The sequence below is a fragment of the Triturus cristatus genome, chromosome 2_2 (assembly GCF_964204655.1).
Source record: "Triturus cristatus chromosome 2_2, aTriCri1.1, whole genome shotgun sequence".
Taxonomy (NCBI): Eukaryota; Metazoa; Chordata; class Amphibia; order Caudata; family Salamandridae; genus Triturus; species Triturus cristatus.
Genome location: NC_140582.1, coordinates 1,145,793,872 through 1,145,938,050, shown reverse-complemented (window position 1 = coordinate 1,145,938,050; position 144,179 = coordinate 1,145,793,872).

The window sequence follows — 144,179 nt, the reverse complement described above, 5'->3', positions numbered from 1 at the left end:
AGAAGCTTCCTTTTATGGACTGCGAAGACCTGGAACCGTCTACCGATCCCGATAAAGAACAGCACATCGCTCATGTCGTTCAGAAGACTGCTGAAAACATGGTTATTCGCCAACTGAAATGTTAGGATTAACAGGGCCTGCCAAATTTCAGCACTCCTGCCAATTCCAGCGCCAAGACGCCCTTGGGCATACGTGCGCTTTACAAGTCTATAAATCAAATCAAATTGTGGTAACCTGTACGATTAAATGCAACAAAATACTGGCAGCATTGTATGATAATAAATCACTGTTAGAGGCACACTGGCTTTGACACATGCTTTTCGAAACAAATAAGCAAGGCCTACTGCCTTTGTCATTAATTTCATAATAAACAGACCAGCCCAATGTGTGTGCATCAATTAGGATTACAGCTGTTATTTTTGTCTCTTCATCATAACTAACTCAGGCCTATTGAGTGTAAGCTTTCCCACAAGGTAATCATCAGGCATACAGTCATAAAAGTCCTAAAGTGTACAACATTCCAGCTGGCAAAACAAAATACTATCTGCTCTCAGAGGTCTAGCTAGGATTTACACTGTGCAAATATTCTGTCCCCACGGTTTGTCTGAGGGGGGTAACAAACACCAAAACCCTTGCCTACAATGGTAATCTGTTAGACATTCAAAATTGGAATATCAGTGTTAACTCCAACATGATGTCATAATGGAACCAACTGGTTTACATTCCACCTGTTACATTGGCTATGAGTTAGGTACAGCATACTACACATCTCCCTCCCAACAACAGAAATTACAAAAGTAAACTTGAGAACAATGAAGGTACGCTATGAAAAGATATGAACAATAATATTAAAACAAAAGGACACGTATAACATTAGAAAATCTAGTAGATACTTTTGTTTAATACGTTGCCTAGCATTTTTATCTTTGTTGGAACACTCCAACTTTGAGAATTCATTACCATTACTCTCAATAAGATGATGAACAAAAGAGTTTTGCAAACCTATTTAAATTCCACACACTGTGGACTTCAGTTCTGACAGCATTTTTAAAGACTTTAATCACCTTCATTGGTGACAAATATTTAGACCCAAGAACGTTTGTCCCCTTATGGGGATTTTTTATCCTGACCATGTCACCTACACTGATGATTGTCTCCTTTACTCCCATCAAATCTCTTTTTATTTTCGTCCATTCTTTTCATTTCCTTCACGAAGTTACTATGGTCATCAATAACAGTTTTCAAACCTTGAGATTTGTCAAGAATCCAGGAGGGACAGATGATGGTACAAGGCTTTCTCTTGCGTAACAACTCGAAAGGAGTTCTACCTGTCATGGAATGTGGAGAAAATCTGTAGTTTTTAACTTTGTTCTGATCTTCAGTTTGCCAACACTTGTGATGAGACAAAGCACGCTGAATAGTTTCTTTGAGTACTCTGTTAAATCTTTCAACAATTCCATTAGTTTCTGGATGATATAGTGCAGATTTTCTGTGACTAATACCTTTATCTGATAAATACTTGTCCATTTCTTTGGAGGTAAACTGAGCCCCATTGTCAGACATTAAAGCGGATGGGAAACCCTCTCTCACAAAAACATTGTCTAAAACTTTTATCACATCTCTTTTCTCTACAGAATTAGTGACTTTAACTTCAGGCCATCTAGAATATACCTCTATAAGAACTAAGATATACTTGTCTATGCTGGTTTGTTTGATAGGACCCAAAATATCTATTATGACCTCTTCCCTGGGGAGTTTCGGTAGAGTCCTCAAAGTCATGGGTTGAACTCTAGATTTCAGAATTTTGTCACACAGATTGCATTCAACACATTCCCTCACACATCTCTCAATACAAATGTCCATTCCAGGCCACCAGTATATTTGCCTTAGTATCTCTTTTGTCTTAGAAATACCTGGATGGCTTTCATGTGCAAATTCAATCAATTTCATACTTAAGCTGACAGGAGGAATCAACCTGGTCCCTCTCAACAAGAACCCATTCCGATAGGACAATTCATCTTTCACAAGAAAAAAAACCCTTAAGGGAATTACTCACTTTGGAATGATCAGTCCAATTGTTTTTGATTGCACTCAGAACAGTTTGTAAAGTTTTATCTTTTTCTAGCACTCTCACCCATATGTCTTTCTTTATTATGCTCTCATTGACATAACACACTGCATATTCATCAAATTCACTAAGATTTTCTTCATTCACACCTTCACTGATGTCAACCTTACTAGTTAAACGTGAACAACAGTTAGCTATGTTGTTCTTAGCTCCTGGGATAAATTCTATGCGAAAGTCAAATTCTTAGAGCGTTACAACCCACTTGTGTATTCTGGAAGACACGTTATTCAAACCTTTCTTTTCAAAATTTCTCTCAGTGGTTTATGATCAGTCTTGATCGTGAACTTATTTCCCCATAAAAATTTACGAATTTTTCTCCCTGCCCAAAATTTACCTAGTGCCTCCTTTTCTATAACAGAAGAATTCATTTCCGCTCATCTCAGACATCTGGATAAAAAAAAAATAGTACGTTCTACACCATCATGTTTTTGCATCATGACTACACCCAAACCCTGTAGCACTGGCGTCAGTCATGACTATGATTTCTTGGTTGGGTTCAAAACTTTTCAAAGAAGAAGCTGTTGACAAGAGTTGCTTAATCCCTCTAAACTCAGTTTCACAATCTCCATTCCTTGCACAACTAATACCTTTTCTAAGTAGAAGTCTCATGTTGTGTGTCCTGTCTACAACATTGGGAATAAATTTAGCATAGTCTGACATTCCTAGAAATGTTACAACCTCATCCTTGCTACAAGGGCTGGACATGTTGTTGATGGTGTCTACTAGTTCTTTTTTAGGCTCAGTCCCAGAGGCTGTAACCTTATGACCTAAATAACAATGTCAGTGATATTGAATTTGCATTTTTTAGCTTTAAGTGTCAGACCATTGTCTTATTTATTATTCAAAACCAACCTGACTCTGTTGTTATGGTCTTGTTCAGTGCTGCCAAAATAAATGTATCATCTTGATAAAGTTATATTCCATCAAAGTTCTTGAAAATATGCTCCATCATTCTCTGAAAGACTGCAGCAGCTGAAATGAGGCCAAAAGGCATCCTTAGAAATGTAAAAGTCCCAAAAGGGGTTACAAAAGCTGTCATGTCTTGGGAAGTCTCATGTAGCTTCACTTGATGGTAGGCTGACACTAGATCTATAGAGGAGAAAAACCTTGCCCCTTCTAACAGCGACAACATTTCATAAATGTTCGGTAATGGGTAGTGATCTACAACAACACATTTATTGAGTTCTTTGAGATCAATAAAAAAATGTCTATATTCTCCGTTAGCCTTAAGTGCCATGACAATGGGAGCCAACCACTCCACTTCAGCAATGATGCCACCTTTTAAAAGTTTGTCAAGTTCAATCTTCATTTTATCTTTCTCTTTAATAGGAACACTTCTAGCTTTACTAAGAACTGGTACATAATTATTTTTTAATACTATTCTGTGGGAATGACCTTTCAAGCAATCCCATTTTTCGTTACACAGTTCAGGAAAATCATTTTCAAACGAAGAAGACTCAGCTTGCAATAACATGTTTTGTTCCACATCAAGAATTACCTTTTGACTTATTTGTGAGTGATTAAGTTCATCCTGTTTTAACTTTATAGATGGAGTTTCATTGGGATCAAGAATGACTCTGAGATCTCTTTGGAGAGTCTCACTTACTAAGGAATCTCCTCTTTTGGAAATATAAATCTTTCCTGCGGCTGTACTAGTTTTCTAAGAAATACTACCATTAAAAAATCCTGACAATTTAATGGATTTACCACCATACCATTTGGCTTTAATATCTGGTTTATGTAAAATCACTTTGTCTAATAAGTATTTATCATAAACCTCTTTAGGAATCAAAGTGATTTTAGCTCCATAGCATATTTACTGGAATATTTTGAATGTTCATGACATCAAAAGGACCACTTTTTTCACCTTCACTGATCCTCATTATAATTTCTTCTTCGCATTCTTCACCACAAGAGATCTGAATTTTCTTCTTCATGAAATCACTACGACAACATTTTGAGACATGACCATTTTTTCTACATTTCTTACACGTTGCTTTCCAACCAAGACAACCTTTGTAGTTTGCAGCATGACCATACTCTCCACACCTATAACAAGTTCCCTGAATTTTTTGGGAGAAATATTCATTCTTGTAATTAGCAGTCCTTCTGTGTTCATTTTTGAAACTAGGAGGCTCATTGTTGTGTTGCAAGTAACCTTTATCACTTTTGCTCTGATGGGAAATCATTGTATTATCTTGTTTGTGTTTAACTTTGCTAACTAATAGTATACTCTTTTCTTTACTCACTTCATCATCCTTTATTTTTTTCTGTTCTACACAAGCCTTAGTATGCTCACACGACTTAGCTATTGAGATGACATCTGTAAGAGAAGGATTGTCTTCTCCCACCAAGCCTCTTTAACTTTGTCTAAAGTACAGCCTAGCATGAACTGGTCTCTTAACCTCACCTCATAATTTGATCCAAAATTACATGAAGAGGCCAGTTTCCTCAATTCAGTAATGAGTTCTTCATCACTCTCTCCTTATCTTTGCATGCGCTTATCAAGATGATGTCTTTCCAGTACGGTGGAAACGTTTGGTGAAAAATGTAGATCAAGTTTATTTAGACAAACTTTGTAATCATTTAAATTATCTGCATCTTGTGAGGACAACTCAGGAAGGTGTTGAAACACTTCCTGTCCTTCTGAGCCTAAACAATGTAAAAGAAGTGACATTTTCATACTGCACTGAGGGATACACCACACACATGCGCATAATGTGAAAATACATTTTTCCATTTCTTCCAAAAAATAGGCGGGTCACCAGGAGAGGACAAGAAAAACGGCAGAGGATGAACATTTTGCATGGTGAAAACCAGCGAATAACGACAAGTTAAGTATATTTAGATGTTGGTGAATACCTGCAAAAGCAAAGGTTAGTGAAAACAAAAATAATAAAGACTTGTTTAAAACGCCATTAAAATATTAGATTAAAAAGTAGACACATTTTTGTTGGTTGAATACCTGTAAAAGCAAAAGGTTAGTGAAAATAAGAAAATAAAAAAAATTAAATAGCAATTAAATATTGCATTAAAGTTTCCAAGGCTGAATTAGTTAAACTTGTTGAAGTTGAGCAACAAGAAATGTTCAATGAAAAGATTTCCCACGAAGATAATAATGATGCTTTGTTTCAAAACAATTTATGTTGTGGTTTTGAAATAACAAATTCCCACAAAGGTAACAAAGGTGCTTTGTCTTAAGGTAATATAGACATTTTGTCTTTGGAATAACTCGACCAAGAAATTCCACAAAGAATCTTCCAAAAGTGTAAGAACTCTGCTTTCTATTATATCACAAAGTGAGCAGCATAGCGTTCCAAAGTAAAGAACCTTGGCAAGATTGTTCCTTTGTTACGTGCTAGACTGGTCCTTCACAAGAAGTGAAATATACCGATAGGTTGACAGTCTAGTCTTCGTAGTAAGAAGCAGGGAGTATGCGATAGGTTGGCGGTCTAGCGTTGTAATCAATCCTTTAACGAGTGACGTAGCACGCAGTGAATTCAGAAGCGATATCCGAAGACGTCACCGGAGAATGAAGACAAAGGAACGAGGGATGGCAGGAGGCAAATGGAATCATTTTAAAGGTGAACAATCCTAAAGAAAAAAAAAATGCCTGTTAAGTTGAAATGAAAAGTGTTGCCTAGTGTAGCTTGAGGGGGCTTCAAATGTCAATGTGCATATCAATTTGAAAAGCCAAAAACCCTTGGGCAACAATTGACGTTCCAAGAAGGGACGACCACAGCAAAAGTTGTTGTGCACCAACACTACACAAGCCTTTCCCGACTGAGTTTCCAACAACAGTGTACGAATCCTTTCACTCGCTGTTCTTCACGAAACGAGGAGATAAAACTCAGATCTCCAATCGTTTCGGAAATAAATAGGGAAACAAATAGTCTATGTTCAAAATTAAATGAAAGCCATACGATACCAAATAGGCAGATAATAGTCAAAGTCTTCACAATTCAGATGCTGGTAGCGTTGAGGTGTAGGTGAAGGGTTCTTTCAGCTCAGCGCCAATATAATGATCAATACACAAGATTGTAGATGAATCCAAAGAAGATTTATTTAAGATAATCCTAAACACCTCAGCCTGCATACACAGCTCCAGTTCACCCAACAGCTTCACTTGAATAATAACATTCAGAATTGGAATATCAGTGTTAACTCCAACATGATGTCATATGGAACCAACTGGTTTACACTCCACCTGGTATATTGGCTATGTGTTAGGTACAGCATACTACAGGTCTCATGGATCAAATCTTTTACATACACAGTTTATCACAGGGTGTAACTAGCCACCAAACCGTTGCTTATTACAGTAATCTATGAGAGTCTATGTAAATCTTTCTGTGCAGGCTTTCTTGCAGAGCAATAACAATCAATCCTTAAATGGATTTTCATTAACATATGCTTTTCATATTAAATGCATGAGGTGTACTGCCTTCATAATAACAATTCTTAATGAATAGATCAAACTTATAGCCAAGATCCTTGACTTGCCATCATAACCAACTCAGTCCAGCTTTACGGAGTTTACGTTTTGCCACATGCCAAAAAGTGCATGAGAAGAGCTCTTTTCAGTGGAAGCACACAACTTTGTCCCAATCAAATCCTTTACTCGGATAAACCAACAAGTGGATGGAGCTTATCAGTAGTACTCTTTTTTGTTGAATAAAGAAGATCTGGTGACAGCTTCTCAGTCAAGACAAACTTCTAATAAGAAACAATGACACCAAAATGGTCAAAATCAAATTGTATTTTCAAGGTTGTTAAATCAGACATTGTCAAACAACTGTAAAACATCAGTGGTGCAGTTGACTGCAACATAGGTGTCAATTCAGGATGACTGTGGTAGAGCAGGGGGCAGGTACGTCATAGTGAGTCGGACACATCAAAAGCTTTACGTTCTAATATAGTTTCTTTTTGGAAGTTCAAGTCTCCCAGAAGTGAAATACAGGAGTTGGTGACTGCTGGGATCTTCATAAAGCCTGGTGTTTTGATATTAAAAGCTCAGAGCATGACAACTTGAAAAACATAGCTGCTGATGTGCTCTCACTGCATGGATCACTTTACAACCATTTCTCTCTCTAAAGTTTTACCTTTTCGCTTTGTCACTTTTTTGGATTTTAAAATTATCCAGTACGGCAAGAATTCAAGAGCCTTCTCCGTGAGATCACCCAAAAGCTAAGAATGGGATGAGCCAATCTTGCAAGCTGACATCAGGCCTTTCTCAGGTAAACCCAGCACCATATTCTAGTGCTCCACATGTCGCAAAACGACAATGACTAAGTCCCAACTTTTGAAGACGCAGGAAAAGTTCTTCCAGTTAAAGAAAAATAAAACAGTACTGCTTGATTCATTTTAGAACCCACAACTCACTAAGCTACAGATACCATGTACTAGAAGCCAATTGGGCTGCACCCTGAATATCGAATCCAGAATATTGAGGAATACAATTAATGAAGGCAACATTTTAAACCCATATATATATCTCATCAAGGTAAATATATGTGGAGTTATGTATAGAAAATCTATTTGTACTTACCTTTTGTATTTTGGGGTTTAAAATGTTGCCTTCATTATTTATATCTCACCAAGGTATATATATGATCTAGGTAAGTAGATGTGAAGTTAGGAATAGTAAATCTATACACACTTAACTTAAGATATTTTGTCCCTCAATATTCTGTCCACAATATTCCTATATGTTGATAATCTTGTGCTTGATATTCAGTGGTGCAACAAAGCAAAATCATTATAAGATGTTATCAGAATTTTATACCCAAAATTAAAACTTCCCCTCGTCAGCTCCTCAGATCACATTTCCACCTCTTGGTCCTGTTTTATCAGGGAAAACAATCCCCTAGGGGTTAAAAAGATGCAACACTAATTCTAAAACTTACATTCTCACTGGCAAGATTAAAGGAGGCTCTCGAACTACAAAATATCCAATGAAAGCTTTGCTTTTAAGACCGTTTCCCTTCCCCTGTTCATAATGTGTAAAGTGACAAACATGAAACAATAGGACTGCTAGAGAAATGCAGCTTCAACAAGTTGAACTGCCATACAACTCTAAGACTTCCAACAATGGTCGATGTCGTTCATTTTCCGGGGTTTTCCCCACCAACATTAATTAATTTAATAACAATTCCCTCCATACAGAGTCAGAACCACACATGTATAAACAAATGCCTAGTGTTCGACTACAATACTGAGAGTTCAATATCGGCCTGCAACAAGACTGAGTGAAGGATACCAACTACCACAATATTTTCAATGTAAGTATGTATTGGTAATTAGAGCATTGGGATGTTGACAGCTTCTTTGAAGACAATGGTGCAAGGGTCAGGTTTAAATACTGGTATAGGCCCTCTGCTGTCCACTTTCCAATCTCGTAATCCATGGTTATCTAAAGTCGGTCCTGGAGGGCCAGATCCATGCCAGATTTTCAGCATATGTCGATTTAGATAAATGTAGTTATCTTTGGAGAACCCAGTAATCCAAACCATTTACACACCCTCTCATATGCCTATCCCCAGACTAAGTGGATTGTTAAGAAGAATGTGAAAGCAGAGGCTGTAAACAAGGGCAGAGAGAAAGCTTTGCTCTTTTCCGCCTCCTGTTGCTCTTAGTGCTACTCGAACTTTGGAAGGACGGAGAGTGGAATTCTACTCAACTCCTATACCCCTAGGCCCCACCAAGTGAATAAAAAATGTTTCGCCTAGCGCAAGGAGAATGAGGCTGACTGCTGCCTACTTTCACAGCTCTTGCAGTGAGGACGCTCTATCAACTGCCAGGCACACACATAGCAACAGCTATGAAAAGCAATCAAGTGTCAGTGGTGGAAGGAGTTATAACTGCTCAGAATCTCCCACCAAGCTGTTTTTTTTGTAATTAGGATGTTTAGCCTTCTTGGGCTCAATGTTCTAATAACTCTATAGCCCACCGAAGCAAGCTATTCTAGCCAATAAAGGACTGCTCCCTTGTTATAGGACCTCACCTTCAGCTCGGGCCTATAACGTTGCACCAGGACTTTCATTGCCAGATTAGCCTGCCATGGGGGTGATGCAAGGCTATAGTATGGGTTTACTATTCTTAACTGAACATCAAAGTAACTAGAAGAGGTGTGGCTCCTGAAATTGTGGAATAGTAATAATGTGAATAAAATATCAAAAGGTAGGTATTTATACATTTACTTTACCTAACTCCCCGAATATGTAACCTGACTATACATATCCTCAATGTACATGACTCACCACAGCACATGGGGTTGGTGGACCAGGAAGCTCAGGAGATTTAGAGTCTTGGAGGAGAGACACAAGATATGAAGGTAAAATAGTGAGGCGGCCAAGGCAAGAGCAGTTGGGGCAATCAAAGCCACGGCAGCGCTGAGAGGGAGACCAAGTGGCGTGGGAGAACTACAAGCAGGCAGCAGGGGTCACAGAAGCATTTAGTAGCGCTAGTGCTGCTGGCGTGCCTCGCTCTCTCCTCACCTGATATGGGTGACACAGCTTTGCCTCTTCTTGTCCCCTAGTGTGGTGTGCCGTCCCACATTACATAATGCTGGGAAGGGCCAGGAGGCACACAAAGCTTATGTCCACCAACATGACTTGGACAGCATTTCTAATAAAGAACATATCATGTTAATGTTCGGTTCCTTTCTGCAGCTGTCAATTAATTAAATTTTTATGTCATAGCCCTAGCAGCAGGAAAGAAAAAACACTGCCTAGAATTAGACAAGCCTTTATGTGGTCTTAAAATGGAAAGTTATATTGAGTGGTGCCTGCAAGTCTCCCTGAGGCCCATGGTGGTATTGTTGCTGATGGAGGACCCTTCCACAACCAGCCAGAGGGACCAATACCTTCCTTTAATGTGGGACCCCTCCTCTAAACCCTATGGTCCACTTCATGCCCTGTAAAAGTCTTTTTTTCTTCCTCTGTACTGCTAAAATGTTAGGGCCAGTGGAGTGAGAATAGCTGCTCAAGAAGCATCATTTACCAGTCAGCGTATCAGATAGCCAAAACAAAATCAGGACAATTATTATCTCTTTTCTTGGTAATGTGGACTGAAAAGACAATGGTTTCCACTAGGTTGAAACATGTTTTATTTTAATCTCTCTAATATTTAAATTGCCTAAGTTGTAAACTAGTTACATTTTCTTGCTTATAAGCTGTTTCCAGTTCTTGTCTTTCACTTAACATAGACTGTGTTGTGCTTGCACTTTCTAAAGCTTTCAAACTTTAGGATTTCTTCTTCTTTCAGTAATACATATTTCTTCTTTGTCACATGCAACCTAGTGGAAAGTGGCAACAGCCCTCTTTATCTCTATATGGACTTTGATTCATCCATTACATACTAAGTTAATTAGTCCCTTTTGGACCTGGCCATTTTTGCAGTGTAGGCCCCAGAATTGTGCCTTCTGTTGCTAAACCCATTTTTGTTTGAATTAGGTCTGTTGACCAGTGGTAAAGGGCTTGTGCTGTCTCCTTCAAACATGGTAAAATGGTCCTACACCTAATTGGCACGTTTGGCTTACTTATAAATTCCTAGTATATGTACTACATGTACCCAGGGCATGTACATTAAATGCTGCTAGTGGGCTTGTAGGCCCACGTGTGTCACCCACTAAAGTAGTACTTTAAAACATGTCTAAGGTCTGTCATTGCAGCATGTAGTGCAGTTTTAAACTGCTATTTTGACCTGGCCATAGGCCTCCCTACAACTAGCCAGCTGACTTGCTGCAACTGGTCTTGCCTAGACTTGCAACTGGACATGCATGAACGCTGCTTCTGGCCTCTGCTGAAGTGAGTCCTGATCCCTAAAAGGTACCCCCTATATCCTGAACCCCTGGCTGGCATTAGATTCTACTCTTCCCTTCCTAACTGTGGCTTCTATCAGAACCAACACAGCATGACACAACTCAATGCAGGACCTCGTATCGCCCAACAGCAGAACCGAAGCAGCTTGACACAACTTGACACAGCTGTACAATTTGATTGCCAAGGAGCACATGTTCAGTAGATGTTTTCTAGAGCTAAGCTAACACCTGATTGAAAGCAAGCTCACTGACCCTAGAGAGATTGCTAAGGATGAGGACCACTGGGTCAGCACCAGAGTTTCCAAAAACGTATGTGGGAGTGACTCCAAGAAGGGGGGTGCAAGTTCCCAGAGCAGTCCAGCATGTTAAAAGTAACACAGACAGGTACCAGAATAAGGTGGGGGTAAACGGTTCCCACGCACCTTCAGAGAAGCAGTGAGAGGTGTGGGTGGGTGGTGACCCAGGGCGCCCCATTTCCAGCTGTGGTGATTTGATTGTTCTTGGTTAGGACACAAGAAGAAGCACTCTGTCTCTCTTAAGAAGCCACCCCCTGGTGGGAATTCAACAGGGATGGCAAATTTGGCCTTAGGGAAAGTAGTTCCCTGGAGAAATGGGTAGAAATTGCCCTGGTCTCTGTTAGTTGGGAGAGAGACTAACAAGGTAGGCTTGTTATCCCTAAAGGTGGGAGGCTTTACTTCCATCAAATCACAGTAAATGAGATCAGTTTCACTGCTCTGAGGGATACTGTTGTGAGCCAGACCATGGTGGTGGAAAGTTAGTTTCCCCAGATCAGAACACTGGACGGGTGTGTAAGATGAAACAGTCTGATGGGCAGCACTTCTTACATCTTGTGGCTCTAGTGTCCCTAGAATGGGGTGGAGGAAGTGACCTAGAGGATGGCCACAGTATTCCCCAGATGCCTATTGACTGCACTTTGGGATTGAATTTCCACCTGTGTTAGAAGAGCTGGGAGAGGCGGCCACCCAGGACACCCATAAAACTCAAGGTTCTGGGGATACTACTCCAACAAGGAGAATACAGAGGCCCAACTGAAGGGGCAGGAGGTGGTAACAGTCTACAGTGAGACTCCCTGTGGATCTGGGGTTACCTGCTCTGAGAGCAGAGCACCCAAGACTTACCCTGGTTGGGCAACTTCTGCTATGGAGGTACTCCCTGCACTGTTACAGAATCAGAGGTCTGGAGACCTGCACCAGGCAGACCCCTTCCTGGCACAGGCAGAGCGGGTCACCCTTGAGGGGTGGTGGTTTCCTCCATAAGTCCTGTCTTTCCAGGTACCTATTCAGTCCCAGGGTACAGATCGTGGGCTGAGAGGCCAGTCTCAGGTTACCACCCTTGAACTTGTGGGAATGAGAGTGGAAGCAGGCTGCCTGACACCCAATCCTGTTGCCCCCAGACCTTCTCCCACACTCTGAGAAACCGGATAAGTCTGGGAAACCTCTGGAACAAGTAGGGAACTCCTTGCTAGTAATAAGGCTGGAAGTGAGGCCCGCCCAAGGCCCCTGCTTGGAGCCTCCACCTGGCAGAAGATGGCCCGGAGCCTGGCTCTTGACACTGACTGCTGCCTTTTTGTTTTTCTGTCTTTATGGGTAGAATTTGCATTGAGTTGGAGACAGTAGTCTGACCCACAGGGTGAAATGGGCTACATCGCCTTGCTGGCCATAGTGGTACTGTCTACCTACTGGAATGCACCTGTTAGTAAGATAGGGTTTGGCGATTTATGGATGGGCTCCACAAATTAGGAACATAATTCTGCACTGGCTAATTTAGTGACCTCAGAGGATAATGTCAGGAGGATACAGTTAGGCACAGAAATGATAAGTGCCACTGCAAAAGAGGGCCATTGTCTACATTCTATCACCTAAGCAGGAAAGCATATCAAGGTATTGATTAGTGTACCATAGCTTTTGGCTAGAGGGGCGGTCACATGGGACCTGCCCGTTTATGCACAGCCTCCCCTAGATTATTGCCTTCTGTTGCTAAATCAGTTTTTCTTAGCATTACGACTCTGTGCACTTTATCATTTCTAACCAGTGTTAAAGAGCGTGTGCTCTCTCCTGCAAACACTGTATAACTGGCCTGCACTTAAATGGGACACTTAATTGGTATATTGTACTACATGTACTCAGGCCTGTAAATTCTAGCGAGCCTGCAGCAATCGCTGTGCCACCCACTTTTAGACTGGTGTCAGGCCTGCCAATGCAGCCTGTAGTGCAGTTTTAAAATGCCATTTCGGCTTGATAAAATAAACTTGCTGCCATGTCTAAACCTTCCTTTTTAATACATATAAGCCACTCCTACGGTAGGCCCTACATACTCATAGGGTAGAGTGCCTTGTATTTAAAAATTAGGACATGTGGGTTTACGTTTTACATGTCCTGGTAGTAAACAACTCCTAAAGTTATTTTTTGCTATTAGAAATCCTACCTCTCCCTTCGACTAACACTAGGTTACCTTATTGCATTTATTCAGTGCGAACTTTGGTTTGGGAGCAGGTAGAGATATCATCTTAAGACTCAAATGTATTGTAATTCAAAATTGTTTTAAAGGTAAGGTCAGATTTTAAGTCACAATTCTGAAAATGCCATTTTTAGAATGCTCAGCAAAACACACAAGATGATGGACGGAATGTTGCACATTGGCAAAACATTCACCCCCAGTCACAGATCTGGGTTTAATCAATCGTTATTTTGCTCACCACGCCACCCCAGTTCAGACATGGCCATATGCAAATCAGTCTTGACCTTGTGCCTCATGGAACAGTCCAGCCCGAACTGCCAATCCATGTCTTCCCTGGACCGGAATCAGGCATCCTAGGACCGGTTTCGGGGTTTCACCCCTCTTCAGCCAGGATAGCTTGACTCCAGTGGTGTAGTGAGCACGGGACCCACGTCTGGGCATATCCTTCCCACATAGGGCGAACAGCAAAACACACAAGATGATGGACGGAATGTTGCACATTGGCAAAACATTCACCCCCAGTCACAGATCTGGGTTTAATCCAGCGTTATTTTGCTCACCACGCCACCCCAGTTCAGATATGGCCATATGCATATCAGTCTTGACCCTGTGCCTCATGGGAAGAGGCACAGGGTGAAACCCCGAAACCGGTCCTAGGATGCTTGTTTCCGATCCATGGAGGACCTGGCCTGGCAGTTTGGGCTGGACTGTTCCCATTGGGCACAGGGTCAAGACTGATCAAAAAAACGATGGATTTAGGCTCAGATCTCTGTACTGGGGTGAAGGTATGACATTTTTCTGCATTCTGTCCATCAATAGTTCTTTTTGCATTTTTAGAATGCTAGCATTTCTTGTCCTGACCAATTTATGCCTCTACCAGTGTCCTGGGTCTCTTGACTGTGAATGGCTCTGCTGTTGGGCTTTGTGTATTCATCCCAGACAGTGACATAAAAGGGGATTAGGTGTGGGCAGGATGGGCCCTGCCCCAATTCCCCTCTCAAGAACTTGAATCCAGCACACGCAAAGGAAACTGACACTAGACTTTTGTCACTCCAGACTTCTTGGAGCCTTGACAGGGATAGGGAAGAACTTTCCAGAATCAGATGTGAGGGTAGGACAGGGTATTCCCCCACACAAAGGCTGGGAGACTGGACCTGCTTACCTTCATTCAGGGCTAACCTGAGTGAATCCAAGGGTCAGTTGGCTGACCTCCTGTTTGAGCTACAGAGACAGAACTAGCTCAGAGGCTTCCCTGCAACTGCCCAGCTGACCTGCTGCACCTGGACGTACCTGGGCCTGTAACTGGGCCTGGTTAAGCCTAATCTGAGTGAGTTCTGATTTTCAAGAGGTGCCTCCAGAACCTGAACCATTGCTGACTGTGGATTCATATAGACCCTGCACGGTGCCACACAACTTGATGCAGGATCTCACATCAATCTGAAGAAGTGTGACGCATCTCAAAGCAAGTCCTCTCAACACAGCTCTTGCACCTCCTTATTCGGAACCATTCAAGTGTGATGCAATGCCTTGCATCAAAGAAATAAGGTACAATTCACAGCGTGACTGTCTTGGTCCCTGTATTCAACCTGTGCACCCTCGTGATCGGCCTGAACTTGTGACTTTGTTCTGGTGCAGTGTGACCAGATAACCATGGTTGGCACTTAGTGCTTCTAAGAACAATTTTTTACCCAAACCTTTGACATTTTATATCTCTGGTTCCACTAATTGGTTTTGTGTCATTCTGGTATACTTTCATTTAATACAATTGACTCTATTGTACTAAATCGTTTTGGGATTTTTCCGCCCCCCAACCAGAAACCTGATTCTTAGAGTGCCTCAATCAAATCCAATTTTAGTAATATCATTAGCTATGTTCTCTAATTTTTTTCTTTACCGAAATGTAGGTTTGTTCAGTCTGCATACTTCACACAACATATTAAGTAAGTGTTGAAAGCATTGGTGTTATTTTGGTTTTCTGCAGGAATTAGTAGACTTTTATCAGGGGCCAATTCAAAAACATATTCTCATCAGCCAATGCCGTTCAGCAACTTGAAACCTACCTCGACATGATCCAGAATTGGATCTCAAGTAAGAATATCCTCTTTATAGACAATTGCTACCAATTACCTAACTAATCAACACAAACATAAATGTCTTGATGCCCCAGCTCACAGAAAATGCTAAATAATACATAATGTGGACTTAATCAAAACACATCATCAACAAATCGAAGACAGTATGATACTAGGTGTCCTCCAGAAAAAGTGAAACCCTTCGTTTCAGAAATGTACTGCAGAACAACAGTGCAAACCCTTGGCCTTTGACACTTGGAATAACATGACAGTTTACTCAAAGGCCTTCCTGACACCAGCTTAGCACTACAGAAAGTCCACTTACATGCTGTACCATATCTCATTAAGAGCTTAAAGTTTGACCACTTTACTCCAGCACAGAAGACACAGATCTACACTAGCTTGCCGTTCATGCCACTGTCATCTTCAAGTCCATCTACAATGCCATTGGTGGCTATACTCCAACAGGCCCAGCCAATAAATTACCTACCATGGGCATACAGTGTTACATCATGTGCTAGGACGCCTCCTGGCTGGAGACAATGAGTTAAAAATCAAAAGGCAGGCCTTCTCCATCTAAATATCAAGATCTGCAAAAGTATCTCAATCAACATCAGAACTGCTCTAAATCTCTTGCAGGTCTGAGAGAAATTGAAGACACATCTCTTCCAGTAGCATTAACTCACTCCTAATGCAATAGGAAATGATGGGCTACCTTCCTCATTATAAACCCTGTCCCTGGAAATTTGCCCACTATTCACTTCTCTGTTGCTTCCCAGTTAGGTTTGCATTGCACAAATACGGTGAGAGAAACATATAAATGCACTCTCATGAATCAGAAATCCTCATATCATAGGTTCCCTCATATGTTTTGACTAGATTTCCTACATTGGCCCTCACTACAAGTGACTTCCTAATTCTGATGGGATGAGAATCATTAGATCTGTGGTGTTTCCTTAGATTTTCGCAGAAGTGTGACAATCCAAAAGTAAATGGGGAATTGTAGGGTAATCGGTCCCTGAATTACAGATTCTTCCTTTAATTTCTACTTTCTAATGGTACCTTCAGAACTCTAGATTTACTAGAGTATTTCTGTTGCCCTACCCTAGACATCCTTCTAGAGAACGTTTACTAAAGATATACATAAAAGCTTCCTTTCTCCAGTTTTTCTATCCTTATCTTCTTTATGGCTGCCAAAAATTCTCGTATTTCTGGCTGCTGGAAATACATTTACTACTACAGATTACTCTACCACAATTGCAGATAAATCGAACCTAGTAAATCACACGCAATGACTGGGAATGCAGCCCACACAGAAAGAGGGGGAAAAAACGAGGAGAAATAATGTTATTTTTCCTCACTGTGCCTTCCCATGGGGAGGGGTACCTGTTTGATATATTCCCAGGTTCATTACCGGTAGTAAATCTGGGAATGTGCTAAAATTCTAGGTGAATGCGTGGGAACACTCATGCTCCACCCATGGAATGTCTTTCACGAGAAGAGTAACTCAAGGCAGCGACTTGCTCTGTGTTGAGTTTACCCTGCTTTGGTATGCTTTGCAAAGCCACGCAATGTAAATCGCAGTTGAGGATTGAGTTGCCCTTATGTCACCTTGCACTTTGATACGGTAAGATAATTATATTACAACATGCATTCTGACGTTTTACTGTGTCTCTAACTGTAGAAGTCTTCAGGCGGTACACCAATGAGGATTTGATATAATTGGTTGAATGATAACATTTCCATGTTAATATGATGCAGTAAACCTATGAGTGTTTTGAACTCAATGTTTGTAGTAATTAATTAATCTAACCGTTTTTTGCTGGTGTTGATGACAATGATAAGTGTTCAAAAAGTTGATATCACATTTAGGTGAGAGCGGAGCTGGTGTCTTTCTGATGGGGCAGATTTATGAGCCCCTTGCGCCACTTTTGCGTCACTATTCCCATGTTAAAAGTGACGCAAAAGTGGCGCAAGGGACTCATAAATCTGCCCCTATAATGTTTAGACGCATCATACTAAATAGACTTATTTGACTGTTGGTTAATTTTGTTTTATATTGTAGATTGTTGTGAAATTTGCCCCAGATTAAGTGCCAAGAAAATCCAAAATGCATTGGGGTTCAGGACAAAAGAATGGATGAACAAAATAATCGACTATGAATTAGTATAATGGATACATAATGTAATTGAGAATGTATTGGTGTCATCAGAAAATATGTCGGAACTCATGAAAATAAGAGTTTCACAGTGTATAAAAAAGAAGAATTACAATTAAAAGAATTATAATTACATTGGAATAAAGTTTGCATACTTGATTTCAAATTCCAGGTGGAGGCAAAGTTTGTCAGTGTAACTGGGGACTGCACTTGAGAAAATACTGCGATTACTTGATGCTTAGGACACCGTCACCCCACCCTTGCAACGCCTTTCCCAGGAGGAGTAACACAAGTCAACGACTTGTGCTGCGTTCAGTTTATCCAGGTGGCTCTGCATGACATAGTAAATATTATTTAAGGCTTGCGTTGCACTTGCGCCACCTTGCATGAATTAAGGGCAATGGAATTATTTGCATCTGGCCCTGAGTGTTTCAAGGCATGGTTTGTCTTGGATACTTGTTGTCAGCCATAAATATGTATATCTGGGGGTGTTTCAAGGCATGGTTTGTCTTGGATACTTGTAGTCAGCCATAAATATGTATATCTGGGGACATTTCCAAAATTCCTCTCCAACCCCTTTGTGCCCTGAAACTTGTCAGAGATTTACTCAAGCAAAGGTTTGGAGTAACTTCCCATCCAAGATACAAAGGTTAACAGATAAAATGCAGATTTTCAAGGGGTGTGGGGGAAGATCTGTCTCCACTGGAAAAAATGCTTTCCTTGTCGTGATTTAAAAAAAAAAAAAACATTTTCCCAGAATTCCTTCCTTTGTTGATTTCTTTTTCTGTGCTACATACAACTTTACACAGGAGAAAAAGAACAGTGTCAGCTGATAATGTTGGCAGGGAGGGGGGTTGAGGCCACACGCATGAAAACATACTTACTCATACCCATGCATTTAACACAATCAGACACAACCATCCATAACACTCACACGTAAATACACATAATACATACAATCACACATACAATCATGCATGCATGCAGCAAACATCAAAAAACATAAAAGTTACTTTCACTGCAACTCTTCGGGAGAGAAGCCTCATATGTCCCAGGAGGGTAGGGACTGCTGCCTTCCCTCACGCGTCACAAACATAGGTTTGTGAGATGGGGTCAGTGAGACTGCTGACCCCACCCTGTGACAAGGGGTCACTGATTGACACTTGGCCCTGGGCACTTCAGGGCTTAAAACTAAAGCACCCCGGTCTGAGGCGATCAGTGACGCTTCTCCTCGTCACCATGGAAAGAGTCTTAAGGTGCGTTTGCCAGGCTAAGGAGGTCACACCCACAGGGCTGTGAAATCCTCAGCCTGGCAAAGTACAACTCAGGCCGCCAGGCGCCTGCACATTTAGTGCCTATTGAACTCCTGGCTGCCTGACCTGAACAAGAAGAGTGTCTATCTGGCTGACCTTTGTCCAGCCTGACAGACACTCGCTGTTTATGAAAAAGGTGGGGCATGGCCCCTCCACCCATATGAACAAGCCACTGATGGCATAGAAGCCAATGGAATTAGTCACTTGACATTTAAAGCAGTACACCTGGAAACCTGTGGTTGGTGCAGTTTTCAAGCATACATTTGGGAATAGTTGTGAATAGTAAAAAGGTAAAAGTTTGTTTAGGAGGAGATAGTCTCTGGTATTGTTTACACACCTAAGTTGAACCCATTGAACCTGGCTGGTAAGAGCCATAGAAAATATGTTTTAAAGTCGGGTCAGGTGGCTCCGTGGACTAATGCATACACTCCAGGGATCAATGTTTGGCCTCATAGTAACACAGCAACCTAGTAATACAGCGACAGGTCCATTTAACCTTCCGTCCTACCGAAGTCAATTACACGAGTACCACTGAATTTGGTAACATGAACCATTCGTTATAGGTCAATGACACCATGACACTGCTCAGGATTGATTGTGTTCTACAAATAAGCCTCTTATGCCACTTTATCGAGCGTCCTTGTTGCTATTGATCGAGCGTCATGTGATTCTAAAATTTGTAGGGGTGCATCATATTTACCGTTAGTCAGCACCCGCATATTATTCGATGTAGGTTAGGAAGTGCAGTAGAAATGTATTGCTGTAATCGTTTAACATAGGGGTGATTAGAAATGTAATAATGCTTTTGTGAAGAGTAACGCTGCAAGCTATTGTGAATGTTATACACAAAAACAGACAAAGTGGATATGCTATATTGACCTGCACATCATCCTGGGTTCCAAAGCATGGATCATCACAAATAGTGTTAGAAATATTGTGTATCGGGTGCTAAACAGTGTTTAATACTTATCCACCGAAAGTATCCAAAACATTGAGATCACAGTGTTCTTGGTTGTGTTTTAGCTATTGTGAATGTGTTTAGTAAATGCATAATGATTACTTTCCATGAAATGCAATGTATTAGGTTAAACGGATGTCATGTTAAAATTACACATGTAGGTTGCTTATTTACTTATACGCGAATAATGAACTAATGCTTAGAGTGTGATTTAGCAGTGTGTTTAACAGTGTAAAGTCCTGATCACATATACGGTTGAAGAGAAAGGCCTGTTCATTTTCTTATGTTAGCTAAACGTTGTAGGCCGAAAATGATTTCCCTTAGTAAAGGCTTTGGGTTTCAGGGAGAGGTAAAATCTTGGAGATGTGAAATGTTTTTCGTTCCCATGTTTCTGTTGCAGGTGCAAGGACATTTAGCCCGTTAGTGAGACTTAGGTGCCAATCACGATCCGGTAAAAACCGGGTACGAACCGTCGGACGGAGCATATTCTCCGTCCATCGCGTACCCGGTCGAAAAAATATACAAACATGGAATTACGATTCGCACGGAAATCCCATTTCCGTACGAATCTTACAAAACCCCGACCGACGAAAATAAACATACAAATGTGATCCGGGAAAGCGCCGACGTGACGTCGGGACGCACGCAGCCTACCATTCACGAACCAGGAATTACGATTCGCACCGACGTCATCCCGCACGGTGAATATTTTCCGGCAGCCAAAAACTGCCGGGAAATCAGGACGACGCGAATAAGGAGTACCTGCACACGACGGACAAACATGGACCCGAACCTACGTGTCATCCCGGCCCTCATAGCAGTCGACCTCCTCTACAGGTTACGACGCAGACGCCGCAGAAGGTCAGAACAACAAAGGGAGTAGGGAAAGGGGGGGGCAGGACCAGGGGCAGGCCACAAAACCCCCACCAAAGTCACACAGCACACATGCCCTGGACATACCTGACCCCCAGGCCCTGGTCACTACGAGGGGGTGGGGGCGTGTCCAGCAAAGCCAGCGTCCGCCACAACGGAAGTGCTTGACGACGCGAACCGGCAACACAACAATACAGGTACGTCCCGTACCCACGCCTTAAGAGCGTGGGTACGAGTCGTACCACGCCCACACCTACGTCATCCCAACAATGGCGGGACGGCTGTACCCACGTGGCAAAGGCCTGGGTACGGCCCACACAAGCATCACATAGCGTGGGGACGGATATGTACGGACCGTACCCCCACCCCCATATGCATGGAGCGTACCCCCAACCCCAACATTGTAAGTAGAACCCGTACCCTCACCCGCATACGTATGGAGCGTACCCCCACCCCAACAGTGTAAGTATGACCCGTACCCTCACCCGCGTACGTATGGAGCGTACCCCCAACCCCAACAGTGTAAGTACGGCCCGTACCCTCACCCGCGAACGTATGGATCGTACACCCACCCCAACAGTGTAAGTACGACCCGTACCCTCACCCGCGTACGTATGGAGCGTACCCCCACCCCAACAGTGTAAGTACGACCCATACCCTCACACGCGTATGTATGGAGCGTACCCCCCACCCCAACAGTGTAAGTACGACCCGTACCCACACCCGCGTACGTATGGAGCGTACCCCCACCCCAACAGTGTAAGTACGACCCGTACCCTCACCCGCGTACGTATGGAGCGTAGCCCCACCCCAACAGTGTAAGGACGACCCGTACCCTCACCCGCGTACGTATGGAGCGTACCCCCACCCCAACAGTGTAAGGACAACCCGTACCCTCACCCGCGTACGTATGGAGCGTACCCCCACCCCAACAGTGTAAGTACGACCCGTACCCACACCCGCGTACGTATGGAGCGTACACCCACCCCAACAGTGTAAGTACGACCCGTACCCCCACCTCGTATGCATGTAGCGAACCCACACCCATGTATGTTCTAAGCGTACATATCCTGAAATAGGAGGGGTGTGTGCAGAGTCCTCCCAGCAGTGCCCAGACGCAGGAGGGGTGGGTGCAGAGTCCTCCCAGCAGTGCCCAGACACAGGAGGGGTGGGTGCAGAGTCCCCCCAGCAGTGCCCAGACACAGGAGGGGTGTGTGCCTATCACTCCCAGCAGTGCCCAGAGACAGGAGGGGTGGGTGCAGAGTCCTCCCAGCAGTGCCCAGACACAGGAGGGGTGGGTGCAGAGTCCTCCCAGCAGTGCCCAGACACAGGAGGGGTGGGTGCAGAGTCCTCCCAGCAGTGCCCAGACACAGGAGGGGTGGGTGCAGAGTCCTCCCAGCAGTGCCCAGACGCAGGAGGGGTGGGTGCAGAGTCCTCCCAGCAGTGCCCAGACGCAGGAGGAGTGGGTGCAGAGTCCCCCCAGCAGTGCCCAGACACAGGAGGGGTGTGTGCCTATCACTCCCAGCAGTGCCCAGACACAGGAGGGGTGGGTGTAGAGTCCTCCCAGCTGTGCCCAGACACAGGAGGGGTGGGTGCAGAGTCCTCCCAGCTGTGCCCAGACGCAGGAGGGGTGGGTGTAGAGTCCTCCCAGCAGTGCCCAGTCACAAGAGTGGTGTGTGCAGAGTCCTCCCAGCAGTGCTCAGACGCAGGAGGGGTGGGTGCAGAGTCCCCCCAGCAGTGCCCAGTCACAAGAGTGGTGTGTGCAGAGTCCTCCCAGCAGTGCCCAGACGCAGGAGGGGTGGGTGCAGAGTCCTCCCAGCAGTGCCCAGACACAGGAGGGGTGGGTGCAGAGTCCTCCCAGCAGTGCCCAGACGCAGGAGGGGTGGGTGCAGAGTCCTCCTAGCAGTGCCCAGACGCAGGAGGGGTGGGTGCAGAGTCCTCCCAGCAGTGCCCAGACGCAGGAGGGGTGGGTGCAGAGTCCCCCCAGCAGTGCCCAGACACAGGAGGGGTGTGTGCCTATCACTCCCAGCAGTGCCCAGACACAGGAGGGGTGGGTGTAGAGTCCTCCCAGCAGTGCCCAGTCACAAGAGTGGTGTGTGCAGAGTCCTCCCAGCAGTGCCCAGACGCAGGAGGGGTGGGTGCAGAGTCCCCCCAGCAGTGCCCAGACACATGAGGGGTGTGTGCAGAGTCCTCCCAGCAGTGCCCAGACACAGGAGGGGTGGGTGCAGAGTCCTCCCAGCAGTGCCCAGACGCAGGAGGGGTGTGTGCAGAGTCCTCCCAGCAGTGCCCAGACACAGGAGGGGTGTGTGCCGTTCACTCCCAGCAGTGCCCAGACACAGGAGGGGTGTGTGCCTATCACTCCCAGCAGTGCCCAGACACAGGAGGGGTGGGTGTAGAGTCCTCCCAGCAGTGCCCAGTCACAAGAGTGGCGTGTGCAGAGTCCTCCCAGCAGTGCCCAGACGCAGGAGGGGTGGGTGCAGAGTCCCCCCAGCAGTGCCCAGTCACAAGAGTGGTGTGTGCAGAGTCCTCCCAGCAGTGCCCAGACACAGGAGGGGTGGGTGCAGAGTCCTCCCAGCAGTGCCCAGACGCAGGAGGGGTGGGTGCAGAGTCCCCCCAGCAGTGCCCAGACACAGGAGGGGTGTGTGCCTATCACTCCCAGCAGTGCCCAGACACAGGAGGGGTGGGTGTAGAGTCCTCCCAGCAGTGCCCAGACGCAGGAGGGGTGGGTGCAGAGTCCCCCCAGCAGTGCCCAGTCACAAGAGTGGTGTGTGCAGAGTCCTCCCAGCAGTGCCCAGACGCAGGAGGGGTGGGTGCAGAGTCCTCCCAGCAGTGCCCAGATGCAGGAGGGGTGGGTGCAGAGTCCCCCCAGCAGTGCCCAGACACAGGAGGGGTGTGTGCCTATCACTCCCAGCAGTGCCCAGACACAGGAGGGGTGGGTGTAGAGTCCTCCCAGCAGTGCCCAGACGCAGGAGGGGTGGGTGCAGAGTCCCCACAGCAGTGCCCAGTCACAAGAGTGGTGTGTGCAGAGTCCTCCCAGCAGTGCCCAGACACAGGAGGGGTGTGTGCCTATCACTCCCAGCAGTGCCCAGACACAGGAGGGGTGGGTGTAGAGTCCTCCCAGCAGTGCCCAGACACAGGAGGGGTGGGTGCCTAACACTCACAGCAGTGCCCCTGCAAAGAAAAGGGTCGAGTACCCACAGATCCAATGCCCACAAATGTCAGTCAGGTGCACAAAGATCCTGCAGTACATGTACCACATGTGTGCGAGGCTGGAAGTATACATATGCATAGGGCCTAAAAGAATACATGTACACATGAAGTCATGGCAACAGTCTACATACACAAGTACAGTGACCACCAAGGACGCCACGAATGATGCAGGTGGAGAGATCGCTCAGCATGCATGGGCCAAGTCTAACGAGTCCGTCACACACCCAGCCAATGTAGACACAGCTCAGCACCACATATTGGAAAGACCCTGCAGGGAAGAAGTCAGGTTACACAGAGGAAGGAACACACCTTGGGACGATGTCACCATGCAGTAACTGCTTACATGAACAAAGTTATGTAGCCAACAGCTTGTGATGGCACACAGATACCAGGATCCACCCTATGACCAGCACAAGACGACAATTCCCACACACCCAACACATAATCACCACCCAAAATAATGGGGCAGGTCGACCAACAGCAATACCAGACAGACAGTAGTGTACCAAGGAAAAATAAATTGCTTTAATCAGCATCCAAAAATATGTTTGTCCCTTCAAAGTTCAAAAAGTACAATGCCCATAGGGCAATCCAAAGTTCCAATCCAGGTGGGGGACACAGTGGGACGCGTGTCCCCTAGCTTGCCTGCACAGTCAGACTCCTTCGTCTTCCAGAGCGGGGAGGGCATCATGTGGGGGGAAGGACCAGGAACCGCAGGGACATGAGGGCGAAGGGTAGGCGTCGTGGGTGCAGGGATGGAGGACTCCACCACAGGGGGTGGGTCAGGGCCAAAGGCGGAGGCCAGGATGGCGCTGCACACCTTAGCAAGGTCCTCCAGCGACTCCCCTGCACCCGAAGGAACCACAGGCCCCAAGGAGGGGGGGGCGGAGGGATGGGTCGCAGCGCCACTGGGGGAGGGTGTGGACAGGGGGGGACTCAACCACCCTGACCGGGGACTCCCTTGACCGCTTGCGGGGTGGTGTCACAGTGGGGCTCAGGGACAGAGCGGCCATGAAGGAGTCTTTGCCGGATATGTGGCCAGGAGAGCTGAGGGGAGGGGATTTGGAGGGAGTGGATTTGGTGGAATGCAGACTCCCACTCTGGCTGCGTGACTTACGTTTGCCCCCCGACCCAGTGGGTGTGCCTACTTCACCCTGTGTGTGCGTGCCAGGAGGTGTGCGCATGACCTTCCCTGCTGGTGTGGTGCCTGTGTCTGTTGTGGTGGGTGCATGCTGACGTCTGGGTGTACGTGGGACAGGCATGGGAGTGGGAAGTGTGGATGGGTCAGGGGTAGGGGGTTGGACGTAGCGCTGCAGGAGACCCACTGCTGCAGTCAGTGTCGAGTCAATGGACCTCAGCAAGTTGCGTTGGTCAGCCTGCGATGAAAAAATGCCCTCCAAGTATGCCTCCATGTTGTTCAGCACTTGGCTGTGGCCATGGAGGACATTAAGCATCACAGCCTGACCAACCTGCAACTGCCGCTGGATGTCCACAGACTCGGCATTGGCGGCAGCAGTCGAGACAGGGGCAGGGGGTGCGGTGCCTGGCAGGAAGGAGACATGTGGTGACCGGGCACGCTGGGAAGGGACAGGAGCGAGTGGGAGGCGGCTGATGGCAATGGAGGGGGCGGGGTGAGATGTTGTGCCGCTGTCAGCTGCTGGTGCAGCCTCCGCCCACTCGGAGAGATCATCCTCGGACCTGTCAGCTTCATATTCTGTCGCGCCAGTGGACAGGTCCTCGGCCTCACTCTCCTCCGCCTCAGTTCCACTCAATGTGCCAGCCACGATGTCAACGCTGGCACTGGTGCTCGGTCCCTCCGCTCTGTCTGTGCTCATGTCTCCCTCCGTGTCCCCCGACGATGCTGTGGGCAAGGTGAAGAGACAGCAATTAATCATACACCTGTATACATATGTCACATGAGTCCAATCTACATAGGTTACAGTGCATAGCCTGAAACGAAAGATCTGTAACATCTACAAAACAAGGTACAGATGTAGGGCATGCAACACACAGTTGGTTGACCCACCATGCCACTGAAAAACCATGGAGAGCATGACACAATAGCAAATGACATGAAATGGAGTTTGACAGAGGAGCCAGGCCCTGGGGACAATCCAGCACTGCATCTGCACCACACAGCGTTGCCGAAAAGAGGGATGAGCAGGGACCATATCCATGAACTTGAGGCACATGCTGCATAGGTAATACTGAAAACATGCCCAACATGACTGGCTCACTGCACCTTGAGTGTATGTCCAGACAAACATCACACACTGGCCAGACCTAGCAAGGAGATTTCAGGTTTTGAGAAGTAGGCTTTGCCCACACCAACCACCCCCTACATGAGACAATTTGTTGAGACACAGGAAGCACTTACATCTCTTAGTCTGGGTGAAATACACAGGGGCTGCATAAATGCAAGATTGGACGCCAAATACCCAAGGTGCGCCTGTCCAAATAATCATGTACAAATGGTCATCATCAGATGATTGTAACAAGACACACAGGCACTGGCCACTGTGAGTATGAACAAGGAAAATCAGGTCAGGCTGTACAGTGGACACTTGTACTACATTTTACGTCAATATACATGGTGCCAGGGGACAATGGCACAGAGCACAACCTATGCTGTAGACACTGAGAGTGTCCACGTTTTGTGATGACGCACATGACACCTAGGAAAATATGCCCCAGGGGACAGTAGTGGCCACACAACTCCATGGTCCTGAATGGGAATGACTGCAACACACGCCACCATCCCTGCACTATGCGTATCGCACATTCATGCACATCATGTCACAGGCCACAACATAGGACATGCGTGCTATAAGGCATGACACCTGAGAGACTAACTCCCATGTCTGGACTCAGCATCAGTGCCAACTGACATGGAACCCACATGTACTGAACTGGACAGGGCACAGGCAAGGTCCCAAAACCTGTTACACACCACCCCCACACATGATGCTACAGGCATAGTTCACGTGGAGAAAGCGCCAGCCTACATTACCTTGTGAAGGAGTGACTACACACAGACCAGGGAACACATTGCAAGGAGGGGAAGGGAGGCAGGAGAGCACCGCTATACTGTGGGTAACTGGATCTGCACAGCACCTTTAAACCCTGGCAGTGTATCCATGCAACTGTGCACTTACAAATGCTGGTGACACACAACAAATACACATGTACCTACCCCCTTCCTGCTGCTGCTTCTCCTGTAAGCGCCTGTCCAAGTCTGGAAATACTACCGCCAGCACACGCTTGTGGATGTGGGTCAGACGGCGGCGCCCGCGGTTCTTATGGGTCTCAGGTGAGTCCCCCAGCAGGACCCGTGCGATCCGCCGCGTCCAGCACCGGATATCCTGCCAGCGTTTCCTCACCTGGGCCAGGCGCCGCTTGCGACCCTCCGTCCTCCTCACGGCACTGACGGCGTTCATCCATATCTGCTCCTTGGCAGAGGCGCCTACCTGTGAGGATGAACAAGTGACATTACATCAATACACCAGGCACATGTCACAGAGAGACATATTAGAACAAATTAGCTGTTTACAACAAGGCATAGTATGCATCCAACGCATTGCACCTTTGTCATAGGGACATGATCCTCTGGGGAAGGGCAAAAGCAGTACGTGCCATTGAAAGTACACAGGTGGAATGAGGGCAACGACCCAATCAATGATCCAGGCTCACAATGTGCATCAGAAGGTACACCAGGATAATGTGCAGCACCTCTAAGCAGTCACATGCCACAGGCCACTGACGCTACCGCAGCAGAGTACACAGACACACACAGGCACAGGACATCCACCTGCCATTGCCAAATGCAGCGACAAACCTCACTCTGCACATGTGCCACTAGACGGGGGGGGCTCACAGGTGTGGGGCTGGCTCTGCACGTCAGACACACAGCACTGCTCCCTGCTCACATCACATGGGCAGGGTATATCCATCCCTCATGCAGGCCGGGGGACACACTCCACATATGCACAATCACCCACATGACAGGGGACTTACACACACACCGATGTCCAGGGTACGAACACATCATGTGGACACTCTCAGCACAGGTACACAGAACTAACACACATCTGTGGGTACAGTCACCTGTCACACTGGGCTGACCACATAATAAAATGAGGACTGTAGAGGCTACATTCCCAGGAGGACAAGACAGCCAGAATGTGGCATGCACCATGCAGTGATTGTCACAGTAAACACAATGCAAGTGAGGACGGCAGACATGCACCACAGCATGCACTGGCTGGGAGACATCAGGCATTTCCCCCCCTGGGACCCCCCCTACAGTACATAGCATGTGTGTCACACCTGGACACAATGCCAGAAGTCACAGTCACAAACAAGGGACACAGTCTGTGCTAGTAGACTCTGCACTCACCTGATACCCTGGTCGCCCATACAGCAGGGGGTACTGTGGGAGGATCACATCCAGCAAAGCCAGGTTCTCCGCCAGGGTGAAAGGCTGTGACCTCTCCACAGACCTTGACATGGTTCCAGGGAATCAGTAGCAGCAGCTGGGTCGTCGAATCCAAAGATGTGCAGGCAAGTGATCCCTCATGGGACCTGGCTGCCTTATATCTGCCTTGCTGGCCTGTTTCATGCACAGGAGTACAGAGTGATTGGTCACTCACATTTGCATCCTATGTTTCCTCCAATCCCTTCAAACCTAGCACAGTCAGTGGGTTCTTATTGTGTTTTTTTCTTGAGCATGATGTCAACTCCAGAACCACATTGCAACAAAGTAGATTCATTCAAACTGACTACTGCTGTGCACCTGCTGAAAAAAATTCAAACTTAAAACTTGGTCTCCATGACAACCAGCATGCATGTATGCCTTTATACTTGTCCCTCATGTGTCCCCTATGTAATTTGGAGTTCCACACACAGGTACGGTGCGTACCGGGGGCCTAGGGCACCACAAATTCATAGCAACGGCCCGTACAGGCGTGTGTACAGTCCGTATCACTATGGGTGTTCTCGCGTATGCGTACTCATAGTGGAACGGACCGTACACACGCCTGTACGCTCACTATCACTATGGGTGTTCTCGCGTATGCGTACCCATAGTGAAAGTGAGCGTACGCACGCGTGTATGGTCCGTATCACTATGGGTGTTCTCGCGTATGTGTACTCATAGTGGTACGGACCGTACACACGCCTGTGCGCTCACTATCACTATGGGTGTTCTCGCGTATGCGTACCCATAGTGAAAGTGAGCGTACGCACGCGTGTACGGTCCGTACCACTATGAGTACGCATACGCGAGAACACCCATAGTGAAAGTGAGCATACGCACGCGTGTACGGTCCGTATCACTATGGGTGTTCTCGCGTATGCGTACTCATAGTGGTACGGACCGTACACACGCCTGTGCGCTCACTATCACTATGGGTACACATACGGCAGCACTCCCATAGTGATAGGGAACGTACACAGGCCCTCTGAGCGAAAGTACGGTGCCTTTCACACATCACAGTGGTGACAGGCAGCACACAGGAAGGAATAGGGCTGACATACTTGTCCATGGATGGACATCAAGGCATTGTCTGGGCAGTACTACATGTGTGGGGCACAGGTGTGAAAGGCTGTGATGTGGCACATTACTCCTGAGTCGAGAAGGCACCAGATGTATGATGAGATGTGTACAGATGTTATGTGTGACGGTGCAATGTGTGCCAGCCATGCCCTTCACTCCTTTGACATGTGTGCATGTCATACTGCACACTTGGGATGATCGTCACTGGCATGGCACAGTCAACTACACACGCAAGTGTCCCCTGATGGCCGCTACAGGGGTTACCACACCAGACATGTGACTACCCACGGTGCACGATGTGACTATGTCATGTATGTGTGGTGTGTTCCCATTAGCTTGATGTTGGTGCTCCCTCAAAAGCATCAGCTGTTGCAGCAACCAACATGTGTCTGTGTGTAGATGGACATGGCACACTGTTACGCACTCCAGGCCACATGTGGTATCGGATGTGAGGTGCATATGTATGCATGGGACACGGAGTAGCGTAACAAGGACATGTCTGCATCCTCTCTATGAATGTGTGGTGAGTCATTACATGTACACCTTATTGGCAAGGTGTGTGGGCTGTCCTAGTGTAATGTCATGTGACCTGTGGCTCTAGTGTTCCGCTACCAGTCTCTGAAATCGACATCCTATTTCTGCTGATGTGTTGATGTATGTCACTCCTGTGTTGCGTCTGGCTGTTCACTTACACTGGGACACAGCTAATCCCATGCCATGGCATGTGGAGGTTCACAATCTTCGTCTGTAGCTGGGTCTTGGTAGGAGTGTCACCTGGCAGCCATACGTGTCCAGGGCATGTGGCACATACCTGACTCCGTATGTCGCATATGTGTATTGACAGATTAACATGTGCTCAGCACCACAAAATTGTTGTTGTAGTGCACTCACTCTTCCTTGTCACTTCCAAATTACTGCAGAGCGCCACCTCTTCCCCAAGCAATTCCGGACTTGGCTGACATGCGGGAGAATGACTGTATCCGGTGCTACCGCTTCCCCCAACCGTTGATTGAGGAGTTGACGGCGAGGCTGGCACCACACCAACAACCGCTGCACAGGTATCCTACGGCACTGACACGCAAGCTGAAGGTAATGGCAGCCCTACATTTTCTTGCCACGGGTACCTTTCAAAATACCACAGCTCATGTTGGTGGCATGTCCCAGAGCATGTTCTGCCGTGTGCTGCATGATTTCTTAGAGGCCATGTTGCTTCACCTGGATGAGTTCATCCATTTCCCAACCCCTGAAATGTTGACTGGGATCAAGCGTGGATTCTATGCCCTGGGAGGGATGCCCCATGTCATTGGGTCCATAGATGGGACACATGTGGCTTTGGTACCACCACAGGCACAGGAGGTAGCGTACAGGAATCGCAAGCACTACCACTCCATCAATGCCCTTGTGGTGTGTCTGTCCAACATGGTGATTTCACATGTCTGTGCTCGTTTTCCAGGATCAGCACACGATGCCTACATCATGAGGCGTAGCAGGGTGCCTTTAATGATGACGCAGCTGCGCAACGAACGAGCATGTGTTGTTGGTGGGTACACTCTGTCTGTCCTGTATTTTGCGTAGACTTCCAGCACGACCGCTTCTCTTGTCCTACTAATGTCCATGTGCTTTCCATGTAGGGGACGCTGGCTATCCCAACATGCCATGGCTGATCACACCTCCCCGCAACCCCATCACGCCGGCCCAGCTCCGCTACAACACCGCCCATGGCCGGACAAGGCGAGTGATAGAGAGGACATTTGGCCTCCTGAAGAGCCGATTCAGATGCCTCCACAAGACCGGCGGCGCACTCCCATATGCCCCGGCGAAGGTCTGCAAAATCTTCATGGTGTGCTGCATGCTGCACAACATGGCAGTTGAGAAAGCTGTGCCACTCATCCTGGATCAAGATGATCAGGACCATCCACCCGTGGAGGACCAAGGTCTTGGCAATGGGGCTAGTGATGTGGAGGATGTGGTTCCGCAAGAGGACATCCGGAGTCGGCTCATACGCGACTTCTTTGCTTAGTGGTGAGTACCAGTGTCTGTGTGTGCACGCATTGGTCCCCGTGTGGCATGTGTTGCGATGTGTGTGTCCATCTGCATGTATGCCACGTGAGTCAGAGGTGTGTGTGGATGTGTCACTGGAGTGATGGTGCCAGTGATGAGTGTATTTCCACAGTCATAATTGTGACCTAGCATGTTGTCATCCTTACATGTGTCGAGTACATGCACATGCAAGTGGCTGTGCTTTTTGTGGCTGACTTCTTGTGTGTCTCTCTTCCCCAGGTACTTGTGCATGCCGTCTGCTGCTTGCATTGTTGTGGCACTGCTATTCCTCATGGACACGTCATCGTGTGCTGACTCAGCGTTACACGCACTGACAAGTTTGGAAGTCTCCTTAGGGTAAGGGATGCATCAGGGGTGTATTGGGTGTGGCAGTTGTTTACGATGTGTGCACACTGCCCCTGTCGATGTTTGGTTCCTCTGCAGACATGTCGCATCACCATGGGACACATTACATGTAGCTGGGTACACCTGAATAGATGGTCAGACTTGTTGACAGTCATCAGTGATGGGATTGTGGATTGTGATGATGGCATCAATGTGTGTTACAGTGCCCTCGGACACATACGTTTTGCATAGGCTTGACATGGTGTGGGACTTCCACATCAGCGGATCAATGGTGTATGGCAGCCTCTCCGTGAGCAGCAGGGGGTGCTTAGCTGTTAGCCGACACTTGTGTGCCAGTTCCATGGATATCACGCATTTGTGCTGCAGAAGGGGGGTTCCAGTGTGGGACCCACATGTTACTCCACATGACCCGTTCATGTGTACTCCGAGTTGCCTCTGCAATCCTGAATACATGACTAATAAAGGTGTCCCTATGCCTCACAGATGCCTCTTCTCAGTCAATGCTGGTGTGTTGCCACGGTGCATACGGCATGTCTGGCATGGTTTTCCGTGATAGTGGCTATGTGTCTATGTGTAGAGTAGCAAGATGCAAGCTGTTTGTGTGGGATTAGACTGTATTGTGCATGATGTCCATGACTGTGTGGGTATTGTGACATGTGCCATCCCCATGCATCCAACGTTGGCCAGGCCACCATTTTCTGCATCCACCTGACTCAAGCTTGCAGGACATGGTTCTGCCACCTGTCCACATATACCTGGGTGCCCCACAGGACACTCCACATGATCCCTGACCTCTGCGCATGGCTGTCGCTGTATTCAATATGTCTGTCGGCACGGTTGTGCGGCCACCCCCTCAGCTGTTTGGGCCCATCACGGGTGTGTATGGTGCTCCATGTCTGTCTTGCCTAATACAATGTGACACATGTGTGTCCTGTACCAGACTCAGGCCCCAGGGTGTGGATGGTTGAAGTCAAATGAGAACTCAGGCATGGTTAGACTTTACAAGACACATGTAAGGTAATAATGCAATATGTAGGCATCTTCACTTTATGGTGTAACTTTTTATTTTGGTTGGGGTACGGGGGGGGGGGGTATGACAAGAGGGGCTTTCCGGGTGTGTGGAATCCAAAGTTCACTAGGGCAGTTGGTGTCCTTGCCATTAGAAATCCTCAGAGTCCATGCCACAGTCTTTGTCAACATTGGTCAGACAGTGACCAGCAAGTCCATGTGGCAGAGAATGTCTTTTGCTGCTATGCTGCTGTTGGGCCAGTGGGCCAGGTGCCAGGCCAGGTGTCCTGGGAGATGGTGCTGTTGCGCTGACCCTCACGGTCTTTTCCGTGGACGACCCGCCCTCCTGCGGGGACCCTCAGAAGCAGGCCGTGATGATGTTTGGGATGCTCCGTCAGATGTCTCCTCCTCCTCCTGATCCCTCCCTGTGGGTGGTGATGTTCTACGCCTCGTGGCACAGGGAGGGTTGCCCATGTTGTCGGCTATCCGACGGAGTGTACTGTGAATTCCCGTGAACACCGTCACGAGCTCAGCCTGTCTGTTCTCCATCCGCCCTTGGTGTCGCAGTAGACAGGCATGTTGCTCCGCATGTTGATGGGCCTGCTGGGTCTTGATCTCCTCGAGCATGGAAACAACCTGGGCCATGCCCGTGGTGTCCTGCCGGTATGTGTCCAGGATGTTTCGGACATGGGAATATACCGGTTCCGCAGCCAACCGGTCAGGCTTGCGCCTCCGCCGTCCTCCACTCCCACCACCCCTGCCCACTTGCACCTGGCCTGCCCTTGTGGGCACATCGGGTCTCCGGAACCCCTGAGGGGTGGCATTGGCATTGTCGCCTGCCTCCTCCTGGGTGCCCGGTACACCGTGTCCCTCCTGGCCAGCCTGGCTGTGTTGTGGTGGTGGGGCAGGGATCCTGGGTGTCTCCTGGGATGTGGCAGGAGTGGGGGTGGTGGTTGGCCCAGTTGTACCTGACGCAGGTGCTGCAGGTCGTTGGACACCAGAGGGACCAGGTTGGTCGGGGCCGGGTTCGTCCACAGAGTGGTGAGAGTCGTCGCTGCCGGTGGCTCCGTCATCCCGCCGAGCCGGGTCCTGTGAGTCTTCCCCCCCCAGTGTTGGGGGGTGATCCACGACGTTGACCTGTGTGTGAGAGAGACAATGTTAATTTTGTTCCATGCAATATCCATGTTTCATTGGTTTCTAAGTTGGCACATTTCCTCTGGGAATTTGGATATGTCTTGCATTCCACTCACAGTGCACTTGTGCATGGGTATGTCCCTTGGCCACAGCTTTTGCGACTTTACCTATGTGTGGCACAGTCTTACTTGCTGCGTCAATTGTGACTGCAGTCAGCAGTGGAGTGAGCAGGTGTGGCGAGCCATGCATTTGCGCCTTCCGTGTTGCACTGTACGTGGGCACATGGAGTGGTTCCACACACTTAGATAATGCAGGTAGCTGGCGTTGTGCTCGTGCACAGGTTGAGACATGGCCCTGTGTTTTGCCATGGAGAAGAGGGGGTTTCTGGCACTGGCCACCCTTGTCTACATGCACGCAGTCCACCTGCTGATGAGCAGACATTCCCACACCCCCCAAGGCTGAATTGGTCTCCCTGTGTGTCCCTTTCTCACTCCCTCTCTGTCCCCCTCTCCCTCCCTCCCTGTGTCAGCCTCCTCCCGCTGTCCGTCTCCCTGAGTCTCCCTCCCTCTCTGTCCCCCTCTCCCTCCCTCTGTGTGTCACCCTCTGTCACCTCAGCCCAGCTTCCTGGGCACACACTTTTAGCAGATCTTTGAATGGCCCTTGGATTGTTGATGTGAGTTTGTTTCTGATCTCCAGGCACCCATTGGGTGTAGTGTTTGTGTCTGCGCTGCTGCTGTGGTGGTGTGTGCTGCCACTCTTTCACAGTGTTGGCTGTTCATTAGCTGCTGTCATGTGCAAAAACGTGCCATCACCCCCATGTGTTAATGCAAGGCTTCCGCCATTTGCTGGCAAGTCTTTCCTGTGTGGGGACACACTGTTTGTCTGGCTGTGACCTAGGCCATATGGGCAGGGGGCATTGTTGTCTGCTTCTGAGTTGCACTATGTGATTTTTGGAGCCCACACTCCCGCCATCCGGCTTACCGTGTCTTGTGTTGGTGTTTTCTGTGGCCTGTGACTTGGTATTGTCCAGCTGGGTGCATGGGACATGGTGGCGCTAGTGGCATGTGCGTGTTCATGGAGTGTGGTTGAGTCATGCGATAGCTTGGGGTGGTTGCGTGCCTGATTGTGAGTTTGGTTGTGGATGACGTTCCCCCATGTGAGGTGAGTTGTTTGTGTACTCACCCGGGTCTCGGAGTCCTTCTAATCCATCCACTGACACCACCGGCAGTATGGCCATCACCCTCTCCTCCCAGGGATGGTATTGTACGGGTCTGCGGGGTGGCCCTCCTCCAGTGATGTTGGCCTGGTTGGGGTCGTCGGTCATTTTGCGGCGGACCGCCCTCCGCAGATCGTACAACCTGGCTTGGCATTCATGCCTGGTCCTTCTGGTGGCCGCAACAGCATACACAGCATCAACAATCGTCTGCCACATGGCTGTTTTTTCGGACATGCTGGTCTGTCTGACCAATGTTCCAAAGAGGTGTGGCTCGACTCTGAGGATTTCGTCGACAAGGACCTCCAACTCTCGGCTAGTGAACTTTGGATTCTTGTTAGTGGGCATGGTGAGGGGTGTGGGTGTGGATGGTGGGGGGGTGTGGATGGTTGTGGGTGTGTGGGTGTGGTTGTGCAGGTGTGTGTGTGAATGTGATGAGGGGGTGTTTGTGAAGGTGGGTGTGTGAAGGTGTGCAAGTGTAAGGTGTAGTAAAGGTTCTAGTATGGTGCTGTAGGTTGTCTGTGGGGTCTGGCAGCAGTGAGTCTGTTGCAAAGGCTCATGGTTTGTGTGTGTAGGCCCTTTTTATCGGTCCATTGGTGGGTGTGGCTGTGTTTGAAGTTTGGGTGGGTGTGTTATAAGGAGTGGTTGTGTTTTGGGCCTCTGTTTGGGATTTTGGCAGTTGCAGGTCAGTGAATGTGTTGTTTTTGTGCTTGTTGGTCATGTTTTGTGGCTTTGTGCCGTTCGAATGGTGTATTCTTGTGTTGTTTTGCTTTGTCCCGGTTGTGTACGTGTGTTTTTAGCATGTGTACGGTGAATGTACACTATTACAACCCAAATTACCAACATCGGCAGGACCAGTTTGATAAACCCATGACACCAGACAATTTTTTAGGCAATCGCCGGGGGAACTATCACCCCAGAACCAGAACACCACGAATGAGGAACTACCATCAGGCACGTGGTCAACCTCAGATGTATATACAAACCAGACACAACCAGTATTGGAAAACACAGTAGATATTCCTGTGTTTAATCTGTCGGCGTTAGATGTTGACCCAGAATCCCTGAATCTCTTGTCTAGGGGCCTTACGTTTGTTCCCTCCACGACCCTTAACAAATTTGAGTTCCTGAAAGATTTACACTCTTTTTTTAGGAAAATTAGGCTCAAAAAATTCTTTTACAACAGACACTCCCCTGATCCTTCGGATAACTTGTCTGGATTAAAACCTCCTTCCGATTTCACCCCCGGGCTTGATCTCGTGGGTCCAGAGGTAGGCATCTTCGAAAAAGCGGTTATGTCTAAGATCTCTAAAATTATCAAATATGTGCCCAAACCCACTGACAACCTACCTCCCGCTGAACAGAAAGCTCTTGTTTCCCTCCAAAACAACAAGTCTCTGACTATCAAACCAGGTGACAAGGGTGGCGGTATTGTTCTGTTTAGCACTGACCACTACATTGAAAAAATGAACATGCCGTTGTCTTCCACCAGACACTATAAGCCCATTAAAGGAAACCCTGAGAGCAACCTTAAAACACGGATCCTGTCGATGGTCAGCTATGCTGTGGACCAGGAACTCATTTGCACCAAAGAGGCAGAATATCTAACCCCTAGATATACACGTTTACCCATCATATACGGGGTGCCCAAGACACATAAAAACACCATGGACCCGCCCTTACGGCCCATTGTTTCTACCATCGGTTCGGCTCTTGAACCCCTTGCGAAATATGTGGATTGTTTTTTGAAACCCTTGGTGAGTAAGTTGGAGTCGTATGTGAGAGATACGGGCCACTTTATCTCCAAGATTGAAAACATCCCTTTTGATCCAGATAGGGAGCTTTTGGTGACCCTAGATCTGGAATCGTTATATACTAATATCCCGCAGGAGGGAGCACTATCGGTGATACAAGAAATCCTTACCAACGATAATCCGATTACCAATTCCTCATTTGTCATCCAGTGTCTTGAGGTTGTCCTGAATGACAACTACTTTGAATTCAACTGTGATTTTTTTCACCAAATTCAGGGAGTAAGCATGGGGGCATCTTGTGCCCCTAGTATTGCATGCCTTTATATGGGCAAATTTGAGCAGTTTAACATCTATAACACCATGGCAGCCTTCTACGAGAACGTCCGAGTATGGTCACGCTTCATAGATGATATATTTTTCATCTGGAGCGGAGACCATGACTCCTTGGGCGAATTCGTAGCTTGGTTGAACGCAGCGGATATCAACCTTAAATTCACTGTTCATTCCAGCAACACAAAGGTTGAATTTTTAGGCGTCTGGGTCGAACATCATGACAGCAAAGTAAGTGTGTCCTTATACACTAAGCCAACTGCTAGAAACACACTGCTTCAATATGGCAGTTATCACCCGAGGAGTCAGAGGGATAGCATCCCTTTTAGCCAATTTCTACGTCTCCGTAGAAAGTGTTCACAAATGAAAGACTTTTTGGTCCAAGCCGACATTCTCAAAACCAAATTCCTCAAACGAGGTTACCCTCACAAGCTTATCAAAGACTCTTTCAAAAGAGCGCAATATTTTAACAGAGATACCATGTTTGAGCGAAGAGAACCTGACCCGATGGATAATTTGGTTTTTGTCACGAAGCACTCCAACATTAATCATAAGGTCAGAAAAACTATTAATTCCCTCTGGTATCTGCTGAATGTTGGTAACGATGGGATGGGGATTCCCAAACCTCTTTTTGCTTTTAAGCGGAACAAGAACTTGAAAAACTGCTTGATCAGAGGGAAGATCTCGGATAATAAGAAAAAAACACCCACACAAACTGCTATTGTCGGCATTAAACCTGTTGAAGGCAACCACCGGTGTGGCACTTGCCAAGCATGTCCCCAGGCGATTGTAGGCAGTACCATTGGTATCAATAATCGAATGATTACTCTCTATGGAATGACCAATTGCCGGTCATCTAATGTGATATATATCATTATTTGTCCGTGCAATCTCCCCTACATCGGGGAAACCAGCCGGGAGATAAGACTGCGGATGTGCGAACATAAATCTAATATCTGCACCAATAAGACATCTGCCCCCCTAGTCAATCACTGGCTAAGTAAGAACCACAAAGATACCGAGTTGAGATGGACTATCTTGGAGAAGATATACACTCCCTCGGGAAGAAATCCCACTTCTATCAGGAAGAAAAGGGAAACCTTTTGGATTTTTTATCTTAACTCTGTCCAGCATGGCCTAAATGAAATTATTTTGTGGGAGAATGCCATCATATGATATTCCGGTTCTGAGTATCTCCTCCCTATGACTTTATGTATGGCTTCACTCTCCTTTTAGAAGGTATGATTCTGATTTAATTCTTTCTCCCTTTCTTCCCTTCCTACCCTCCTTTCCTTTTTGCGTTCTATCCAGGGCTGTTGATTAAGGAACCTGCGGTACTAATGCATCCCTATGTGAGGGGTTTATGATTTACTTTTTTCTCCCTTTATTTGTATGATTAACTTTATTGGTTTTGGTGATTAGTGCACTGGGGTTTACATTTGCGTTTCCGACCCCATCAATGTTCTTTTTTGATCCAGAATTGTGTTTTCGCCGCATCAGCAGGACTTTGTACATTGATTATGTCTGCATTGTTGGAACTATACTCTTTGAAGTCGAATGCCTCTGCTGTGCAAATCTCTATCCAGCATCGGGTCCCAAAACGCTCCATGCATACGCGGGTGAGGGTACGGGTCGTACATTCACGGTTGGGGTGGGGGTACGCTCCATACAGTCACGGGTGGGGGTACGTCTCGTACATACAAGGGTGTACATACACGGGTGGGGATTCGACTCGTACATAGGAGGGCTGGGGGGGTGTTGGGCGCGTATGCGGGCACATGTCTCCATGGTTGCTATGGGAGTTCGGTGCGGACGGTGTTTTTTCCATACGGTTGTAACATCGGACGCACGGGATGGATCGTGATTCCACGGTCGGACTTCACTTTTCACATTTGTACGGTAAATCGTCCGGGGACGTGTCGGACATATTTTCCGACCCGAGGACGTGTGGGGAATAATTCCCAATGCGATGCTTATGGACTTTTTACCATGCAAATCGTGATTGGCAGTTTGTACGGCACTTGTACGATTCGTACGGTAAAAAGACCGGATACGAGTCGTACGGGGAATTTTTTTCCAGGATCGTAATCGGCACCTAGGTCTTTGTTTTAGGAGTTAGGATGCCGCGAGAAGCCAACAGGGAAGTACATTGGAATGTGAGGATGATACTCTCAGCGGAGAAGGTGCCTGGGACCCAAGGTCAAGCTAACCGTCGTTGGACGCCAGACAAAGTTATAAGAAAAGTACTGGAAGAAGACCTGGCGGAAGAGGTGTGTCGAAGGGCGTGTTCTAAGATTTTGGGGTTTTGTATTAGGGACAGTGCCTCGTGGGTTGAGCAGTTGAGGTTTAGACGGGAAGCTAGAAAGAGCATCTTAGAACGAGCTCTGACTGAGTGAATGTACACTATTACAACCCAAATTACCAACATCGGCAGGACCAGTTTGATAAACCCATGACACCAGACCATTTTTTAGGCAATCGCCGGGGGAACTATCGCCCCAGAACCAGAACACCACGAATGAGGAACTACCATCAGGCACGTGGTCAACCTCAGATGTATATACAAACCAGACACAACCAGTATTGGAAAACACAGTAGATATTCCTGTGTTTAATCTGTCGGCGTCAGATGTTGACCCAGAATCCCTGAATCTCTTGTCTAGGGGCCTTACGTTTGTTCCCTCCACGACCCTTAACAAATTTGACTTCCTGAAAGATTTACACTCTTTCTTTTTTTAGGAAAATTAGGCTCAAAAAATTCTTTTACAACAGACACTCCCCTGATCCTTCGGATAACTTGTCTGGATTAAAACCTCCTTCCGATTTCACCCCCGGGCTTGATCTCGTGGGTCCAGAGGTAGGCATCTTCGAAAAAGCGGTTATGTCTAAGATCTCTAAAATTATCAAATATGTGCCCAAACCCACTAACAACCTACCTCCCGCTGAACAGAAAGCTCTTGTTTCCCTCCAAAACAAGTCTCTGACTATCAAACCATGTGACAAGGGTGGCGGTCTTGTTCTGTTTAGCACTGACCACTACATTGAAAAAATGAACATGCTGTTGTCTTCCACCAGACACTATAAGCCCATTAAAGGAAACCCTGAGAGCAACCTTAAAACCCGGATCCTGTCGATGGTCAGCTATGCTGTGGACCAGGAACTCATTTGCACCAAAGAGGCAGAATATCTAACCCCTAGATATACACGTTTACCCATCATATACGGGGTGCCCAAGACACATAAAAACACCATGGACCCGCCCTTACGGCCCATTGTTTCTACCATCGGTTCGGCTCTTGAACCCCTTGCGAAATATGTGGATTGTTTTTTGAAACCCTTGGTGAGTAAGTTGGAGTCGTATGTGAGAGATACGGGCCACTTTATCTCCAAGATTGAAAACATCCCTTTTGATCCAGATAGGGAGCTTTTGGTGACCCTAGATCTGGAATCGTTATATACTAATATCCCGCAGGAGGGAGCACTATCGGTGATACAAGAAATCCTTACCAACGATAATCCGATTACCAATTCCTCATTTGTCATCCAGTGTCTTGAGGTTGTCCTGAATGACAACTACTTTGAATTCAACTGTGATTTTTTTCACCAAATTCAGGGAGTAAGCATGGGGGCATCTTGTGCCCCTAGTATTGCATGCCTTTATATGGGCAAATTTGAGCAGTTTAACATCTATAACACCATGGCAGCCTTCTACGAGAACGTCCGAGTATGGTCACGCTTCATAGATGATATATTTTTCATCTGGAGCGGAGACCATGACTCCTTGGGCGAATTCGTAGCTTGGTTGAACGCAGCGGACATCAACCTTAAATTCACTGTTCATTCCAGCAACACAAAGGTTGAATTTTTAGGCGTCTGGGTCGAACATCATGACAGCAAAGTAAGTGTGTCCTTATACACTAAGCCAACTGCTAGAAAAACACTGCTTCAATATGGCAGTTATCACCCGAGGAGTCAGAGGGATAGCATCCCTTTTAGCCAATTTCTACGTCTCCGTAGAAATTGTTCACAAATGAAAGACTTTTTGGTCCAAGCCGACATTCTCAAAACCAAATTCCTCAAACGAGGTTACCCTCACAAGCTTATCAAAGACTCTTTCAAAAGAGCGCAATATTTTAACAGAGATACCATGTTTGAGCGAAGAGAACCTGACCCGATGGATAATTTGGTTTTTGTCACGAAGCACTCCAACATTAATCATAAGGTCAGAAAAACTATTAATTCCCTCTGGTATCTGCTGAATTTTGGTAACGATGGGATGGGGATTCCCAAACCTCTCTTTGATTTTAAGCGGAACAAGAACTTGAAAAACTGCTTGATCAGAGGGAAGATCTCGGATAATAAGAAAAAAACACCCACACAAACTGCTATTGTCGGCATTAAACCTGTTGAAGGCAACCACCGGTGTGGCACTTGCCAAGCATGTCCCCAGGCGATTGTAGGCAGTACCATTGGTATCAATAATCGAATGATTACTCTCTATGGAATGACCAATTGCCGGTCATCTAATGTGATATATATCATTATTTGTCCGTGCAATCTCCCCTACATCGGGGAAACCAGCCGGGAGATAAGACTGCGGATGTGCGAACATAAATCTAATATCTGCACCAATAAGACATCTGCCCCCCTAGTCAATCACTGGCTAAGTAAGAACCACAAAGATACCGAGTTTAGATGGACTATCTTGGAGAAGATATACACTCCCTCGGGAAGAAATCCCACTTCTATCAGGAAGAAAAGGGAAACCTTTTGGATTTTTTATCTTAACTCTGTCCAGCCTGGCCTAAATGAAATTATTTTGTGGGAGAATGCCATCATATGATATTCCGGTTCTGAGTATCTCCTCCCTATGACTTTATGTATGGCTTCACTCTCCTTTTAGAAGGTGTGATTCTGATTTAATTCCTTCTCCCTTTCTTCCCTTCCTACCCTCCTTTCCTTTTTGCGTTCTATCCAGGGCTGTTGATTAAGGAACCTGCGGTACTAATGCATCCCTATGTGAGGGATTTATGATTTATTTTTTTCTCCCTTTATTTGTATGATTAACTTTATTGGTTTTGGTGATTAGTGCACTGGGGTTTACATTTGCGTTTCCGACCCCATAAATGTTCTTTTTTGATCCAGAATTGTGTTTTCGCCGCATCAGCAGGACTTTGTACATTGATTATGTCTGCATTGTTGGAACTATACTCTTTGAAGTCGAATGCCTCTGCTGTGCAAATCTCTATCCAGCATCGGGTCCCAATAGCCCGTCCTAGATTAGTATTATTTTTAACCCATGTGTATTGTATTACACTGCTTACCAAGCATTAGTGGCCTCTTTATATTTTGGTATCAGGAACCCTTTCCAAGATGGCGCGGGGTTCGCCGATTTCTCTACTGTGCGCCAGTCCCTTTTCTATGGTGAGTCACTCTTCTTTCATCCAGTGCTTCATTGGTTGATGATCGATCGGCTACGTGTATTTAGAATGGCGCGACCTCCAGTTCCTTTAGCAAGGATGTCTCCTGACGCCCACTCTTGCCATTCGTGTGAAACTGAGGGAACGCGGGATCCGAACCCCTGACCAGCTAGTAAGTACGTTTGGGTAGCGATTTGCTGTTCCATAGGTCCCCCCCCTGATCGCTTAGCGCCACCACGGGTATCTGCTCTTGGTTTGCCGCACATTTCCATGCTGGGCAGTGGCCTGTATTTCACCATTTACTCGCATAACATCCTCATTTGATTACTTGTGTTAGCATGTCGCCGCCGAGACCCACTATTGTGGTTTTTTGGTTTGCCGTCCGTTATCATTAGCGGTTGTCATACATACAACTATGTTTGTTTATTTATTTTTTTCCATAGATTTTTGCTCATACATTCCAGTTACCGTTCCCTCTCTACAATCGGCTACCCATCCACGAGTGCATATCTTTGCACCCTGACGCCCTTGGGCTTGATGATACCCGCTGTATAGCATTGGCTACTTGTTTTCACACGCCGTCTTCACCGATCCAAGTATGTCTTTAACTTCGTCCCTATTGATTTTGTAAATTCTAATGTAGTTAGATCTTTCCATGCCATTACAAGGTTTTTTATGTATCGCATAGATTTGAGTCATAAATTTAATTTTTTTCGTTTGAATAAGGCTGGATGCTTTCGTCGGATATCTGACGACGTCTTGGGTATAGGTGTGATTGATTGACGCCTACGGCTTACCAAGGATCCTGTGTTTAGTATGTATTAGCTATGGAAGAACCTTTCCCTCACTCACGGGCATATATTTCAATCTTTACACCCGTTAATTCGGAAGTTTGGTGTAGGCCCTTTCCTGCTTAATTCTTTAAACTTTTATGTGATGTTTCTTTTATTCTTGAATCTTCCTTTGTTTTTACCTTGGTGCTGGGTTTTATTCTCTTCTCATTTGACCCTCATATTCTCTTGGTGAATGTCTGTTTGAGCTACCTCGGGACCCATTGGGCCACATTAAATGATTTTATGATTGATTTGTATCCGTCATTTACTGGAATTGTTTTTGGACTGAATTACATTAATGTTCTTTTTGAAGAAAAATGCATCTGAATGTAGCTAACTGTTGTTGGAATCCGATTTTACTATTTTTGGTTTATATGTGTTTATTTCATTAAACTTTTAGGTCTTGTTCTTGCCCCTTATTATCCTTGGTCCACGCCCTGATGAAGGTGGGGCCCCCCAGTGGGTCCTATACCGAAACGCGCGTTGGCGCTTGATTCGCTGACCTCCTTCCTCTTTGAGTACCACCTGGCTTCCGTTGGAAGATATACCAATTATTATACCCATTTGAACACCTAAGGATAATCTGTTTTATTTTATGATGTGTGTTGTTGAATGCGATTTGGATTGAGTGAGTAGATGTATGAATTTGATTTTTTTTGTGTGGGGCCTTGAACTTTGTTCTGATGAACAGATATATACACTGATGTGTTTTGATTGTATGTTGAATATTTATACATGTATCTATTAGATGAAAAAAAATTTACAAATTGAAATGAATAATTGAATTAAAAAATAAAACACAAATAAAAAGATATATACTTTTATATCTTTGTCCTTTGTTGGGTGTTTGATGTATCTTTATCTGTCCATTTCATTCCAGTTCTGTTTTGTTTTTCAATAGGTACCTATTTACTAGGACCCAACATATATCTTTTGAACCGGTTCTGGTTCTCTTTTTGAGTTGATTGTTATTTACCCCGCATAAACCGATTCTTTACTGTGCATTTGGGGTCCCCCTTTCGTAAATAGTGTACTTCGTAGGGAGTCTTCACTCCTGACACCTTTAATTTCCTTGCCTGGGAAGGGAAACGCTAAGTTGGGATGTCACCTTAGAGTAAGAGTAGGGATAGACTAACTGTTTTTCCTTTTAGACTAATGACTCCTAATTTGGATGTTGGCTTAACCTTTGCTTTCTTGATGATCTTAGAATCAGTGATTCTTTTTGTCTTGAGTTGGATGAGAATCCTCCGTAGACTCGCATTTGTATTAGTGCCCATTTATCTCTTACACCTTGTATTGAGGTGTCTGTATGTTCAGTTATTTTTGGTTGTAATAGAATCCTATAAATGTTAGATTTGGAGTCCGTGGTCTTTTCGCAATGAAATCTTATTTTGGTGATTATGTGTTGATAATTGTTTTCCCTCCCCTCTACGCTATTTAGCAGATAAAAAGATCCTGGCGACCAGAGAGGATTCTTGGAGATAATCAGGTAGACAAGAATCCAGTCCTATCAGTTGGTAGCAGAGTAGGATGGTTATCTCTGATAGCGAGAGGAGATATAGATCAGGATAAGAGATTCTTGAGGCCCATAGAAGTCAAGTGATGGTAACTCCTCAGATGGTGAGCAGTGGACGATGGCGGGTGATGGAGATTGATGGAGAGTAGCAGTGCGGCGGAAAGCTGCAGTTTGTGGAGGAGTGAGTATGAATAGGGTGAGATGTGTGTAGATTGCAGTGTTGATTTGTTGTGTGATGTCTTGCGGAGTTGGAGTGAGTGTTGAGTGATTGTGAGATCAGGCTGTGTTAGAGTCGGGGATCTCTGGTTGGCGCAAGGTTGCCCTTGTGTCAAGCAGGAACTCTCTCCTCCACGTCAGGGCGCAGGATAACCCCTCGCAAATGACCCTTGCTCACCCTCTAGGTGCGTGGCGTGAGCAGCCAAGGCGATTCCTCAGGCGTTGTTGGTTAAGCACTTGCAATCATACACACAGTAAATACATCAATCCCCCCAGAAACGGACACCAGACTTGGATATATATAAAAATACGCTTCTTTATGTAAAAATAGGTATATATATCTCAGCAGACTTATCACAAGACCAATAACGTTTTCGCTATGCCACCAGGTTGTAAAGCAGGCAAATGTTCTTTGTTCGTAGCTTCAAATGGAGACTTTGTAGTCTCTCGCAAATGTTACTTGTAGTTTCCAGTACTCACAGAGTTCGTCTCCTGCGAACGGGGAAATAAGGCGTTGCGGGCCCCGAGCCCGATTCTGGAACTTCTTTCTGGATGTGGAGAGTCGGCACAAGTCGGTGCGACTCTCAGCTTGGGAAGTGTTCTTGGGTCCTCAATCAGCAGGTGTGGGCACGTAGGCAGGCGCGGCCAGCGACCCTTTAGCACGGCGGTGCAGGAGGGTCTCCACAGCGGGGGCGGCGCGGCCTGAGATGTCCGGGGATAGCGAAGCGGGGTCGCAGGGCACGGTCAGTGCAGCTGGATGACCCGGCGTAGATCACCGTCGTCGGACGGCTTCCGGCGGGAGGGGTGATAGCGCGGTCAGCGCGCTCGAGTAGCAGGCGGTGACAGGGATGCCGGCGGCCTGGCCCGGGGACAGAGAGCGGCTCTGGACGGAGCGGGGCTCTCACGGGTTTAAGGCAGGCAAGCTTCTGAGTGTCACGGCCCTAGGAGGGGCGCTGAGGGGCGCAGTCTCTTTCCAGCGGGATGCACACACGGCTCGAATTGGAGGACGAGCAAAAGCACAGAGAACCCACTGGTCCTGGGGTTCAGTTCAGGGGGCAAGCTCAGATCAAGCCCTTGGAGAATGTTCAAGCACAAAGTAGCAAAGTCTTTTCAGTAAGTCTCTTCCTCTCCTTTCTCAGCAAGGCAAGCAGCAGGCCAGCTCCTCCAGCGTCTTCTTCTCCTTCTAGTCGGGCAGAGGTTCTTTGTGGTAAACAGGATTCTGATTTCTTAGGAGCCAGGCTCCTACTTTTATACCATGATTCTTTTGTTCTTTAGCGCCAGGGGGCCTAGGCCTGGCTCAGTCCAGTTCTGGAGCACTTTGTTATGGTGACTCTGCTCTTTCCTTTCAGCAGCAGGGCAGAGACATCAGCCGCCCCACAGGGGGTGGCGCCGGCTTTGTGGTGGCAGAGCACAGGTCTATTCAAGAGTCAAGGTGTACTCCTCCCACCCATCCTGGTGTCATCTCCCGGCCAACCACCTGGCAGCCAACCTGTCTCTGGGGATCCCCCCACCCTGCTCCTTACTGTTGCCAGGCAGAACACACACACACAGCAGAGGCGGACTGAGATGGTTAGGTCAGTAAATACTAACTTTCTAAAAGTAGTATTTACAAACCCAGGAAATTAAAATAAACTTGACTACAAGAAATATTTTATTATTCTGAGTTCAGGCATACTAAACTTGACACTCTACCATGCTCTCTGAGTCCACTGGGGTCACAGCGTTGGCGTGATCCCAGCAGCCCATTCTGGCCTATGGAGAGCAGGTAGCCTTCAATTGTGAAGAACGAAAATGGCTGTAATTCACTACTAAGACATGCCACACACAGCAGGGCATGTCCTACCTTATGCCTACAATGCACCCTGCCCGTGGGCCTACCAGAGGGGTGGCTAATATGTAGGTAAGGGAAGGTTTAGGGACTGGCAAGTGGGGGCACTTGCGCAGTCAGCGCGACGGTCCCAGACCGCGCGCAGGGTCTGCGGTGGCAGACCCTAGACACATTTTACAAGGCCGCTTCTGTGGGTGAGGCAACCAGCGCTGCAAGCCCACCAGCAGCATTGGCATTCACAAGCCCTGGCACCCCTGGTGCACTTTACTGGGGACTGACAGTAAATCCAATAAACCAATCATGAAGTCAATTCACATAATACATTTTACCATAGGGAGAGCATATGCACCTTAGCACTGGTCAGCAGTGGTAAGGTGCCCAGAGTCATAAAACAGCCAACAACAGGTCAGAAAAAATACAGGAGGAAGGCAAAAAGTTTAGGGATGACCCTGCAAAAAGGGCCAAGTCCAACACTACCCCCTTCCAGCCAAAACGCAGGGTAGACCAATCACCACCGTGATGGTCTTCCCTGCTTGGGGCGATAGAACAAGGACCTGGCCCGCAACTGCAGGGGCAGACTCCAGTTCTAGGCCAATCTGAACCTATTGGACTCTCTCTGTCCATACTCTCAGGGCCCACCAAGCCAATCCATGGGTAACCCTTCTCCTCACCTGTGGACACCACCTGTGCAGCACCTAACCGTAACTGGCCCACAGGTGTGTCCCAACAGACAGACAGCAAAATGCTACAGTGGCCACTCACAGTAGTCAGGGATGAGACCCAGGCCGTATGCCTCTCAGGGCTCTCAACCCTCTGTGGCGCCAGGGAGCGGGGGGCAGTAGCCCCAGGCGCTTGGCACCCTTTGTCCATTCTCCCCCTTGTCAGGTCAGGTATGACATCCTGGCACTGACCCACCAGCCCCAGGACTGTACCTGGCGCTGGACCCACGACTGGGGTGGCCTCTCCCACACCCGGTCCTTCTCCTTGGGGCTCTGTACCCTCCCACCTGGAGTGGTACCCCCTTCCAGAATTGCCAGGGCACCTGGGGCAGGTGTCCTGCGCAATTCGCCCACCAGTTCAGGGGTTCTATCCTGCAACTGGGCGTCCAGGTCCGGGGGGACACCCTGAACCTGGCCCTCCAACCTAGGGTCTAAACCTGTCAGTTGAGCCGGGGTCAGAGGCGAGGACTCCCTCCCTCTGCACCCCCTTCCAGAGTACTGCCCACTCCCAACTGGCGTGGTACCCCCAGAAGCAACATGGGTCAGGACACTGATTACAGTAGTCCCACCCTCCAGGTCAGACAACACCTGAACCTGGCTTCCCAACCCTGGGACCAACCCATGCGGCTGAACGCTCGCCTGGCGCACCAGGACTTCCCGGGGAGCACGCATGCCCCCCCTGAGGGTGACACATAACTCCTGTGTCGTGCGACAGTCTGCCTGGCGCTGATCTCCCGACCCCTGTCCATCTGACAGTGCCTGAAGGTCCCCTAGGACAGAAGTGGTGTCACCATGGTCACTCACGGGGGACACAGCCCTTCTGGCTGGCCCCTGACCCACTGGTTCTTCCACTGGGGACTCTTTCCCCCTCTCACCCCTCAATCTGGACCTCTGCACCCTCCCAACTGGAGCGGTACTGCCAGACACCAGAACTGATGGAGGTCTGATTACAGACACTCCTAGGTCACCAGACACTAGGGGATCCCGCACGACGGGCAGCCCCTCAGGACAGACTAGGCTCCCCACCTGGTGTTCCCTCAAAGAACCATCCAAGCTCTGAGACTGAGGTTAGGCACTGCCGGGACATAACCCATTCTCACTCCTTCCCCTTACAGACAGGACGTGAGGCCCTACACCCCTCTCACTATTACAGGACCTAGCTGGGCTACTCTGAGCCACTTCCACCACACTGGGTTTGAAGATACCTGGACCACTCATCGTGGGATCACTCCCCAATGCCTTTCCAGACCCTATGGACTCCACCAAAAGGTCTGCCTCCAATGTGAGCTCCCTGCGGTCAGAGAACTCACTCTCCAACAGGTGTTGGCATAGCTCTGGAAAACAGGGACTTAAAATATGCTCTCCCACAATTGTATCACACAGCCCCCTAGCAGGGTTAACCAAACTATCCTTCACCTTACCATCCAGTGCCTCACACACGTACTCCACACCACTCTCCTGAGACTGGCAAGACAGTATCGGACTGTCTCTGTCCCACAACCCACACTCTTCTGGGCGGTCTTCACACTCACCCACCAGGACTTCAATTTTGGGGGAACCCCTCTCCCTGTACCTCTCAGCTAGAGTCAGTAGAGTGTCCCTCCCTCCACTAGGACTATGAACCCCTGCGCCAGTTACCCTATTCCCTTCAGGGATACTGCGCACTACTGGAGCTACCTCATGCCCTTGAACCTCCTGGTGTATGTTAACCCCATCCTTCAAGTCAGGCGTCACATCTCTGGGTGTGCGTACTACTCTCTCAGCACTGTAAAACTCAATATTGCTGCCACCAGAGGGAGAGCGGTCTAAACTCTTGATCTTGCGATCCAACTCCCTCATTTTTAGATCATGATCCATTTGGCGTTGTTGTGCCTCCAAGGCCAACTTCTGCTTCTCCATTTCCATTTGTCTTGCCAACTTTGCCATCTCCATTGCATGCGCCCTGTCTGCTGCCCTGTCTGCCAGCTCCTCTGGCGACCGGACTCTGCTGGGCTCCTCAAGGTTGTCGGGTGGAACGATGTCCCCCGCATTCCGTGGGTCTCTTGACTCCTTCCAGGCTCTCAGCGCCTTGGCGTACTGGGTCCTCCTCTTGAATCCAGCATGGGGGACTCAGAATTTTACACTGTAGCCTTTCAATTGCTCCATCGAGTAGCCTTCCAGTCTCTCCCAATCCACCTCATCTATTCCGGAAATCACAGAGAGTGCTCTCCCAGCGGAGAGTGATCTAGGCATGGTTGCAGTAATGGCAGATGTCTCAACAAAGTTCCAAAAATGAAAACCTGTGGCTGCGTTATTTGGTCTGCTCTCACTATCTGGTGATTAATAATTCACTGTATGTAAATTACAAGTGCAAATCCGAAATCCCACCCGCTGCCAACAATGTTAGAGTCGGGGATCTCTGGTTGGCGCAAGGTTGCCCTTGTGTCAAGCAGGAACCCTCTCCTCCACGTCAGGGCGCAGGATAACCCCTCGCGAATGACCCTTGCTCACCCTCTAGGTGCGTGGCGTGAGCAGCCAAGGCGATTCCTCAGGCGTTGTTGGTTAAGCACTTGCAATCATACACACAGTAAATACATCAATCCCCCCAGAAACGGACACCAGACTTGGATATATATAAAAATACGCTTCTTTATGTAAAAATAGGTATATATATCTCAGCAGACTTATCACAAGACCAATAACGTTTTCGCTATGCCACCAGGTTGTAAAGCAGGCAAATGTTCTTTGTTCGTAGCTTCAAATGGAGACTTTGTAGTCTCTCGCAAATGTTACTTGTAGTTTCCAGTACTCACAGAGTTCGTCTCCTGCGAACGGGGAAATAAGGCGTTGCGGGCCCCGAGCCCGATACTGGAACTTCTTTCTGGATGTGGAGAGTCGGCACAGGTCGGTGCGACTCTCAGCTTGGGAAGTGTTCTTGGGTCCTCAATCAGCAGGTGTGGGCACGTAGGCAGGCGCGGCCAGCGACCCTTTAGCACGGCGGTGCAGGAGGGTCTCCACAGCGGGGGCGGCGCGGCCTGAGATGTCCGGGGATAGCGAAGCGGGGTCGCAGGGCACGGTCAGTGCAGCTGGATGACCCGGCGTAGATCACCGTCGTCGGACGGCTTCCGGCGGGAGGGGTGATAGCGCGGTCAGCGCGCTCCAGTAGCAGGCGGTGACAGGGATGCCAGCGGCCTGGCCCGGGGACAGAGAGCGGCTCTGGACGGAGCGGGGCTCTCACGGGTTTAAGGCAGGCAAGCTTCTGAGTGTCACGGCCCTAGGAGGGGCGCTGAGGGGCGCAGTCTCTTTCCAGCGGGATGCACACACGGCTCGAATTGGAGGACGAGCAAAAGCACAGAGAACCCACTGGTCCTGGGGTTCAGTTCAGGGGGCAAGCTCAGATCAAGCCCTTGGAGAATGTTCAAGCACAAAGTAGCAAAGTCTTTTCAGTAAGTCTCTTCCTCTCCTTTCTCAGCAAGGCAAGCAGCAGGCCAGCTCCTCCAGCGTCTTCTTCTCCTTCTAGTCGGGCAGAGGTTCTTTGTGGTAAACAGGATTCTGATTTCTTAGGAGCCAGGCTCCTACTTTTATACCATGATTCTTTTGTTCTTTAGCGCCAGGGGGCCTAGGCCTGGCTCAGTCCAGTTCTGGAGCACTTTGTTATGGTGACTCTGCTCTTTCCTTTCAGCAGCAGGGCAGAGACATCAGCCGCCCCACAGGGGGTGGCGCCGGCTTTGTGGTGGCAGAGCACAGGTCTATTCAAGAGTCAAGGTGTACTCCTCCCACCCATCCTGGTGTCATCTCCCGGCCAACCACCTGGCAGCCAACCTGTCTCTGGGGATCCCCGCACCCTGCTCCTTACTGTTGCCAGGCAGAACACACACACACAGCAGAGGCGGACTGAGATGGTTAGGTCAGTAAATACTAACTTTCTAAAAGTAGTATTTACAAACCCAGGATATTAAAATAAACTTGACTACAAGAAATATTTTATTATTCTGAGTTCAGGCATACTAAACTTGACACTCTACCATGCTCTCTGAGTCCACTGGGGTCACAGCGTTGGCGTGATCCCAGCAGCCCATTCTGGCCTATGGAGAGCAGGTAGCCTTCAATAGTGAAGAACGAAAATGGCTGTAATTCACTACTAAGACATGCCACACACAGCAGGGCATGTCCTACCTTATGCCTACAATGCACCCTGCCCGTGGGCCTACCAGAGGGGTGGCTAATATGTAGGTAAGGGAAGGTTTAGGGACTGGCAAGTGGGGGCACTTGCGCAGTCAGCGCGACGGTCCCAGACCGCGCGCAGGGTCTGCGGTGGCAGACCCTAGACACATTTTACAAGGCTGCTTCTGTGGGTGGCGCAACCAGCGCTGCAAGCCCACCAGCAGCATTGGCATTCACAAGCCCTGGCACCCCTGGTGCACTTTACTGGGGACTGACAGTAAATCCAATAAACCAATCATGAAGTCAATTCACATAATACATTTTACCATAGGGAGAGCATATGCACCTTAGCACTGGTCAGCAGTGGTAAGGTGCCCAGAGTCATAAAACAGCCAACAACAGGTCAGAAAAAATACAGGAGGAAGGCAAAAAGTTTAGGGATGACCCTGCAAAAGGGCCAAGTGCAACAGGCTGTGAGCGCGCCCAGCCCGGGAAAGTCTTAGACTCGACGAGTAGCTTAAGCGATTGTGGTGTAGAAGACACCTGAGGTAGATTTTGTTGACCACCGAAAGGAGATCGTGAGACGTCATCGATTACCTGGACCGAGATAGGGGGTGCGAATGTGTCAGTGTGTGAGGAACCGATGCTGGTCGTGGGTTGTTGTACATGGAATTGAGTATTTGTAACCTATCAGAGGTGATTGTCTGGTCGTTCGCGGACAGACAGTTGCCAGCCGAGGTCGACAATTTCGAGAGACTGTGGACGGACAGTCAGAGAAGTAACTTGTTTGGGACAAAAGGTTATTCCAGCGTATGAAAGGGACGAATGCAAGGGTGAGACGCGAATCGTGAAGTTGGGGAACTGCTGTGAGCGGGGGAAGAGTGACATCAGAAGGTGCCACGCTGCGATAGGTCGGTTGGTGTGAGTCGCGCTGCTATTGGTGGGTTTGACATCAGGAAGTGAACGAAAACATTGGGTGCGATCGAAAATTCCTCATCATGAAATGTTTTAAAGTTGTCCGAGAGTTATGTAGAGGTGACAAACATGTGGTCACTCGTGGGGGAGAGGAAGCCACTCCCGAGGATACTCCGGCACATTATATGGCAAGAAATGTGGGATTGCATACCATAATCTGGCTTGAAAATTGGCATAAAATGACTCAGGGCGAGGGTGAATTACTTTTCCCATGATATGGCTCCTTCAGATGGAAGTGTTGTACCAGTTGAAATCTGTGATGGCGGCTTTACGACCTTTGCCGAGACCTACACAATTTGAGGCGTTGCATGCGTGGATTAGAGCAGCGCATGATAGGAAAAGAGACCGAAGTCAGGAAAGGGTGAAGAAGTCAATTAAGGCACTTCAGGATGCAAGATGGGACTCAGAAGAGAAAAGGTGGAGAGTGAAAACAATAGAGGGAGATAGGTTGTATCCATTATTGGTAAAGACTGATGGCTCGAAGGTAAAGAGTGCAGATGTTGATGACAGTGATACCGATGACAGCTTGCTAGAGAGGCTGTTGTCTGAGAGGCCATCACCATATAATCCAGACTCCTGTGAAGGGAAATCAGCTCCAGCAGAAGGGATTAGTGGATTACAGACTCAGTCAGAGGTGAGAGTAGAAGAGAAAATCTCGACGGGACTGAGGGCATGAAAAATCAGTCTCTAGCAAATACTGAGGTTGGGAGAGGTGTGAGGTTACCGGACGCTTTAAAGGTACCGGTTACCATTGGACCCATTGTTTCTGTTTACGACCCAGATCAAGAGAAGGTTGGGAGTTCAGTACAGTCAGCTGTAGGAGCAAGGAGTGTGATCGAGGGAAATGGATCGGTGAGTGGAATGGAGCACACTCCAAAGCCTGTAGAATGGAGTATGCCATTATCAGCTACAGCAGATTCCTCTAGGGGACAGGCATAGGCGAGACCAGTGAGGCCAAGGTCTTTGGCCGAGTCAAGATCAGATTTGCGGATGTGGGCACCGCCAGTGAGAAATCAGAATCAGAGTGAGAGAACGGTAGACAGCGAACTAGGTACTGTGGTGAATCGTTCTGTTCCTATGAGCATGTCAGGAGAGAGTTGAACTCAGGAACAGGAATGCGATTATGATGAACGGAATGGTGCAGCTTGTCGAGAAATGTTGTAGGGAGCTCTGAAAGGAAGAATGTTAGATGTTGTAAGGTTGAAAGCAGAAGTAAATGAGATAATAAATGGAAACTTTCCTCTTGAGAGAATGTACATGTACGAACAAGATGAGTTACTCTTTGTAGCGAAGGATGTGACTCGCAAGGCAAGAACTGCACACGAGAAGTTGTCAGATTTAGCTAAGAAGTATGATGTGGACCTGTCTAAAACGAAATCATTGCAGGGAAGCCATAGATTAGAGTAGAGCGATCAGGAATTGGAAGAGAAGAGGGTCATGGGATTGAGAACCCATTCAAGGATTTGATTATAGCAATGCATGCATGGCTCATGCTTGATAAGTGGGAGGAAAGGTGGTCCAAGAAGAAGAGTTCTAGAAGAACGATAGGAGAGACGCCACCCCCAGGTTGAGGGATGACGGAGGTAGGGAATTTCCCTTTACGAGAGGTTCAGAATGGAGGATACGTGCATGTGCCTTGGAGTAGGGGTGACTTGGCCGCATTTACGAATGACTTTCCCCGTCTAAGGAAAAAGCCTGTGGAGTGGTATAAGCAGGTCGATCCGTTTGTTAAGATTTCGAAGGTGTTGTGGGTCGACTTGAACACATTGCTTGACATTGTGGTTCCGAGACAGGGATCCAATTTCAAATGGTCCGTCACCTATAGGCATGAAGAAGTTTGAACATGTGATCACATGGTTGAAGTCGAAAATTTCACCGCAGGATATTGATTGGGTCAAGATAGATCGGACAGTGTAAGAGCCAAAGGAGACGGTGCATGAGTTTTATGAGAGACTTTTTTAGGCTTTTAAGCAGTACAGTGGACTGGATGTGTTAGATACAAAAGAAGACAAGGGGCAGTTTGTTTCGAAGTTTGTGTTGGGATTGAGGCCAGAGGTTAGTCTCATGATACAACAGCATTTGATTTGTTGGCAGAACAAGCCTGTGGATGAGATCTTACGGTATGCTAGGTACTGTAGTGATGTGATAGAATCATAGCACAGGAAATTGAAAGACAAATTGATGCTCATTCAGATGCAAACGGCTCAGAGGCAGCCTAATGGAGGAATGTTAGGAAGGAAGCAGGGAAATAACCAAGAAGGAAACCAGAATGTCCAAGGTCAGGGAAGACCAAAGTCAATAGATCCTAAGACAGGAATGGATGTGGCGACATTGAAGAAGACCTCCGCGTGTCATCTTTGTCACCAGATTGGACACTGGAAACGCGAGTGTCCTTTGAACCCAATGAATCAAGTGCAGCAGGAAGGAGAGATAGTTCAGGTACCTGTACCTGAAATGGTTCCCACTGTGACTAGACCTAGGATGGGCCCGCAAGGGCAAGTCCCTCAACCTCCTAGGGTTCAGAACATGCAACAAGGAGTCCAAACTTACATGCAGATGCCCATGTTCGAGGGAAGTGAGGAGTTTGGTCCGGATCCATTGGCATGACGGTGCCTGAGAGGGGAGGAAGACTGCACACTTGGAGCAGTCTTAGAGGTAGACCAGAGGGGACCATTTGTGGAAGCAGACATTGATGGTCACCCTACCACCTTTTTGGTTGAGACTGGTGCTACCCGTTCAACTGTAAGATCAGCAGTAGTTCCCAACCTACCCCTCTCAGGACAATCAATCCAAGTTGTAGGTGTAGCAAACAAGAAACTGACTAGCCCCCTGACTGAACCAATTCCAGTGAGAATAGGAACCTTCAGGGATCTACACCAGTTTGTGGTGTGCGATTCGAGTCCAGTTTGCCTACTAGGAGGAGATCTGTTGTGCGAGCTGAATTGCACCATCTATTGCACGCCAAAGGGAGTGGAAGTACAGACAAAGGATGACGATGTGACCTTTAAGGTTGCAAATCAGCGTGTGTGTATAGAAATGTATCCAGCGCTGACAGTGGAAGAACTTCCCCTTGATCTGAGAGATTCTGTGTCAATTGATGTGTGGGACATTAGTGGAGAAGAGATCGGATTGGTCAAAGGGGTAGATCCAGTGAAGATACAGGTTAAGCCGAATGTAGAATTCCCTAGGACGCCCCAGTACAATCTGTCACCCGAGACAATTGCAGGGATCAAGCCTGTAATTGAATCTATGATTAAGCAGGGAATTCTGAAAGAGATCATGGGTAGCCCATGTAATTCACCTATCATGGGACTACAGAAACCGAGTGGGAAATTCAGGATTGTCCAAGACCTGCGAAAAATCAATGAGATAGTTGTTCCATGTTGTCCGGTGGTACCGAATCCATCTGTAATCCTGTTTCAGATCCCATGTGAAGCTGAGTGGTTTACAGTGATCGATTTGTGTCAAGCATTCTTTTCGATCCCACTCCATGAGGAAAGCCAATTTCTTTTTGCTTTCCGGCTGGAGAATCGTGTGTTAACGTGTTGTCATATCCCATTGGGGTACACAGAGAGTCCATCAATTTTTAATCAGATCTTGAAGAAGAGTCTTGAAGGTCTTGTGTTGCCGCAGAACTCCGTTCTGGTGCAATACATTGATGATTTGCTCGTAGCGTCAGAAACTGAAGACGCTTGCAGGATCTATACTGTTGCCTTGCTGAATTATTTGGCAGAGAACGGACACAAGGTGTCTCCGAGCAAATTGCAGTACTGTTTGAGTGAAGTGCAGTATTTGGGTCACAGAATTGAGAAAGGCAAGAGAAGGGTGTCACCAGATCGTATTGAGGCTATTATGAATATGCCTGTGCCTACCACTCAGAGAGAAGTCAGAATGTTCCTAGGGATGGTTGGCTACTGTCGCCAATGGATTGCCAATTTTTCCTTTGAAGAGAAGCCCTTGCAATAGCTGACGCACAAAGATGTGAGTGATCCGGTACCATGGGACGAAGACTATTTGAGATCATTTTTGAGGCTCAGAGAAGCTCTGTGTTGCGCTCCAGCTTTGGGGATGCCTGATTACAACAAGGCATTCACACTGTTCTGTTGTGAGAGAGAAGGTTGCGCATTGGCAGTTCTGACAGTACTTATTGTAATGGGACATCCACTTACAGTTTATGTGCCACACTCTGTTGAACTGTTGATGACAAAGACTAAAACACAGCACCTTACGAACAACAGGTTGACACGTTACGAGCAAGTTATACTTGCTGCAGAAAATGTAACATTGAAGAGGTGTTCTGTTTTAAATCCTGCGACATTGATGCCTATTCCAAATGTAGATGACAAAGATTGTGAGGACCACGACTGTCTCGATGTGACTGAACTGTGCACCAAACCGAGACCAGACATTGTTTTTTTTTTTTTTTTTTTTCTTTTTTTTTTTTTTGAAACCGTTTATTACAAATCTCAAGAATATACAAATATGGGCCCACAACCTTCCGCCCGGCCGCTAGGAATGGCAGAAACATATGGCATACGTTCATAGAACACTTGGCGTTACAAAGGAGCATAAGCAGGAGTTATCAACATCATGGGCCACAGCCATAATACCCCACAGTACGGTTTCATTTTATACAAACAACAAGAAAACAACACCCACAAGGCTACCCACAGTCGAAAGTAGCAGCACGTGCTCCCCAATGGGGAACCCCAACTATCCAGAGGAGTCCAAAGAGGGGAAGGGAAACAGAGCGAGGACTGGGGGAACCCTGTGCCCGGGGCTAGGGGAAGGAGTCAGCTAAGGGGACGGGGCTGGTGAGGCAGCAGGCAGCAACGGTGGCGCGCAAATACTCCCACGGTAGGCGTTCCAGGGGCCCCACACTTTCACCCATGTCCCAGGCTTACCCCTCGCCACATACACCACCTTTTCTCGAAACATGCACCAGTCCATGTGCTCTTTCCAGGCCGAGACCAGACATTGTTGATGAACCGCTCCTTGACCCTGATGAAATTTTCTTTGTGGACGGTTCATGTCTAAGAGACAATGTCGGTCGACTGAGAGCAGCGTTTGCTGTGTGTACCATCACAGGGATGGTGGAAGCTGCTTGCTTAGAGGGAGTACACTCCGCACAGGTAGCTGAAATCATTGCCTTGACCCGTGCCTGCTTGGCTGCTGATCAGATTCGGATAACGATTTATACCAATAGTCAGTATGGGTTTGGTGTCGTTCACGACTTTGGACAGTTATGGTCACAGAGAGGGTTCATGACATCTTCTGGTTCGCCCATTAGAAATGGGGAATATGTGAGACAATTGTTGGAAGCATTGCAATGTCCGAAAGAGATTGCTGTTTTCAAATGTTTAGCCCATTCTAGGGGAAGCGACTTTGTATCTCTGGGTAATAGCTATGCTGACGAAGTCGCCCGGTTTTGTGCAGAACAAGGATGCATATTTACTGGAGGGTATACTGGAGAAAGCCAAGAAAGAACCGATCTCAGCATGATGTTGGCCATGGCTGATACATGGGAGGAGCTAAAGCGACTGCAGGATGAGGTTACCGATCAGGAACGAGATAGTTGGATACGAGCTGGATGTGAGAAGGGAGATGTGGATGTGTGGGTTTCGAGTGATGGATGAGCTGTGCTATCAGAATGTCTGTTGAGTCCGATGGCAAGATTGATACATGGTGCAGTACATCTTGGTAGAGATGCGATGGTGCGAGTGTTCAGACAGACCTGGTACAATCCGAAGTTTCGTGCAGTAGCTGAATCTGTGTGTCAGAGATGTGTTACCTGTCAGCAGATGAATGCAGGAAAGAGGACTGCTGTGACATTAAGCCACATTGGTAGTTCAGGAGGGCCTTTCAATAGGATGCAGTTGGATTTTATTGAGATGCCAAAGTGCAATGGACTGAGGTACATATTAGTTGTGGTATGTGTCTTTTCAAGATAGGTGGAGGCCTACCCAACACGCAGGTGTGACACACTCACTGTAGCTAAACTGTTGCTGAGAGAGCTTATCCCGAGGTTCGGTTTCCCGACCTCTTTGGAGTCAGATAGAGGGAAATGAAAATTCAGCTGAGGTGGCAGGGCCATCAGAGAGGGCAAGCCAAGCTGTGAGAGCTGCTGATGCAGTTGGTTGTGCACTAGATCGAGCAGAAAGGGGTTGTGCAAATCGAAGCCCCGAATTTGACTCAGACGGAGAAAGTGTTGCTGTGGGTGGAGTAGAGACAAATTATGTAGAAGAAGAAAGTGGTGCACAGGGTATTCGAAGGGAGAGCAGAAGTGCCACAGAAGCAGAAAGAGTTTGGCCCGTGAGTCAGAGGCGGCTGAACTTGAAGTTGGCACCTGAAAGAGACCATGCCCCAGTTTCTGAAACATCTGAATCGGAGCAAAGTGACGAAGAGCAAGCTCGAGTCAATTTGAGAAGGTCCAGGAGAACAAGAGTGCTGTGTCAAAGGTACGCCTCACCAGAGTGGACTTACATTGTGACTGATGCCAGGCGTATTGAGCACAGGGAGGCTGAGGTCCTTGACGCTGATCAGCAATTCTCCGAACCTGAAAATAGACGTGTTGCTACTGGTTCCAGGGGTGGAAATCGAAGGAATACTGACTCAATATTCCGAATCCACCACTTCTGAGTAAGGTTCGTGAGTTGATCTTGGAGACGCTGGTTTTTCCGACTTTTGGTATTGTACCACCGCATCAGGAGTTAGTGGTACTTCGTCTTGAAATTCTGCAAGGTGTCTTAGAGATTTTGGGAGCTGATCTTATTCTGGACTGAAGATAAAGACTCGGTTGTACATAAAAGTCCAAAAGAAGATAACCTAGGCCCGAGTGAAAGAAGAATAAAGTTAGGGACTTTCCGTCGAGACGATGAAAGAAGGCTAGGGAAGTCTTTCTGTGGACTGTGTAAATAAGTAACTGAATATTGCAAGGGGATTTCCACCTTGAGGCGTTGTTTGAACTGGTTGACAAGCAGTACCCGGAGGAGAGAGAGACTCTTACTTGTTGTTGTCGAGCCAAGAACTTTGAGAACGCTGCAAAGATGGCAGATGCTCACCTTAGGGCTAAATTAGTGATAGGTACACTCTTAGGGGTAGTGATAGTCACTATAGTTGCGATAGTTGTAGCCTCGTATATCGTTTCACATGAGCAGGAGGGGGAGGTACAGGGTACACCTACGCCTACCACCTCTAGCCAGAAAGACGTTACTATAGGAGCTCAAAGAGTTTTGTTACTTGAAGAGAGTCGTAGATTTCACATAGATCTGTCTAGAAGTGACTTTAAGCTTAACGCTTATGCAAAGCTGTTGTATGAGTACGTGGATGCAATGGATGCGAAAGACTGCTATGTGTGCATGCAGCTACCTTCTTCTGTAGATGAGGGTATTAGATACCATCACCTTCCACTAACTTACGGAATTTCTTGTAGTTTGTTGCTCAGTATCTTCTATGAGAGAAAACAGTTTGTAAATTATTGAAAGTTCGGGAATGTTGCACGTATATTCCAGACAATAGCAAGGATCTGGAGAAATATACAGCTAACATTACCACGATTCATCAAGAGATTGCGGTACTGACTGAGGAAGGCGTGTGGGAAAAGATTGGTAAAGGATTTGGTCGTGTGGGAAGTTGGTTTGCAAGCTTGGGAAAAGGGTTCCTTGGATTCGTGCTCAAGCCTCTTATTATTGTTGTGGTTTGTGTGATCTGCTTGTGGGGTCTCATCAAAGCCTATTAGTGGTACAGAGGAAACAGAATTGAGAGAGCTCGCAGAGCGAGTGAGAGGCGAATGGCTAGACTGCAGGACAGTCAATATCAGAATCTCAAGAATATGGAGAGGTTCCGACAGGGGAGGATGGCAACAAGCACTGTTTAGGCCGGTTCTTTCTCCAAGGGAAGTAATTGTGTGATGGTGTGATGACATTTGTCATCAAAGGGGGGAACTGATAGGGCGTCATGTGACTGAAATTTGTAGGGGTGCATCATATTCACCGTTAGTCAGCACCCGCATATTATTCGATGTAGGCTAGGAAGTGCAGTAGAAATGTATTGCTGTAATCATGTAATAATGCTTTTGTGAAGAGTAACGCTGCAAGCTACTGTGAATGTGTTTAGTAAATGCATAATGATTACTTTCCATAAAATGCAATGTATTAAATTAAACAGATGTCATGTTAAAATTACACATGTAGGTTTCTTATTTACTTATATGTGAATAATGAACTAATGCTTAGAGTGTGATTTAGCAGTGTGTTTAACAGTGTAAAGGCCTGATCACATCTACGGTTGAAGAGAAAGGCCTGTTCATTTTCTTATGTTAGCTAAACGTTGTAGGCCGAAAATGATTACCCTTAGTAAAGGTTTTGGGTTGCAGGGAGATGTAAAATCTTGGAGATGTGAAATGTTTCTCGTTCCCATGTTTCTGTTGCAGGTGCAAGGACATTTAGCTCGTTAGTGAGACTAGGTCTTTGTTTTAGGAGTTAGGATGCCGCGAGAAGCCAGCAGGGGAGTACATTGGAATGTGAGGATGATACTTTCAGCGGAGAAGGTGCCTGGGACCCAAGGTCAAGCTAACCGTCGTTGGACGCCAGACAAAGTTGTAGGAAAAGTACTGGAAGAAGACCTGGCTGAAGAGGTGTGTCGAAGGGCGTGTTCTATGATTTTGGGGTTGTGTATTAGGGACAGTGCCCCGTGGGTTGAGCAGTTGAGGTTTAGACAGGAAGCTAGAAAGAGCATCTTAGAATGAGCTCTGCTGAGTGAATGTACTTCTTAGGGAGTCTTCACTCCTGACACCTTTAATTTCCTTGCCTGGGAAGGGAAACGCTAAGTAGCGATGTCACCTTAGAGTTAGAGTAGGGATAGACTAACTGTTTTTCCTTTTAGACTAATGACTCTTAATTTGGATGTTGGCTTAACCTTTGCTTTCTTGATGATCTTAGAATCAGTGATTCTTTTTGTCTTGAGTCGAATGAGAATCCTCTGTAGACTCGCATTTGTATTAGTGCCCATTTATCTCTTACACCTTGTATTGAGGTGTCTGTATGTTCAGTTATTTTTGGTTGTAATAAAATCCTATAAATTTTAGATTCGGAATCGGTGGTCTTTTCGCAATGAAATCTAATTTTGGCGATTATGTGTTGATCATTGTTTTCCCTCCCCTCTACGCTATTTAGCAGATAAAAAGATCCTGGTGACCTGAGAGGATTCTTGGAGATAATCAGGTAGACAAGAATCCGGTCCTATCACTATGTATGGAGTGCACACCATGGGCCTTTATTTATGAACAGTGTTGCATCGCTGGAAAAAACACAGTGATGCAACACGATTCAGTGTGCCCTCCTTGTGACAACATGAATGCGCCGTATTTAAAATATGGCACTCCATGTCGCAAGGATTGAACAGATAGGTCAGAAATCCTGACTATATCTGTTGGTGCAGTGATAACATATTGCTGGAGTGTGTCTCAAAACAGATGCAGTAAATAAGTACGTGAGTAAAAGTAACTCTAGCAATATGTCATTACACATGGGTGAGTCCCATGTAAAATGGCCTGCGTCACTCCTTGTGCCTGCTATGCAGCAGGCTTAAGGATTTGACGCAGTGAAGTCGTAAAAGTGGCGCAGTGAAATCTCATAGATTTCACTGCACAACGTCTACGAGCCTTCTTTTTTGCTCTGGAACACCCACTCTGCATACATTATACCTGACAATGGTATAGTGTAGCGCAGGGCTTTACAAAGTGGCGCATCTGCCCAGATGTGTCACTTTTTAAATAGGGCGCAGTGTGGCACATTCTTTAGTCCACAGCATCGTCACAAAAAAATGAGCAAACGGCGGCGTAAGGCCTCACAAATAAGGCCCAAGTCTGCAGTGCCTCTCTTACAATGTGCCACCACACTCCACTGCTTCTCTAAAAAACATTTCTTAAGGAACAGAAACTCATAACAACACCATGTCTGAAAAAACGTTTTGAACAGGTTTCTTACGTAACACGTGTTTATGGTCTTTTCAAATTGTTACATGACATGATGCTGACAGCGTGGAGAAACAGGACTCCTGAATTATGAATCTACACATCTGTGAAGTCTGCTGTTGACTTATTTACGATGTTCAGTAAGCTGTTTGGATGCACAGAAGTAAGAGTATCCTATCCTGTCTGGTATTGTGCCCGACAGTCTCAAATTCATATTTCAGACAGCTTTGGGAAATTTATGCATCATTACATTAGAATCATGCTATTCTATTTTGGTGCTACAAAGGCAATCCCGTCCTAATTACACTAAATACATTAAAAAATGAAATCTCCTAAAACACCATGGTCATAATATATGTGCCACCCAGATGTGAGTGATTCGGTAATTAGATTGCATGCATGGCTTACAAGTGCAACAGTTAACAATATTCAGGAAGAACTTTTCAACATGTTTAATTTTACAATGATAGGATAACACAGTGGACGATAAATAACCTGGGTTTACACAACAAAAGTCTACGAACTATACATACAATGGACATAAATGGAGTTTGGGATATCATACAAATGCAGAATTTAATAGTATTGAAATAATTATTCTTTTTGTTGAAGCGAATTGTGCTAGCTCAAATGTACTTGGTTGAAGCTAAAAAAAACTCAGCTGCCAAAATCTTCTGTCTCATAAAAGGCTTGCTGCTCCATGCAAATATTACTCCTAAGATAAGCAAAAAATAAGAACTGCAGATTGCATAAAATGAGGAATTCCATTATATATCATTTGACAATAATTCAAAGAGAGGAGTAAGAGTTATAACTATTGCTTAAAAAATACATCGGCATGAACATGCAGTTTCTTTTTTAAAAAGTTTACAGAGCTTTATTGGAGCAAATAAGAACCAAGGTACAACATTACAACAATGATAATTAGAAAATTACAAAGAATAGTATACACTATAGATAACTACAGTAAAATGAAAACCCAATATAATCACTATTGTCAAAAAGCAAAAGCTGAAACTAGGAACAACAATACAGAATTAGGTACCTCAGTGAAATAGCATTTTATGTTTTGGAAATAAAAAAGGAAAAGAGAAGAGAGAAGAAAAGAAAGAAAAAGAAGCCAAAAAGAAATCAACATCCTTACCAAATATACTAAATTAGAAAATCCGATAACGAGCACTATAAAGATACAGATAGCCAATTGATAATATTATAATATCTTAGTATGAACAATATAAAAAGAATATATCACAATACACATGGCGGCTGAAAAACAAAAGTACTATATTTGTTACGCATTACAGGTGAGGATAAATAGTTGATGAGTGGAGACCAAAAATCTTCCTTTCGAAGGAGTTGATGAGAGGTAATGGCAGAAGCTCTATCCAGCCTATGATGATAACAGAGAAGGTTCCATCAGCCAGAAAACGTGACCTTAGTGGTTGTTGGACTTGGCCCTTCTGGCAGGTTCACCCCTGAACTTTTTTTGCTTTTTACTGGTGACTTGGTGTGGTGATTTTTTGGTTTCTACGCACTTTCCCTGTGTCCCAGGGTAAAGTGCGTGCGCGCTCTGAGTGCATGTGGTGAGATAGGCCTGCCCTCCCATAGGAATGCATGGGGAATGTATGTGTCCCTAGTAGTTCCTGATGCGTGGGGTGTGCAGGCCCGAGTTTGGTATGTGCGGACTCGTGGGAGTGAATGCTGCGCGATGATGTGTGCGGCGTGCATGTACCTAGTGTGGAAGTGCCACTTCTAGAAGTGGGCACTTCTGTGTGCAGTGTGTCTGTCGCGTGATTGGCTGGTCATGTCATGTGACGGGCTAGGGATTCCCCAGAGTCAGGATGAGTCACCCAGTGGTGAATGGGGAGATCAGCAGCTAGATGGGTGGGAGGAGTACACCTGGGTCCTGAATAGGACAGGGTTTTCCACACACAATGCTGGCCCCGCCCCCTGCGGTGCGACTGACGACCCTAGCCCTGCCAATGAATAGAGTGAGGGGCTGAGCACATCAAGGGTGCTCCCCAACCAGCTGCGACTGGTTTTCCCCCTCACCCTGAACCCAGAACAAAGGGGTTTGCTGTATAAAAATGGGGCTGTGTCCCCACAGAAACTGTTCTCTGCCAGGATCTTACCTGAGGGGGGCTGCTGCTGCTGCTGGACCAGAGGACCGCCACTTGGACTACCTCCCTGCCTGGAGGCCCAGTGAGCTGGCTCTGGGTCCAGCCTTGCCCCCCACCCCTGCCCTGCTGCATGCAGGGAAGAACTTTGCTGGACTTTGTGGTTCTTTTTATCCTAAAGCGCTGGGAGCGCTTTATGTGTGTCCCCAAAGCGCCTGGAAGCGCTTCTTTTTTTTTGTCTTAGCGCTAGGAGCGCTTTATTTGGTGCCCCCAGCGCTTCTAGAGCGCTTTCACTTTGGCCGTAGCGCTAGGAGCGCTTTATTCTGGAGGCCGGTGCCCACCCAGCATTGTGGTGCGTTGGCGGGTGCCCACCCCGCTTATTTGATAATTTACGTTGCGGGTGCCCACCCCGTTTATTTCCCTTACGTCGCGGGTGCCCACCCCGCGACGTGAAACTATTGCCGAAATCACCGCTGCAGCCCGGTTCGTACCGGAAGTCAGGCAGCACTGACTGGGACAACCGGAAGTAGAAGGGCGGGAGCCTACCCCGCCTTCGCCGGTGCCGGAGAATGAGGGAGGCCGCGGTACTGAAGGAAGGAGCTGACGGGAGCCTACCCCGCGCTCCAGTGCCAAGGCAGAAGCTTGAGGAGGGTTGCTGGTCCAATCGGGGCTCCCCGGTGACGGTGGGAGCCCCGCGCACGCCACGGAAGAAGAGAGCCTCCCGCCGCGACCCGAAGACCGGCGCCTCCTTCCCGGTAAGTGGGGCTCTGGCCGGGAGGGTGTGCAAGGCAGCCTAGGCGGCTGTTGAGCGCGTGGGCGCTCCAACGAGGCACTCCCGGTTTGAAGAGAGCCCACGAGGCTCCCACCTGGACGGAGCAGTTCTTTTGGTGCTCAGAGCGCTCCAACTTGGGCACAGTTGTTCTCGAGTGCGAGTAGCACTCCAACGAACGGGGGCATTTTGCATGAAAGCCAGTGAGGCTCCCACGTCCTCTGGGGGCATTATTCTTCCGTGTGCTTGAGCCCCTGAGTGGCTCCAACGTCCAGGGGCATTTCTGTGGTGTGGTGAGCCCACGAGGCTCCCACGCAGCGCAAACTATTTGTTTAACGAGCCTAGAGGGCCCCCACGTCCCCGCGTTGGTTGTTTTACAGAGCTTGCATGCTCCAACGTCAAGGGGGCATTTCTGTTGTGACTGAGTGGCCCCAGATGGCAGCGGGCCACTCCCACCTTGCCCCGCAGTGATGTTCAGAGCCACGAAGGTTCTAGGGGGCATTTGGTGCATTCGGAGTCCAGGAGAGGTTCCAACCCCTGCCATATTTGTTTAGGAAGGCCCAGTGGGGCCCCAGCATCTCTCCAGTTGCCCAGCACTTAGTGGGCAACTGCTACGTGTAGGTTGTGCTGTGGGCGCCTTGGTTTGCGCAGCCTGCGCCGGCACGCCCTGACTCTGCTGGACACAGGGCGTCCCCGCCCCTTCAAGGCCAGTTGGCCTAGGGACTGCCACAGTGGTGGCTAATGTGAGTTTTTGCGCTATTGTACCTTTCCTGCACCTCTGAATGTGGTTATGCGTCATGTGCTTTGCTTTACACCTCTGAATGTTATGCATCATGTGTTTATGTGCTTAGACCCCTACAGGTATTGTGATACTTAGGTGGTTGTTTTCTCCTAGTACAGGTGGTGCTAGTGAGGTCCTGATTCCCTGCGCAATATTGTCCTAAGGTGGTTAGGGTTGCGTAGGTGGTACTTACCTGATACCAGTAGCTACTGGTTGGGTGCTACATGTTCTATTTTAGTGCTACAGTGATTGTGTGCTATGTTCTAAAGTATTGTTCCTAAGTTCTAAAAGTGCTAATTCCGGACAGTGGTCCATGTGGCCCTGTCCCCTGTACATATAATCCCTTGTAAATTCTGCCCGTGCCTGTTGGCACATTGTAGAGTGTGTGTTGTTATCTAATGTGTTGTGTATAATACAAAGGTTATTTTTATAGAATACCTTGTGTGGAGTTTCCTTTGTGGTGGGCCTTGGGTGTTGTTGCTGGGTGCGCGCGCAAACGCTTTACACATCGCCTCAGAGATAAGCCTGACTGCTCGTGCCAAGCTACCAAGGGGGTGAGCAGGGGTTATCTTTGGCGTGTAACTTCCTTGCCCTGACTAGAGTGGTGGTTTCTGCCTGACTTTGGCGCAAGCCTTAGCCAACCAGAAATCCCATTTCTAACAGTGGTGTCCTTCCAATTAGAGGTAATAACCTGAAAGCCAATGGTAAGTGACAAATCAACAAAGTAGCCCAGTTTATGAGCACCAAATCAATTTACAGAGTTACTACCCAGAAATATGGAGTACATTTCAAAATGAAAATTAATAGAGCAAATGGAGGAGATTGATTTACATACCTTTATTCAAAAAGAGGTAATGCTAGGACAAAGGAAAAAGGAATGTATGTGCCCGGGGTATTTGTGCAGGTGCAACAATTGGGGGATAGGTAAGAGCAGTATTTGGAGATACATTATGGAGTTAAATACAACCTCTGATAAAAGTAATATAGAGTTTGAGTGATGCTGGCATTACAAGAAGTACGTTGTATACGTGGCCAGATAGAATGCCACGTGTGGACTGAAAAAGTGTGTTGCAAATCCTATTCCCATAAAGGTTCAATTGTACTCTTGGGGCGATTGGGAAGAGAAAAATAAAGATATTTGTAAATATGGGAGGCCTGAGCAGAAGGGGAGGTGGATAACGGTTCTAATGGAGGATCTAATGAAGAAGAAGATGATCGAGAAAGAAGAGAGTACTGTTGAGTTAAGAGCATTCTTAAAGAATCGTATTTAAGAAAGGAGGTGGTGGGCAGGCTAAATTTGGATTGGATTTCCCGAGGAGAAAGTAAGTGCGTACCTTGAACTAAATGTTTAACTTGGACTATCCCTACTTCCAGAAAATGGTACAGTTGGATAGTTTAATGAGCTTATTGTGCCATAAAGAAGAATCAAGGAACACTTGCAGAGGTGAAAGAGGTTTGGTAAGGACTGGGTAGATGGTCGATATAAATTAGGAAATGGTTGGGGAATTAAATGAACGGGGAGGATGAGATAATGTAGTTAGCGGAGAAAAAGGAAAGGGATGAATGAATGAATCTTTCAATCCACGCCAAACCGATATAATGGTTGCTTCCGAGGGAGAAAGATACGGTAAGAATTGACAAATTAGAAAGGAAGAATGGTACCATTGGAAGTTGGGAAAATTAACCTCTCCCCAATCCTTAGGTGCAGATAAAGAAGACAAAGAGATGCAAGCTTTTTGGTTATTCCATAGAAATTTACTTACAGTGCTATTAAGAGTTTTAAAGACCTTTAAGGGAAGCTTCACTGTTAACATGGACAAATAAAAGTTAATAACAGGGAGAATCATCATTTTGATTGTGTCCAACCCACCCCACCAAGATAGATATAAGGGCGACCATTTCCTGCAATGTGAGTCAGTTTCGATAAAACATCCTCCAAGTTAAGTTAAACAGTTTTGGCAATTGAGGAGGAGTATTTGACCCCCAAATATGTAATGTAATTGGTGGTCCATTTGAAACCCATATCTACAAACATATTTTTGAAGCAGTATTTGTTTAGTGGCAGAACTTCAGATTTTGTAAAGCTTAACTTATAACCCAACAAAGTAGCATATGAAGATAAGATGTCAGTAAAAGCAGGTAAAGAGACAAGAGGATCTGAGATATATAACAAAATGCCATCAGGATAAGCAGTGCATTTGATTTCAGTGGATTTGTAAGTCAAACCCCGGAATAAGGAAGAATGTTGTAAAAAGAGAAGAATAGGTTCAAGAGATAATATAAAAAGCAAAGGAGAAAGAGGGCAGCCTCAACGAGTGCCCCTTTGACGGGTAAAATGTGACATTAGAATAGTAGCTTTATTGTACAGTTAATTAAAACTTTACAATGTTAAAAACTTCCGTCATAAAAAATCATTAAGCTTGTTTTCACATGTAATTTAGAGTAAAAGGATGAAGGTGTTTTAAACCCTGTAAAATCAACAGCCTTTGTTACGTTATCTGTGTAGTCCTTCTCTGAATATAAAAGGTCGGTTTGACTCTGTGTACCGGGGCGTGATTTTGGCTTCGACAGATCCTTGACAGACTGATCCATTATTTGATTGACAAGCTGTTGCATGCTGTTTTTCGCTGTGAGATATGGCTAGCTCTTTAGTCTTCTGGCCACTATGTCAAAGTACTTTGTAAGTCTGCAGTTTAGCTGGAGCTCTTCAGGATTAAAGCATATCTTCACAGCCTTCCTGCAGCTTGTTATGCCCTTTTGGTTCCATAATTTTCGGAGTAGGGCGCGATTTATGTCCATCAAGTTTGGGCAGATACAGATTATGTGTATTAAGTCCTCCTTCCCTGTTCTGCAAAGACGGCAAAGATGATCTTCTGCTCCCCTTTTCCAAGGTGCCAAGTGAGGGAGGATTGGTAAGATGCCGAAGCGCAAATTTAGAAATGTATCTTTTGTCTTCCACGTGAGACCCATTTCCAGGTAATCCTGCGGTTTAAGAGCTTTGTAATATTTCCGCACAGCCCATCCATGTGCCCTTTTGGCCAGAGTTTCTTTATCCTCTATGGATGATATCCAGGAAATATGAGGATTGAGATCCATTAACAAAAACCGAGGTAGTTGGGGAAGAATAGAGCAAGCTTATAAGAGACAAAATAACAGGACCAAAACCATACCATTTAAGTGCCAGCATCAATAAAAAACCAGTGAAGGCGATCAAAGGCTTTCTCAGCACCTAAGGTGATGGATGCTAAAGGTGAGAAACTCTTAGAAGCAAGATCAATAATATTCAAAAAAGGTTCTTGAATTATCAGCTAAGGTTCTACCCCTAACAAAACTAGTCTGTTCAGAACCAATCAGATCTGGAATTTCCTGATTAATACTAAGGTCCAGCACTTTAGCAAACATTTTGCAATCTAAATTAAATAGGGAAATAGGGCAATAGTTGAAACAAGATGAAAGATCTTTACCCTTCTTTGGGTTTAAAGAAATCATAACTTCTAGAAAAGTACTGCAGGCCTCGTTATGGGAAATACTTTGTTGAAAAAGAGAGAAGAGAAATGGGAGAAGAATCTGTGAGAAGCAGGAATACAATTCGGCTGTAAAGCCATCAGGGCCAGGAGCCTTATCCTTAGGTAGCTTAACTAAAGCTCAGAGAGGGACAGGTCTTGATCTAAAAAGGAAAAATCCAGGGAAGTAGAGGAACGGGGAGGCAGTGAATCAAAAAACAAATCAAAAGCGGTGTCAGAAGGAGAAGACTCAGGCGTATATAAATTCTTATAAAAATCTGTGAAGCATTTTAATATCTCTTTATCTTTGAAATGATTAATATCTTTATCATCAATGATATTAACTATCTTAGATTTTTTAGACTTGACTTTCAAATAGTTTGTTAGCAATTTACCAGCTCTGTTGCATCCACCATAGAATTTAGAGTTGAATTTTAGTAGCGTCCCAGAGGCTTCTTTGGTTGATATCTTATTAAATTTTAATTTAGCCTGTGACTAGTTGTTTAACAGTAACTTCATTATTAGAGGAATAGTAAGCATGCTGGAGTTGCTTAATAGAAGATAATAAGGAAGCGGATTCTCTCAGAAGTTTTTTTTTCTTAACAGCCACGTAATCAATAAAAAAAACCTCTGGCTTTCACTTTAAACGCGTCCCAAGTGGTATGGAGAGGCATGTACAGGCTGGTGTTAGTGAGAAACAATTCTGATAAAAAAGCTTTGAAGCGCTCTATAAAAATGGGAATTTTAAGTAGATAGTTGTTAAAGCACCATCTATGGGGTTTGGAGGGTTCAGAAGGGAGATCTAAATTAACAGAAACAGGCGCATGATCAGAAATAAGTATGATTCTAATTTCGGCATGAGTTAGGTTAGTAAGAAGATGGGGAGTCAATTTTTTTTAATTAATTCTAGATTTAGAATTAGGTTTGGGAGAATAAAAGGAGAATTCCAAACTGTCCGTGTTGTATATCCTCCATGCATCCACCAAACCTCTTGAATGGATAGTATTTGCAAAGGTTTTTGCACTTTATTAGGGATATATCTAAAAATGGATTTCCTGTCAATGAAGGGGACCATAACCTGACTACAATCTCAACCCACCAAGAGGCTGAAATTAGAACAGGAATGCAAGACATGCAACATGGATTGCCAGAACTGTGAATCTACACCAGTGGGACCGTAAATGTTAAGGAGAGAAATAGGGGAACCATTAATAACTAGGCGAAAAAGTAGCCATCTGCCATCAGCGTCTCTCTCTTTCTTTTCTATAGTGAAGGAAAGGGACTTATGAAATAGTGTCACCACTCCGTTTTTCCTTTCCCAAGCCGGGGAGGAATACACATGTCCCACCCAGGGCTTTTTAACCCCTTCGATGCACATGACGGAGCGGTTCCGTCATGCGCATCGGTTGCGCTGTGCGGATGACGGAACCGCTCCGTCATGGCCCCGCCCGCGCACGAACCCTTCAGCACAGCGCGGTAATCCGCGCCGCGCTGAAGGGGTTAGGAGAATTAATATAATTTTCAGTAAGATGGGTTTCTTGTAGCATTGCAATCGCACAATGTAATCTAGATTAATGAGTAAGTACTCTTTGTTTCTTGATGGGGTTACGCAGACCCTTCACATGCCAAGAAATATTATGAACACTATCAGTCATACTGAGAAGGGAGAAGCAGTAAGCACAACCATACGCATTCTAAAATTGGTAAAACTATGAAATTCAGCATGCAAAAATCTTATACCAACATGAAAAAAGTGTGCAAAAAGAATAAGTACGAGAAGTGGATGATGCAGAGGTAAAAAAAATAGGTAAGAAAAGTAGATGAAAATGATTTGAGATGATAAATTAGAAAAGGATGAGAGAAGAGAAGAACTACAATTCAAAGAATAAAGAAAAAGAAAAAAAAAGACCAAGGATAGAATAGAAAAAGAAAAGGAAAGAGAAGAGAAGAAGGTGTAAATGATAGAAGTATGTTGACAGGAAGCCAAGAGACTTCAGTCAAAGTAGGCAAAATACACTTCCAGTGAGATGAGAACAACATGAAGAGGCGGCGAGACGCAGGGAGGAAGACAGACGACAGAGTCAGTGAAGTTAAAGAGAAACAACAAAGACAACTTAACAGGTTGATGAAAATGAATAGAGTAAGAAGCAGCAGTTAGGGAAAGATGTTAAACGGAATTCACCTGAAGAGATAGATAATACAAAGGACAAACATAAGAAACGTGCATATTTAATAAAGGGAGAATCATTTTCCAATTTATGAAGAAGAATTATAAACACCAGGATTGGGAAGGGAGGCACAGGGAGGAGGAGATATGTGGGAAGGGAGTCTGTGCTAGACCAGAGACATCTGTAAAACAGAAACCACAAAATTAGTAGTTGAAAGCCGCCTGAGAGAGCAGACAAACAACAACCACAGGTTAAACAAACAAATGAAGGCGAAACCATCAGAACCTGTAAATTGAAGAAATGTTATGAAAATAGGGACTGAAACTTGTTAAGAAAGCCAATATTCAGGATTTCCCAAAGTCCATTTCTTCACCTTTGTGGCGAAAAATAAACTGTCTTATATCCTCTGGGAAATCAAATGAGTGAATCCTTTCCTTGAAGGATGCACTAGACCATATCTGGCATTCATGGAAAGAAGAGCAGGACAAAAAGAAAAAAACTACTTATGACGAGCGGCGGTAGCACGAGCCATGTCCTGAGAAAAGAAAACTCTTTGGCTGGACCATAACATTTGCTTTCTCTGTTTAGCCAAAGACAGAACCATTAACAATTCAGTATATTTTAAAAAAAGGACAATTTTCCCTCTGGAGCGGCTGGCTGATGATGCAGAAGAAGACCCTCCAAGTTTGGGACCAATACAGTGCGCATGTTGCAGATTAAGCGTAGTACCTTTCTTGAGGCCCACTTTTTTAGATATATGCAATTTAAGAAAGGCAAACATGTCAGGCCCTTCCTCCCCTTCAGGAATACCATAAATTCTAAGATTATTGTGTCTGTTGCGATTTCCAAAGTCCTCCAATTGTTGTTTGAGAAGAGCTATTTCTTTGGTCATGGCATAAACTTTAGGGATAACATCCTGAGCAGCACTAATCTTTTGCTCCACTTCTGCAACTCTTTATTAGACCATTTCTCCTCTAATCCCTGAAGAGTAGCATTTGTGTCGATAAGAAAGGGTTTCAGAAGTTTTATTTCCTCCATTTGGCGTTTTGATGCAGCAACAGTAGAGTCTTTGCGGAGGGAAGACAAGTTTGCAGAAGCACCCTTTTGACTGAAGGAGGTAGGAGGCTCCATGTAAAAACAAAAAGAAGATAAGCCACTAAAGCACCACAGCCTCAAAAGACACTCAGTAATCAAGTGCGCTCCATATGTGAAAAAAATAAATTAAAAAAACCCACACCAGAGAAAATATAAAAACTGATTATAATTCAGCTGGGAACCAGATTGGAAAGGCTTTTTGGAGAAACACTGACTTGTTTTCCTCTTTTTTTATTCCTTATTTCTTTCCTTTAATTTAAAAAACTGCAGAAAGACAGACAAAAGGCAGAGCCTGAAGGAACCATTCACTGACACAAACCATGGTAAGCAATATGGCGGCCGAAACCGGTACTTCTGAGGGGAAATGGTGCGGGGGAAACAAGGGCCAAAAATAGCTTGTTGGAAGTCAAAAATAACAGCTACCTGTGCCCCCACAACCGCTCGTTCAAAGCCTCCACTCCATTGTGACAGAAGAGGTGTGCTGCCGCTCCGAAAATGAGATGGTTCCGGTCGAGGATCGGAGCTTCACTGAGTCACGGCCATCTTGCCGCGGCTCAAGCCACGCCCCCCAAACATGCTGTTTCAATAAGTGTGCCAGTAAGTGTGATACAAATGCGTTTGTATTGGGTAATGTAGTCCGTCTATTTGTAATGCGAATGTTCATCGTTTGGAATACCTTGAAAATAAAAATACATATATTTATTGTTTCCTAACTCAGTGGCACTGTTTTGAATTGTTTGACACTGGCACGCTGCATTCCTGTTTGACGTCTGTGTCTGTGCTAGAGAGTTCAGCGTGGGGAAGGCTCCTGCTTCTGTCTTGCTGCCTTCCTAACTGCTTCGCTCTATTGCTCCGTTTGCTTCAGAGAACAGAGCATTCAGTTTTTGTGCACCCCCACGGATGCAGCCTGGTAAGGAGAAGACCAGGTGCAGCTTTCTGGAGTCTATGAGCGTTCATCTTGGCTCTGCTCGGCCTGGCCGACCGCTGTAACGGTGAGGACAGTGCCAGCACCAGCCTTGCAAACGGGGTGATGCGCGTAGGTAAAGCTCGCTCCACTCTGCTTCGTTGCAGTGGTCTGTACAGGATCCCATTTACCCCTGAACCTCAGCCCCCGGATGTGGCCCGGAAAGGAAAAGACATTGGGGGTTTGCGGACTCCCATGTGGGTGCATATTCCGGACCCACAATGGAGCTGACAGCCTGACATCGGCCTTCCTAGGTGCGGACTGAAAGACACTTCACAATCAGCTTGCCTGGTGAGGACAAGGGGATATTATGAGTATCTTTAAGTAAAAAAAGCATGCCCCGGTTCCCTGTGAGACATCCTACAATGAGGTGAGAGGCTCCTACTCTACTCTACTCTCCTATTTGAACTCTCCCTGTGCCTCTCAGGAAAATAGTCTGAGGCTTGTAGGTGGTATGAATCCACCTTTTCAAATCTAAATAATCCATTCATTGCTCATCAATCTTATTTTAAAAGCTGAGTGAGCAGCTTGTGTAGCTGATTTTCAGTCAAGAATCTGTGCGAGTCCACCTTTGACCCCTGCCTATGACAGTAACAGTTTATAACCACTGGAGAAAATCTACTATTACACTGTCTAACTGACTCCTAAGGTTCCAACAACAACAGCATTCCTACCGAGGAACGTGCCAAAAGTTATTAGTCGGCCAGCTGGGAAAGTCAGTTCCTGTGGCCTAAGAGATAAGGCAAGGCAAAAGGCAAAACCAAAAGTGCACGTCAAATACAGCAGACAGCATTGAGGTACGGACTGCTGCATGGGACTATATACCAACAACAAACAAAACAACGGAAAAAGAGATTGGGTAAAATGGGAACTGAAGCAATATGCAGTGGCCTGAGCACACCTAGAGGAGAAAGGGCTAATTTCATAAAAACACCACTGGGGCATATCAGCAACAGATGGCGATAAATATCGCAAAGCGCGCTTAGCGCTTTTATATTTATCGCCATCTATCGCTGGAATTTATCGCCCGGTTAGCGCGTTTTTAACAACTCGTTAATATTCCAGCAATATCCAGGGAAATGGGCCAACATCGCTGGAAAACCAGCGATGTTCCACTCAAAACGGCGATAGCCTTGGTGATACGACCCTGTGGTCGTATCACCATAATCCACCTCCCATGTTAGGTATGCCTTAGTCAGGAATTTAACAAACGTTAAATTCCAGCATTAAGGCATAGTTAACGCGATGAAAATTATCGCTCAGGCTCTTTGCTGATATGGTGAAGCTGCCTTAGCGATAATTTCCCATGTAGTTTTCCCAGCCACGCCTACTTTGCATCTCATTGGCGATGTTTATTCCTGAGATGCCAGGCGTTGGGAATTCGGCAGCTAACATGCGCTAATGCATGTTAGAGCCGCCTTGTTGATAGGGCGTTAAGATTATCGCCGCAGTAGCGGTAAAAAGTGCCGCTAAAGCAGCGATAATGCCCTTGATGATATGCCCCCTGGTCTCCTCCTCGAATACGTCTGAGGGACATTTTCCCAAAAACCATAACAATGCTTCTCAGCTAACCATTGCGGAATATTTTAAATCTTCTGGGAGACTTAGGGAAACTAATAAAGATACTGGTGTGCAAATAAAAATGACCATAATAGTCAAATATCAACCAACTGCCTAATTTTCCCAGGAAAAGAAGTAGGAAATAAGCCTCTAATAGTTTGCTAAAGCCCTAGAAAATCATCTAAAGTCTATAATGTAACCCCTATTCTAGAGACGGGCTCCAGCGCACTGGATGTAAACGCACAAATTCATGGTTTTTGTATCTCAACAACGGCAACTCACCCAAGAGCTACTCCAAGAGGAGACGGGCCTGTTAAAAGGATAGTAACAGAAATCAATGCAGATATAATTCCAGACACAATAGAACTGGATCTCAGTTTAAATATGAACAACACAGTGATCAATCTTTCATCTGGTGTTGACTCAAATATAAGTGATAAGTATTTCTGTCCTCCCATATACAATCACCTAAATTAGAATTGTTAAATAACAATAGGGACCAAAAAAAACAGGAACAGAAACCTGAAGCTAATTCAACCTCTAATGTACTAAAAAGTAACATCAATATAAATCCAGTTAGCCCAATACCAATCAATCCTGATCTGAAACTGACCCTGAGTCCTGAGATAATAGATATTGGGTGTGCACCTTCTACACAAGGCCAAAATAAGGTAGAGAATGCAGACGTAACTCGACTGACCTCTCCATTCTAGTCAAATTTGATGAAAACTTTTCAGTAGGAGCAAGACCAGCAGCAGACCCAACAGAGGCTCAAACAAAAATATGGGCAGCCTGCTCAACACCATGCTAATGCTCTTAATTATCATTCAGATAAATTGAATATACAGGTAGAATTACTCAATACCCTTGCCCTTTACATAGCTGGGATTGATTCCAAGCTACTTAATTTGACAAATCTAGTAGTAAGGGCGTAATCCGATAGAGATAATTAAATGATTGCCTATACCTGCACCCATGTCATAGATAAAATTCAAAATTTACCGCGCATAGTTGGGTCCCTAATAGACGAAGTGAGACTCTTATTGGTGCAGAATAAAAAGGAGATAGCAAATATAGCAGATTGCTGTCACTGTCACTGTCAGTGCCATACTGTTAAAGTATCAACAGTACAAAGACCTAGTCAAGTCACACAAAAAATAGATAAGACTGGCATGGAAAATGACAGGGTAAACCACTATGTGTCTCAAGAGGATAAAGACCATTAACAAATATTAATAGCAATTTATTAAGAAACCGAAAGTAAATAAATATATCAAAATAAGAAAAGGAATTATCCAAATGGCATACAGATTCTCTGGAGCATATTAAAGAGAATGAAGTCATAGAAATACAAAAAACACAAGACGGTAAAGAAAACTATGTAATAACCAACATAGATTTATTTACCAATTCAAAAACAATCGGGCTAACCAAAAGAGCAAGGAAAAGGCAAAGCAAAGCACATAACAAAATAAATAAAGTTAAAAAAAACTAACCAAGACACGTTTATCCTACAGAACAATAGAGACCTATCTGACTTTTTATTTATCCTTAACACATATGTGTGCAGTGAAAGAAGGGGATAAAGGGCTGATTGCAACACTAAGTAGACACAGCGTGTCATACATTTCTGAAGATGCCGCCAACCAGTCAACCATAATTCATTGTGGTGAAGCTACAACTTGCCATGAGTTTGGACAAGATAATAATCAATGGCCTCCACAAGTAAGTAGAGATTCACAGTTATCAGTGATAGACTGGGAAAAAGAAAGGCAAAGCAATCTACTAGTCCCCCAGGAAAATAAATCACCAAACGTAAAGTTACCTTACACTTCCCTGACAAATAAAATCCACTACAAACACAATAAGATACTCCTTGAAAAAAAATGCACACTCTGCTTAACTGCGATAGCAGGAGACCTTTCCAGATATTTGATATCACAAAGCACAACATCTTAATTTTCTAATCACCTCAATATGAAGAATACAACATCAATTGTGGATGAGTGCCTTGCCTCCTCCGCAAAACTTTTATTTATTCCATGGTACGACTCAAGAGCCACACACGACATACTAAACCATAGTAACATACCAAAACTACTAGCCTCAATCCCAAAACCTAGCCATCTAACATCAGATGTTTCGGAATCAGTTCAATTTAAACAGGATCTTTAGATTTCCACACAAGAAATACCCTGTACTATTTGGCATAATGAGGATATTGTCAATAAAATTCCAGAAAACAGTCGACAATTTGAGAAATGGGTCAGTGATGTCATTTGAGATGTCATCAGTGATGTCATGAGTGATGTCACTGACCATGTCATGAGTGATGTAATATGTGACGTCATCAGCAGTGCATTGCGGGCGCGCGAGTTATAGTTAGCTTAACTAACTATAACGGGGAAATTTCATTGGTTTTTTACGAGTGAAATGTCCAGCTAACTATAACGTGTGTGAAACCTATGGTTTTTTCACTGAATTTGCAAGGTTTTTTAAATGCTAATTCCTAACTATAACGTGTGTGAAACCTATGGTTTTTTCAGTGAATTTGCAAGGTTTTTTAAATGCTAATTCCTAACTATAACATGTGTGAAACCTATGGTTTTTTCAGTGAATTTGCAAGGTTTTTTAAATGCTAATTTCTAACTATAACATGTGTGAAACCCATGGTTTTTTCAGTGAATTTGTATGGTTTTTTAAATGCTAATTCTTAGCTATAACATATATGATTCCCATATTTTTTTTTATTGTTTTTTTATTATTTTTTTTTTATAAATTCTTATATTAAATGTGTTTTTTTTAAAAAAAAAAACAAGTTTGTTTTTAACTTTTTATTCTCTTAAAACACTATGTTTTTTTTCTAAAAAATCTGCAATATTTCAAGTTTTGTCTTTTTTTTTTATCAAACAGGTAAGATATATTAGTATAACTTTAAAAATATATATATTTTTTTTTTTTTTTTTTTTTTAGTGCGCGTACGGTAAGCTTACGGTAAGCGTACGGTTTACGCAATGTCCGTAATTTATCTACGCTGTTTGCGTATAGTTACGCAATTTGCGTAGCCGCGCGTACTGCGCGTGGGGCGCGTACGCGTGTACGCTACACGCGCACGTTATGCGGAAGTGTTGGGGAGTGACTGTTATGCGCATGCGCGCGAGCGCGTGTCTTTTTTACGCGCATGCGTACTTTTGCCGTAAGCGCACCGTAAGCGCACCGTAAGCGTACGGTGGGTCATGTGATCATGAAACTCAACTTTTGATTGGTTGAAACTACTTTCAGTTCTAGAACTCTCCTACACCACACCCATTCCCCTCATTTCTGCTTGTGATCCCTTAGGAGAAGGAGCTGGGTTGTCTTTGTGATACGATGGCAGAACAGCAGAGCTCTTCTGAGAGTGAGGCTAGCAGCACTACCTTGAGGCAGAGAAGGAGGAAAGAAAAGACCTCTTTCATATGGGAGTATTTTACTTTTCCAGAGGGCAAGAAAAAGGTAAATGCACCCTTAGTGACTTGTAAGCTGTGTAAGCGTGTACTTTCAAGAGGGAATCCCAACAAGAAGTATTCCTTTGGGAATCACACCATGTTGAGACACCTTAAAGATGTACACAGAAGGACACATGCTCGACATACTGAAGGTAACCCTTCAGTAAGTCAACCAAGCACATCCACAGCAGCTCAGCCTGGTCCATCATCTGCAGGGCCGAGTCCTTCTTCTGCAGGTCAGGTGAGCCCTTCATCTGTGGTGGGAGCATCTCCTTTTTCTTCTCCTCTGGAAACAAACCATCGTTTTTTGAGGGTTGAAATACGGTGCGCCACTTGTCATGATCTAATTTGTCATAGGGAGACCAGTGTTTCCCTAGTGAACAATAAAATAGATCAGCACATTTGTCGTACCGACTAATATTCCCATTCTTTCTTTCCTCTGTCCCTGCATGAACACAACGGCTCTTGTAAGAGCCAACCTTACCTTTCATCTATTTTTTATATATGTTTTTAAAACTTTTTTTTGATTTTTTTTTTACCGTACGCGTAATTATTATTTTTTTTTTTTAAAAACCCACTAAAAATCAATTATCACATTACAAGGTCCTTGAGAGACTACAATGAAAAACTGAAAATGTGATTGTGGAGAAGTGGAAAAAAGGGACCATGACATTTTTGACTTACCATACCCACTCCAAAAAATATTTATTAATTTAAATTTAATTTTAATTGCTTTAAAAATGGTTCTAGTTTTCGAAAATTTTCTATCTCAATCTGAAAAAAAAGAAAAAAGTATTAATATTTAATAAAACATTTTATAATACAGTACACATATTTACATATTTTTCAAAAAAAAAATTTGCCTTTTTTTTGCTGTTTTCAGAATATATTGCATTTCACTATAAATTGTGAAAGCAATTGCATTCATCATTTAACAGCGGGCAAAAAAAAAATTAACAATCTCAAAGATTGTTTTAAAAAAGCCCACAATCTCTTTTTGCATAAACATAACTTTATAGAAATGCATAATATTCTTAAAAAATATCATCTAATATCAATACTTATTTCTTTAAAATACCGTCTGACATTTTTGTTTCAGAAGTATAATCACAAAAATATATCTCAAATAACTCCACAATACATCTGATTCCTTTTCCTTTAGGCCAAATAGTAATTTTAAAATTCTTTTTTGATTAAATTTCCAATGGTAATCCAATAAAAATCTAAAGTTTAAATTGTACAGATCTCACCGATTGTCTGTAACATTTTGGTTTCCGAAAGATTAATTAATAATTAAATAAGTCCACAATAGAATTGTTTACCTTTCCGCATGGCCAAATAGTAATTTTAAAAATCTTTTTGGAATAAATTTCCAAAGGCAATCCAATAACATTCCAAAATTTAAATTGTGCAGATGTTACCGATTTTTTCAAAATTTTTGTTTTTCCAAAGTTTCATTAAAAATTGAAAAAGTCCACATTACAATTGGTTACCTTTCCATTAGGCCAAATGATAATTTGTAAAATCATTTTTTTTTAAAATTCCAATGGTAATCCAATAAAATGGTAAAATTGTTTTGTACAGATCTTGCCAAGTCTCTCTAAAATTTTGGTTTCAGGAAGATTAGATAGGAATTTGCTAAATCAAAAGGCAAACGTTGCTTGAAAATCAATTGGGAATCATTACACAGTGTCCAGCCTTTTTCACATTTAAGATAAACTGTGTAATGTCCAGAAGTAACAGTAGGTCCTTCATGGAAAATTATTGCAACTGTTACAAAAGTTTTTCCTGAAATTGATAATTGCTGTCCTGTAAACTTCTTTATTAAAGTATCTAATTTTGAACCATCAGCTTTACAGCGTTGCATCATTAAAATTACATACTGTCCGTATTCTTTTAAAATTAACGTTGAAAACATGTCAGATTGACACTCACTGCATTCCATGCTATGATTAGCATCTTTAACTAATTTAGCAAAATTGACTGTTTTACTTTCTGGCAATGTTAAATAAATAAACCTTTCAGAATCAACATTAGAGCCACATATATTATAACAGTTTTCACAACTATGTTCCCATTTATAAGAGAGACCAAATAAATTTTCAATGGGAACCCCTTCTTCTTCCAGTACCTGAAGAAAAAACATCAAGAATTCCTGTGCGTCTTGCTGTACATTTTGAGAAAACTGTGTTCGTCCTGAACATACATCTAAAAGTTTTCTAATTTCAGTAGCACTTTCTATTTGAGTTTTATCATTACTCAGCTTTTGAAAAAGGAGACTCAACTCAGAACAGAATCTTTTTCCCTGATTTACTATTATCTGCTCCTGCACACTTTCCAGATAAAATGCAACATTCAGCACTACATTAGCGTAGCAGTTGACACCAGAGCTATTTTCAAAATGACATCCTACAACCTGTTCTTCATTTTCCTTTTTCTTTTTGCTTGCAATTACATCACTCCTCTTTTTTTCCTCCTATCTACATCTTCATTACAGAAATTCTCATTTCTCCTTTTACGAGAAACTACACGTTTCTCCAACACAGGATACTGACCTAAATGAGGAGCATAGCTTCTTCTTAATCTATTATACTCCTTTACACAATTTGTATCAGCACTAACTTTTGAGTCATCAAAGTCTATCATGAATAAACCTGATAATGTTTTTACTCGTGACAAAGCAACATATGCCATACCTTCTTTGAACACAGTTGAACCAATGTTCACAAATGCACAATCTACAGTCAATCCTTGAGACTTGTGAATAGTTACAGCATATGGTAGAGAAAACGGAAACTGCTTCCTACGTACATATAAGTCTTTCACAAGCATGAAACGAACTGAACAACGACAAATGTCTTTAACTTCTTCTATCTGATCAAATTTTATTTTTAAACATTCAATTCCATCTTTTTTCTGATAATTAATAAAACCCACAACTCTTCCCATAGCTCCATTAACTAAACCTTTTTCAACATCCAAATTTCTCCTTAAAAATACTCTACAGTTCATGCAAACATATAGATTTTTTTCTAATCCAGCTGTTTTGGAAATGTTCTTCTCTAGTGAATCCAATTTATTTTTCAGTGTGCCTGTTAATGTGATAGTAATTCTTCCATCCTCAATTTTGTCCACTGCTTCCAATTTCCTGATATCTTCCTTTTCCAATTTCAAAAGCTCCTCATTGAATATTGAGCATTCACGTAGAGTTGGCATTAAGCAGATGACACTTTTCTTTTCTGCAATGTTCTTGTATATCTTCTCTGCAACTATTTCTTCCTTTGGAAATAAATTATGTAGCAACCGACTCTGTAATGCTTTTGTGCCAGCTTCAGTGAGTAGTCCAATTCTGATATCTTTCAGAATACTTCCATATTCTTCATCGTTTGCTTGCCTCATATTAGTAGTAAGTTCCTTGTACTCAAAGAAGGACCAAATATTTGCATTACCGATGCTTCCCAATGACTTCTTTGTGTCTTCATGTGTCACAGTATTAAACACTGGTTGTCCTTTAACTGGAGTAAGCTGTAGAAGATCCCCAAAAACTATGACATGTTTTCCACCAAATAACACGTCATAGTCTGTCCTTAGAATTTGCTGCATTCTTAAATGCACAAAGGCAAGCATTAAGTTTGATACCATGCTCACCTCATCAATAATGAGAACTTGCATCTTCTTCAATACTCTTGAAACTTCCAAGCATGCTTCTCCAGTTAGCTTGTTGTATTGTATTTTGTTCTCATGCTCCACTGGTAACATTAGCAAACGATGTAAGGTGATTCCTTTTATGTTATATGCTGCTAACCCAGTTGGAGCAGTAACCACACAAGACAACGTAGAATCCGTTTTTTGCTGTAGGTAGCTTCTGATGACTTTTATTAAGAAACTTTTTCCAGTTCCAGCTTGTCCACTTACATACATCCTGATTGGATGAAATGATGTGCATGAGCACTCTTTTTTTTCATGTAGAAATCCGTGATCAATTTTGTTTCTGATCTCTTCATAAATTTGTTGCTGCTCTTCGTTCAGTTGTCTTTCCAAATTTTGTAAGTCTATAAATTCTTCTTGAGCTTGATTCATAGCCGTTTCCACTTCATTCATGGCTATTGATGCTTCATTTTCAACGATTGGTTGTCCTAGGGGATCTTGACTGAGTGTTCCTGAACTTTGGCTGTCCTGAGAACTGTCTCTAGCTACTTCAGCTGCAATTGTAGTTTCCTGTTCAATTTCTTCATTTAACATTTGCAGATAAGTTGAGAATGTACTGCATTGTATGCTGTCTTTGCAAGCATTAAAAGAATCTTCATAGCTTTGAAATTCTCCCAGTAGTTCATCCTCTGTACGCCATGGTTTAAACAGCTGTAAAAGAGCCAAGTAGTAAAATTCCTTTTTGTCAGTACTGTCGCAACTCAGCTTCCTGTGATTTATCAAACTTCCTTTTATTTGCTTCACCAAACATCCTTCCTCACCAATGACTTTATATTTTCCATTGTTGATGTCTTCTGCGGCTTTCCGTGAATAAATGTAGTTCTGCAGCACTTCATAAAGACACATGTTCTCCAGATGATGACTTCTCTTTGGGTAATATGTGTCCAACATGTTTGATTTCAAAATATCTGTACTTTCTGGGTCATTCTCGGCCAATTACTCAATTTCTCCAACAGATTTCAGTACCCGATTTCTCATTGCTGCAAGGCCTAAACTTGCCCAAATTATTCTTCTTGATTTCGAGTAGAGACTTGCAGAAGATAACCTATCTGAACATTCGTAGGATCCAATTTCTCGATGCGATAACATCTTTAAACTGAAACTGTACAGCTTCTTACTGACAGTCTTCTCGTGAGAAATCTCTTCCCACATTTCCTTCAATTCTGTTTTTTCTGATTTCGTAATGTAAGACGTTACATATCGAGCAACAGCAATGGAATTGTCAGCTACATACTGTATATTCATGTTAGCATTCCACATGGATAAAATGACTGGGTTGTAGTCATTTATATTTTTTGATTCTTCTTTTCTTTTAAGGTTGTAGGTATTCTTAGCTGATTTTCTTGTGATAGTATGTCTCACAGATGACATAAAACTGTTTACTCTTCCATTTGAAATAACAGGTCTAGGAAATCCAAATCGACATTTAGTGTAGTATTTATCTTTGCTCTTGTATTTCCGTCGAAAGTATTTTCCACACCGATGACTTTGGAAACGTAAAACTTGCTCCTTTAACTTTTTCTCTTCTGTGCTTTTTGGTATAGCACATGTTGCATATTCTTCAATGTAAGATAACACTGCTTTGTGGTAAATATTTAAATTACCTGTACTATTTTTTATGCGGTAAAGTCTAGTAAGAATAACTCAGTCAAAATAAGAGGCAGGATCCGTGGTATTAGAGGTTCTGAAAAGGGCTTTATTCCTTACAAAGGAATTATAGTTCGAACTAGGCAATCTTATTCCATCACCACGAAGGTTCAGGAAGGGATAGGCAATACATTATTGACAAGTAACAATATATATATGGAAAGCATTGCATTAAGACAGATGCAGGAGGCGTAACAGCTGATAATACAGATAAGAATACACATACGTAATGAAAATAGGCGTAAATACAGGCGTATACTAGAAACGTCATTTAAAATGATGTCACAAGTGGGTGGATCCATAAGAGAATCCTGCAGTGTCAGCAGAAAGATTTGGCAGAGATGCGCGCGCAGCCGCATGACGTGTGATTGACGTGCAACTAGAGGGTGAAGGGGAATTGACATTTAGCTCTACATGTGGAGACAGAAGTCTGGGGGGTCAGGTCAACCTAATCCCAAATGGTATCTAATATCTTTGTTTAAGGAACTGTTTTATCCAAAAGGAAAGGTCTCTCGGACGGAATCTATTCTATACTGACTGTTAGTGCATGTACAAGCGTCTATGTGTCTACACGAGATGCGAGGGGGCAGGAATCTTCCATGGTAACAGGGGCTATGAATTACTTGTATAAAGACAGCGAGGCCGAGCCCTTTGCTCGGTAGCTGGAAGGATGTTTACCTAAACTACTAGACAGGAATGCATTGGGTGAGGAGCGGAGCAGATAACTTGAAGGCTGAATACAGTTTTTGGCAGGCAACAGGCCGCGTCAGGCACCGTTAGCCGCGCAGAGAGTAAGACAAAGTTCATGGACACGGATGCAGGTCCAGGCTGGAGCATTTCAGAGGCAGAAGCAGGAAAAGGCTTGATGACAGAATTCAGGGCCTACTCGCCCGAACTGTAAAACGTGAAAAGTGAACCATAGAAAGTCGGTGGCCAATCATACTTAGGAATGGACTATTTGACCCATTCATGGCGGATCTGAAAGAGGACATGTTGGCGTTGGACGCACATGTATTTGCGTCTTCATAGCTGGAACTGGAGGGAACATACATGTACTTGTAGCATGTACATGGAGCCGTTGGGGTCTAAGATAGGGGACATAATTGGTCATAAAATTCATATTTCCTCATTCCCTCCTTGTCCCCTACGGACCCTTATGAAATATCCATTTTCATCAATCCATCAATCTGTTCATATAGCATCATTTGTTCTTCTTTCTTCTTCCGGGATCTTGAATGAAAATTTGAAGGCGGGATACACGATGTGGCACACAGACCACAAATCGCTGGCCCACATTGTAGACACAAGCAACAACTGAATAGTATGAGAAAGCCAATACCTAGGAAGGATAGGATCCTCCATCCCCAGGCTGACAACACGCTCCAGAACCAACCGGACCAAGTCCAGGTGCCTGGATTCTGGTGTATCTGGCTTACGATTTTATGAAGTCGAGTTATGGCTTTATATACTGACGGCGCGTTTTCTGGTATGAAAACACAGCAACTTGATCCGATGACCCTACAAGCTCCGCCCCTATCGGCCAGAATGACGTCAAGGACAAGACGATTTTGAAGACCAACAATCCGCATCGCAGACTGCTCCTCTGTTAAGTTGCCTAAGGCGGAAGTAGTTTCATTCACTACTGCTTCAAGGGTTCTAGTTAGTCTACGTATCAGCTTACTATTAGTGACTGTACCTATGTAGGGAAAGAAACCTTTATTGAAATCTGTATATTGCTCCCATGCTGTTTCAGTGTAGTCGACAATCGGGAGATCTCTCTGCTGTCTATTGTGTACTAAATGGGTATTCCTATGGTAATCAGGCGGGGCTAGGAAAACAGGTGGCAGAAGGAATGCAATGTAACAGGTACCATCCCAATCTAGGGGTAGGCGTATGTATGCGGTGTGACCACAAATGAAGTAGGAGTGACGAGAAGCTCTAAATGTAGACTTGCCTTTATCACTGAATTCTATTACAGTGGTACATTTACTATGGCCCATGTGTATTGAACCATTCTTTTTTACACATAATTCGCCTCTAACTGGAAATACTGACATAGCGGGCAAGATTGGTGTAGCTTCGGATTCAACATTCAGGATCATGAGATTAAGTGTAAAGTTACCTAATCCATATACTTCATTTTCTAGATCAGTTCCTGTTCTTTTGGGAAATCCCTCCTTGTTAGGGTAGCAGACCTTAAGTAATACTAGGTTCAGGTTTCCCCAAACCCAGTTGTCTTGATAAACTACTGAATTTGAATCTAGGGAATTAATCAAACTAAACCATGCTCCACAGGAGCCATTGTGTGTGAATGGGTACGGAAAGAGGGGCAGAACTCCCTTGTATTTCTGATAGGGAGGGAGTCGACCGCATATCCAACAATTTGTAGCATTGCTGGTCTGATGAGAATGATGTAACATACTAATGAATGTGTTGTTGCGCAGCGCAAATCTATAGGACAACTCATGCGGGGGTAATTCGCTAAAAGAATGTTCGGCAGTAGCATTGAAAGCACGCTTGGAGATAGGGTAATACATGTGTAAAAATATACTGACACTAATAATCAGAAGACTTAGAAAAAACATAATCAATAATGTCACTATGCAGTGACTACGAAGTGATTTACAGTACGCCTGTTTCTTGAGCTGTTCCTGTCTATTTCTCTCTCTATTTCGGTCTAGAGGATACATGTCAGAGACAAATTCAACCGATTCACCTTGGAGAGGACTTAAACAATCAAATTGTCTGACTTGCTAGACCTTAGTTTCAGTTTATAGTTTTGTTTTTCGGTTTTGTCAACCAGGGGGAGTTTTGAGTCAGTCTGTGAGGGAATGCAGGGCTGAAAATTCAAGTCGGATGATAGTCCATGAAACTTTTTGATATGGCTCGAGTGCAACCACCCTTTACGTCCCTCAATCTTCACAGCTGTCCTTGTGGTCAATAAGACGAGTTTAGGCGACTGCCAGCGAGGCTCCAGCGGGTTCCTTCTGTCGAAGTTCCTTACAAATACGATATCTCCCGGAACCACGTCATGGGGCTTCACCTCAGTGTTATCGGGAAAAGCTGCAGCTACCTGTGAACGACAAGATTGTAGTGCAGACATCAAGGAAGCCAGGTAATCTGTCAGCATATTACAATCAACATCAGTTATTTTACGAGGTATAGGTGTCCCCCACATATTTGGTGGTCTACCGAAGATCACCTCATACGGGGATAGCCCTGTTCGAGAGTGTGCTACCATTCTCATGTAAAAGAGCGCAACCGGTAAAGCTACTATCCAGTCGACACCTTTTTCTCTACATACTTTGGACAGTCTAATTTTCAGAGTTTGATTATGTCGCTCCACGAGACCTGCTGCCTCGGGATGTCGGACACAGTGGAATTTCCATTGGTAGCCTAATAGGAGTGAAACGTGTTTCATTAGCTCGGATGAGAATGGCTGGCCATTATCTGAGTACACGACACGGGGCAAACCATATCGTGGGAAGAATTCTCGAACTAACTGTTTGGCAGTAGTCGGGGCAGTGTAATCTGAGACGGGATACGCCTCTGTCCACCGGGAAAGAGCGCATACAACTACGAGGACATATTTGAATCCTCGACATCGTTCCATCTGGATATAATCCATCTGGAGGACTTCAAAAGGGTGGTCGGGGGGTTGAAATCCACCCTGTTCTACAGGTACGCCTTTTCCTGGATTGAACTGACAACAAATCATGCAGGTACGTACTTTCTGTTTAGCTGCTGCTCGCAAATGTTTATTGAACCAAATGTGTTGAATACTGTCTAGCATAGCTTTCTCTCCTAGGTGTGCTGGACTATGTATTGTGTTAATGATGACTTGAACCATTGAGTCGGGGAGAAACCATATAGATTTTCCCTTTGTCATCCATCCTTGATCCGTTTGGATCCCTCCTAATTCAGTCCATTTCTTTATTTCTTCTGGTGTAGCATGTGTCTGTATGTCAATTACATCAAGGGCGGGATCCTTAACTGTCATGCAGTGTGTTGGTATCGGAACTATTGTCTTTGTCGTGTCAGTTGGACGAGTCTGATTCTCAGCAGTCTGTTTAGCTGTTCTGTCAGCTAGGTCGTTACCCTGAGAAATAATGTCAGTTACTTTTGTATGGGCTTTACACTTCATAATCGATATTGCAGTCGGCAGATGTATTGCATCTAACAGAGCTTGAATAAGGGGACCGTGCTGGATGTGGGCACCGTGAGAAGTTAAATAACCTCTCTCTCGCCAAAGCACGCCAAAGTCATGGACGACTCCGAATGCATAACGTGAATCTGTGTATATGTTGACTTTCTTATTTTTGGCTTGAATACAGGCTTGTGTCAGAGCGATGAGCTCTGCTGCTTGAGCTGACAAGGTATCGATACAATTTGTTTCAATAATTTTAGTGTCTGTTGTGACTGCATAAGCGGCCACTAACTCTCCTGTACTTGTTCTCATGCATGAACCATCTACATACAGTGTCAGGTCTGGATCTGATAATGGAATATCTGTCAAGTCTTGTCTGGGTTTCGTCGTAATAGTAATAACTTCAATACAATCATGTGCCAATGGGTCTGTTCCACTTAATGGCAAAAGTGTGGCAGGATTTAATGTACTACAACGTCGGATTTCTATGTGTGGCTGGAACAATGTTAATTCATAACCCGTCAGTCTTGCTATAGTCAAGTGTTGTGTTTGGGTCCGGTTCAAGAGAACCTCTACTGCGTGTGGTACTTGTACTGTCAATTGATGTCCTAACACTATGGCATCGCTTTGTCTGATTGCTAAAGCTGTTGCTGCGACTGATTTCAGGCACGCAGGAAGAGCCTGAGCTACGGGATCTAATGTACTGGAAAAATAAGCACATGGCTTATGTGATCCTGCTTGTTCCTGCGTGAGTACTGACAAAGCAGTACCTTCTCGTTCTGTAACAAAAAGCGTAAAATGTTTGCTGTAACATGGCGTTGCTAAAACAGGTGCTTGGCATAAAGCTTTCTTTAAGCTTTCAAAAGCTTGTGTATGTTCCTGAGTCCAAGGGAGGACAGTCGATGTCGCTGCCTCCTGTGTTGTCAACTGAATGAGTGGTTTCGCTAGAAATGCATATTGAGGGATCCACTGCCTACAGTACGAAGTGAGGCCTAAGAATGCCCGTACCTCCTTTTGTGTCTTGGGTGGCGGCATGTTGACAATTAACTGGATACGGTCGGGTGTATGCTGTCTTCCCCCCTTGGACAGCAAGTGCCCAAGGTACACAACTTGCTGGACACAGAATTGCAGCTTTGAAGGGGACACCTTGTGCCCCTTGTCGGCTAGGAAATGTAAAACCGTCAGTGATGCTTTCTCACATTCAGGTTCGCTTCGGGCGGTGATCAGCAGATCATCGACGTATTGAAGCAGGGCAGTGTTAGCTGGCATGTGGATACTGTCAAGTTCTCTTTTCAGTGCTTGGCTATAGATGCTGGGGCTTTCTGTGAATCCTTGAGGTGCGCGTGCGAATTTAAAACTTCGTCCATTTAAACTGAATCCGAACAAATATTGGCTTTCCGGATCGATTGGGACGCTAAAGAAAGCGTTCTTGAGATCAATTACAGTAAAGAACGTTGCTTCTGAATCTATGGCTGTTAGCAATGAAGAGATATCTGGGACCACGGGGTATTGTGGTACAATGCATTTATTTAATTCTCGCAGATCAATAACTAATCGATATACTGGTGGTGCTTTTGGATCAGTTCGTTTAAGAATCGGAATTATCGGGGAATTACATACATTGGAGTCGGTTTCCACGACCACTCCTTGTGCAATGAGCTCGTCAATGATTTGCAGTAAAGCCACAACAGCATCTGGGAGTAACTTGTATTGTCGTATTCGTGGTAGTACCACTCCTGTTTTTATTGTGACTCGATATGGTGTAATGTGCATACAACCTACATCAGTGGGGCCTTGCGCCCATAAATGTTCAGGTAGATTCTGTAACCGGTGATCCATGTCTCTAGACACGTAGTGACCTTTAAAATCACGCAAAAATAGTCGTACTCCTTCCGGAGAACAACATATTACAGCTCCTAGAGCCTTCAATGTTTTTATACCTAACAAGTTTTCTGGACATGATTTCGTAAGTAATAGATCTGTAGTCCGTGTTAATGGACCGACTGTAAATGCAAGTGGTTGCGATACTTCGTTAACAGTAGGCTTTCCTGAAAAACCAAGGGAGATATTTTGTGAGCCTGAGAGGGGTACCCCTGGGACTTCGCTGTGACGGATAGTGGTTCTGCTTGCCCCTGTATCGAGTAGAAACTTTCTATCTTTCCCTAATAACTGACTCTGTACATAAGGACCCTCTTGATCTACTGGAACCTCAATAAGGGGTAAGCCAACTTCCCTCTCTAGGCTATTTCATGTGTAGCGCTGATACTCTGGATAGTCATTTTGTGCATACTGGTACATCTGTTGTGTCGTGTTTTGTGTTGCAGCAATAGGCTGTGGCTGTTGTTGTAATTGTTGTTGTGGTTGTGGTGCGGTCTGTTGTACAGCTGGCATAGGCTGTATATTCTGAGGTACTTGTTGTTGGATCTGATCCTGTCTAGGCGGACGTGGTCTCTCTTTCGTTATACCCGTAGAGATATTATGTTTCAGAACTGCGCAATCGTGTATATAATGACCTGGCTGTTTACAATAGTTGCATGTCCCTCTAACAGGACCCGCTGAATCATTGGACTGTGTCATACCCTTTTTATGACCGTCAGCTGGAACTGACTGGGCAACAAGCATTTTCATTTTCGTGTCTTTCATACGTCTTTGTTCATGTTCTTGTTCTTCTCTAATTCTATTGTGATGATATTGTAACATTTGTAACATCTGTGACGGTGTGTTACCTTGCCAAGTACTCTCGAATTTTAATACTCTACTCTTAACTTGGGGCAGGGAATTCTCAACTAATTTTGTCACAAACAGATGTGGGTATGACTCACTACTAGCTTTTATGCCACTATTAATACCAAAACATTTTTCAAATCGGGAATAGAAATCACTAGTGTCTTCATCTTGTTTTTGTTTACAGGCTGAGATTGCACCCCAGTCTTCCTTTTTCGTAGTTAATAAACGTGGTAGTACCTGCACTAGTAATCCTGGTAATGCTGTAGTCCTTTCCCCAAGCCCTGAACCTGCAGCTCGGGCCTTTTCTTCGTTTTCTAATGCTGTCCAATCTATCTTTTGGTCTCCCACCTCCCATTCCTTTTCTTTGAGTTTCTCGTAAATACCGGCAGGCAATAAAACTTTCAATATTTTCATAATGTCGGGATAAGTATACTCTCCCATGAGTAACATGTCTTTTATCTCACGGTGGAAACCTGCTGGGTCTTTGTCATGGCTAGGTACTACTTTCTTCATTTCTAATAATTCAATTTTAGTTATGGGCGCGTACACAAACACGCGTTTAAAATTATTGTCTTCACCTCTTATAGGGTGTACTTCGCGTAAGGGATTCTGTCTGTCTATGTGATACATTTTTCTTTCCAACTTGGGGGGAACTGAAACATGTTCTGGGCATACGAAGACAATGTACTGGTGTCGATATTCTAGAATTTCCTTAATTAAATCAGTACCTGAACCTCTCCATTTATTCGTGAGTAATTCTATCAGTATATAAGGTAGGGGACCAGGATCGGAGTGTTGGCTTCTATATAATATAACGAGGTGTTGTATCATGTATATACCAGCTAAACGCTGTTCGTCTGGGGTGAGATTCAAAAACGTGTGTGCTAACGCATCATCACTGTATTTTTCAGAACTGTCAGCCCATTGTACTGCTGACCTGGCTAATTCTTGTTCATCCATAGAATCGAGCATATGATAGCCCCTTCGGTCTCGGAGTAGTTTATCAGCAGTCTGGAATAAGTGTTCAGGGGACTTCGTGTTTAACATAGGGGTTTGGAAATGTCTGTTACATTCTGGACGTATTGGACGTATCGGGTCATTAAAGTATCTGGTATTGTTACAAGGTCTTCCCCTACCTACATAGGCTATCGTTTCTAATTGTCCTGTGGGCATTTCTGATTCTTCCTCCTCCTCTCCCTCTGATTCAGTTTTGTCTGCCTCCAATCTGGCTTTATGTATTCGTTCTACTTCTTTGCGGATCTTTCGGCACATAGCTACTATACATGTCTGTTTATCATGTTTTCCCTCTGATATATTCTGACCCCATCGGGTAAGTACTTGCATTTCATCCTGATCTACCTCGGACCTATCTCTGTTTCTGATCAAGCAGTTTATGAAGAAACGTAACAGTTGTCTCTGTATATCCGCTTTTTGGTATTCCATGGCTTCGTCAATACTTTCAGGGCCTTGCCCGGTTTGGACAAAGCGATATATATTGTCTAGATGATTAATCATTCCTGGTAGTGTTGTTAAATACATTGACGCTCGTCGTATACGTAGTGATGATAGCAGCATTCTGTCATTTTTACCGGGCACTGGATCATATCTACAATCTACAAGATGTTCTTTAAACACGTCGGACGTTGCTATTTGGGGTGTACGTTGGTTTGCTAAATCTCTAAGAGACGATTTACTGCGTGATGGTGGCGTGGCGAAAATTGCTGTCGCACCTTCTGCCGCACCTTCTGAGGTGCTAGGCACGAAAGGATTTGTGGGATGTAAGGTAGAAACTGTGGATGCAGGAAAAACGGTGGAAACAGATGGACCTACTGGATTGTGCGGAGGAGTTTGTTGTTGCGGAGCTGGGGGCTGATGATCTCGGTGTTGAGCACCATCGACAGGTGGCGGGTGTGGTGGAACATTAGCATATTCGGGAGCTACATCGTCTAAATAAGAAGAAAGGAAAATATCTTTTGCGGTCTTGGGATGTGCTTTAATCGGGAGTAATGGGGGTGGCAAATCTTTCGGTTTTTCCGGGGTGGCCTTAGGTAAACCTTCGGCTAAAAGAGGATACATACCATTCATAAGAGCATTTCGTTGTCTGTCTACTTGTTCGGTTTTTACTCGGATACCTTCCTCAACTAATACGTTTTCTCGGGCTCTATTTGAGTTCTCCCTACTTTTCTCTTCCAGTCTGAGCGCTTTCTCTGTGCGCCTATGCGATTCTTTACGCCATAACTCAATGGCATCTTTCTGTGACTGTCTGGCTTTCTTTTTCCATAATTCTTCTTCTACTCTCATGATGCAATCTGCATCCCATGTCCCAGCTGCGGGCCACCTCTGACTTTCTGCTAGATCCTTGGTGTAGTCCACCCATAGGTCAAGATATAATACGGCATCTAGGCCATGTTTATGATACATAAAGTACCCTGGAGTGTCCCTAGGTGGAATGGGAACAGCTTCTTCGAGCACTCCTTTTCTAGTTTTGATCTGTCTTAATTTTGAAAAGAACGGCATTTTTAAAACCTTGCTACTTGATTCTTACTTGAACTGGACTTGAACACAATTAATACAATAAACACAATAATGAACACTCATTCATACCACAATTTTTAGACACTGTAAAACATTTAACATTTAACATTTAACTTTTAACGAACAATGATAATTAGAAGAAAACTAGTTACTGACATAATACTAATACTAGATAACATTGAATATATACATGAACATACTGGATATACTGCTAAACAGTACAGATACACTGCTAAAACAGTGCAGACCGGATCTGTGTACCCAAACCCGTCAGGACCGGCACAAATTAATGTGCACGTCTAACTGCCTCCCCAGCAACGGTACTCACCGGGTAGCACGGAACGGAAGGCCTCGGAACTGAACTGAACTGGACCGGACTGGACTCGACGCGACTCGGAACTTCGGAACCTGGTGGGCCTCTGTATACCTCGGATCTTGCTCTCTCAGCTAGGCTCTGGTCGGGATACTTCGCACTTCTCACCGCCTCGTCTGGGTGTTGATCGCAGCCTCAGTCACCCCCGCTTGGTCGGAGGGAGATACAGGAAATCCTGCGGGTACGCGTTGTTGTCCGTCCGGCTGTGGCAGGAGACCGGGCCTGCAACGCACCTCCGGCGCGTGAGATGAGAAAGTGTCCCTATTCGGGCGCCAATTTATGTGGTAAATATTTAAATTACCTGTACTATTTTTTATGCGGTAAAGTCTAGTAAGAATAACTCAGTCAAAATAAGAGGCAGGATCCGTGGTATTAGAGGTTCTGAAAAGGGCTTTATTCCTTACAAAGGAATTATAGTTCGAACTAGGCAATCTTATTCCATCACCACGAAGGTTCAGGAAGGGATAGGCAATACATTATTGACAAGTAACAATATATATATGGAAAGCATTGCATTAAGACAGATGCAGGAGGCGTAACAGCTGATAATACAGATAAGAATACACATACGTAATGAAAATAGGCGTAAATACAGGCGTATACTAGAAACGTCATTTAAAATGATGTCACAAGTGGGTGGATCCATAAGAGAATCCTGCAGTGTCAGCAGAAAGATTTGGCAGAGATGCGCGCGCAGCCGCATGACGTGTGATTGACGTGCAACTAGAGGGTGAAGGGGAATTGACATTTAGCTCTACATGTGGAGACAGAAGTCTGGGGGGTCAGGTCAACCTAATCCCAAATGGTATCTAATATCTTTGTTTAAGGAACTGTTTTATCCAAAAGGAAAGGTCTCTCGGACGGAATCTATTCTATACTGACTGTTAGTGCATGTACAAGCGTCTATGTGTCTACACGAGATGCGAGGGGGCAGGAATCTTCCATGGTAACAGGGGCTATGAATTACTTGTATAAAGACAGCGAGGCCGAGCCCTTTGCTCGGTAGCTGGAAGGATGTTTACTTAAACTACTAGACAGGAATGCATTGGGTGAGGAGCGGAGCAGATAACTTGAAGGCTGAATACAGTTTTTGGCAGGCAACAGGCCGCGTCAGGCACCGTTAGCCGCGCAGAGAGTAAGACAAAGTTCATGGACACGGATGCAGGTCCAGGCTGGAGAATTTCAGAGGCAGAAGCAGGAAAAGGCTTGATGACAGAATTCAGGGCCTACTCGCCCGAACTGTAAAACGTGAAAAGTGAACCATAGAAAGTCGGTGGCCAATCATACTTAGGAATGGACTATTTGACCCATTCATGGCGGATCTGAAAGAGGACATGTTGGCGTTGGACGCACATGTATTTGCGTCTTCATAGCTGGAACTGGAGGGAACATACATGTACTTGTAGCATGTACATGGAGCCGTTGGGGTCTAAGATAGGGGACATAATTGGTCATAAAATTCATATTTCCTCAGCTTCATCAGCATCTGTTCCAAACTTTGGGGCATCCTTGATCCACAACAGCATATGAATATGAGGAGCACCTCTTGCCTGGTACTCTTTTCTCCAAAAGAAATCCACTACTTCTCCTAGAGGTGGATTTTTTTTATTGCAGATGAAGGACATCATAGCCTCAAATCTATGATTGAAATATCTGCAAACATTAACCGGATCCAATGAGCACAGTTCTCCTGCTGTCTTGTATTCGATGTTTTTAATGTTTGAATTTGCCTCTCGTAGAAAATCCAGTAAATCGTCCCAAGCGTACTCAGCACAGCTTAGGGTAACGAACCATGTTGGTGTTCCTAAATTCCGTAACATGCATTTTAATTCACCATGGCGTCGGTACCAATATTCATTAGTCCCATGCTGACAAGCCATCAGATTGATCAGTTGTGTTTCCAAATGATCATCTCGGTGCTGAACTTTCTCCATAAAATCCTTAGCAGACACATTTTGTAAATGTACTCCACTTTTTAAAATGTGATTTACTGCATATGATAATGCAGACAAGTCACTTTCAAATAAAAGATGGAACAAATAAGGAATACTTTGTCGAAATCTTGGATCTTCTGCATATAGTCTTGTAGTCCGATACTCAGAAGCTGGAATCTGTTCTGGACGTTCATCGTATCGTCCTCCTTTTCCTTTAGGAAACAGCTGGGGAAAACATCGAGCTTCCAAGCTCTCCTCCCATACACTCACAGGAGTTCCTTTTGCTTTCTTCATCTGAAACAGATCAATATTGTCTCCCATAACTTCTTTTGAATGAAGAGGATGTATGCTAAAATGTTCATAAATTTCTTCTTCCTTTGACTTGTCCACTTTTTCAATTTGTCCAGTTGGTGTTTCTGTGTCTTCTTGTAAATCTTCTTCTTCTTCTTCTTCTATATAAATTGATTCATACCATTTGTTATTCCTTTTCAAATACAAATTTGCTCTTTGTACTTTCCGTACATCTACCAGCTCCTGCCAAATCTTCTTATTCTTTGTAGGTACACCATTAACCAGAATAACTAATGGTTCAGTTTCCAAAGTATCTGCATCAATAGTTTCCATATTTTTTTTCAAATCCAAGGGCAGATATACCACTCTACCTTTTAAACCTCTCAGTAAATCTGAAGGAGGTAATTTACCAGTTTTGGGCTCCATACGTACTATGGTCTGGAACGGATGAACACATTGAATAAGTATAGACTCATAAGTATTTAATTCAGAAAGTTCGGCAGGAATAACATCCAATTCTAAATTATTATGTACAGCTCTGGTCGGCATTCTATTTTCTTCTAATTTGTTGTAACAGTATTTACAAATACGCTGAACTTCACCCAATTCAAAACAATTTTCAAGAAATATATATGTGGCAAAATCCTTCCACTTATAATTATCTTCATTTTCACTTTTTCTATAGAGATCAACATACCTGGTTTGTTTTCTATAATGAGTTCTGCGGCAACAAATACAAGTAATATTTGGTCTTTCATTAGAGATTTTTTCAAATTTTGTTATGTGATCATTAAATGTCTTACTTACAAATGGTTGTACATTCTCTTCCACTTCTTCCTCATTTACTGTGTCCTTTTCTGCACTGTTTTGTTCAGGACCAAAGTAACAAAACTGAATTTCATCAACAACCTTCTCTACATCTGATACTGACCCACGGAACAGAGCCCTATTCAATTCATCTAACTTTATTGCTGGACTTTTAGCAAAATACAACCGTCTCACAAACTTTCTCATTTCAGTATGATGAACAGCCAGCATTCTAAAATGATGGAAAACACTAATACACACTTTTCTAGATAGACAAGCCAGAGAATGACCCTGCAAACCAGTATTCTCTCTCACTCTGCATGGATCTAGACTTTGAAGCACCTTAATCTTCTGTTTTACACTTTTTTTACTATATTCTCTTAGAAACTCACGAAATTTATCAATAGATTCCTGACGCACAGTGCAAATACTACTACAATTCCAAATGTACACTAGGGCTTTAGGACGTCTCCCCATAGCCTCATCCGCCATCACTTGTACCTCATCTCTTGGAACCATTATCTCCTTCTCCATTGTGCAACCATTTTTCACTTCGTAAGCACGACCTCTGGTGTCAACTGCATGCAGCAAACTATTACTTTGAAAATAGCTCTCTTCATTAAAAAAAGGTTCACTACTTGAACTATGCATCCATTTTCCTAAAAACACTTTACAAAAGTTTGTTCTGTTCACTACTCTTTTCCTTTTGCTTTGTGATTTCAGTACATTAACCATTTCATCTAATGTACGCATCCTATTCAAAATTAAAATGAATAGTTTCCTTTTTAATTCTAATGCCTTTGCTGCAATGGCTTCAATTTCTTTTTTTCTCTTGTAAAATTTAGCCTTTTGCTTATATTTCTTCACATCCTTTATCAAATTGGACATAACTCTTCTCTGAAACATTTTTCTACGTATCTCTTTAAACGCTGTTTTTCTGTTTAAGTTAATCTTTTTAGTTGCAGAAGGTATATTTGCATTAACTAAATTCTCAATTTTTTCCTCTCCTTTTCTATTGAAAACATTCTTTCCAGTACAGACATTTTGTACATTTTTCCTTTTTTTGAATATGTTCTTTAAAAAATCTTTTGTTTGCTTACCAGAAGATTTTTTCTTTTTCCCAACATGAGCATCTCCAACTAACTTAGGTCCTCCAGTTGTCTTCAAATATAGGTTTTTTTTGTGGTCTTTCTTTACTCTGGATTTTGTAGGCATCTTAAATTTTGTTCACTGCTCTTCAGCAATACCTGAAAAAAACTAAAAAAAATTCCTTTATTTTATTTAAATATATTACTACATTTTTTATGTTCTTTAGAAATCTTAAAATACTATAAACCCCTTTCCTATAAATGAAAATCACAATAACACCTTCACAAATTAAATATCTAAAAATAATTCCTGTGTGCACACAAAGTCATGCTTTGAAATTAGACAGAAAATGAAATTTCTTTGCCAATTGCAAAGCATACTTTCTACTACTTTTTAGGCAAGTGAAAAGTACTTTTACAGACTGACACATTATGAATCCACTTTTCAGATTCTTAAAAAAGCACATGTCCAAACTGCTTTTTCAGACCAGCACCATGTGTAACCTGGGTGACTGACTACACTCCAGCAAGGGCAACCAGCCTTAGTGATGCTGAATGTATTTGCATTACTGACTGAAACCTCAAACCCCACTTGCTTGTGAATACTGTGCATGATTCCACAGGGTAAGCAGCTGCGTGTGTGCTAAGAGTCTGCTTCTGCACCAAAAAATGGCTCCCCCTTTCCATCTAATGCAACTGTGAAATCACCAGAGCAATACGCAATAAATCTCTGCCTGTAATTCCTTTTTGCACACAGAGTCATGTTTTCATATTAGTCACAAAACGAAATTTCTTTGCCAATTTGAAAGCACACTTACTACTCTTTTTTTTGGCAAGTGATAAACACTTTTACAGACTGACACATTTTAAACCAACTTTTTAGATTCTTAAAAAAGCACATGTCCAAGCTGCTTTTTCAGACCAGCACCATGTGTAACCTGGGTGACTGACTACACTCCAGCAAGGGCAACCAGCCTTAGTGATGCTGAATGTATTTGCATTACTGACTGAAACCTCAAACCCCACTCGCTTGTGAATACTGTGCATGATTCCACAGGGTAAGCAGCTGGGTGTGTGCTAAGAGTCTGCTTCTGCACCAAAAAATGGCTCCCCCTTTCCATCTAATGCAACTGTGAAATCACCAGAGCAATACGCAATAAATCTCTGCCTGTAATTCCTTTTTGCACACAGAGTCATGTTTTCATATTAGTCACAAAACGAAATTTCTTTGCCAATTTGAAAGCACACTTACTACTCTTTTTTTTGGCAAGTGATAAACACTTTTACAGACTGACACATTTTGAATCCACTTTTTAGATTCTTAAAAAAGCACATGTCCAAACTGCTTTTTCAGACCAGCACCATGTGTAACCTGGGTGACTGACTACACTCCAGCAAGGGCAACCAGCCTTAGTGATGCTGAATGTATTTGCATTACTGACTGAAACCTCAAACCCCACTCGCTTGTGAATACTGTGCATGATTCCACAGGGTAAGCAGCTGGGTGTGTGCTAAGAGTCTGCTTCTGCACCAAAAAATGGCTCCCCCTTTCCATCTAATGCAACTGTGAAATCACCAGAGCAATACGCAATAAATCTCTGCCTGTAATTCCTTTTTGCACACAGAGTCATGTTTTCATATTAGTCACAAAACGAAATTTCTTTGCCAATTTGAAAGCACACTTACTACTCTTTTTTTTGGCAAGTGATAAACACTTTTACAGACTGACACATTATGAATCCACTTTTCAGATTCTTAAAAAAGCACATGTCCAAACTGCTTTTTCAGACCAGCACCATGTGTAACCTGGGTGACTGACTACACTCCAGCAAGGGCAACCAGCCTTAGTGATGCTGAATGTATTTGCATTACTGACTGAAACCTCAAACCCCACTCGCTTGTGAATACTGTGCATGATTCCACAGGGTAAGCAGCTGGGTGTGTGCTAAGAGTCTGCTTCTGCACCAAAAAATGGCTCCCCCTTTCCATCTAATGCAACTGTGAAATCACCACAGCAATACGCAATAAATCTCTGCCTGTAATTCCTTTTTGCACACAGAGTCATGTTTTCATATTAGTCACAAAACAAAATTTCTTTGCCAATTTGAAAGCACACTTACTACTCTTTTTTTTGGCAAGTGATAAACACTTTTACAGACTGACACATTTTGAATCCACTTTTCAGATTCTTAAAAAAGCACATGTCCAAACTGCTTTTTCAGACCAGCACCATGTGTAACCTGGGTGACTGACTACACTCCAGCAAGGGCAACCAGCCTTAGTGATGCTGAATGTATTTGCATTACTGACTGAAACCTCAAACCCCACTCGCTTGTGAATACTGTGCATGATTCCACAGGGTAAGCAGCTGGGTGTGTGCTAAGAGTCTGCTTCTGCACCAAAAAATGGCTCCCCCTTTCCATCTAATGCAACTGTGAAATCACCAGAGCAATACGCAATAAATCTCTGCCTGTAATTCCTTTTTGCACACAGAGTCATGTTTTCATATTAGTCACAAAACGAAATTTCTTTGCCAATTTGAAAGCACACTTACTACTCTTTTTTTTGGCAAGTGATAAACACTTTTACAGACTGACACATTTTGAATCCACTTTTTAGATTCTTAAAAAAGCACATGTCCAAACTGCTTTTTCAGACCAGCACCATGTGTAACCTGGGTGACTGATTACACTCCAGCAAGGGCAACCAGCCTTAGTGATGCTGAATGTATTTGCATTACTGACTGAAACCTCAAACCCCACTCGCTTGTGAATACTGTGCATGATTCCACAGGGTAAGCAGCTGGGTGTGTGCTAAGAGTCTGCTTCTGCACCAAAAAATGGCTCCCCCTTTCCATCTAATGCAACTGTGAAATCACCAGAGCAATACGCAATAAATCTCTGCCTGTAATTCCTTTTTGCACACAGAGTCATGTTTTCATATTAGTCACAAAACGAAATTTCTTTGCCAATTTGAAAGCACACTTACTACTCTTTTTTTTGGCAATGATAAACACTTTTACAGACTGACACATTATGAATCCACTTTTCAGATTCTTAAAAAAGCACATGTCCAAACTGCTTTTTCAGACCAGCACCATGTGTAACCTGGGTGACTGACTACACTCCAGCAAGGGCAACCAGCCTTAGTGATACTGAATGTATTTGCATTACTGACTGAAACCTCAAACCCCACTCACTTGTGAATACTGTGCATGATTCCACAGGGTAAGCAGCTGGGTGTGTGCTAAGAGTCTGCTTCTGCACCAAAAAATGGCTCCCCCTTTCCATCTAATGCAACTGTGAAATCACCAGAGCAATACGCAATAAATCTCTGCCTGTAATTCCTTTTTGCACACAGAGTCATGTTTTCATATTAGTCACAAAACGAAATTTCTTTGCCAATTTGAAAGCACACTTACTACTCTTTTTTTTGGCAAGTGATAAACACTTTTACAGGCTGACACATTTTGAATCCACTTTTTAGATTCTTAAAAAAGCACATGTCCAAACTGCTTTTTCAGACCAGCACCATGTGTAACCTGGGTGACTGACTACACTCCAGCAAGGGCAACCAGCCTTAGTGATACTGAATGTATTTGCATTACTGACTGAAACCTCAAACCCCACTCACTTGTGAATACTGTGCATGATTCCACAGGGTAAGCAGCTGGGTGTGTGCTAAGAGTCTGCTTCTGCACCAAAAAATGGCTCCCCCTTTCCATCTAATGCAACTGTGAAATCACCAGAGCAATACGCAATAAATCTCTGCCTGTAATTCCTTTTTGCACACAGAGTCATGTTTTCATATTAGTCACAAAACGAAATTTCTTTGCCAATTTGAAAGCACACTTACTACTCTTTTTTTTGGCAAGTGATAAACACTTTTACAGACTGACACATTAGGAATCCACTTTTCAGATTCTTAAAAAAGCACATGTCCAAACTGCTTTTTCAGACCAGCACCATGTGTAACCTGGGTGACTGACTACACTCCAGCAAGGGCAACCAGCCTTAGTGATACTGAATGTATTTGCATTACTGACTGAAACCTCAAACCTCACTCACTTGTGAATACTGTGCATGATTCCACAGGGTAAGCAGCTGGGTGTGTGCTAAGAGTCTGCTTCTGCACCAAAAAATGGCTCCCCCTTTCCATCTAATGCATCTGTAAAATCACCAGAGCAATACCAAACAGCTTTCTGAGACCAACAACATGTGTAACCTGGGTGACTGACTACACTCCAGCAAGGGCAACCAGCCTTAGTAATGCTGAATGTATTTGCATTACTGAGTGCAACCTCAAACCCTAAAAGTATTCCTTATTTATACCAGTACACCTTAATTTACCGTGAAAACATAGTCCATATTATTTTACATGTTCCTCACATTTAAATTTCTCCCAAAACAGAAAATGATAAACACAACTTCAACAAAAGGAATTCCATTTCTATTATTCATTTCTTAATTTACCATATACATCCCCTCTCAAACTCTAAACTCACCTTTAAAATTAGTTAGTTGTGAAAGAAATGTGGCACTCAAACAGCAGATTATCAGAGCCAGGATCTCTGTTCTTTACACCTCTCTCCTCTCAGCAGAACCAGATAATGGCAAACTTTCCCTCTCTTTTTCCACACATATACATGTTAATTTCAAATCTCAGTGCTTCCCCCTTTTTTCAAATGTAATCACACATTTCTATTGGTTGAAAACCAACCCTTTTCCAAAAGTACCCTTCCCCCAACTTGACTTCTGCCTAGTACCCTTCCCCCAACTTGACGTCTGCCTGCTACCATAGCAACAGCTCATGGAACACTGCTGTGTGGAGTTAGGTCAGAAGTTCACCAAACAATGTTTCATTTCCAAAGAGCAAGAGTGCTTGACTTTTCAAACCTAACAGCAAATCCATAGTACTGTTCTTTGGTAACACATTTTTCTGTACCAATACAAAACATGCTTCTATTAATTTACACATACAGCCTAGTTTTTATTGTAGAATGGTATGAAACAGCCAATCAGTTCTTTTTTTAATAAAAATAATATGTATGCCCCCATTTCCAAACTGTCTTTCATTTCTTTTTACCATTCTACTGAATTACACCTCCTGAGTGCATCCAGTTCTACTTTGAAGATGTTCACAGTGTGGATTGTAGGGCACAGCTATGTCTTCTGGAGTGAAAAGTATGCAGAGAAAACAGATATGGTGAGAGACCTTGCTTTGCCAAATGTAGACATTAAATGGATTGGTCAGAGAGGGTTAAAGTGGCACCAATTGATGCCATTGGTGAAATCCTTCATGCAAATCCAACACCCTGACCTCATAATAGTGCACTGTGGTGGCAATGACCTAGGCACTTTGACTGGGGTAGGTCTGGAAATGCTTATGAAGGACACCTTTGCACAACTGTTTTCACTTTTCCCTAAAACTGCCTTTGTGTTTTCTAACATATGCCAAAGGCAAAAATGGAACTGGTCCAATCATTTCTGTCCACAGATTGACAAAGCAAGAAAGCACGTCAACAAATCTGTTTCTGCTTTCCTCCGTGACTATGGTATGGGTTCCATTTACCACAACAACTTGCGTTACGACATGCAAGACATTTATAGAGGAGATGGTGTGCACTTCACTGATGAAGGGAACAGAGTCTTCCTCTTGAACCTTAGACTCTGCATCGGTACTTACTTGTAGGTACCACTAAAAAATCACTTCATAAACACAACGGCTCTTTTTAGAGCCCCCTAATATCTAAACTCTTAAATCTGCATTTCATTTCTTTTTTTAAATTTTTTTTCTACCGTACGCGTACGTTAAGCTTACCTTACGCGTACCCCGCGATTTTTTTTAAAATCAATAAATGTTTTCTTTGTACTTTTCTGTCCTTCTTTGACCCCCTTACAAATGTTAGGGGGTCTGTAACTCTCTCCCTTGCCCCCTTTTCAAGATATCACTATTTTTTTTCTGAGTGAAACACACGAAATGGCGGCCGCCGCTTCCTGGTTTCGACCGATTCGAATGTTTACTAAGATCTAACAACCAATCAGAATCGCGCTCGCGCACGCCACCGTACGCGTATGGTAAGCGCACCGTAAGCGCACCGTACGCTGGCTCAGATATATATATTGATTTAAAGGCTATTTTCTCAGAATCTACTGAACAGATTTACACCAAACCTACAAAAGGCACTTCCTTGACCTGAGGACTACCTCTCTGCCAAATTTCAAGTAATTCTGTTCAGCCGTTCGGGCTGTAGCTGTGTCTAAAGGTCCTATGGAAAAATGCATGGGAAAAACGCGTTTTGGGACCCCTCTTTTATCTCAGCCCCCGCTTGATGAATCCCCCCGAGACTTTCAGGGTAGGAGCGGAGCGTAGCGCCCCACCTATTTTGAAAAATTCGCGAGGATTCGTCGACCGGCGCCAAAGTTATTCCAAATAGAATGTTGCGGTTTTCCTATGGAAACAGGGTCCTAACTATAACTACCTACTGGCGACCGCCAGTAGGTAATTACTTACTGGCCAGTAGGTAGTTATAGTTAGAACCTAGTTTCCATAGGAAAAGCATTTTTTGATTTGCTAATAACTTTGGCATCTTTTGACAAATGTTCACGAAATTCTCCCACAAAAAGGTCTATCCAGGTCAGCTCCTATCCTGATAGTTTTGGGGTGATTTGTCAAGTGGGGGCTGAGAAAAGAAAGGGGTCCTAAAAAGTGTTTTTTCAATGTTAATTTCCATAGGAATTTTTATTACAGGCTACAGCCCAAACTGCTGAACAGTTTTACACCAAATTTGCCAAAAAGGTAGAGCTTGGTTCAGAAAGCGACCTTTTTTTTAAATGGTGTAAATCCGTAATATATATTACTTACTGGCAGTAGGTAGTTATAGTTAGAACCTAGTTTCCATAGGAAAAGCATTTTTTGATTTGCTAATAACTTTGGCATCTTTTGACAAATGTTCACGAAATTCTCCCACAAAAAGGTCTATCCAGGTCAGCTCCTATCCTGATAGTTTTGGGGTGATTTGTCAAGCGGGGGCTGAGAAAAGAAGGGGGTCCTAAAAAGTGTTTTCTCAATGTTAATTTCCATAGGAATTTTTATTACAGGCTACAGCCCAAACTGCTGAACAGTTTTACACCAAATTTGCCAAAAGGTAGAGCTTGGTTCAGAAAGCGACCTTTTTTTTTAAATGGTGTAAATCCGTTCAGAAGTTGCTGAAATTTTTTACAAATAAAAGTCAAAAACATTTTTTCCCATAGGAAACTTTAGCCAAGGCTACCGGCCGAACTGCTGAACTGCTGAACGTAATTACACCAAATTTGGCAAAAAGGTAGTGCTTGATTGAGAAAGTGACTTTTTTTTAAATGGTGTGGATCCATTCAGTAGTTGCTGAGAAATTCAAAAAATAAAAGTTTCAATATCTGGGGCAGCAGTGGGTTTGCAAACCCTACCGACCACGCGCTTCACTGTGATTGGCTGCCATGACCACGAGCTTCACTGTGATTGGCTGCCCACACTGCAAACCAGGAAGTGTTGGCAGCCATCTTGTGAGTCGGTACAACTGAGTCACAAGAAAACAGTTGAAAAAAAGATTAAAAAAGAAGAAAATGGGACAGGGTAGAAATAACCTGACCCCCTAGGCCTGCTCAGTTTTTCCACTTCATTTAAATGAGCCCCCGGGTGGTCTAGGTTCCGGGGGCAATCGTATAATTATATTGCAGGATTGCTTTTGATCAAGGGGAGCTGTATGTTAGCAGCTCCTCTTGCCCAAAACCAAAGCCGGCACCCGCAGGAGGCTGGGAGCCGGCTGGGACCGTGGGGACATTGGGGCTCCCCACATGGTCCCCAACAAAGCGACCAGGCCCCGGGGGATGGGGTCACTGGGGCCAGAAGTGGAGAAGGGAAGGGGGACCACGCAGCCTAAAGATTATTAAATACATTCAAGAATTGGGCATGCCCCGGGGGATGGGGTCCTCGGGGTGAATATAAATTAATGGAAGTGGACTGTTTTTTTTTTTCAAAGTTTGGTGTGGCGATCCTAACGCGGCACTCAGCACGACCACCTAGTGTGAACGTGCTGGGTGCGCGGCTCTCAGCGTGGGCCCCTAGAGTAAACGCGCTGGGTGCACAGCTCTCAGCAATGCACCCGAGTAATTCACAGGTCTTTAAAAGACCATTTACCTGTAAATGAGACTTTGTGACGATTTCACCTCTTCTTAGAGCCCCTGCATCTCCACTCTGCCTATGACTGGAAGAATTAGCCCCCCCTGAAATTTGTATCAGCCTCCCCCGAAATTTGGCACTAGTTGCACCCCTGTCTGGCGTACGCCGGCTCTGCCCACTCCGCTTACGCTTACGCTTACAGAATTCCATAGATTCTATCCGCCGTATGTCAATGATCCAGCTGTGGGGCTGAGAATATCTTGCAGACAGGATTCTGGGCCTTTCCCGAGGCATGGTTTGCAATCCTGACACTCCGCCGGGGTTGCAACTGGGTGGCAGCCAATTAGAGCCAAGCTCGTGCTTGGGGGCTACGCTCTGCCAACATATGTACTTATCCAATCACTCCGCCAATCCCCAAGCACCTATAAATTCACTATACACTCTCCTTGCAGTACTCTAATCATCCATTCTCTACCCATGTACTCATAGAATGACCCAGACAAAGTTACATAACCTAGGTCTTCCCCACGGTGCGCAGCCTGCGATGATGCGTGTTCCGGCTGGCCGCACTGGCAGCAATGTTTTTTACCTAATGTATTCTGCCTTAATAAGGCCACGTGGCGATGACTTGTGGTGCTGTGAGATAGTGGCACCTGAAGCACTCAGCATGTGCGCAGCCAGCGATGATGCATGGTCCGGGCGGGCTGCACTGGTAGCAATGTCTTTTGCCTAATGAATTCTGCCTTAATAAGGCTACGTAGTGATGACTTGTGGTGCACTGAGATAGTGGCACCTGAAGCATTCAGCGTGTGCGCAGCCTACGATGATGCGTGGTCCGGGCGGGCCGCACTGGGAGCAATGTCTCTTGCCTACTGGAATGCGTCATCTGCAATTGTGACTTGATCTGAATTGTGAGCCCTACTGTCTGCAGTGTACATTAAAGGCAGTAGTTTGTACAGACATAACTCTGCGGTGCAGTGCCGCTGGGTTCGCAGGGGGCCTGTATCGTATCGAGGAGGCCTCGTGGCCAGGTGAGGGCCGCCGCTCTGGCAGGCGCATTGGCTTTCCCAGAAGTGAGCCACGTCCAGAGCCCCGGCCTATTTATTCACACTTTTACGCTGGAGTGGAGTATGGTAGACCATCCCACTCCGCTTCCAGTTCCGCTTACAGGGGGATGACACAGCTACATGACTGAGATCTTCCCCACTGCCTGAGGTAACATGGTTGCGTCCACTGTCCACAACAGTACAAGCACCAGCAGTATATGTAAACATGGAGAGATCTGTACTCTGCATAGTGAGGTCTGTCCAGCACATTACCGCTACACTTGGCATTGTGTGCATTGTTATTGATGGGTGACTTGCCTCCTTCACACATACTTGGTTCCCACGTCTCCCAACATTGTGTGGCTGAGGGGCCATGCTGTTTTGGGAAGGTCCGCTGTTCTGTGCTCCCTCGGTGGTAGTAGGAGGGGGGGTGATCCGAGGGGGAGGTCCTGGGGGTGGTGGCAGTGGGTTTTGTGGCCTTCTTGGGTGTCAGAGCTGCATGGTCAGTAGCTCTATGACATGTGTTGGTCTTCAGATGTGGTTCTGGGCTGGGCTCCCTTTCATAGTGTAGGTAGTCGTTCTGCTTTACACCAGTAAAAGACAGATGTTAAATTCCTACTGCTAACGTGGCTTATCGCCTGTTTTGGGATCGCATTGCAGATTTTGCTGGTTGTTGAAAACATCAGGAAGTGGTGTTTTCATGTTTTTTTTGCACGGGAACGCCTATTCTGCATATCATTAGCGTTAGGTTGAGAATGGGATGATAATTCTTTTGCTGCGGTAAAGTGCGATAACTCAGCGATAAGTTCTTGAGAATGCACCCCATCGTTTTTTGGGGTTTTTTTTCATCCGGATTCGTGCACACAGCCGCTTTAGAAAAAAAATAGTAATAATTTTTGGGCCCTCGGTCTTTTTGTGGGATCCCCTGAGCAGGCCTAGGGGGTCAGGGTGTTTGTACCCTGCCCACTTTTCTTGTTTTTTCATCGTGATTCTCATGTAGCTACAACAAAGTCCTAATAAACACAAGGGCACCACCCGCTCATCACAATTTGTAGTATTCCTGCACAACCAACCCCAGCCGTTGCTTGACGCCTCTGTGCTCCAGATCTAAGATTGTAGTCACTGAAATGGGGGAGCGCCAGGTCATGAAGTCTAGAAGTCAACAGTAGTGGAAAAACAGCATTTTATTAGAAAAACATAATTAACAACACAAAAACATCAAACAACGAGTGACATTGCCAACGGGGAACATCAACTTGTGGATCGAAATACCTGTCGATCGTCCTGCAAATCCCAAAAGTCTGTATTCAGAAACCTGTTGGATAAAGGAAAATAATGGTCAAACGTTAATATGGTCACAAACGTAATATGCACTTGGAAAACAAATGCTTACAGGTATGATCAATCCTGCACAAAACGACCATAAGAGAAGCTTGTGTGGTCGTAACTTTCGTTGGAATGAAAAGGAACGCTACAACCACACAAACTTCTGTAACGGTCTCATTATGCAGGATTTATCAAACCTGTTAACATCAGGGTTAGTTTCAGCTTGATACACATGCATGTTCACTTTACCTAAACTGCACAGAAACAACTGGAGACCAAGCAGTGGAACCACGCCATAGCAGCCTTCCAGCACGTGTTGAGGGCAACTGACTGCACACATGTACTATTTGTGCCCCCCTGCAGACACTGCACCCAATCACCGCAACAGAAACCGTACGCATTCCAACAATGTGCAGGCAAAACTGGACCACCAGGGCCTGTACATGAGTGTCGTCGCAAACTTCTCAGGCAGTGTGCATGATTCTTACATCTTTCGCAGGCATCCCAGTCCTGGTCCCCAGACCAGTCCGCCACCGAGCGATGACTGCCTGACCCTACGCACCCAGACCTCAATGCTCACCTGCCGCCACTGGCGAATCTCCAAGAGGGCCCACCTCGTGCCGGAGCAACCTCCTCAGCCGTCGCTGGATTCCGCATCACAGTCTCCCAGCGCATCCTGCTGTACCGCGCTGAGGAGTCATGTCTGTAAGCCAGCTGCCTTTGGCGTGCACGCGGTCCTGCCGAGCTCACAATTCAAATCGGGTCTTGATAGCGTATCGAGGCCACGCATCATCACAGGCTACTCACCCGCTCAGCTCTGGTGGCACTAACTCAGTGCAGCTCAAGTCATCGCCACGTGGCGGGAGGCCTGTGGCGGCCAAAATGCCTCGTCTGCCACCAACTCTGTACACCTCAAGTGATCGTCACGTGGCAGGAGGCCAGTGTCCGGCAAAGTGCTTTGGCTGCCACCATCTCTGTGCACCTCAACTCATCGCGACGTTGCGGAAGGGCCCATGTCGAACAAAGTGCCTCGGCTACCACCGACATAATAAGCACACGGATACACCCAGATAGAGAGTGAAAATGGCGTCGAGCATGTGCGCCTGGCCCTTTTTATTGTCAGGGTCACATGTCCTGTGACGCCTGTGCTGCATGGGTGTGGTGTGGGTGTAAAGTAGCCATGAGGGAGTGACTGTGGCATACTAACAACTAGACCTGTGATCAGCAGATCACTACAGGGAAGACCTGGGCCATGTAGCATTGTAGTTCCCTCCCTGTAAGCGTAAGCGGAGTGGGCTGGCTGAAACGCGCATCCTTCACTACTTTACCAATATGGCGGTTTGAATCCGCACACCCAGGTACACAATGGGTGTGCGACTCCACTTTTTCTCCCCAAAAAATTATATATATATATATTAATTATAAATCCAATTGCAGGTCAAAAGCACACTCAGAGTCACGGGTATTCCATAAACTGCAGTAGTTTATTCTTCGCCTTTGCCTGGAGCACGTGCAAAAAGAGATTGTGCAGCGGCACGTCTATCTCTTTCTTCTTCCATGTTCTGAAGATGTTGCCTCTTATAGGAACTTCTGGATCCCTCGGTGATTAATTTGTTGTTTTAAAATCACACAGTGATGTACAGGGCGGCTGTCACCTGTACTCTTCGTTATTTGTTGGTATTGTTTCTCTTCAATTTGTTAGTTTGTTTTGTTCGTCCTAAACTACTGCCTCGTCATACCCGGACTCCCCGCCAACTATGGGCGGTTCCTGATGCCACTATAAGGTTTCTCGCGTTGCCGTGGAGATGTTTGGGGAATGCCCGTTTTTAAATTCTTATACAGTTTTTGATCACGGCAGTCCCACTTTTTGCAGTGTCGTATTATCGACCATATGTACTGTGTAGTTCCCACTCCTCCTCTCCTTTTCATAGATGCAAGTACTCCCTCCCAAGTGCCGCCGCTAGTGAGGGAACCCCCCGCCCGTGGAAAACGGCGGTGTTCCCCTACCGCGCTGCGATCCCAGGGTTGAGCTTACCTCTAAACTGGAGATTCACAGCAGTTCCTTTTGCTTCTGTATATCACCGATTAGTAGGTGGTGGCCGGCTCACGGTTCCTCACTTCGTATTTCTTTTCATCCAAACGGGTTATTTGGAAACCGAGCCCATCGTCAGGTGGTGCACGATGCCGGTAAACCAGAAAACCAGCAAATTCTTTATAAATCCAATTGCAGGTCAAAAGCACACTCAGAGTCCCGGGTATTCCATAAACGGCAGTAGTTTATTCTTCGCCTTTGCCTGGAGCACATGCAAAAAGAGATTGTGCAGCGGCACGTCTATCTCTTTCTTCTTCCATGTTCTGAAGATGTTGCCTCTTATAGGAACTTCTGGATCCCTCGGTGATTAATTTGTTGTTTTAAAATCACACAGTGATGTACAGGGCGGCTGTCACCTGTACTCTTCGTTATTTGTTGGTATTGTTTCTCTTCAATTTGTTAGTTTGTTTTGTTCGTCCTAAACTACTGCCTCGTCATACCCGGACTCCCCGCCAACTATGGGCGGTTCCTGATGCCACTATAAGGTTTCTCGCGTTGCCGTGGAGATGTTTGGGGAATGCCTGTTTTTAAATTGTTATACAGTTTTTGATCACGGGAGTCCCACTTTTTGCAGTGTCGTATTATCGACCATATGTACTGTGTAGTTCCCACTCCTCCTCTCCTTTTCATAGATGCAAGTACTCCCCCCCAAGTGCCGCCGCTAGTGAGGGAACCCCCCGCCCGTGGAAAACGGCGGTGTTCCCCTACCGCGCTGCGATCCCGGGGTTGAGCTTACCTCTAAACTGGAGATTCACGGCAGTTCCTTTTGCTTCTGTATATCACCGATTAGTAGGTGGTGGCCGGCTCACGGTTCCTCACTTCGTATTTCTTTTCATCCAAACGGGTTATTTGGAAACCGAGCCCGTCGTCAGGTGGTGCACGATGCCGGTAAACCAGAAAACCGGCAAATTCTTTATAAATCCAATTGCAGGTCAAAAGCACACTAAGAGTCACGGGTATTCCATAAACGGCAGTAGTTTATTCTTCGCCTTTGCCTGGAGCACGTGCAAAAAGAGATTGTGCAGTTTTTTTGCCGGTTTTCTGGTTTACCGGCATCGTTCACCACCTGACGACAGGCTCGGTTTCCAAATAACCCGTTTGGATGGAAAAAAAAATATATATATATTAATATTTAAGAAAACATTATATTATTTTAATACAAACAAAAAAATACAAAAACTATTTTTGGGATATTAAAGTTACAAAATATCACAATTATTTTTTCAAAATTACTGAAAAAAACATAGCTTTAATGAACATTATAATTCGAAATTAGCATTTAAAAAAACCTTTGAAATTCACTGAAAAAAACCATAGGTTTCAGGCACGTTATAGTTATAAATTACCATTTAAAAAACCTTAGAAATTCACTGAGAAAACCACTGAGAAAACCACAGGTTTCAGGGACGTTATAGTTAGTTGGACATTTCACTCGTACAAAACCAGAGAAATTCCCCCGTTATAGTTAGTTCAGCTAACTATAAATCGCGTCCTCGCAATGCATATTACATCATGGTCAGTGACATCACAGATGACATCACTGATGTGAAAATCTGATCCACCTCCTCACACTCTAATATAACCTTTGATACACCCACTTTAAAATACAGACTACCATTTTCGAAACCATCGGGACACCAATACCAGTTACTACATACGCACTCACTGATTTCTAGGTCTACACACACATCCACTCATTCACCCATACAATCCACTCATACATGCAGTCACTCATCAATAGAACACTATCATATGCACTCATACACCTAAACAGACACTCACAGACCCCCACTCATCCAGAGTTACTCACACACCTAGTCAGTCATGCAAAGAATCAATCACACTACCATTTACTGATCGATACAGTTATACACACACCACATCACTTATTCAAACAGAAACAAATGCATACCTACTCTCTTCTACAATCACTGATACAAGTACACACTCCTCCATACAGCCACTCTCACAATCACTGACTCTCATGTATAGTCATTTATATACTTCAACTTTCACATACACTGCCTTTTATCAATCAATCAATCAATCAATCAATCAATCAAGACATTTGTAAAGCACGCTACTCACCCATGAGGGTCTCAAGGTGCTGGGGGCGGGGGGGTGCTGCTACTGCTTGAACAGCCAGGTCTTGAGTAGCCTCCTGAAGGTTAGTAGTTCTTCGGTCTGTTGTAGGAGGATGGGGAGGGTGTTCCAGGACTTGGCGACAAGGTAGAAGAATGATCTGCCACCAGTGGTTCTCCAGATGTGGGGGACGGTGACGAGGGCGAGTTCGGCGGAGCGGAGCTGGCGGTTCGGGGTGTAGAAGATGAGCCGTTTGTTGAGGTATGCTGAACCGGTGGAGGGTTTTGTGTGCGTGGGTGAGGAGCTTGAAGGTGATCCTCTTGTTGATGGGAAGCCAGTGCAGGTCTCTAAGGTGGGGTGTGATGTGGCTGTGGCGAGGGATGTTGAGGATCAGGCGGGCAGAGACGTTCTGTATGCGTTGCAGTCGTTTCAGCAGTTTGGCCGGGGCTCCCGCGTAGAGGGTGTTTCCGTAGTCCAGTCTGCTGCTGACGAGGGCCTGGGTGACTGTTCTTCTAGAGTCAGTGGGGATCCACTTGTAGATCTTTTGGAGCATGCGGAGGGTGTTGAAACAGGAGGATGAGATGGCATTGACTTGCTTCGTCATGGAGAGTGTAGGGTCGAGGATGAATCTCAGGTTGCGTGTGTGGTCGGTGGGTGTAGGAGTTACTCCCAGGGTGGTCGGCCACCAGGAGTCGTCCCAGGCCAAAGGCGTGGGGCTGAGGATAAGGACCTCCGAGTTCAGCTTCAGACGGCTGTTCTTCATCCATTCGGCGACGGCTTTCATACCTTCCTGGAGATTGGTTTTGGCGGTGGTGGGGTCCTTGGTGAGTGAGAGGATCAGTTGTGTGTCATTGGTGTAGGAGATTATGTTGAGGTCGTGTAGTCTGGCAATGTGGGCGGATGGGGCCATGTATATGTTGAACAGCGTCGGGCTGAGGGATGATTCTTGGGGTACGCCGCAGAAGATCTTGGTGGCTTCGGATCGGAAGGGAGGGAGGCGGACGGTCTGTGTTCTGGAGAGGAAGGAGGTGGTCCAGTCCAGTGCTGTGCCTCGGAATCCTGCATCATGGAGGCGGGTACGTAGGGTGCGGTGGCAGACGGTGTCGAAGGCGGCTGACAGGTCCAGGAGGATGAGGGCTGCGGTCTCCCGTTGTCCAGCAGGGCCCTGGTGTCATCGGTGGCGGCGATGAGGGCAGTTTCCATGCTGTAGTTGCTGCGGAACCGGGACAGGGACGGGTCAAGGATGTTGTTCTCCTCGAGGTAGCGGGTCAGCTGTTTGTTGACAGTTTTCTTGATGACCTTCACCGGGAACAAGAGCAGGGAGATGGGCCGGAAGTTCTTGAGGTCCTTGGGGTCTGCTTTGGGCTTCTTGAGCAGGGCGTTGATCTCGGCATGCTTCCAGCTCTCTGGGAAGGTCGCGGTCTCGAAGGAGATGTTGATGGCTTTGTGGAGGAGGGGTGCGTTGGTGGTGCTGGCTTTGTTGAAGATGTGGGTGGGGTTGTGATAGAGGAACAAATGGTTCTCTGGTGGCCAAAAGGTCCTATATCAAAGTGATCTTGCGGAGAGCATATAAGAATAGAGAACTGAAAATAAATTTATTAAGGGAGCAAAAACAATGTACATAGGGACATTGATAGGGGTGGGCGGAATTTGCGAAATCCACTTTCGCAAATTATCGCGAAAATTTTTAAAATTATCGCAAACAAGCGGAAATATCGCGAAGATGCGGAAGTTTTTTTCCCGCGTGTTCGCGAGATTTTCTGCATGGTTGCGGGTCGCCAACTTACCCATGTGGTTGCTCACGGGCGCGGCCATCTTGTTTTGAGTTGTCTCGAGATGCATGATCGCGAGAAGAAAGACGTGATCGCGCGTCGCATGACGTCACTGCGGGCGCGAACTGTCACGAGACAGCGCAAATGGCTAAAAACAATACACCATCTCATGGAGAACGCGACCGGATCAAGAAAATTTGTCGGCGAACGCAGGGATTCAGGTAAGGCGATCGCGCGCGCGCGAGAATGTATTATTTTACAGCGCGAGCAAGAAACAAATTATCGCCAAGCTGCAGAAAGCGGAAATTTTGACATTTTCACGCTCTCCGCGGAACGCGAAAATGTCAAATTATCGCAATTTCCGCGAACGGAACGAAATTTTAGCCCAGGCCTAGACATAGATCAGTTTATGTGAGAGATTTATTTCCACAATAATAGCATTCAGGTGCTCACACAATAAGTGAAAGAAGCGCGACGTGCAAGGTGATGGTGAAGTTTAAAATTATGGCCTCGCATTGACAACAATTCTAGAAAACTCCTCAAAATACTTTCTATACAATTGGAGGAGTTTATGTTGTAAGGGGTCAACGGCGTTTCGATCTCAATTGTTCGAGATCATCATCAGGACATATAACAAGTGAGCAAGCTGAATTGGTGTAATGATCCATAAGGCAACTAATGCCGAGTAGCTGGTAAACCAAACAGGCTACAATAAGCAGCAGTGGGTACACGAGTTCACCCGGTTTTTGGCGCTTGAGAATCGAGCGTGAATAAAACACGCGGGAGTAAGCTTGGAGAGCAGGGTCTGCTGTATAAGTTAGGTATTAGCGATTTGCTGCCGGCTTGACTTTTGAAAGAGTATATCCCAGTTCGTTACTTTGAAAATCCGGGGAGAAGGCTCAGTCGTGTAGCTCAGCGTACATCTGGTGGTCTCTGCAGTTTCCTTCCACAGTCTTTCTCCACACACCAAATTTGAAGGCTAGTTCAGGATGACCTTGATCCTGGGCTCTTCTCAGGTTGTGGCTGAGCCAAATTGTCGACTTAAACTGTTGCAAAGACGTTGCGACGTTAGTCTTGTAATAATAATCAGCTACAAGTTGTACAGATCAGAAGATGTGGTGGGGCACGGGTCTGACAGGGAGCTGGGGGGGATGGCGCTCATGATTTTGATGATGTCATCGTCATTGATGTTGGTCCAAGTGAGTAGGGGGTTGCGGTGGGCGGTGGCCGTGGGGTCTGAGGTGTCGCGGGCTGTTGTGGCGGCCTGGTTGTCGAAACTGTCATGGATGTCTGCGATTTTGCCGTGGAAGAAGGAGGCTAGGGAGTCGCACAGGTCTTGCGAAGGTGGGATCTCGTTGGTACTGGCGCTGGGGTTGGAGAGTCCCTTCACAATGTTGAAGAGCTCTTTGCTGTTGTGTGCGTTGCTGTCGAGGCGGTCCTTGAAGGAGGTGTTTTTGGCGGATCTGATGAGGTGATGATATTGGCGTATGGCGTTCTTGTGGGTTGCTTGGTTCTCTGGTGTTTGTTCGTGGCGCCATTTCTTCTCCAGCTTTCGGCAGTTTTGCTTGGAGGTCTGGAGGTCATATGCAGTTACTTGGACATGTACCATTGAGACATCCATTCACTCACCAACACACCCATACACACACTTACCCACCCATACAGCTGTTTCCACATGCACTCTTGAACCCATACACACAGTGAATCAACCACTCAAACATCTATGAACAGACTCACACATCTCCCACCCACTCACACATACACCCAGGCACCCACACAAATACTCAGGCAACCAATCAATAACCCATATAGAAACTCACGTAGCTACTGGCCAACCCATACAGCAGCTTATACAACAACAGACAGACTGATACAGACATTCTCACAGTTTAGTTTAGAGAAAAAGTTCGGAGCGGTGCACCACCAATTTTACTTTTTAGTACATTATACCAGGTGGTCAGTCTTCTGTACTTGCAAAAATCTTTATTTTAATTGTCCAACCAAAATCTCAGCCAACGCGTTTCGTTCAAATTGAACTTCGTCAGGGCTGGAAAAGTATAGAAAGACACAACATAAATATACGTACAGCAAAAAGAACATTTAAAAAACATTCAAAGACACAAATTTTTTTAAAAAACACCACATGTTAAAAGAGTAAGCACAGGACAAATGGGAATCTAATACAAACACTTAATACAAAAATATGACCATACAGACGTGTAACCAATAACGCAAATCTTGTTTGCAAAATCATATACAAAAGTGAAAATGAAAGTGAAAGTCAAAAACAAGTGGACAACCGAACAGTAAACATTTGAGTCATAATCATAACAATAATGAGTGAGAATTCCACATAAATATATTACAATATTTCATCAGTAACGGAGGCATAAGTATGCTCATATTGGCCTAATGTTATATGTTTCAGCAGGCCCTTTTGTATTTAGTTTGTTGTCTAAAACAACTAATTCAGACAAAAAGTTTTGACCAATTATTATAGACCAGAAAATCTTTTTTGGTATAAGACAAGAAAACGGGCAGAAAAGAAATAATAAATAAACAAACGTTCCCCAATGGAGACACGTACCATTTGAGAGGTTGAAAGTATTTTCCAAAAGCGTATGAACGTAGTCTGTGTGAGTAATATCCGTCTTGAGAGGAGCGTCGTAGTTCCCAAATTAATAATCTCAATGGAGATCTCTGTGCCACCATGATAAGTGCACTGTACACAATTCTGCCAGACAAACAGTAGAAACGGCAACATGTAATAACGAATCAATACAAAAGATATGACCACATAATTTAAAAAAGTAGATAACAGATCTCATCTGGTTAACGACAAAGCGTGGGTATGTGGCCACAAAGGAGTGAGGTGTAAGTAGGAAATGCAATGAATCCAAATTAACATGTTTCACTCCCAAGCATCTACAAAATTCAAACAATAGCAGTCCAAATAATATGCTGCTAACACGTGCTGCAGGGGAGTACCAAATCAAAATTCCAAATAACAACACGTAATTGGAAATACCAATGCCACCGACTACGTTACACAAAAGTTCACATTAGGGCAAATTGCCTGAAATCAGCGTTCAATGTGATTTCACAAAGATAGGTAAAACACCCGCCATGCTTTCACATATATGGAAAAAAGCGTTTCCGTTGCGCGAAAAAAGGAGACAATTGGGAGCTCCCCGTGTCCTACCCTACACTGAGTCGCAATGGTTTCTCTAGGTAAGCCACCAAATGCGTACATACAGCCTGACAACTATACCAAAAGTTACACCTCATACCTGGAAGTCAGTGGAGGTCCGTGCTCTCCCCTCAACGCGTTCCGTATGCTTAATGCGAAGGACCGCCAAAGTTAAAGGGGAACGTACGTATCCAAACAACGAGACGTCGGAGATTGTAGGCGGGCATTATCAGGATGGCCAATAAGATCCTAGCATCCTTTGTATCCCGGGCAACCTGAACGTCTACCGGAGGTAGAGGAAGGGCGGGCATTATCAGACATTCTCACAGTTTAGTCACTAACCCATGCATTCAGTAAGACACGTTTAATCACTCACTTAAACAGTCAGTCACGCACCTACTAAATCCTCCATTCAGACAGTTATACACCCACTAATTCTTCAATACACCTTGGCATATATATAATACATATTTAAACTTTAAAGAAAAACACAATCACTGGATGATGTCATCAGTGATGTCATCAGTGATGTCATTTGAGATGTCATCAGTGATGTCATCAGTGATGTCACTGACCATGTCATGAATGATGTAATATGTGACATCATCAGCAGTGCATTGCGAGGGCGCGAGTTATAGTTAGCTGAACTAACTATAACGGGGGAATTTCTCTGGTTTATACGAGTGAAATGTCCAACTAACTATAACGTCCCTGAAACCTGTGTTTTTTTCAGTAAAAAAAAAAAAAAAAAAAATATATATATATATATATATATATATATATATATATATATGTATATATATATACAGGCTGCCACATACACGAGGAAAACCAGGTATATATACTGTCATTATCCCCCACTTGTCGCTTAATATCAAAGTGCATCCAACAAGTTTTAGTGCAGGTTTAGAATATATACAAACAATAAAATATTCAGCTAATACTTTTATAGCATCAAAATAGCAAACGTTCTTCTGGGCTTCAAACACCCCTCGTAGTAAAACAACAAGGCAACAGATGCCTGTTTAAATCTAAACCTTCTTAAAAGGCCCTTCAGGAACATTTTTTGGGGATATGCATTGTGCGGACAGAGATGAACGAAATGTAGGGTATCCTGTGGAGACCTATTGTCGCAGCTACAGGGTCCTCTATGTTCTATATTCAATGGAAAACCAGCAGGTACAGCCAATAGGTGATGAGATTAAATACATTTAATCTAAAACAGGTAATTAAAAATCTGTCATGTGCACTAGTTATGAGAAATAAGTATGGTTCTATGCCCTGGATTGAATTGACTAAATTATGTTCTCTCACCGTGGACTTATAAAGTTCGCTATCCTCACGTTGCAACGTAACATACTTAAAAAACAAATCTTTAATAAGTGCCTTTTCCCGGATTCTCACCTGATTGGGGTTAGTAAACAAATCTGCAGGCCCTAATGTAGAGAAGGGGAAACAACCTTTACATCGCAGTCATTAGACCACGATGCCTTTACAAAGCGGTTGTTACAACAACCGCGTTGTTACAACACAATGCCATTACATCGACTTGCAGTAGATGGTGCACTAACATAAGGAATAATATAGTTAACTATTCCAACACCTTCCCTACTGTTACGAGGCCGGAGTTGGAATAGTAAATTATACATTCCTAATGTTACTGCACCCTCTACTGTAAGTCGATGTAATGACTTGCGTAGTAATGGTATCGCGTTGTAACAACGCGGTTGTTGTAACGACCGGGTTGTAAAATACAGCATAAAAAAAGCATGAGTTGTAACGTGCTATATTCGTAGAGAAGGTGTCCTTTTCATATTTTAACCATGGGATTTTGAGCACATGGTCAAGAGAGAGAGACAGTCCTGGATTACCAGCCTATTGATATTTGCTCTTGGAAAGCGTGTAATGAGGCCATTATCGGTTATCAAGAGTACGCTAACTTTGCAACCCAATCATCTGCTTATGGCTGAATGAAAGGTGAGCTTTCTATTTATGTGTCATTGGGCCTAGATACCAAGCGTCATGAAACTGATTTCCAATTAGCTTGACTATTAAGCATTAAAATGGATTACCAAATGCTGCTAATTTTTCTAGATGTACATTTCAACATAAAAAGTTCAGAAAAAGCAACTCAGCTTACTCTCCTTTTGGAAATAATTAAAACTCTGACTAATCAATATCCTGCCACTAGTCTACTCATTTTGGGCGATTCTAATATGCTTCTGATCGCTAAGAGCTTTTCAGATAAATCAAGTAGAGTCTCAAGTAAGGTGTGCTGTTCCCAAATACAAAATACGACCTTGTGTTGTTAAACACAGCACTCTAAGAGCATTTACAATGAAACAAAATCTTTCTCGGTTGCATTATGTTTCCACTTTATTGATGTACGCAGTCTTCTTCCTTTAAAAATTAAGAACAGTAGCCAACGCATTTCTTCCCAAAGGATTTCTTCAGCGATTTCGACTTTATTTATTGCATTTCCTTTGAAGAGGCTTGTGTCATAGGTCCTATAGTAAATTGAAGTTTTCAAGAGGGATCGTTTTATGATTAAATGATGTCAATATTATATTTCTTATAGCATTTGCGGAGTGAGATAGCACCAAAGCATATTGACGGCGAACAGCATACGTCCTTTATCCAAAACAGCTCTACAAAGAAGCCCTGAACAAGTCCTTTCGGACGAAACGTGCTGGCTACTTTTGTTCTTATTTTTTGGGCCGATATCCAACAAGAGATGGGACTCCAAGTTGGATGCAAAATTGGTCAATGTACAGTTGTAGATTATGTGGTCTTCTTAATGAAACGTTACTACATATTGTATGTATTTACACCCGACTACAACAGGCGAGGCACACATTGTTAAAACCCATTTTAAAGGAAAATGGGTATGAGAACGTGTCGCCAAGCAATCATACTGCCTTTCTAGGAATTCTATTCTCCTGACAAATCAATTAGTTACGTTTATCCATATAGAAGAAAAAATGTTAAACTCAGACTATGCACCATCCTTTGGACAGAAATGGAAAGCAGTTATGACCTGCACTCAGGGTTATATGTATTTATCTGTAAATGTTGACAGAGCTTTGAGATGGTCATTACCTGTACTTAATTGACTCATGACATGCAATATTATCAAAACAATATAATTTTATTGAGATGAAAGCACGGAGACACTTTATCAATCTAGTTGCACTTTGTTGAATTTTATCAATCTATTTACCTTGGAAGCTCCTATATAATCAAATTATCTTAACAGGGTTTAGTTTATATTGTTATTTGACCTATGAAATGTGATACTAACAAATGCAATTTAGCTTGGAGAAAATATGTGCTGAGCTGATCAGCCGTTGGCATGGAACGTACTACAATACCTATAGCATAATGGCTTTGTATCCAATGGCTCAAGAAATGTGACTTTTAGAAATAGAGTTCAGTTCTGGAAAAGCAAGCACAGAGGCATTTTATAGCTCCCCAAATCTTTATAATCTTTGCATAAAACTTGTTTTGAATGTTATGATTCATGAAATATGACTTTAACAAATGTAATTCAGTTTGGAGAAGAAGCTAGGAGGCACTTTATAGATCAAGTCTGAAAATGTTATGATTCATGAAATATGACTCTAACAAATGTAGTTCAGTTTGACAAAGAAGTACGGTGGAACTTTATAGATTAACTGCAGTGAAGTTAAGTGATGATTTGTTTGCACAGGAACGTTTTATCTGTTTACAGAGAAGCTCTGTTTAATAATTAAATGGGATCTTAATGATCCAGTATGGCAGTTATCCCTAAATCCCCTCAATATTTGTGATATAATTCTTTTGACTCCGATGATCTTTTAATTAGCCTTGCTAGTATAATTACTTTTTAATCTTATTCTCTAAGAACCTATTGATTCTATACATTCCTTGATTGTAATGATTTTTTTTGATAAGGCAATGAAGACTTCATTCATTCAGTGATACTCACTTTATCATCTCTGAATGAGGAAAGGCTGAGTGGACCCACTGGACTTTAAACCTGTACCTAGTAGGGCAAAAACAATGATATGCATCAGTCCACTGAGTCATCAACCTTGACTGCACCTTCCAAAGCAATGGCAATAAGTAAGGGTGGACGGAATTTGTGTAGTTGCGTTATGCAAAGTTCCGCAAAAAAGTAAAATATCTCTGCGAGCACGTGGAAATTCAGCGAACATGCAGAATTGCTTGTCCCGCCCGTTCGCGATGTATTTTTGCGTGCTTGCGGGAAAATATCTCGCTAACTTGCCCATGTGGTCGCTAATGGGCGTGGCCATCTTGTTTTTCACTTGTCCTGCCCATTTGCAATGCTTATTTCCTGTTCCGGGTCGCGTATTGCGTGCTCCCACCCGTTCACGATGAGTATTTCCTGTTCGGGAACGCGTATTACGTGTTTGCGACGCTTTTTGCGTGCTCGGGGGGAAATATTGCGTGAACTTGCCCATCTTGTTTTTCACTCTATTGCTATGGTTCTGGGCCTTATTTTCTATCCTCCCTCTATCTTTGCTATCCTTTGTTTCTGTTCACTTTTTTTTAATCCTTTTTATTTATCTATCTCTTTATTTTCCTGCGTCTATATTTTGAGTTTTTTTCTACTTTTTGGGACTTTTACTACTACTTTTTCACTCTTTTACTATACCTTGGTTTTTTCATTTCTTTTACTTACTTTTCTAATTCCTCCCTTTTCTTTTCCGCCCCCCCGTCCGAGTCCCAAAGGCAAGGGAAAGGCCAAAGTCAAGGCTGCTCGCAGCCGCGACCGCCTTCCCTGCGGAAGGCGGCACCCACATGTGGTGCAGCCACGGGCCTTATTCAGTGAGGCGCAGGTGGCCACACTTGTTTTTTTTGTCCATTTCCACCTCTCCTTAACCCTGGCAGCAGGCAGCAGGCGGCAGGCCTGGGTCTGGGTACGGGCTCTGGGACCGTCACCAGCTGTGTGGAAAGGTGCGCCGGGCAGTGTTTCGCTGCTCTGGTGTCCGGCGCACCGTTAACCAGCTGACGCAGCGGTGGTCCGATATCCTGGACTGGGAGCAGGACCTGCTGGACCTGCTAGGAGTGGAGGTCCCGGGGCTTGGTGAGTAGCTATTTAATATTACTACTTTGTGTTCTTCTGCTCTGTGTTATATATTGCGAATATATATTTTTTTCCTTACAGCAAGAATGCTGCTGCTTATATTGCAGGTAGATTACGTGTAAAAATCTTCTGTGATTGTTATGACACAGGTGCTCGGCGCTACTAATCTTACTTGTCTGCAACTTTGCGCTCGCTTGGCATGATTATGTAAGAGTTTAGCTTAGAGAACTTTAGTTAGGTAATGCTAGAGAGACTCTATTCCTTCCTTTGTCCTTGTCCTCCTGCCACTAAGAAGAGATAGTGGTGGATTGATAGATTTAGTTACTTATTAATAGGTAATTTTTTACTTACCCTAGTCCTTAGTAGAACCTTTTGTAGTTTGTTTAGTGAGTGGTAATAGGGTTATCACTAGCAGAACATCAGGAGCAACCAACCAACAATTTGGTGTATGCAAAAATGTATGCATGTGTCTTCCATCTATGCATGTTTGAGGACTAAAATAAATGGAAATGCAGACTTAGTGAACAATTGGCCCGTCTGGAATAGGTGGGCTAGGTCAGGTGGTACTTAGGCCTAGTTAGTATTCTGGAATCAGAATGGAACACTGGATATGTGTTCATAAATAATAACTAGACGGTCCGTGAATTCCGCAATACTACTAGTTGATCAGATTAGATAGGTCAATTTTATTGCAATTGTTGTTTCCAAAAATGTTTTTGGAGCATTCTTAAAAATATTGTATTTGTTTCACACCAATCATTAATGTTTTTGACAATTCCCTCCAACAAAATGCCCCACCAGATATTTTACTATTTTTGATTGGATAGTACATACTACTACAGTTTTAGGGGTTCTGCACATACAGAACTATGCACAAGAAAATAGGACGTTGATGTTGGGAGGTTGGACCTTCCTCACACCTCAGAACTAGGCCTGGGCAAAAATTCCGTTCCACTCGCGGAAATTGCGATAATTTGACATTTTCGCATTCCGCGGAGAGCGTGAAAATGTCAAAATTTCCGCAATCCGCATCTTACTGGAATTTTTTTTCTTGCGCTGTCTTGCAAAAGTTCACGCCCGCATTAATGTCATTCGTCGTGCCATCACGTCATTCCTCGTGCCATCACGTCTTTCTTCTCGCGATCATGCACCGCGAGAGTATGAGATGATTGAGATCTCGAACACGTCATTCTCCACCGCGAGCGAGAGCGTCTGGATGCGGGCACGTCATATCGAACGCGAAAAGGAGCAAGAGACCCCGAACACGTCATATCCAACAAGTAAGTTGGCGAGCCGTGATCACGCAGAAAATACCGCGAACGGGCGGGAAAAAAACTTCCGCGTCTTCGCGATATTGTCGTGTGTTTGCGGAGATTTTTAACATTTTTGCGATAGTTGGCGAAAGTGAATTTCAGACAATTCCGCCCACCCCTACTCAGAAACCACAATCCCCTGACCGACTAGCTATAGTGTCTCATTAGCTCCCCGAACCCCCGAAGATATCCAATGATTAGACAACCCAGAACCCAGAACATAACACTCTCGCAATGCATACCCTTTCGCTCATTCACTCGTGTAAGTGCACACCAAATACCACAGAGTCTATGTAAGTGCAAAAGGTTTATTTTCAACTAATAAGCTCTGTACGTTATTCTAAAATGCAGTATACGAGCCTGCACCAACAGCAAAAAGATTAAAACAATAGACATTGTTACAACTACAAGTCCATAGAAGACAGAAGGGGAAATCATGATAACTGAACAGTGGTGGAAGAACCACCCTCCCCTTGGTAGGAATATAGTTTATATAAAATTATAAATGAAGATCTTTGAGCAATTTTTTGGGGACCTCTCACCTAGAAGGACTGGTTACATAATAAGCTCTGCAAAGCTCTGGTTCGTAGAAGGAAATCTTCCGTCTGTTATGAGAAAAATGGTGTGCGTTAGTATATTGCAAGCATTTCTCAGTTGTGCCAAAAAGTGTAGCATTTTTATGGCTAAGCAATACAGACTAACCACCAGTATTCCATAGCAAAGTGGCTTGTTTTTCGACCTTGTACGCAGCGTTCAGACAGTAGCAGTATGAGCTCATGTGGGCTCAAAGGCGTCTTACACAACAAGCTGCGAGGTAACAAGCGCAAAAAAAAAAGACACAAAGCTGAAATGGTTGCATGGCTCAGGCTAACTTAGCAAAGACTAGAATGGCCCTAGGGACCATATAACACTACTAGTGTCTACTCTACTCTAGTACCCGATTTGTAATAGTGATGTATGTTGTATATGTATGTATTAACTTTTTTTTCAATCTTGCTAGTGAAAAAGAATAAATAGGGGGAGGTGCATATGGCATCTAAAAAACGTGTAATTTTTTTTCTAGGCATACTACCGACCACCAGTGCCGGGAACAGCGGCGATGGCGATGCGGCCACTGAGGGAGCAGGAGATGCGGCAGTTGCAGGAGGAGCTGCAGGGGGTGAGCCAGCAGCAGAGGCGGGCGGTGGTAAGTTGTATTCCTTACTTATGTACATTACACTCGTTGCAAGGGTGTACACTGTACTGTTGAGACTTACTAAGTAAGAAGTTGTTGTCAACGGTTGAAGAAGACACCCTTTACTTAGCATGAGCAACAGCATTAGCGGCGGGAGTGTTGAGTAACCAATGGCCTCTTCTATCTGACTTCAACTCATCTGTGAAAGTTTTATGGAGAAGACTAAAAGTCAGATCAGATGACCTTGATGGATGGGTTGAATGAAAAGGGAAAGAAGGGTGGAAGGAGGAAGGACGGGCGAGATGTAATATTTATGACTGGCAGAGAACAATACGTGGGATGCATGCATAGGTGGCTCATAGGAATCAGATGCATGGGTGGTTGAATGCCTGAAACTCCCACAAATGTTAGAGGCCAAGGAAATGGGAGGATAGATGCATACCACAAATGTTATGTGCTGTGCTTGCTAGTGCTACCGTGCCACTATGTGTAGAACTAATTTGTCTTACTGTTTAGCTAAGAGTATATTGTTACAATAGTCTTGTTTTTTATTCTTGATATAGCTACTCCTTCAAAGGGAAACCAGACAGGAAGGAGTTGGCAGCCATGGCCCGGCGCTGGAAGCTGGAGGCCATACAAACTGAATACTGGCAGCTGGTGGTTCTGGCGGAGGAGGAGGAGGTGGCAGCAGCTACAGCCTCCTCCAATGCCCCGGGCCCCAGCCAGGCCCAGGCCCCTCCAGTGTTACAGTGTCTTGCAGCCGCCCGCCGCTGCATTTCTTCTTCCAGCACTGCTGCCCTCCCCCTTGGATGCAATTGTCGGGCATTGAAGCACAGCGTGACCTGCCTAGAGGAGCGTATTAATGTCCTGGAGAAGCGAGCCCGCCGATGAGAGTTGAGACCCTGTTGGATTGCCCCTTTTTTATAGCTTCTTTTGGTGGGTGGGAATTGGGCATTGGAGTTTATGGACATGGACAATTGGTTGGACTTTTTCGTTTTGGTCATTGGTTGGGGTTAGGGAGAGGGGTGGGTCAGGTGTTGTTGTGGGATTTTTTACAGTTTATTTTCGTTAGGGGATTAAATTATATTTATACTTTACATACAATGTTGTTAATGTTTTGTGGGGGGGTTACTGTTTTACGTAACACTGTTTCCTTGCTGCTGCAGGGCCACAGCCAGGGTTTGATTTAAATAAACAGCTGATTTTGTAAGACACAAACAGATACATGTGGTACCCCTCACTGAGTGACTTGTCCTACTAGTACCTCCTAGTCAATGCATTCTGCAACTGGACTCAAGGGCTGTGTGAATTAATTTCCATTATTAATTATGCCTCCCCCTAACCTCTTCTCTTACCTGTGCTTGATGATTAACTTAGGCACAGCGATGGCTGCGTGGTGATGAATGGTTTGGTTTCCCAACATGCCATGGTTGTGGTGGGTGTAGTAGACACTGGCAGTAGCATTTGCAAAAACAGAAAATGAGACAGTCAGTCGCCTGAAAGAGACTGTGGGAGAAGTAGTAGAACAAAGTACAGTACAGTACACAAGAAGACTGCCAAACAATAATAATAATGATGATAAGCAATGCTAAAGTAAAATAAAACTTAATGGTGGCAGGGATAGCCTAGTACAACAAGTTACAAACTCTAGTTGTGTCGAGTCACTCGACTAGTCCTACACTCGACACAAGCGTAACCTTTAGTGCTGTGTAGGAGGATGACAAATCCAATCGATGCTGGCAATTAATGATGATGGATTAGACTAGAATGACCCTAGGGACCATATAACACTACTAGTGTCTACTCTACTCTAGTACCCGATTTGTAATAGTGATGTATGTTGTATATGTATGTATTAACTTTTTTTTCAATCTTGCTAGTGAAAAAGAATAATAGGGGGAGGTGCATATGGCATCTAAAAAACGTGTAATTTTTTTTCTAGGCATACTACCGACCACCAGTGCCGGGAACAGCGGCGATGGCGATGCGGCCACTGAGGGAGCAGGAGATGCGGCAGTTGCAGGAGGAGCTGCAGGGGGTGAGCCAGCAGCAGAGGTGGGCGGTGGTAAGTTGTATTCCTTACTTATGTACATTACACTCGTTGCAAGGGTGTACACTGTACTGTTGAGACTTACTAAGTAAGAAGTTGTTGTCAACGGTTGAAGAAGACACCCTTTACTTAGCATGAGCAACAGCATTAGCGGCGGGAGTGTTGAGTAACCAATGGCCTCTTCTATCTGACTTCAACTCATCTGTGAAAGTTTTATGGAGAAGACTAAAAGTCAGATCAGATGACCTTGATGGATGGGTTGAATGAAAAGGGAAAGAAGGGTGGAAGGAGGAAGGACGGGCGAGATGTAATATTTATGACTGGCAGAGAACAATACGTGGGATGCATGCATAGGTGGCTCATAGGAATCAGATGCATGGGTGGTTGAATGCCTGAAACTCCCACAAATGTTAGAGGCCAAGGAAATGGGAGGATAGATGCATACCACAAATGTTATGTGCTGTGCTTGCTAGTGCTACCGTGCCACTATGTGTAGAACTAATTTGTCTTACTGTTTAGCTAAGAGTATATTGTTACAATAGTCTTGTTTTTTATTCTTGATATAGCTACTCCTTCCAAAGGGAAACCAGACAGGAAGGAGTTGGCAGCCATGGCCCGGCGCTGGAAGCTGGAGGCCATACAAACTGAATACTGGCAGCTGGTGGTTCTGGCGGAGGAGGAGGAGGTGGCAGCAGCTACAGCCTCCTCCAATGCCCCGGGCCCCAGCCAGGCCCAGGCCCCTCCAGTGTTACAGTGTCTTGCAGCCGCCCGCCGCTGCATTTCTTCTTCCAGCACTGCTGCCCTCCCCCTTGGATGCAATTGTTGGGCATTGAAGCACAGCGTGGCCTGCCTAGAGGAGCGTATTAATGTCCTGGAGAAGCGAGCCCGCCGATGAGAGTTGAGACCCTGTTGGATTGCCCCTTTTTTATTGCTTCTTTTGGTGGGTGGGAATTGGGCATTGGGGTTTATGGACATGGACAATTGGTTGGACTTTTTCGTTTTGGTCATTGGTTGGGGTTAGGGAGAGGGGTGGGTCAGGTGTTGTTGTGGGATTTTTTACAGTTTATTTTTGTTAGGGGATTAAATTATATTTATACTTTACATACAATGTTGTTAATGTTTTGTGGGGGGGTTACTGTTTTACGTAACACTGTTTTCTTGCTGCTGCAGGGCCACAGCCAGGGTTTGATTTAAATAAACAGCTGATTTTGTAAGACACAAACAGATACATGTGGTACCCCTCACTGAGTGACTTGTCCTACTAGTACCTCCTAGTCAATGCATTCTGCAACTGGACTCAAGGGCTGTGTGAATTAATTTCCATTATTAATTATGCCTCCCCCTAACCTCTTCTCTTACCTGTGCTTGATGATTAACTTAGGCACAGCGATGGCTGCGTGGTGATGAATGGTTTGGTTTCCCAACATGCCATGGTTGTGGTGGTTGTAGTAGACACTGGCAGTAGCATTTGCAAAAACAGAAAATGAGACAGTCAGTCGCCTGAAAGAGACTGTGGGAGAAGTAGTAGAACAAAGTACAGTACAGTACACAAGAAGACTGCCAAACAATAATAATAATGATGATAAGCAATGCTAAAGTAAAATAAAACTTAATGGTGGCAGGGATAGCCTAGTACAACAAGTTACAAACTCTAGTTGTGTCGAGTCACTCGACTAGTCCTACACTCGACACAAGCGTAGCCTTTAGTGCTGTGTAGGAGGATGACAAATCCAATCGATGCTGGCAATTAATGATGATGGATTAGGTTCCTTTGGAGAAAAAACAATTACCTTGCAAATAAACTGATCATGGGTGGGCACGCAGAAGAAGATCCTCGCCCTGACTTGAAATTGAATCAGTGTTGCTTTCGCCACATGTGTGTGATCATTTATTGGTGTACATTTAATTTAGTCACACCTCAATAAATCACACAGCCCGGGGAAAGAAGGTTTGACAAATGGTTGGGAAGGGGAGTTTGGGGAAAGGTTTGACAAAGAAAAACACTATGCATGGACAAACAACAAAACGCAGTCTTGGCAGACGACCATATTCATATCTCTGTTAAGGAAGAAAAAGGAAATGCATGCATGATGATGATAACTTGATGGTAATGATAAATAGTACTTACTAACTACTACTAGACAATTAGACAGTACAGGGCAGCAGTATATTATGCAATTTGCCTTGCCTGTCTGCCCTCAGAGAGACACAAATTACATACAGTTTCTGTTCTGTTGTACCGGGCTTATTTTTAATGATAGCAAGGAAAATTAAAAAATAGCTGTAGGGATGAATTATAAGCAGAGAGCAAACATAACAACAACAACACACAGTTGTAATGATTGAAGATAAAAAAGTGAATCAAATTATTTAAAAGATGATGAATTTTGATACTGTTACTGTATTTTATCCTGGTCAAATCGGGGAGTTGCATCTCGGCATTCCTCTTGGTCCTCCCTTCCATGGACACTCCGTCCTTCAATCTTGGGTGACGCCACTGCCTGCCTGGCAGATGCTGATTGGTAAGGTAAGTGTGAGTTGCTTTTCCCAGTATTGCACAGGATAAGGGCCAGCCTGTAATTGTAGATAGAAAAGCAAAAGGGATATTGAAAAATCAAGGATAAAAAAATGCATAAATTACGGTGGAGTGCAACAAGAACACTTTCAGAGGTGGCATGGATACATCATGTCTACTCATATACAGCAACATAGCATTTTACAAATTAATTGACTAAATCAATGCACCGCTGTAAGTCCTACCACTACACTCGACTCCACCACTACACATACATGTAGGTCTGCTGTGGTTGTTGTTGACTTGTTTACCTTTTATGCCACTTATGAAACGCCCTGACTTAAGATATTATGTCACTGTGGTCATTATATTGGTGTTGTCCAACTTAGTAGTGTGCAGTGTGCAGTGTGCAGAGTGAGTCCACATTCCATATTCAAAATGCAAGGGATCGGCCTGCAGTAGAAGTACAATTTTGTTATTAAAAAACAAGAAGGGAAACTTTGACTTGAGTTACTTTTAGTGTGTAGATTAAATAATAGTACACAATGAATTCACTTCATGCACAACAAACAACAACAACACAAATCACTCACACAGCATCCAATGCATGCCATCATTCATTACTTATTCCTTCTCATCTTAAGTTAAGGGGCAGTCTCTCTCGGCTCGGAAAGGAGGATAGCTATTGTAGTCATCATGTTCCACTTCTTTTGGAGGGACTCAACGAGGCAACATTTTCTTTTTTCTTCTATTATTCTACATCCAATCATCATCTGGCTGGAGGGGAATGGATTTAGGGCGAGTCAGGAGGATGGAGGAGCAGGACTCGGAGGAGTGGACTTCAGTTAAATGTAGACACTTGCAACTCCAATATGGCAATAAAAAGACTAGAAGACGGTGATGATGGATTTGTTGTGATTCGCAGTTTTGAACCAGAAAGACACACACACACAAATAAAGGTAAATAAGGAAGGAAGAAAGCAAGAAGTTCAAGCCTAGTTGTCAGGGAAGTACAGCTCATCCTCAAACTCTGGGGGTTCAACCAGAGGTAGTTAATCATCTAACACACTACTTCCGTCACCTAAGTCGTGGTCCTCATCTTCCTGCGTTGATTCATGTATTGTGTAATTCGGTGGTATAAAGTGCTGATTCATTTTGATCATGGTTAACCTCTCAACGTTTTTGGGTGAGAGACCGGTCCTTTTCACTGTTACAATGGCACCAGCAGCACTGAAAACACGTTCAGAAGAGACCCTTGTGACAGGGCAAGCCAGATAGTTTATCGCCAGCCTGCTGATCACTGGCCATTGGCCCCTTTTCCCATACCAATACTGCAATGGGTTTTGATCAATGTAGACCTCTGTTGGGTCATCCAGATAGGCCTGGACCATCCGCTCAATGTTCAGGGGTGCTACACTTTGTTTGTCCTCTTTTGTCTTTGCATCAGCACTGGACCTAGCAAGCCCTTGCTGTAAATACTAATCCTGTGCCGATTTTACTGGGGCTGATGATCTGGTTCTTGCTGTCATCGATAGTGGTGGTGACCACTCTGAGCCAAACGCACTGCCCTCAGGCTCTAAAGTGGAACTTGATGCCGGGTGCCCTGCTGCAGTACTTGTGGGTTTGAGTAGCGGGCCTTTAATTACCAGCCATTCATTTTCAAAGTCACTGGCTGCCTCAGCTATCCAAGTTTTGTACCGGGCAACCTCCAGTTCTGAAAAAAGAATTAATGTCTTACTGTTCAGTGCCGATTTTTACCGTGGATCCAGAATTGTGGCACAAATGTAATGTTTTTCTGACACAATCTTGGTTTGCACCCTTGTATTTTCAGCTAAGTGACGGGATAAGCTCGCCACCAACACATGTGCTCCATTTTCTTCCTCCACGCCTATGTACGCTTCATACACCTTCTTCAGCTGTTGCTCTAGCATGTGCAACAATGGGATAGCTTGGCTCATAGTACAGTCCTCCTTGCTGACTTAACGTGTGAAGACCTGGAAAGGAAGAAGCATCTCTGTCAGGTATTTAAATAGGCACCATTGGTCCATCTGAAGGGTCATGACTTTCACAGTAGCATCCCCTCTTTGCATGACATATTCATTGATTGGTCTGTACTGCTCAAACAGACGGTCACGCATGTAATAAGTTGAGTTCCAACGGTTTGCCACCTCCTGGATGAGTGCTTTGACTGGCATTCTATAGTCACGTTGAATGATCCTCAGCTGCTTCCAGGCTTTAAAAGAATGGCTCAAATATGTGCATATTCTTCGGCAGGTGGTCAGTAAGTTGCTGACTATGGCTTCTTTTTTCAGAAAGTCTTGAACAATAATGTTAATGCAGTGCGCCAAACACGGGACCCTGAAATTGGCACCATCCTCCATGGCCTTAAGTACATTACTGCCATTATCCGTGGCAACAAAACTAATGTTAAGCCATCTTGGGTGCAGCCATTGAAAGACCTTGCTGTTGAACTCTTCCAAAATATTTGCAGCAGTATGAGATTTCTCCATGGTGAACATAGCTACAGTTGCATGTTTCCGAGTAGCATGAAAAATCTCAGCAGTGTAAACAACACCTGCCTCAGATATATTTTCTCTAACCCCCACAAAAGAGATCCAGTTTTTCTGTGATGCACATGTAATCAGTGGCTTGGCAACTGGTCCACATGTCTGTTGTCATGTGGATATTGTGAACAGCACTCTGCTGCAAAGCTTGTCCAAGCAATTGCAGCACATCGTGATGTAGTGCTGGAACAGCAACTCTGGCGAAATAGGACCGGCAGGGGACCTTCCATTTAGGGCAGATGGCTGACACAAATGCAAAGAAACCCACCCGTTCCACAAAAGAAAAAGGGAGAAGGTCCAGCGCTAACATTTTAGCCAGTGATAGAGCGTCATGTTATTCTGAATTTGTAGGGGTGCATCATAATCACCAATAGTCCGCACCCATATATTTAGAGTGCAAAACATTAACATGTGGGTATATAAATGTAGTACTAAATCAGCATATAATAGTGCGAATAGAAATGTAATCATGTCATTTGCGAAGTCCAATGTAGTGTTTAATCGAAAATGTATTTAAGATAATGCATATGGAATTAGTTCACGTATAATGTGATGCATTAGTTTTAAACGTGCACCATATTAAAGTCTGCACGTGTAGTTTTGCTTATTCATATATGAAGTGTGATAAAATCAATGCTTATAATGTGATTCTAGAAATGTGTGTTTAAAAGTGTAGAGGCCTGATCGCATATACGTTTAAGAGAAAGGAGTATTTGTTTCTAATGTAAGCTGAATATTGTAGGCCGAAAATTGTTTCCCTTGGAAAGGCTCTGGGTTTCAGAGAAGTCAGCAAATCTCAGAGGGTGGAAAGTTTTTCATTCCATGTTTCTGTTGCAGGTGCAAGGACACCTAGCTTGTTAGAAAGACTAACCCTTTGTTTTACGAGTTAGGATGGTAGGAGAAGCCAACATGGGAGTATACCGGAATGTAGATATGATACTTTCAGCGGAGAAGGTGCCTGGGACCCAAGGTCAGTCCGAACCGTCTTGGATGAAGAAAACATTTTGATGGAAAAGTACAGGAGGAAGACCTGGCTGAAGAGGTGTGACGAGGGCGTGCTCTATGATTTTGTGATTTTGAATAAAGGACAGTGTCCCGGGGGTTGAGCAGTCGAGGATTAGGTGAGGAGCTAGAAAGAGCATCTTAGAACGAGCTCTATAGCTTTGGCTATTGATTTAAGCAAATTGAGTGTACTTCTAAGGAAGTCTTCACTACTGACACCTTTATTCTCTGGTCTGGGGAAAATGCTAAGTAGGGATGTCATCCTAGAGTTAGTGTAGGGACAGATTAATTACTTTTTTTTCCTTTTAGGTTAATGACTTCTGACATAGAGATTGGAGCAGTTATTGGTTGTCTAATGCTTCTGGAGCTAACTATTCTACTTATTCTGAGTTGGATGAGGCTCCTACGTAGGATATTTTTTGTACTAGTGCCCATTTATTTCCTCAACCTCGTGAGGAGATGTTTGTATGTGCAATTATTTTTGGCGTTGTAATAAACCTTTTAAAATTTTACTTCGGAGTCAGTAATCTTTTAGAGTTCAATTTGATTTTTCTGATTCTGTGATAAAATTGGATTTTCTTCCCTTTACACTATTTAGCAGATAAAAGATCCTGGCGACCTGAGAGGATTCTTAGTGATGGTAAGATAGATAAGAATCCGGCTTTATCACCAGCTTCGCATTGTACAAACGTGCCGTTGGGTGGTTGCGTTCATACTACCCCTCCGACTTAAGCATGCTGTCAATGGTAGGCTGGATTATTTCCCTTTGTGGTGCAGCTGTCTTCTTGAACCCAGTTAGGCTCAACTATGCACTTTTTTTCATTACAGTACTCGGTTGCCTTGGTGCTCAGTCTGACTCTGAGTCTGACTCTCCTTACTACGGTGCCACTGAGATGTTGCTAAGGATGTGGGCGGTACCACCACACTGCTGGGGACAGGGCTAGAAATGTCTCCCTCTTGTTCACCTTCCACCGCGATCATATCTTCTTCTACTTTTTTGTCCCCACCAACAGCAATTGGTGCAGTTTTACTTTTTTCTTGTACTCGAAGTAGGTGAGCCTCCCACTGGATCATGTGGTGTTTTTTTAGATCACTTGTTTAGCCTTCGGTACCATAATTTTTACCAAGCTTACCCTGCCTAACAGCGTGTCGACAAATTGAGCAGGTAGCAATATTCTCCTCCTTACTGTTAACTGAAAAGTAGTCCCAAACTGGGAAGGTGAACTTTCTGGCGCAGCTGGAGGTGCCACTTTCAATGCCAGATGAACTGGAGGGTGGGCGTGGAATTTGAATCTGTGCACTTACAGTACCACTACCTACTGAGGTGGTGGTTGAGCTGGATGTGGGTCCCCACCGGGCCTTAGCAAATGCAAATATAGAAGTTGGAGGTGGTGTTACCTGTCTTGGTGGTATCCATGCTACATCCCTCGCAGCGATTTTGGATAGGGTAATAATGTTGGTCTCCATCTCCTCTGGGCCGGGAGTGATTTTCATGATGACTGGCTCGTCATCATCATCCTCCTCTTCTACATCTACCTCCATAACTCTAAGGCTTTCTGGAACCTTCCTTTTCACTAGCCTTGTCTTGTGGCGTGCATCACTCTCAGACTGAGCTGGTGGCTTCCAAGTGGCATCTAGATCATCTGAAGAGGGGCTTGAAGAAGAAGTTGATGGACTAACCCTCCTTTTCCTTGCTTGGGATCTGAAAGACAATGGATCTTCTAAAAGAGTGGTTTGCTCCTCTTCGTCTGCAGGAAGCTCGATTTCCTGAACTGCCCCTACTTCAGAAAGAACATCTACTATTGTGGGGTGTTGTTGCGGCTGTTGTTGCGGCTGTTGTGGCGGCTGTTGTGGCGGCGGCTGTTTTTGCGGCTGTTGTTGCGCCTGTTGTGGTGGCTGTTGTTGCAGCTGTTGTTGCTGCTGTTGTTGTGGCTGTTGTTGCGACTGTTGTTGTCCACTTATCTGCTGAGGTTCCACCTGCGTTGATAGGGTACTACTTTGCATTAATTACATTTCAACATCACTGCTCGTTAGTAGACTGGCTACCTCTCCGACACTCATGAGCTTGGATCTATGTTGGTGGGGTGGGCCCGCTGATGCGGAGGTGCTGCTCCCAGCTTGGTCCCTGGACACCGCTGATGCAGGCGCAATTTTTTGTTTCCCAAAAAACATTTTGGCCGGCACACCAGTCTTGGTAAGTGCTACTTCCTTCTTCTGTTCCTTCTTCTCACTGGCAACTTTCTTGGTACTGGAGGACCTGGGACCTTCCTTTGGGGCCATCTTCTTCCCTCCGATGTCAGCAGGACGCAGATGCACAAGTTGCAGAGATGTCTGTGGTCACACGTGCATGTGAAGTGGTGCGCAGCAGGACTTCTGTCTGGCAGTACAGTGGGTGATGATGATACCTCCTCCTCTGTCTTTTTGTGCACCTAAAAAACGAAGCCAGGAGAAGAACATCAGTGAAATGTTGCATTTGTTGTTGTGGTTCAAATACTACTAGTACAAACATACAAATATAATATATAACTTAGTGTGTGGTGGTCACACTTGTTAGTGTTATATTATTAAATGTTATTAACTCAATTTAAGATATAAAAAACATAACAGTGTAGCCATTTGTGAGACTTTGACAACAAAGGCTTTCATGGTATAGTGTGTACACTCAGGAAGGATAGGAAAGAAGAACAACAAAAAAAAAATACAAATGTAATGGAAGTGGAACCTGTTTGGCATTAATTTGCTCATCAATTCATTCAAGGAGCTGCAGCTGGCAAAGGGGATGGAAGCAGTAAACCAAGAGGAACATAGGAAAGACATGCAGGCATATATGGCAAAAGCATCACACTACACACTACTAAACTACCATCAGAAATGGCCACCAGCCACATGGACACTCACAGTCACAACAAGCAACAAGCAGGAGGGCTGGAAAACAATTAACTGAAACAGGCCTATACTAGGCAGGCAAAGGAGGCATGCTAAACGACATAGCTTTAATGAAATAAAATACAAAAACGAAAATCCACAGGGCTAAACAAGGTGTGCAATTTACACAAGAAACACACCACACACACACATATACGCACAACATAGGCATTTATTTAACACACACCAAAAAAGTGAAATGCCCCCAAAAAACACATTTTTCAATTCAATCCAATGCCATCCATGTCCTAAATGATGTTTAAAATAAATTCAACACACACCAATGAAACAGTTGTTTCATCATGCACCCATGCCTAGCTCTGGGCCTACTGACTACCCACAATAAATTGTTTAAAAAATGATGAAAATTACAAAAATTCTGTAGTTGCAGCAACTGCAATGCCCCAATCAAACAAACAACACCAACTTACTTGTAAAATCTCAAATCCAAAAGTCCTCAAATACAAAAGTCCTCGAATCCTTCCAGCTCCAAATCCAAATGAAAAGTGAACAGGACTTGGACAAAGCCCTGGGAGGACCCTGCTGGAAAGAAACAGGAAATTGGAGACTCTGGGGCACTTCCTTCCTCTCCCCAAATCTTTTTTTTAAAAGAAAAGGACTCCTTGTACTAAAAAGTACAGCCAAATGTCAATCTGAGAAGTTTTTTTCATCCATAACATTATTTTCGAGAAGGTTTTATGCTGCTTGAGATATTATTCTTCTCCAGATTGCAAATTTTGCGTGTTCGGAATCGCAAGCTTCACCAAACTGCTGCCGGATGTCCGATGGCACGTCAGAATGACGTGTGCGTGATCGCACACTCTCGCGGTGTCCGATGGTGCATCCGAATGACGTGTTCGCGATCGCACACTCTCGTCGGATCGCACACCTGGCTACCAAAATCTCCTGGCGCACGCGAATGGATAGGAAAACTTGTCGGCGAGTGCAGGGTTCCCGGTAAGTCGCAAAAACCCATTTTTAAAGCACGAACAAGGGAAAAATTCCACTACGCTGCGGATCGCGGAATTTTCGGCAATTTTGTGTTCTTCACGGAATGCGGAATTGCCAAAATTCCGCGAGTGGTGCGGATTTTACCGCCAAGGTTTAACAATAAGCATAAAACTTCAAAAGAGCTTATATGGTCCCAATCTTTAGGTCTGGTGCAAAGGAAGCTTTAGCTGTCTTCCAGAGCTTATGTTATCAATAGACATGTACTGTACAATGTACAGTAGGTCAACACAACTCAACTTTATTCGTTCATATTCATATAGACCACAAAAGTATAATGCAAACATATACAACAAAGCCCAGTAAGACAGTGCAAATTCATCTAAAATCCTTAAAAAATTCAAATAAATATACAATCAGGATACGTATAAAACTCAATCACCAAGTACAATACACATGATATCATCAATTTAAGAACGTATCTACAAACGTCTATGACAGATAAGTGAGCCACAAAAAAGATGGACATGATTAGCATGTTACATCTCTCTGTGTGATTGTAATCAAAGCATAAGACATATTTCATCTTTGTGTCAAAATTACAATTATTATAGTACGTCATAGCAATGCAAGAATATCTAGAAGTCAAAAATGGCATATTCTAAAATGCATCTAGGTTGAAAACATACAAAAGGCGCGCAACTGTACATGTAAATTGTTATGTACTGATTTCTGATCACATGGACAGGGTGGAAGATCTTGCGACCAATCATTACACTGGGGTAAGGTGACTGATCTATGAAATAGACTTAGTCAGAACCTGGGAATGATAAAGTGCTGATAGTGCTGTGTGCCATGCAACAAAAATGAGTGGATGTTCTAAGTGGTTTGAGTTGCATATATGAGGAAACAGAGAGACGTCACTTGCCCATCTCTCATCCTCCAATGTGTGTAGCACATATCCCTAAGTGTTTTCTTTGTCTATCATAGACAATGATCGTCAAGGGTCTTCAAACAAATCCTGCCTACCCAAGGCCTTGGCCATGTCCCTAATTCCCCCCAGCCAGGGAATCTCTAGACCTCGGGACAGAGTCAAGCAATCGTGATTTATCATTCAGGGAAGTGTCTCATTGTCCCAGACCCTTCACCATAGCATCATTGGTCGGGTTCTTAGGATATCTTCAAGATGTAGAAACCCTAATTCTTTGTAACTGATAAAAGAGGCAGCATATGGTGGGAGAGTCAGTAACTGAAGCATACATTTGTTTTCCGTAAAGGGTAGGGGAGATGCCACCTGTATGCCCTAGACACCTGCCCCATTGGATGCTACACAAACACATTTTGCACTGTAGATGGCCAGCATGTGGGTGAGGGGTTGTTAGAAATGGGGGTCTCTAGTAGGCAGAGGTAGGTACCTTTGTCTAAATAGGGACCCTTGCTTCTACTCAAGGTAAGGGGGATACACACTTTAGATAACTCTTGCTGACCCCTTTGGTAGCTTGGCACGAGCAGACAGGCTTATCCCAAAGGCAATGTGTAAAGTATTTGTACCAACACTCACCGTACCATAGTGAAAAAACCACAAATGGACACCACACCAGTTTAGAAAAATAAAATATCTTTATCTAAACTTAACAAGACCAAAATGACAAAAATCCAACATACACAGTTAAAAATATAACTTTCAAAAGGTTTCAAGAACTTGTACTTGGGAAAACTATGGATGCATGACTTTTACACAAAGTACCTAGAGTTGCGTCAAAATTCACAAGGCTAAACAGCCGCAGAGTGAAGAAGCGTCAAAAACAAAGAGATGCGTCAGTTCCTGAGACCTTGGGGAGGTGATGCAACAGTTCTGCTGCACGCAGGAGAAGTGATGCATCGAATCCGGTCTGTAGGGGAAAGTGATGCGTCAATTCTTCCTGACGGTTCCAGTCCGGAAAGTGATGCGTCGATTCTTGCAGGGACAACAGGCGCTACGTCGGTTTTCGTAGCAGCATGGCGATGCATGGAAATTATCTCACGCCGTGGAGATGCGTCAGAAAAATAGCCGCAGGAAGAGCGATGCATCGTTTTTGTAGCTCTTCAAGTTCCTTCTCTCTTCCAGGTCCCAAACAGCTTTAACAACCTCCAGAGGTCCAATACTGGCACAGGCAACCCCTGGCAGGTCAGAACTCACAGCAGCAGAGTTCAGGGGAGCTGGGGTGAAGTCTTTGTGTCCCTGAAACTTCAGAACAGGAGGCCAGCACACACAGACCCTTGGAGATCTCCTTCAAGCCGGGGACACAGCACACAACAAAGTCCTACTCGTTTCCTTGGCAGAAACAGCAACTTCAGGCCAACCCCACAGAGTACACAGCAAAGGGGCAGTACTTCTCCTCAGTCTCTCCACTTCTTCTCCTTGGCAAAGGGTCCTGCTGAATTCCAGGGATGATCTAAAAGTCTGGGGTCTGGGCCATTCTGTTTATACAGTAAATCTCTTTGTTCTCTCCTGGCCCAGGGCTCCAAGCCCGGTCCAAACCAGTTCTGGGGGGCGCTTTGCAAGTACACAACAACCTCCATTGTCAGTGTCAGCCCTAACTCCATACACACCACAGGGGGCGGAGCCATCATTGTGGAAGGCAGGCACAGCCCTGTTCAGGTGCAGGTGCTACTCCTTTCTCCACTCTAAATGCAGACCAGGCCTATTCAGCCTAGCGCTGACTCATCCAGACTCCCTGGAGCCACTGTACATCTCCAGCCTTTGTCACTCCAAAGCCAGACAGTCAATACACATCCTAGCAGAGGCACACTGTATGGCTAAGCAAGAAAATTCCTACTTTCTAAAAGCGGTATTTTCAAACTCAGAATGTATAAATCACCCTCACTAAAAGAAGCATTTTAACATTCTGAGTTCAGGCATACTAAACTTTACTTTCCTATCTGGTTCCCAGGGGCAGTTACGCTTATAAGATGTTATCAGAAAACTCCCTATTCTATCCTTTGAGAACAGATAGCCTTACAATAGTTAAAAACGAAATTGGCAGTATTTCACTATCAGGACATGCCACACACATCCGGGCAGTTGTCCTACCTTTCACATACACTGCACCCTGCCCACAGGGGTACCTTGGGCCTGCCCTAGGGGTGACTAACATGTAAGAAAAGGGAAGGTGAGGGCCTGGCAAGTGGCTGCACTTGCCCGGTCGACATGGCAATTAACAATCTGCTCACAGACATTGCAGCGGCAGTCACCTTTTCAGAGCTACTCATGTGGGTGGCACAATCAGTGCTGCAGGCCCACTAGTAGCATTTGATTTACAGGCCCTGGCACACTCAGTACATGTTACTAAGGGCTTACCAGTAAATCAAATATGCCAATCACGGATAACCAATCATAATAACATTGTACACAGAGAGCATATGCACTCTAACACAGATTAGCAGTGGTAAAGTGCCCAGAGTCCTAAAGCCAACAACAGGTCAGGAAGAAAATAGGAGGAAGAAGCAAATGTTTGGGGATAGCCGTGCAAAAAGGGCTATTTCCAACAGGGGTCTTTTATTTAACTTGGTAGCAAAGGAGAAAACAACATTAACACTCCTCACTAGCTGGTTATTCCTGATTTCTAGCTGTGACTGCCAAGATCCTCTACAATTAAATGTTAACCCTTGGTAACTAAAATTAACCACATGCTTAACGTCATGGAGTTTGAAGGTTGGTTTCATGTCATTCGTATAACCACAGGACATTACAAAGGACTTGCTGATGTCAATCCTCATATTGAGCCCCTCCATGAAGGATCCAAAAGCATCCAAGAAATGCTGCAGTGCAACGGGTGTGCGGCCCATGATGACAGCAACGTCAGCGTATAGTAAGGCCGGTATTGAAAATTCCCAATCTGGGGCATGTCTCCACACCTCAATACTAAACCCCTCTCCAGATAATTGATATAGTGGGGAAAATAGAAACGGTGCAAGGACACACGCTTGACTAACACCCCTGAGCACCCTAAGCATCTTGGAGCACTCCCCCCGAGCTCAATATTTACTAAAGCATTTGAGGTACATAAAAGTTCTATTATTGTATTAATAATGGATCTGTCAATGCCCAGGTCTTCCTTTATGCCCCACAATTTAGTGTGGGAAACACGATCAAAGCCACTAGACAGATTCATGAAACCCAAGCGCAATGCCCTACGCTTTGCGATTGTATTTTTCCCCAGGGAAAGGCAGTGATTAATACGTTGATTTTCCATCCCCATCCCTCTACTGAAACCATACTGGATATCTGATGAAGCCCAACTCTCCGTGTCCCAAGCCTCCAAGAGGGAGAGTAAAACACAACCTAGGACCGTCAAAGTGGAATCCATGAGAGAGATAGGGCGATAGCAGCCAGGGTACTCTTAATTCCCTTTTTTAAAGATCAGAACAATTAGTGAGTTATAACATGATGGAATCTTAGTGGAAGAGCTGACAGCTCTAAAACATTAGTTACCAAAGGAGGCCACAGATCCAGATTACTAGATAGGTCTAAAGGGACTCTGTCTGGGCTGGGGGCTATTCTTCAGAGGCTGGACCTAATGGCCACTATCACCTCTTCCAACAAAAGGCAATACTTGGGGAGGAAACAATACTTTGCGGAAATAGGAGGATCACCATCACTGCCTATTTCATTACTAATGGAACAAACCATCCCCCAAAAAGTAGCCCACTCCTGGCCGGATATGGAAGATTCAATCATAGGTTCTTCACGATTAAAGAATGGTTGGTTTATGATGGTCTAAAATGCCTTCAGATCATTCTTAGAGGATGCTTCCTGCAGATTTTCCCTGGCTTTTAATCTGAGAGCATTTTTCCTTGCTTTGATCACCATTTTATAGGTCTTCCTAAAACATGCAACCTCAGGAGCAGACCTAGGCTGCTTTTAAAGAGAGGCCATTAGCTATATATGAGACCTGGAGCATGTGTTGCAGGGATTCTACACATACACAGAACTATGCGCAGGAAACAAGGACCTCGAGGTGTAGTGGTGTACCAAAAAAACCACCTCGGTGCCCAGAACCCCAATCCCACTGGCTATAGTGTCTTATTCGTTCTCCGGACCACAGCAAAGCTACCAATGGTTAGACATCCTAGAACATGTCACTCCGACCCTCTCAGGAATCGTGGGAACAAGAACACTCTTTCGCTCAAACCCTCATACTTGTCCACAACATGAGTTTACAGAGACACTGTATAGCTTAAATTGTTTATTTTGGTGAACAACCATTACAACGCAACTTTTACAACGCACTGCCATTACAACTAAACTGTTACAACGCAAATGCTGTGACAACGCATGCCATTACAACGCAAGTCTTTACATCGACTTGAACTAGATGGCGTGCTAACATTAAAAATAGTGTAGTTTACTATCCAAACACCTTCCCTACTGCAACGTGGACTGGAGTTAGAATATTAGCACGCCATCTACTGCAAGTCGATGTAAAGACTTGAATTGTAAAGACTTGCGTTGTCACAGCATTTGCGTTGTAAAAAATTCGTTGTAACAGCATGCGTTGTAAAAGCATGCGTTGTAACATCATACATCCGTTTATTTTAACTAACGTGCTCTATAATGCAGTATATGGGCCAATACTATCAGCAAAATGCATAAGAACAATAAAATCAGCATTGTTACAATTCCATAAAGCATGAATGGGGAAACCATATTATAATGACGGTGAAAACAGGACTACAGCGCCTTACCACCCTCCCCGTGCTAAGCGCTAGTTTATTATAATTATAGAAGACCTCTAGGCTTTGTCAGGGGGACCCCATACCTCCAAGTTTAGATGCAAGAATTTACATCTCCGGACAAACACAGCTCTTCTTCATTGGAATGATTTTCTCCAAGTGCCTCTACAAGCATACAATGCCATATTTAAAGCACCCAAGTTTCAGTAGTGCAGCGGTGTTCTATGTTATGTCTATGGGCGCGGGACTGACCAAAAGTGAATCAACGGCATACATTGTTTTTCGACCTTGAACACGCTGTGCAGATGCGGAGCACAGTGTACAGCTAGATGTGTTAAAGGCAGACAGTACTCATGTGAAAAAGCGCCAGCAGAGTATTTACGAGAACAGAGCCATGTAGTAACGCGTGCAAAAGCGGCAAAATGGCGGCCAAGCATCTACTAACTTACGCTAACTTTAGCAATGCCTGCAATTAATCCCATGTCGT